We start from the raw sequence: 144,179 nt of genomic DNA, 5'->3' as shown, positions 1-144,179 counted from the left end.
CTGCACCCAACAGTAGCCAGCACCATGTGGAATTCCACTCCTGATCGTCCAGTCCGCGCTGGAGGTGGGTGAAGAGTTATGCACCCTTGCTCTTTGGCCAGTCCCACAGCAGCTGCTGGCAGTTGTGGCAGCCGCTTGTGCTCAAATCTGTCTTCTGGTGAAAACTGCCTGCATTTTTCCTGTTAGGCAGAATCTCTGTACTAGTACGGCTCACTAGGTATGATTTTCCTGTAGTGAGTTTTTCCCTAAACTTCAAAAACTGGTTTCTTGGGGGAAGCTCACATAGAGCCCAGCTACATCTCTGCCATCCTCCTCCAATCTCCATGAAGAATTTTTGTCCATCTCGTTGTTGTATGTTTATTTCTTCAACTGGCCAATTCTCGTGGGTTTTTGCTTTATATATGGTTAAGATTTTATGTGGTTAATTCTCATGAATTTTTGCTTTTTATGTGGTTCATAGCTTGGTGATTGCATGTTTCAGCCTTAGTGTGGAAACAGTTTTGGAGAAGGAGTTGTGTTTGTTTCCATTAAACAAGATTAATACTAGTGTCCAAAATTACTTTTAAGTTATTTGCAAGACACCACACGGCATATATGGATTTTACCCAAGTATCAGTGGAGCCTTGTTTATGCACTTTGAAGGGTGATTTTAGTTTCACCTCAATCCAGCATCAATCTTATACTATTATTAGTTCACTCATAGACTAACATCTCCTATATGACCTCTACTTTGTTTGAGAAGTGATCAAAACAGACACTCACATTCTATTAGAATTACATACAAGCCAAACATTAGTTCAATTGATATCAATTATGCCAATATTTCCCATCTCATTATCTTTTCTCATTATTTTAACAGCTAACACCACCTTTCCCATTACTTTAGATTATTCTCAGAATTTTAATAAGGAGTTGGTAAACAACATGTGCCATCACATATTTGTTGAAATGTTGATCTATGCAGTAGATATTAATTCCCACATAATCCATTTCATGACTCAATTTGGGACTTCTTTCAAACCCCCACATAATGAACTCAACCAAAATAGCTATAATCTATGGGGATTTACCAAAATGAGTCACGAGACTTGTTTGTATTTGCACTGACATCTACACATTGAAGATATAGTAAAGACATAGCTAAATCAGAAATACCAACCCTTATCTACTGAAAACAGGAGAAATCTTTGGAATTACCTTTCCCCTACTTTACATGGCAGGCATGTTCAACATACTACCTCTGTTTTCTTAAAAGAAAGGACACTAACATGTTGAGTGTTTTGCCATAGGTAAGCCATTTTAAACTCCTTATCTGGGAGATTTATTTACAGTCTAGGCACACAGCATTTTCGCTAACAAGTACCAGAGTGAGTCTCAGAAATGGAAAGCATATGTTATTTAAAATGACACTGTTTAGACAACCAGTCTAGACTCTGCAAAAGTAGCTTACCAGTCAGAAAAATATTCAGTAGATGTCAAACAACATTTAATGACCAAATCTACAAACATGTTTTCTGAAGAGAGCAGCCACTAATGTACTATATTAATGTAGTGTAAAAGATCTTTAAATAGTCCAATTATTTGATAGCCCAATTGAACTAATAATATATTAATTTAAATTAGCTATATTTGGAACTTGAGTCATTATTCAAGTGGTAGAGCACCTGCCTAGAAAGTAAAAAGCCCTGACTACAAACCCCAGTGTCAACAACAACACACACACACACACACACACACACACACACACACACACACACAAGCACATTAACACACATACATACACATATATTTTAATTGAGTCTGAATCTAAAAATGAATTATGTTAAAATATACTATAAATGGTACTTTTGATATATTTTTAAAAAACTAAATTGTAAAAATTATTAATCTATTCCAAACACTTGTTATATTAATATCTGCAATGGAATAGTGAGAAATTCAACTTGTAGCTTCCAACTTCTAGATTTAATGTAGTTGTATGTTTTTTTTTTCCATTTCTTTTAATCAAGTTACTGCCCTAGATGACCCAGTGTTTTTTAAACTAAATAATATAAGTTATGTGGGGAAAAAATTGATTCATAGAGGTATCTGGAGAAAAAAACCAGCCTATCACCATGTCAGAATCCATTTTATAATAGTTCCAAACCCTGATAATCAAAAATGTAAGTATATGTTAATAATACTTCTTTATTCATTGGATGCTTTGTCTACACATGTTCGTTAAAGCAACAATTATCTTTTCAGAATTTTAACAGAACTCTGGAAGCTGCATGCCTGGGAGAGTAAAAGTTGGTCTCATATGACTTTGGAAAATCATGGTACCATAGACATACTGAAACAATGACACAAAGATGCTCAAGGACAGGACTGCTGATATTTAAAGAGTCCTCATAGAACTAAGTACAAATAGAGCTAATCACCCACTGAGTTACCTTTGTTATAATTATATCTGCTGTAAAAGAAAATTCCTTCTTAAACACAAAGAGAATCAAGTTCATCTGAGGTGACTCATTTTTACAGACAACCAGGAAGCTGTTCTGCTTTAGGCTTCCTCTCACACAAAATTTTGGCTGGGTGAAAATTCATGAAAGGCGAAAATAAGCACAGAATTTTAGAGTCAAATAAGATTTTGCCTTTGAATTGTGAAATTTTAATTGGCCAATCTCTAGCAGCTGCTTTGTAGAATGTGTTTTCCAAATGTTAATAGACCCCAAGTTAGCAATAAATGTGAACATTAAATAGAAATCTTTTGTTTTGCTTTGTTTTGTTTCATCAGGGCAGACAAAGAACTCTTTTTTAGGGTAGATTCTCATCACTTCCCAGACTAACAAATAATGCTATACATTGTGCTATAAGCTTTCCCCTGAACATTGGTCTTTAAAATCAGTTCACTCATGATTATCTCAGATATCCAGAGCCAGTTCTTAAAAATCATAGAATTTCATGGATACTATGGCATTACTGAATATGTGTATTTTTCTATGTATCTGTTTTATGTAAAGTTGATTTGCCATTAATTTTTTTTTTTTTTTGGGTCCGGTCGTGGGGCCTGAACTCTGGGCCTGGGCTCTGTCCCTCAGCTCTTCAGCTCAAGGCTAGCACTCTACCACTTGAGCTACAGCACCACTTCCGGCTTTTTTCTTTTTGCTTATGTGGTGCTGAGGAATCGAACTCAGGGCCTCATGCATGCAAGGCAAGCACTCTACCCACTGAGCCACTTTCCCAGCTAATTTTTATAATTTGTCATTTATATGTTTGTGTTATATGTACCTTGGATCAGAACACATTCAAAATCCTTCGCATCAAGAAAGCTACTATGTCTGTTTCTTTCTTAAATATAGTGATTATTCTCACAATTCAAACTCAAATATAATTAATTTTTTTCCTAAGATTTTCTGCCATATTGGCTAAACTGCGATTACAAAATATTATCTCACAATCACCAGGCTTTCTCGAACATTTTTATTTGTTACACTAAAAATACTCATTTATAAAACACAAAAAGTAAAATTATTTTCCTTCTTAGTATATGTTTGTTGAAAACTTTTAAAGAACATAGTATAAGGGACAATTGACATTTCTGAAAAGATCATGACATTATGAACTGAATGCAAGCATAATATAGAAATTAAACTGGGTTTCCTTTTTAAATTAGCATCCTAATTTCTGCCTGGAGTGGCATCATGACCACTTTCCTCACAACTCACAATCTTCAGTTGTGTTTAAAACAAATCCCATTTGCATCAATACCAGCGAGTCAATGGAAATGAAAACACAACTAAAATAAATATTTAGAGTGCTTCCAAAAGGAGAAAGTTTAGTACAAAAAGTATAATTAAATACATGACTAAGCAGACAGACACATTGAGGAGACTTCTCACAAGACAGAAAATATGATGCAAGAAAAACGAAAAGAGGAGAAAAGGAAGCAAATGCCCCCCATATATGATATTGCCATCTCTGACTAAATCATTTGAGCTAGAGAATCTCAGCTTTCTGGTATAGGGCGCAGTTGCTATAGAAACTTACAACTGGGAGCTAAATAAAGTAATTTCTATGCTAGTGTTGGTGTCTATAACTTCAGCACCTGATGCTAACCAAATTGTGCTCAATAAACAAATTTAAACTTTAAAAGCCTGCAATGAGATCACAATGCTTTCTATACAACTGATTAATCTCAATTGATCTTGGCTTAGAGCACAAGAACATAAGAAATCTCAGAAACAGAAAAAGACTACTTAAGGCCAATATGCCTGCATCCTTTGTTTTTCTTATCTGATTTCCTACTTTATCCCCCTACCTCTATTCTGCCTTAGTTTTAAAATAAAAAGTCAGCTAGCTCACTCTCCCACTCATCAATAATCCTGCTTTCACTGATCCCTTTTAGACAATTTATTCTATATTAAACCACTCCCTCTTGGCCTCCTCCTTTTCATTTATCCTACTCTAAACCCAAAGAACAAAGAGATCAGGCAGCCCAATAGATACTTATTCCTTAATCCTCCCAGCTGGGCCTGTTATTGCTGCACATTTGATTATAAGATTATTCACTATTTGGCAAGAAATCAAAAATCTGAAGCAGACCCATGATACTCATTTGTGTGAGAAAGCCAGATCCTTCCCCCAGTATGTCACAAAACTATATGGCAAGGCAATGTTCTTTTATTAACAGAAATGAGACAACAATCAGATGTGCATATGTACATTTCCATATCTCTACTGCATCAGGTTAAAAAGGAACAATTTTTGTATGTACTGTAAAAGCCCCTGTGCTCCAATGGAACCATTAGTTCTAAAGTTGATGCCATTGTGAGAATGTAAAGGTAAGAAAAACATGATCTTATCATAACTTAATATATATTATCTCATTACAGCACATACATTGCTACAATCACCAAACCCATATATTAACAAAATTGTTTCTTCATATAAGGATTAATTCAAGAGAGCATTTTCATCTGTTGAAAATGTGTGTTTATTTCTCATTTTACAAAGCTTCTGGTGCCAATCCCAAAGTATATTTTGGTGGCTTACTAAATCTGTGACCTATGATATCAAAGTCAGTATGAATCCATGTGAGGTATTTGATTCCAACATAAAGTATATGTTTCTTAATTATGAAAAAAGACCCATTGCAACAATGAGATGTACAAGTCGTTATGTTGAAAAAGAACTTTACAACTTTGGTGGGGGGGGGGGTAGCAGGGAGGATTGAGTGGGGGGGCAGGAGGAGGATGGGAAGGGATGGGAAGGGGAAACAAAGGAGGAGGCTACAATGCTTGATAAGAAACATACTCATTATCTTGCCCATGTAATTGTAACCCCTCTGTACAGTATTTTCACAATAAAAAAAGGAAAAAAGAAAAAAAGATCAAATGCAATGACTGATTTTCTAAGAATTTCTTATATAATTATTCATGGATCTATCAATCATCTTTATTACCTATGGAAGGAAGAATGAGGGAAGGAGAGATGGAAGGAGGAAGAGAAGGAGGGATACAAGGAAAAAGCAAGGGAAGAGGGCAAGAGAGAAAAGCTCTATAAAATAAGTTTATTGTTTTGTTTTAATTTTACTTTTAAATGAAAATGCAATTTTTAGGAGGCAGTATTTTCTTTCAATTATCAAGATGTTCTCAAACACCAGGGGAGATTTTGAAACACCAAAATAGGAACTGATAATATGAGCTCACCAGGCATTTATAAATCTCTCCCCCTGGGTTCTTCTGGTTTCTAACTGCTTCCTTGGCTTTAGCCCAAAGAGCTTTTAAAAGCAAAGAGGAAATGCTGTGGGGGTTAAATCTAAGGTTTGACCTGCTACTGCCACTCGGTGTTGGACCCAAATTCTCATTAAAAAAACAACATGGAATAGTGTTTAGCTGCAAAAAGGCACCCAAGAGAATTTCAGAAATATATTAGGTTAACTGTTGGCTACATAGAACTGCCTGTAAACCAAACCAAACCAAAACAACAACAACAACAAAATCCTGAGAGATATGAGCTATGTCAGAAACAGACTCAGCTAACGATTGGCATCTGGGATTTTTGAACAGTGTTTAAATCGACTAAGCAGCATTAGAGAGCAAGTGACTTCAGAAAAGGTGAAGGAAAGAAATTCTATTAGCAATGGAGGAAGAAATGGGATTTTTTTCCTTCATCTGTCTCTCTCATTCTCTTTCTTTAAGGTTTAGATCATTTTATTTCCTTTTCTCTTGTATACAAAATACCATTGCTCACATATCTGCATAAACCATGGGCTCTCTCCACACACAATATCTAATAAGCAAAAATTTATGAATATTTGATTTGTTTAGAATGAAAAAGAAGTCAATAAAGAAATTAATAAAGAAAGACGAATCTGACCCCAATTAAGTCTTATAGGGAAAAATGAGTTGGGAGAAATGAGTTCAAATAGACCTAAGGTTAGGTATCAGAATGCTTATATTTTAGCTCCAACTACTAAGTAGCAGCTGGCTGCATGGCCTTGGCCAGGTGGTCAGTGACCACTAGCTAGCAGAATTTGGCATTCAAGTCAGGCAGCTGCAAATCAGAGACAGCCCAGCAGCTTTGTAGGAACAGAGGTATTGGCCAGTTTCTGGATCCAGGCTCCTAGCCAATCACAATAGGAAAGAGCTGAGGACACCTGCCTATACCCATTATAGGAAGCAAAGAGCTAGTTGACAATATTCAAAACCAAGCAGGAAAAATTTTAATCTGTGGTGGCCACAAATCCTCCCAGGTTAAAATTGGAAATAGGGGTCATCTCTTAAGTGTGGCATGATTTGGAGAAAAGATCAGTGTGTGAGATTAAATGCTAATCTGGAAAAACTCTATTATTTAAAATTTTACCAGTGATGACACAATTAAATCATGGGCCCTACAGCAAATATCTAACACAGAGACTAAACAATAAATATGATGATTCTCAGTCCAATATTCTTCTACAAGTATTTCAAGACAACTTGATTTTATCACCATAGCTTCACTTAATATCAACAATCACAGCTCATCCATAGATGTCCCAAAGCTATTAAAATAATATATAATCTTCTCTGCCTTTAAAATATTTTCCAGAGTGCTATTTAAAAAAAAAACTCGAAAAAAATTGCATCATAACACTCTGCCAGGAACAATGTAAAAAGAATTATACATATTTTATTCCTAACCTCTGTATGATTTTCTAAAGTTAGAAATTAAAATTATGCTTATCCTGCTATGATATGTTTGGGGATTTCTGTCTTACAATTTTATTAGACCCTAATTTATCTCCAATGTTCAGTCTTTATCATGACAATTTAGTTATGAAAGGCTAAGGGACTATAGTAAGTTATACAGTATTTCTTGGCTGATCATTTAGTTCTTCATTTGATTGCTAATGCTTCAAGGACACTATTTAATACATCATATCTATAAGAAAATGGAGCTAAGTGGAAACAAAATAAAGGAACATAAGAGGGAAAGATTAAAAATAAAATCTAAGTTTCTTCTGAGCACTTTAATGTAATATACTGTTTCTTATATGCAACTTTCTGTCTCTCTTCTTTAGAGTCTTAACAAATATTCTCATTTATTTGCAGAAAAATACATGTAATTTTAGACGTTAATCATGCCCAATGTAGCATCATAGTGTTAAATTTAGAGTATTACAAATTGATTACTATGTCTGTTTGCTTGTCCTTTTTCAACATCATTCATAAAACGCAATATGTATAACGAATGTGACCAGCATAAAGCAATAATAAAATTTCACTGTGTGAAGCCGGACTTCATCAAGTGTCTTACCTGTCCTTTTCTAAATCTCTTTCCCCACACCAAGGGATTACTTACTTATCCTCTTTAGAATTTTACCAAAAATGGTGTTTCCCTAAATGATATATAGCCTTACCATAATGTTTTGTTGAATTATGTTTGTAGCTACCTGTATTGATGCTTTCTTCATGTTAATACTGCATAGCATTATTAAATATATGAATACCATCATCTATCAGTGCTCATATTTCAGTACTCTTTGAACATTTTCTCTATTGCCTACATGTAGCTCCTTCTACAAAAATTTAGGTCTCTTTATCACTCAATACAGAATAACAATAGTTGCATCATGGGGTTGTTCTTTATTAGATAAATATTTAACTTATTGAGCTCTAAGATAGATATGGTTATTTTTTATAGTAAGAGTATTTATGTAAGTCTGCAGCACAAATATGACTTGTAAAAGTTGCAACTCAGTTCAATCTGCATAAAGAAATAAGAAATAACTTTAATTCTTCATGGATAGGTTACTTTATGGAGATTTTTATGTGAGCCATAGGTGCAGACATGGCAGAATTAATATTCAAAGCTGTTGTTGAGCTTCCAAAAATTGAAGTAATGTGTGGTTTAATTATTATTACTTGTCAAAAGGACAAAGGGACTTTCAGGTGAAATAGTATGATACCATATGCTGCACAGTTCAAACAAAAGCTACTGCTTCTCATTTTCCAGAATTTGTAGCATTATTTTCTCGATATGTTCCATCTGGTTCACATGGTACAAGGCAAAGAAAAAGTACATTTTTGCCTAAGTTTACAATTATGAAAAAGTGTAGCAGTGTCCATGAATTATCTTGAACCCAAGCTCTGGCTATTAGAACCTGTTACTATTGAACGCTTGATAAAATAATGTGTAAATTATTGGTAAATTGATATAACACACCCTAAAACATTTTACTGCATGAAACACCTTAAAAGAGGATAGATAGATAAATAGATACATACATACATACATAGTGTGTATATGTGTATGTATATATATATATATATATGCGCACACATATAAACTACACTTCATTCAATTTTCTGAGATAGAATTACTTCTGGATTCATAATTTCACTCTGTTTCTCCCATTACTCACTACTCTCAAGACTTTTCCCTAAAACAATATCAAAATTATTATAAATTTGTATATATTACCAGACTAATCAACCTTGGACAAAGAAGAAAGAAGATCTTCTCCAGGAGAAATGACTATAATTTGCATTTCTGTTACTAAAATAAGATTCCCCCCACCCCTTTTTTAAAACTGCCTCACATTTTGGTAACATTCAATCATTCATGACAGCAGGTGTGAAAGTGAGACCTCATTAAAAGTGTCTGAAGAAAGAGAGACAGACAAACCAAGGCAGAAAGAGAAAAGAAAATTGCAGGTGGGAGCATGCATATATACTCTTTTACATTTTCCTGAGTTTTCAAGTCAATTCCTTTGCAATTCACTTTGGTTATTTCCTTTGGTTATTTCTCTTTTCCAAAGAGATGGGGGTGAGTGCTTGAAAATAGCATGCAACAACAACAATTTCTATTCAATACAGCTACCATGTGCTTTATATGCATGGAAACTAAATGGCAAGTGTACATTGACATTTGACATGCATAATACTGTGAAGCTAAAGCTTTGAGAGAAACTTTCTTGAGATATGCAAAACATTATCCTTCATCAGGATAGTGTAGAAGGAAAAAGAAAACTGGGAGAATAAATCATTTTACCTACAAATATTGCAGCTAGTACCAAATTTCAGTATTATAGATGTGGGGGTTGGAAAGAGGTCACTGTTTGCTTTAATGACAACGCTGTAGATAGTTATAGTGATAGAAGTGTAAAGAAATTTTGGAACATAGGAGCCAATTAGCCTTATGGCTGGCTTGACCTAGGTAAAGGAATCAGATTTTCTGAAGCAGCACGGAGAATGCCAAATCAAGACACATAGACACTGCATCTAAGCCATTTCTCAGCACTAATTGCAGATTCTATTACACAGTGTTGTGTCATAAGTTAATAATGACTGCTGCAATGCTGCGAGGAAACGAAGCACCAGTGAAGTAGACCAGAACTGGCAAAGGCGTCCCCTTACTTAAAACTAATAGGCCTAATGTAAAAGCCTCTAATCAACTCTAGTGGGAGGGAATTTTGCCAAGTCAGAGGCAGATAATGAAAACACAAGTGAGAGTCAGGCTGACATTGACATTGTTCAGTCTCATCAAGTGGCTGATGAGGATGAGGATGTTACATTGTTCCCTCAGGATAGAAATGAGCCAAATAATGACGACATGTGGGAGGGAAACAAGTGAAAGGAATCAGAAGCATGACAATTAGGTCGCAGTGTCTGATGAGAGGAACCGAGGAAATGAACCACCTGACATGACTAAGTCAATGGACACGCAAAATGTGTTAGGTACAAATGGTGTGAAATAGATGCCTAATGGTCATAGTATGAGACCTGGGGGAATTTTCTATAATGGTATGTAAGATAAGCACTTCAATGGCAAGTTATGAGCTGAGGAAGAAGGAAAATAAAACAAGTCGAAGACTTGCCTTAAGATACAGCCTTCCTCAATATTAGCTCACCAGATAATATGGATAGCTTATAAAGAGTTATATGATAAGAATAATTGAAATTAAATGCCAGGATAGCTCAGTTTTATTTAAAAAAAAACACTGGACATGAGACATGGAGAGACTGTGATTCACAACTTTAAGCCCTGACTACCGTTGTTATCTCCAGATCTCAGAGGACATACCTTGTTAAACAGAAGGGCAAGAGACAGAGGTTATTGCCTGATTCTCCGACGATATGCAATGCGGATGATTATATGAATGGTGGAGCAAGAAAGAAAATGGAACAAATAGCTTATTCATAAGTCAGGAGCTATGTTTAAGACTAAGTTACCAAGAGCATGAGACTCCTGGAAAAAGTAAAGGCTTTATTTTCCCTCCAAATACTATTTTTCCTTGTCCAGAGACTTCTTTCCACCAAGCAGAACACACACACACACACACACACACAGGCACACACACACATCTCTCTCAAGAATAAATTGCCTCCATTATTACAGAACTGAAATATAATAGTTAATAATTATAAGAGATGAAAATCAGTATTACCATTATGGAAAGTACTAATATGGGCCAACAATAACATCTCTGGATATAAATATCCACAAGAAAGGATGTCTGCCCCAAAGACATATCTGAGTTTTCATAGTTACTGAAATATTATCCATAATGATCAAGCTCTAGAATTAATTCAATGAAACAATAAAGTGTGTGCATATAAATACATATATTTTGCTCTTAAATATCAAAGAAGGAAATCCTGTCATTAGTGACAAAAGTCATTGATAAATCTGGACAATATTATGCTAATCGGGAAAAAAGGCACAGGAAAATGAATAAAATGTGATCTCATACATAGAATTACTCACTAGAGGCTACAGAGGAAAGAGGGTAATGAGGAGGTGTTGGTAAAAGATACAAATTCTGGTTAGGAAAATTAATTTCAAGAGAATGATTGCATAACATATTGATTCTAGTTGATAATAATGCAGTAAATACTTGCAAATCTCCCAGGGAATTGATTTCAATTGTTGTCTCCATCAAAAATTGATCAGTAGGAAAGATGATATAAAAGCTTGATTTAGTCATTCTGTAAAACATGCATATTTAAAAACATGTTGTGTTCTCTACATTTGTGCAATTGTTTTCTGTTGGATAAAAATAAATAAATTGTAAATAAATATATAAACTGCTTCTACAAACTAACCTTGAACTTGAGGACTAGAGTATATTATATGGGTTTATTAGAAACAATAATTTTATTTTGTAGTTTTATGGAATGTTATATCTTATGACCACTTAATATATTTATATAGCTAAAAGACATCAAAATATTAAAAGCCTTTCTTAGTCTGTTTACCGATAAAAAACATAGTAAGATTGGCTATTTGTCTCATTAAGGGCAGAATTTCTTTAATTCAAAAGTTTCATCATTTCCAAGAGCCTCAATTACTTCTCTTAGCACACCTCTTACCAGAAGTGTTAATGAGAAGCAAAATGGACTGTTAATGGACTGAGAAATATTCAAATGTAGAGGGAAGAGAGGAAATAAAAACAATGTGAATAGTCTAGAACTGCATAATTGGACTCTGAATAATTAAGTCAATTCTACCAAATATTCCCCTTAGGAATCTCTATTTTAATGCAATATGCTGATAAAAAACCTAATTAATAAAGATTCTTCAATAATAAAGACTAAGACACAAAGACATACAAGTACTATATGGATCTATACTAAATAAAAAGAACAAAATTATTTCAGAAATACTAAAGAACAAATAGAACAGAAAGAAGACAAGATAGCCTTCATTCCAAATTGTACATGTCAACATGTCAGAAGTTAGAACAGGAGTGCATACGTAACAATGATAAGGAAAAAAGTCCTAGAATCACTTGCCTTTGTGTTGGATGTCTTAGGAATTATTTTCACCCTTTGCTTTTCAGATGTTCATAAAAGAAAGCATTAACCCTTATTTCAATTAGTCATTATCCCAAAATGTTCCAAAACAAGCCAACAGGAAACTCAAAGGATTGCAACAAAATAGATTATTCTTATGAATGTGTAGATTAGCTGAGTGATGGGTAAGTACGCACAGGCTTGGCTGGTGGCTCTACTTTACTCCTGTTGATGCTAGTAGGCTCATCAGCTCCATACTGAAATTCATGGAGCCAAATGGAATGATTCTCTGACACATGTCCTCCATCCTGTTTTTATTATCTGGCCATCTGAACCATATTTATTTGTGAAAATTCAGAGATGTCAAAAAAAGCAAGTACAATGTACAAGGATATTTTTCCAGCTTTATTAAAGTATAATTGACTGAGTATTGGGATTGTATGTTTTTCAAGCAGAGATATGCTATACGTATGTTTTGTTATGTTAAATATTGTGATAATACTGTCCTTATCAAATAAATTAATGCACCTTTCACTTCACATAACTATCTTTTACTATAATGTGGCAAGATAGTAGGTCTACTCTTCTTTAGAGTTGTAAGTATACTACACAATACTGTTAACAATAGTCAATGTGGTATAGTCACCTTTACTCATCTTTATAATATGAAGCCTCATAAATTTTGACCAATATCCCTCCATTTCCTCTACCTTCAAAAATTAGATAACCATCATTCTACTTACTATATCAATGATTTTTACTTTTCTGTGTGCCAGTAGTGGGACTTGAACCAAAGGCCCAGTTCTCCTACTCTGCTTTTGAATCACAACTGGAACACTACCACTGGAATCTCACCTCCACTTTGGGTTTTTGATAGTTAATTGGAGATTAGAGTCTTTCTGATTTTGTCTGCCTGGGCTGGCTTCAAACTGTAATTCTCAGTTTTCAGCACCCTTAGTAGCTAAAAGTACAAGACTGAGCCATGGGCACACTAATAAATTTCATTTTTTTTTGGATTCCAACAGTAGGTAAGATTATGCATCATCTATGTTTCTTTCCTCATTTATCCCACTTAGTACAATGTCCCCCAAGTTCATCTACATGTGTTTGGTAAGATTTACTACTAAGGGTCTTATTATTTTTTCTTTCTTTTTTATTATTAATATGTTTTTAATTGTGAAAATACAGAATTTTTGATGCTATTCTAAATGCGATTTTTTTCTGATGTCCATTGCTGATGTATAAAAAAAATCATTGATGTTTATACTTCAATTTTTTATCTTGTCATTTTATTGATTTTATTGATTCTAGCAATTTTTGGTGGGGTCATTGAGATTTTCTACTTATAAAAGTATGTCACCTACATATAAAGATAAATCTATATCTTCCTTTCAAATTTGTATGCTTTATATTTCTTTTCTTGACCAAATGCTTTGGCTTCAGATTCAGTAACTTATTGAATGGAAATAACAAGAGTTGTTGCTGTAGTTTGGGTTTGGGCTATCATAGCGTTGGAGATGTTGGAAGTCTGATCTCTAAAGTTGTAAAAATGTGTATAGAGAATGGGACATTTAAGCAGTGGGTCTAGTGGGAAGTGATTTGGGTCACTTTGTAGAGAGACTGGTACTGGCCATTTGGAATGGGCTATATCTGGCTAGAGTAGATTATTTCTCATGAGATAGAGTTGTTGTTATAAGCAAGTATGCTGCCTCAGCTTAGCTGCTTCCTTTCTGATAATTTCTCTGTCTTACACATGTTCCTACCATGTGCTGCTATAGACCAAGAGGCCCTCACCAGAAACCAATCCCAGGGGCATGTCCCTAGGCCTCTAAAACTGTAAAATAATCGTTTCTTTACCCGTCAAAATATTCTATTTTAAGGAGCTCATTATTATAACAAAGGGGAAGACAGTATGTTGTCTAATATTTGAATTTATACAAAAAGTTTTAGCTCTACAAGTTGGGTATGATATCAGTTATGAGCTTCTCACATAAAAGCTTTTATAATTTAAATATTCTTTCTATATCAATTTTTTCTATTTCTGGCACGTTAAATGTAGACTAGGGAATTCTGCATATATTTAGATTCATGTAGAATTTTTATTTTTTATTCTATTGTTTAAAAACAATATCACTTCCAACAATATGTGATTGACTAAATGAAGTTTTAAACTAAAAGTGGGAAGCTTGTAGCTTTTACCAGGGGAAAATAAATACTTATATCCAGGTAAAACATTGCTAGAAGGGATGAAGAATCATGATCAGTCATTCTAATAAATTTGATTTCTATCTCAGAAAAGTCTTTATATCTAGTACGTAAGGGATGTTCATTCATAGACTATTTCATATCACAGCTTTCTGAAGTGAGGCGTAATGTGGGAACATCTCTTTCTTAAAGGTGAAGTATTTCTTTCACTTAAAAAAGAAAAGAAAGAAAAACATAGCAAATTTACTTAGGGGGAGAAAAACTTACTAAATTTAGGGCAAATTATCAGCAGGAATAAGGAAAACTTTTGTTTTGATAGAGCATCAGTCAGAATTCAGATCATAGCAAATGACATGGAGATGCAAAGACTCTAGCTGCTCGCACTAGGCCTCTGTGTTAATTGGTAAAATGCTTTTTGTCTGGGAGAAAGCAAGACACATCAGGGTTCAGGATTTAGCAAGTGGAGTGTGGAATGAATTTTAGTTCCTACCAGTTCTCAGCCAATTCTTATTCTTAGGAAAAAATGTAACCTTGGTGGAAAGGAAGAAATGGTTACATTAAGCACTTCTTAAGGTTTTATTAAGTCTATTCCTTACAACATTAATTTATTTTATAATTTAGATTCATTCATCTTAATAATTCTTTCATATGTTACCTATTCTTTGCTCCCTCCCTCCCTTTCAACTTCCCTTCTTCCCTTTCTTCTACATCCCTCACTTTTCCACTTCCTTACTTTCTTCTTTCCTTTCTTCCTTTCTTTCTCCCTTCCTATATTTCTTCTTTTCTACTCTGAATATATTATGAATTCCTACTTACAGACAAAATTCAATCTTTTCAGTGTTTATGTTATGAGAGAATAGTTAACAAATTAGATAGTGTAAAGCAGATATAAAGAAATGTAAATTTAAAAGAAAAGGAAAAGGAAAGTGCAAGATTGTTAAGTGAGGTAACAATTAGAAAAATAGGGGTCTTGAAGGGGAAGAATGTGAGAATTGGTAATTTTTATTTGTATATATTAGGTATGACTGTAATTATTACATTTACTTGAACGTAATTTTACTACTGACTAGTCATGGATGAAATCTGGTAGAGATCAAGGAGCCATTCCTACTATGCTTATAACTCAACCCTATTTCATTATTTGTCTGATTCTATTCTTACTAATTTTGTTAGATTAGGCCTAAAAGAAAAAATGAATCAAAAGAAAACTATGGTAAAACATGTGTCCTTATATTCTGTGAATCTAAACTTATGTTTTCCTATGTCTGAGTGAAACTAAAGCAGACAGTCAGTAAAACTTTACAGAAAACTGCTAAAATAAAAATATATAAAATATAACTTGTCATATTGTGCTTTATAAATACTTTTAAAGTCTAGAATTTCTCCTGGTTCCAAATTAATCTATAGAGTAGTCAGATTGGTGATTGTTAGAGTCAAAAATGCATACATTTGCTGCAGTAACAACCCCCAAATGAATTATGGTTTCTTAGTTTTATTTCTTTTTTTTTTAGCAAGTTGGTTATTTTAACAAAGTCTTCATGAGTAGTCCAGTTTTCAACATAAACACAACTTATTTTTAAATAAAAAAATAAACATGACATTCAGAAAAATCTTTATTTTACTCCCTAAAGGGGAAGTTTGTTGAATATGTTGAGTCATTATAATACTGCTAGAAGATTTAATACTTATTTTTTTTTAACTTGGAACCATCTAACTTTTTTTAACCATGAGAGACACCATGAATAAGCAACTTGTGAAGATATAGCATTAAATACATGAGCATTTTGTAAAAAAAAAAAAATTATGTTGAATTTATAACTACGGAACTTTAATACTGCTACAATTTCCCTTGATTTGGCACATTGCATAACATGGAATACAGGATAGGAAATTTCCTCCCTTAATCTTATTTGATTGCTGAAACTTGGTTGATCAATGAATTCTGAGAACAGTAATACATGTTTCACATTAAATACTTTAGGATGGCTGATGCGCAGATGCAAAGACCAGCTTCCTGTAAGTAATTGAGATGGAATTGAATCTATCTTTTCTGACCTAATACTTCTCCACTTCCTCACTTCCTAGAAAGTTGGCAACTTTCTAGGTTGCTAAGAAACATGCTAATAAAAAGTTGATCTATGAGAAACTTTTGATAAGGTATTTCCTTAATCTTAAATTTTAATTTATGTAGAGGCATTAAAGATTTTACCTCACATCAAATATAAGTTCAATAAATGTTAGGTTCATGGTTTCTCATACATATATATATATATATGTTTACTGTAAGTCATTTCTGCTGCACATTTTTAACTTTTTACCTAGATTTTATATGTGTTATTTCTAAAGGTTATACAAGCTGTGCCATTATAACCTGAATAAAACACATTAATGCAACCTATATGGAAAAGAGCATGAGTAGTTCTGTACTTTCATTCTATATTTACATAAACTATTGGAAGGTAGAATTTAGCCAATGGACTATATAGCTTATCATCTCTACATGGACAATTATAAATTGTACATGCTAGTTGGACTACAGAATGGGTCACAAAATAAAGAGTTAAATCTTGTTTATGAAACACACATACATAGAGTTTCTGAATGATTATGAGATATTTCTGACTTGTTTCTAGAAATGGATTGTCCAACATCTCACACATTCCAGAAGTTATATAACAGTCTTTAAATCTCATTTTCCATTGTCCTTATGATCCAAACATAAGAACATAATTGGGTATGCAAAAAAAATGAGTACTAACAACTGGAAAGGAGCTCTACAAATGGAGGTAAAAATAATGATATTTCTTAACATGTCACTGACGTTTATTTTCTTAAGTTATTCATTGTGTTAACCTGCAAAAGAGAATGATAGGAATTTCATTTTATAAACTTCTAAGTTTTATTTATTTATTGATTTTTGGTGACATTGAAGAGACATTGAACTCAGAGCCTTTTCGTGTGTTAGGCAAGGATTCTAGAGTTCGAGTCATGCTTCATCTATACATGTTTTAATTCTTTTTGAGGATTTCCATTTTAGCTGGAGCTGGCCTTCCTCTGTAATTCTCTTAGCTACACCTCCCTCCCCACATAGCTGAAATTCTATATATGTACCACCATATTTTTCTTGTTCTTTGACGTAGGATCTTGCTAACTTTTTGCTCAAGTTGGCCTTCAACTGCAATCATCTCATTTCTGCCTTCCAAGTACCTGGGGTTACAGGCATAATCATTTAACAAACTTATAAAATGGAAAGCCATGTATAGAAGTATTTGTCTCTGATCCCAGCTCTGTGGGAGATCACAGGTAACCAAATCATGATCTAAGGCTATAGTCAGCTAAAATATGAAACTACACTTGAAAAATAGCTTAACCACCATAGGGCTACGGGCCTGATTCGAGTATAAAAGGCATACCTACAAAGTGCAGAAATCTGAGTTAAAACCCTAGCATTACTGTTAAACAAGCAAAATGGGTGACAATAGTTTTAAAACTTCTAATGAAAGAAAAACAATTAACCAGTTTATATCTGTCAAGCTGAAAGGTCATAACTAATTTCTTTAGTTTGACTATTGAGAGTTTTTGATGCTCTTCTTCAAAGGCAAGTTGATGTCAGCAAGATCCTCCAATATATTAAAGCAAAAATATTCAGCCTAACTGTCAGAGAGAAAAATTACATGGAATTGACATTGCTCATTGCTAGTGAAAGCCTGTAAGAATTCAAATAAAGGTGATTATAAAGCATTTTAAAAGCAAAGTGCTATCTAAACACTTAATAATATTTTGTCCTAATAGCTTTCCTCTCCTAAAACTCTGCCTCAGTAATTTATTTCTTTCATGTATCACCATGCATTTTAGCTCTCCTGGTCTCTCAGATGTCATTCACTGAGTTAGAATCGTTTGGCAGGCAGCCATGGACTACCTGCAACAAAGAGTAGTAATTTTACTTCAGTTCTACATCTCAAAGACAGAAATGCTATCTCAGTTAGACAAGGTGGATTTGCAAGGTTTACTGGGGTAACTCTTTTAATGGATTTGTTTATGTTTCATAACATGAACTGTAGTGACAACTAAATCTACAAACACAACCACTGACCACTTCTAATAATGTCATGCTCTACACAGATATCCACTCTAGATCACATTTAACGAATCTTTGAATCACTAATTTATGACTTATTGATTCTACCTCCAATGTTTTATTGCTTCTAGTTAAAGCAGCAAGCCTCTTTTTTGTTTTTTCAGATGGTGAAAATGAAAAATAGATTTGCAAGAACAAGGTACACTTGGGAGTGCAAACCAAAGTCAGCTCATGGAAGAATCTCTTTGATCCTAATTCCCTGAATCACATACAGGTGTCAGACCTTCTTATACTCTGCTGCTATTAACTAGGTGAGACAAGAGGTGACTTGTACGACTAGTCTCAGCTGTTGCCGACTCTTTCCTGCCGCAGTTCTTCAGCCTGTCACACTGTATAGAAAGCCCTCAGAGAACAATTGCATAAGCACCCCTTGAGTTTATGTGAAACATAGACAAATAGAAATGATGAGTTTATTTTGCAAATTTAATTTAGAAGATTTTTACACTATGTGCACTCATCCTTTCCTGAAAGTCACTGGCAAAGTATTAGATTTCTTTCAAGCCCAGCTAATTACAATTTTTGCTAAAATCCAGTTGAGAAATGTAGATACATGCATAAGAAGCAAAGCATCTTAGAGGAATTTCCAGCATTGAATTCATCATCTATGGAAATAGTTTAGATGTCTATCAAGTTATGTGATTGAGTAGCACCTCCACCTAGCTTGTGGGGGGGGGGGGGGTCTATATTTAACTGTATTTTCTTCTGCACACACACAAAAGTTTATTACCAGATTATAAATAATAAAAATAAGGGGCTGGGAAGGTGGCTCAGTGGTAGGGTGCTTGCTTTGCATGCCTGAGGCCCTGGGTTCGATTCCTCAGCACCACATAAGCAAAAAGAAAAAAGCCGCAAGTGGCGCTGTGGCTCAAGTGGTAGAGTGCTAGCCTTGAGCTGAAGAGCTGAGGGACAGCTTCCAGGCCCAGAGTTCAGGCCCCACGACTGGACCCAAAAAAAAAACAAAAACAAAAAAAAAGAAACGTGATGTAATACAATGTAATGATTAAGAACATTGGATTTATTTTTTAAGTGTTTCAACACATTAACTTTATATCTTTGATAGATTACCTAGTTATCAGCCTCAAATTTCCACATTTATAAAATGAAAATATTTAACATATCTCACAGAATTATTGTGGGGATTATTGAAGCTACTCATCCAAAACATTGTGCATGTGCGGCATGGTTTCCAAAAGCATCTTTAAACATTGTAGAGAGAAATAGACCACACTTATTAATTGAAATTAATCTCTAAACAATGCCAGGTACTTATTAAATAATAAAAGATGTCTGTCCATTTAGAACAAAACATACAACTGGTAGACACCTCCCAAGGCTCTCAAAGCTAAAGATATTTCTTTCTTCTTGTTATCAATATTTCCATCTAAGATCCAATCAGATGAGGAAAATAGTCATTATGTGATTCATTTTATTATTATTGATTACAATGTGTAGAATTAAAACATCATGCATTCTGTTAAAACAGATGGAAAATTCAAAATCCTCAACTAAAGCACAGAGAATATATTTTGCATCCTACCAAAACTAGAGAAGCATTTAAAAAATGAAATACTACACAAATACATGTGTCTGTGTATTGCATAAGGTAAACCACTGAAGTAAAATGGGAAGGAGGATAGACAGAGAAAAGAGAGAGCAATAGAGAAAGTTAACCTGATTAATGTACAATATATGCATAAGTGAAATACCACAATGAAACTCCTTCATAAAGTTAATATGCACTAAGAAAAAAATAAAGTTCTGTGGCTGATATTCCTTCAAGAAATCACTTTTGTAGCTGAGAGTTGGTGGTTCATGCCTGTAGTGTTAGTTATTCAGGAAGCTGAGCTCTGAGAATCACAGCTCAAAGCCAGCCTAGTCAGGAAAGTCTTTGAGACTCCAGAAAACTGGAAGTGGAGCTGTCGGTCAAAGTAGTAAAGAGCTAGCCTTGAATGCTCAGGGACAGCATCCAGGCCCTGAGTTCAAGCCCCATAAACCACAAAAAAAAAAAAAGGAATCACCTTTGTAATGTTTAATATAGCTGTTGCTAACGCTATTTCCCTATCCCTATTAAAGTTACGAAATAATATGACAGTAAAAAATGTGCCCTCTTCATGACTAGACATGTTAGATTTGGTCTGAAAGATTAATTTTATACAAATAATAGCATGAATTGGATACTGAATTTACTACTAAATACTGAGTTTGCATAAACCACTTCCCAAAATGTCTTCCGCAATTGAAGGATCTGAAATTTGTTTTTAAATAGTAGTAATTGTTTAATTGTATATTTTTTTCCTTTGAGATACAATCTTGCTGCATAATCCAGGCTGATCTCAAACTCAAAATCCCTCTGCTTCCACCTCCCAATTGATGGATTTGTACATGGCCCCTTCCAATACTTGAATGCTTTATCTTTTTCTTTTTAAATTTATTGTTATTATAAAGAAGGTATCCAGAAGGAGTTCAATTATGAGAGTCAGGTAATGAGTACGTTTCCTTCCATACAGTGTCTTCTTCTTCACTCACTTTTTATTTTTTAGTGTAAGAAATTCATGACGTTATTCTTCTTAAAGAGACATAGGAATGAGAATACAGTACCAACAGAACACTGTAATTCCAAAAACAAAAATAATAATATTCTCCTGAGTAGCCACTGTATTATCTCCATAAAAATAAACTTTTTATAGACAAATATTTTAGAGATATTTTTGTGACTTTATTATCTTATATAAGTAAATTTCTATCAACTACTCTACTGAGGGCCTACACTAAGATGGACTGCAGATAGTGACAACAAAATGGTCCACTCAGACATATGTTTGAACCCTAGTTGACTTGGAAGACTCTTTTTCTCAGGCTAATTCTACTTAGAATTCAAGACTCAAGTTAGATATGACCTTAAAAATATAAATAAAAATATATATATCATATATTTATCATATATATGTATATATCTATATCAGTTTTCTTCTCTATAAGCCTGTGCCATAACATTTATGAATATGTTATTGTCACTTGGGTCTTATTTAGTTTTTCTGAAGAGGAAGAATGACAGACTATAGAATAAAACATATACAACATTTTATCTCCAGCCTCAAACACAATGCCTGGGACACATGGTAGATATGTACTTCCAGGTCATAAACAGCTGAGTTAATGAATAAGTACAAGAAGCTTTACTGACAAAGATTCATCATTATAGTATGAATGTATATAACAGAAATAAATGTGGATATCAGTACTTTCTTCTAGTAGCGTTTATTATTGCTAAGGTTGTCCTACTGCAAATGTTTTGCACATTGATCAACTTTATGACAACTGTAAAATCAATAACCAATATTTTCTGGGTATCCAAAAACCTGAGGTTAACAAAAGAGAAAGAAAAATTTAAGGATGGCTAGTCAGAAAAGAGAAACTGGAAGAAAATGCGCTGTCTGAGTTAATGGTAATGTATGTACCCAGTCAATTTGTCTTTCCTTGAAGTAAAGGCTTTCCTTTGTCTTTGTGGTTACTAGAAGCAGGAGAGCCTGTTAGCTAATGGATGATCCTGTCACAGCATTAATCCTTTAATCCTAAAGCCTCTACCAGTGTACTAAGTAAACAGGTTTGGTCTCCTAGGAATTCTTTTTTAATCCCTTCTCTTCATATTCATTTTCTATGTTAGAAGTAGCAGTTCTTCACTATATATTTTCCACTTAGTAATAATAATAATTGTGAGGAACTGTTCATGTGAAAATAAATGACACCTTTCCTTACCTATCTTTAAGATCATAACCAGCACTTCTATCTTTTAACAAGAGAGCTTAAGCAAGAGCGGGGAAAAAGAACATTTGTTTAATGAAAAATTTTCATGACACTAAAGCCTTCAGAATGTAAATTTAAAGACAAAGCAAAAACTGTCCACTTTTTAGTCTTACTTTAATGAATAGACAGCCATGTAGAGATATTTTATTGATGTAGTGATAATAGAAACAAATGAGCAACTCAGTTGGCTGACAGAATTCTTCTTTTGCTCTTGGTGTAGCATTCTTTTCCTGAGAGTATGTCAGGACCCTTGTGGAATGCTTGTCTTATGATCACTCAAAGAAGTCAAGAGGAATTTCTTTATGACCAGATCTTGTAGAAAGGCAGAGAAGCTGGGTGCTGGTAGCTCATGCCTGTAATCCTAGCTACTAAGGAGTCTGAGAGCTGAGGATCATGGTTTAAAGCTAGCTCGGGCAGGAAAGTCTGTGAAACTCTTATCTCCAATAAACCACCAGAAAACCGATAGTGGTGCTGTAGCTCAAGTGGTAGAGCACTAGCCATAAGCTGAAGAGCTGAGGGACAGCACTCAGGACCAGAGTTCAAGTCCCATGATTTAAAAAAAAAAAAAAAAGGCAGGGAAAATTAGGATGATGTTTCTAAGTGCTGTGGACCTTTTTTTTTTTTTTTTAATTGTGAGAATACCGTACAAAGGAGTTAAAATTACATGGGCAAGATAACAAGTACATTTCTTTTTTTTTTTTTTTTTGTCGGTCATGGGGCTTGAACTCTGGGCCTTGGTGCTGTTTCTCAGCTCTTCAGCTCAAGGCGAATGCTCCACCATGTGAGCCAGAGAGCCACTTCCGGTTTTCTGGTGGTTTATTGGAGATAAGAGTCTCATGGACTTTCCTGCCCGGGGCTGGCTTTGAACTGAGATCCTCAGGTCTCAGCCTCCTGAGTAGCTAGGATTACAGGCGTGAGCCACCAGCGCCCGGCAACAAGTACATTTCTTATCAAGCATTGTTGCCTCCTCTTTGTTTCCTCTTCCCATCCCTTCCCATACTTCCCCCCTCCTCCCAACCCATCCTCCCCCCACCCCCCACCAAAGTTGTAAAGTTTATTTTTCAACATAACAGTGTGTACATCTCATTGTTGCAATGGGTCCACCTGTATCCCTAGTTAAATGATATGTTTTTTCCCTTCCCCTCCACAAATTATACCAACACCAAATACAGTGAAAGCATGGGTTATACCATGGGGGAGGGACATACAAAGCAACAAAGAAATCATCTCATAAATATGTTAGAAACAATTGCATGAATGGAAAAAAAAAACAAAAAAACATTTGAATACTTATCTTGGGGTTCATTCCCCTAACATCAACTTATCTGACCTTTTCTGCTTGACTCAGACATATACTAGTTATTGCAAATAAGAGAAACCATGGGACCTGTGTTTCTTTGGTCCTGGCTTACTTCACTTAATATAATTTTTTCCAAGTCTTAAGGAGAAGGGATTCTAATTTCTATGACCCATCTTTGAAGATGGATGAATTTACCTCTTTATAATTTGCCCTGGGGAAGAAATGAAAAGTAGAAAGATAAGGGACATAAGAATGGAGAGACTAGTCTTGCATCATTCCCACACATCAAAACACTATGGGGGGTAACATTAAATGTACCCCAATTTATTATTTTCTGAATGAAATTAAACTCAAATCTAAGAATCTTATACAATCTTATATAATGATAATAGCAACAGGGCTGGTCTGATTAAAGTACAATGTATGTCTGTGAAATTCCACATTGAACCCCCTTGGGATGATTAACACATGCTTAAAGAGGTAAATGACAGAAATGTAAAACAACTCCTATCCTGGGCATAAGTAATCTTGGGAGGAGAAGAATGAACACAGAAGTTGATGGAGGGTGAATATGGACATCTTTGAAAATAAAACATTGGAACTTGTCGCGTGCGATTAGTCTGGAAAGAGGGAAGGTCGAATAAGGGAGAATGATGCAGTTGAGTCTACTTGTGGTCTTTTGTGTGCATATATTGTCATATCAAAATGAAATCTTTTCCTACAACTAATTTATGCTAAAATGTAAAAAAAAAAGCTCATCTATTCTTATCATTCTGATCAAATGAGCTTTACAAAACTTAATAGCTGAAAGCTAAAGAATTTACTATGCAGCTGTGTGACTCTGACTGCATATATCCTCCAATACAAAGTACAGATCATTCTCCCTTTCCTCAAGGAGTTTCCATTCATTTTGTTTTTTTAGATTGGTGGTACTAGGAGTTGAATTTAGGGCCTCACAATCCTCTAGACTGGTGCTCTATCATATAACCTATACCTCCACCACCATTTTACTGTTTTTTTTTTTAAACATACTTTTCTTCCCTGGCAGGCCTCAAACCTCAATCCTCCGCATCTCAGCCCCCTGAGTTGCTAGGATCATGGGCATGAGTTCGCTGGGCGCCCAGCCTTCACTCTTATTTTATATTATTTCCTTAAATTAGGAAATTGTAAATTGACTGCTTTCCTGATGTCTATTCAGATATTCTGTCTACCTAGTATTATACTCTACATAAGAATTCATGAACACCAGATGCTATTTCACTTTTATGAAATAACAATTTAGGTTGTACTCCTTTGCTTTACTATCTCACCTAATGACCCTCAAATCACTTCACACTGTATGTGACCATAAGGACTATTAGACCTGAACATTTGCCTTTCAAGCACCTTACTCTGTTCCCTGATCCTATGTGAGACAGTGATCGATTCCATAGAAGACACAAGTAACGGGAGGTTGTTTAAAAATATATGTTTTCCTGTGTTCTCACTTTCATTCTATTTCTGAGTTGAGCTGATTGATTCTGTACTAGTTTAAACTCAAGGTCTAGAGCAACATGCTGAGAAAAAAAATGATAGAGATACATTTTAAAAGTGCCTTGGTTTTTATCTTCTGGTTCGTTCAACAGAAAAGCTCTTTAAGGAATAAAAGTTTCCTTCAATAATTTGTAGTACCCTCAGTTACTACTAGGAAGAAGAATTACAAAAGTGAACGAATAAATAAAAGGCTAACAATGGAATGCAGGCAGAATAAGAACATGTGAATATTGAAAAAAATTAGAGCTTTTTTTTAAATATTTCTGTGTTGTTTCTTTCTCTTCGCATATGTGTGAATACATGAGGTACAAGTGTAGCCTTACCTGTGAATAGCAAGTACATAGCATATAAATATCAAGATGTAGAAAAAAGAAAATTTGATGGGGACTGGGAAGGTGGCTCAGTGGTAGAGCGCTTGCCTTGCATGCCTGAGGCTCTGGGTTCGATTCCTCAGCACCACATAAGCAAAAAGAAAAAAAAGCCGGAAGTGGCGCTGTGGCTCAAGTGGTAGAGCATTAGCCTTGAGCTGAAGAGCTGAAGGGGACAGTGCCCAGGCCCAGAGTTCAGGCCCCATGACCGGACCCAAAAAAAAAAAAGAAAAAAGAAAATTTGAATAAGACTGACAAAAATCTGAAACCTTGTTTGCATTCCAAGCATTAGAAGAGTTCTGCACTGCTAATGATTAGGAACCTCCTGAACACACCTTTCTCCCTGTTTGTGCTTCTAAGCTTCATTAAAATCCTTTGTTTTCAATTTGACAATCTTAGTCTTCATACAAAATAAAATGTCACCTGAATAATGTTATATATTAAGTTTTGACACATATACAAGTAAATTACATATGTTTTGGAGTTTCTGAACCATACAATGGCTTTGAGAACATTTCGGTGCAATGATGACTAGAAGACAAAGATTGTAAATCCATTTATCCCTTCCACGTAGCAGCAGACTGTATTTGTTAAAGAACATGTGAGGGGAGATGGCATTCGACATTGATCTCTTGGTGTACTGTTATTTGTATACTAAAGCTCTCTAATACATCTTTTTGTAAAGTGCATTTTTTACAGTAAAGGATTAAGTCTTTTTCAATCTTATTTATTTACTGTTACCCAAAACAAGGGAAGCACCTTGACTTTTGTATTCAGAGAAAGTGTTATGCATTTCTCCAAATATGTATTTCTCTTCTTCCTCTCCCCTCACTGATATGAGATAACATGGAAGTCACAGCTTTTAGTACAATGATCATCAGTTATTTGGGACACCGGTGTTCTCAGTGGATAGATACAGAAGCTTAATCACAACTTTTTTATGTTGTGATACCCCATGCTTGAGAGAGCTTCTTAACCAGTTTGCTTCACAGAACAACCATTTCCATCACAAATACTTTCTTCTCCTGAGATTAAAATCTTTCATCTTTTAATCCAAATCCATAATGAGCCTTTTGCAACAGTAGTAGTCATTGGAGTCCACAGATAAAGTGGAGTTTCAGTCATTCATTAATTCATTCAGCCAATAGATATCTATCCATTATTATGAAATAGCATATATTGAAGTTCTAACACTGTACATTCTTTCTATTCCCTTACCTTGTATTTGTTTTGCTATAGTATTTGTCATATAGGTACCATCAATGAAACTAAATAATGAATGTATTTTTATATTGTTATCTCCCTGCATTAGACTATAAACTCCATTAATGTATAGACCTGCTTTGCCTTCCATTAATGTATAGACCTGATTTGCCTTACTGCTTTATCTTCAATATATAGAAACATGCACAAGTTTTTGCAAGCACTGAATAGATGTTTGTTCAATAACAGACTCATGCAATTAACTACTCAGAGTTTCAGACACTATCCAGTTCTTCCTCACAGATGTAAAGAGTCTGTGTTACAAATGGGATTATATCATAAACCACAGGTTTTTGGAGGTGACTGATGATTCAGAACCAGGGGGTAAAAACTGTAACTGTTTTTAAAAATAGAATTTCTATTGTGATTCTTCTTGGCAAACATTTAAACTATATTTCATTGTAGAGATAAAATTATTTTATTGATGATAATAATAAATCATTGCTCTTAATTCAGGCCAGCTAATGGCTTAAAGTGATTTTTTTCAATGTTTATTATCTAGTTTCTAAGCATATTAACATCTCTACATGTTGAAGCCTAAAAGCATGGAGTCTTAGTATGAACAACCTTTGATAAAGTACCATTAAAATATAAAGGCACCTGAAGGATTATAATTTACAATGCAAAAGGTGTGCCTAAAAATTCCTAACAAATGTGTGAGTACAGTTCTGCACCAACCATAACCATCGCAGTTGTCATTGAGCTGTTCTCAGGCACACTTAGATCCTCTCCGTCCTCGTTCTCAGCAATAGTCCATCGTGTTCAACAAGAACAAAGGGACCTAAAGTAGCCAGAGGGAAGGAGACATTTTCAAGGAAAGTGAGACATCTTATGCATGGAAAATATGATCTGCCTAATTGGATAGAAGGAAGGAAATGTTCTAAACTATGATCATTATTGTCGGTTCTATTTTGTTTCTCAAAGAATCTGTGGATTGAAGGTGAAAGAGTCTTTCATTTAGAAATGGTATTAGGGAAAGCATAAGCATAAAGGCACCACCATCACAGATACTCGAGTTGGATTAGAAAAGTGAGCTCCTGAGCTGTATGAGCAGTTGAAGCCTTTCCTCTTTTGATATCACTCATTTCCTGCCAAAATAAAGGCCTGGGGGGGAGCGAGGTACCAGATATGACTGATAAAAAGGAATATAGTTTTAAATTAAGGGTTGCAACAAATGGTCTTCTTAAGACATACAATGAATAGGTGATTTTGAAAACGTGAAAACTTTTCTGCAATACGATAACAAAACTGTTTAATACAAATGAACAGAATCTGTCAGTTCTATTATTTGTAATTCAATGAAGCAGCAACTCGTAGCACATAGAAAGCACTGAAGTGGGCGTTGAAATACTGAACTCTAACAACATAGCATTTTACTTCTAACTCTTTCACATGTTCACGTTCTTCCACCTCTTTTTTAAAGGTAAAGAAGATAAACCTTTTCTTATTCTAACTAATACACAAAAATGGGCAAAGCACTGTTTTAAATATGTCTGATCTTGATAATACAGCTAGATAGTAAAAATTACCATGACATCAGGTATGACAATATTGAAAAAAATTCTAATCATTAAAAAAAAATCCAACTTAGTTAAATGTTAAAGGCACAACTCTGTCACAAACAAACTTAAGGAGTAGTCAGACAAGTTAAAGTCTATTCTACATATTAGCTGAGACAGACACCTAGTTGTTCTTTGGTGATCAATTTCCTACTGTAGGAAATTTTAAGCTTTCTCTATGAAGGTTCAGTATAAAGTCTGTGGAAATAAGTTGACAATAGAAAAAACAGGATGAAAAGAAAACAGGTTTGTTAATGTCCTCGTGTGTGTGTGTGTGTGTGTGTGTGTGTGTGTGTGTGTGTGTGTTGTGTGTGTGTGTGTGTGTGTATCAAAGGAGTGTCAGATAATTGAGGCTTAGTGTACTTACTTAGGCTGGGAATTAGTGGCTCATGCCTGTAATACCACCTATTTTAGAGATGGAAATTGGAAGGATCACAGTTTGAGACCAGCCCAGGCAAAAATTTTGCAGGAATTTAATCTCAATATATAAGCTAAGCACGATGGTACTTGTCTAGAATCCAAGCTATGTTGAAGGAGTGGACAGAAAGATCACAGTAGGAGGCTGGCCCCACACAAGCCATGTAAGACTCTCTGAGTCTTACAGCTGACACTAAGCAAAATGAAAGAAATGTATATATCACCCCATGTAGAAGAAATAACTGTACTGTCAAAGTTCATAGAACTCATAAACTTTATAGACCATAATAAAGACAATTTGCCCCATAAAGGTTAGAATGTGTTTGTAACTTTAACTAAGTATACTATCCCACAATACTGTGAAATTTGTGAAATTTATGTAATCACTTGATCACAATAAAAAATTGCAATAAAATAAAATAAAACATATATTATTTATTTATTTATTCTTTATTTATTTTTTGGTCAGTTATGGGGCTTGAACTCTGGGCTGGGCGCTGTCCCTCAGCTCTTCAGCTCTCAAGACTAGCGCTCTACCACTTGAACCACAGTGCCACTTCCGGTTTTCTAGTGGTTTATTGGAGGTAAGAGTTTCACGGATTTTCCTGCCCGGCCTGGCTTTGAGCTGTGATCTTCAGATCTCAACCTCCTGAGTAGCTAGGAATACATGTGTGAGCCACTGGCGCTGGCTTATTTTTTCTTTTCTTTTCTTTTTTTTTAAAGACTCTATCAGAAAAATACTAAAGAGAAAAGCCTGGGGGGCCACCCCCAGGCTCAACTGGTTAGAACATTTGTCTGGAAAAGGAAGGCCCTGAGTTCATATTTTGTTACCACTAAAAACCAATAACCACAAATACCTCATAGAGGAAGTGGGAGGTAGAAAATTTAAAATTTGATTTCAATCTCCTTCAGTGTTATAAGTTAAATCTTTCTCGGTTAATAGCGTTCCAACAAGAAGATTGAAAGCAATTCTATTCCCCTTTGTTAGATCCTGTCTATCCATTTCTCTTTAAGTAGATAAGGGAGCTTCAGGAAAAGCCCTATCCTGCACGACAAGAAAGAAAGAAGACAGAGAGGAAAGGGACAGTGTAAAATCAGAGACTCTGAGGCTAGACAGTTTCAGGTCATAGCGTCAAACTAGAATATGGTTAATGTAGCCCCATCACCACCAAAATGGTGGTGTTCTTTGAAAGCATGAGTTAACAGTGTTATAGAAAGAAGAAAACTAATTTTGGGTAAACAACAGTCCCTGCTAGAGTGTAATTTTTGTATGTTAAATTCTATCTTCATAGTCATCCTGGTTGACCGGTAAGTCAGCCCTTATTTTGGGAGTGGTTCCAAGAAGTTGTTACAGCTTTCTTCACTTTTGAGCATAAACAAATCACCCTTGCCTGGTATGCAAGCTGTCCTGAAGTTCTACCATTTCTTCTTATAGTTTCAGTGCCCATGAAGATGTTACTGAGCAGTGATAACTCCTGTCCTTTTCTGATTCCCAGGGTATGGCAAACTGCCTGCAAAGAGTATGGCTTAACGCCAAGACACATACAAAAGGAGAGCAGGTATGCAAAGCTTTTCTCCTGAGTTTAGCACATGCATGACCTCAGCCCAAGCACCTCTTTGAAGACCTCTTACAAACTGATACCTCACTCATACATACTGGATCAGCCTGAATTTTCACAAGTTCTGAGTTTGCAAACCAAAGTTTGAGAACAATTGATATAGTATTTAAAATATAGATGGTTGATTCAGACCAACTGGGTTTAAATCTTTAATCATCTCTGGAGTGTATGATTCTTGGAAAGTTACTTATATTCTGTGTCCATGGTCTTTCTTGTTAAAGTAAGGATGATGTTAACAATAACACCTCCCTGATCTGATGGTTGTGAAATTTAAATTAGCAACTTATTATTCATAAAGTGCACATAGCTATCTATTGAATTTTCTCATAGAAATCAAATTAGTAATTACCTGTACTGATAAATGATCATTGTGGTAAAACTTAATTGGTTATATTTGAGAATTTAATAGTAATGGTAATTTCTTAGCACAATCAATACAAGTAATATCTATCTATCTATCTATCTATTTTTTTTTTTTAAGCAAAAAAGTAACATCACAAACAAGATGGATTCCTGAGACTCCGTGTGGTATCTCTTTCTGCTTTTTATGAATTGGGGTAACAAGAGCATCCCTCTGTGCTCCCTGCTCCTCTCAGTCTGCCAAGCAATTAGCATCTCTTAACATTTCCATGCAGCTGCCTAATGAAATGCTTTTTTTTCCCCTCCAGAAAGGTATTTTGCATGTAAAACTGTCTGATCCCTTGAAACTAACAAAGGTATTTCCAGTCCAGAAGACACCTTGACATTGCCAAAAGCAACGTGCAGATATTGAAAACCTCCTTCCAAAATTTATATTACGTTTAGCTATAGAGTACCAGTTAGGGCAGGACGATCATTTAGAAAAGAAGCATTGACAGAGATTTTTTTCCTCATTTTCGAAACATCTTCACTCTGTAGTTCATCCAGCATATTTTAAATTCCCTGAAGTAAGGAGGCCAGGTCTGGCCGGCGCCATATTGGCCACATGGTTGGATGGTAGGGTCTGTCATCTTGTCATCATTCTGGGGGAGGGAAATGCCCCCACCATCACCTGCCTCCAGGTGATGGGTGTGCATGGGACCCTGGAGGCAGGAGCAGGCACTTGGCTGATAGGTTACTGAACCTGTCAATTCAGTGCCTGGGACTTGGAATTTCCGGTGGATCCACCCCCTGCTTGGGCCCTATATAGGCCCAGACCAGCCAACTGCCATTATGTCGTCATGCCACTTGTATCTCCGCGGTCATCTCCTGTCTCCGACTCCTGGCTCATCTCCAGTCATCATGACGTCCAATTCAGCACTCCATTGGAGCTGAATTGGATTGTTGGTATCGCTGGTATTGTTTTTGTTCTTTCTTTCCTCTTTAGCCTGTTTCCTAGCTGTGTTATGTGTATTTGGGGGCTGCAGGCCTTTGTAACAACTGGCTGTCTGCAGCCTGCTAACTGTAATAAAGACTCCAATATTCTATATTTCAAAATGTGGCTTCTGGGATGATTCACCTTCTAACACTCAGGTATATTTCTTGATTTGCTTTCTGAAATGGTCCCTTAGAGGGAAATCAGAATCATGAAGAGGATGCAAATGCAGAAGAAAAGTCATACCATTTAAGCTTTTTCCAGCTTTTTTTAACTCCATCTTTTTAAAACTAGTAGACCTTTGCCTTGTTTGGTGGGATGGGGGGGCTCATAGAGATTAACACATTTCTGTCTGTTTTAACGAAGGTCCTTTTCTAAGTGTTCAGTTCTATTTTCATGAAACAAATCCAATTCCCTTATCTTCTTATTTATGCATACCAGCCTCCGAAGGTTTAACGCTCAAGTATAAGAAAACTTACATCCCTGCAGTACAAAATTCAGCTATATGACTCTGCTCCCTTGACCTTGTGCACAATTAAACTAATAAGTTTCAGGCTTAACCTCTTTTCATTACTCCATGTGTATGTGAAATATTGTGCAAATTGTGGCAAAGATGGGAATTTCTTAAGATCATGGCAGAGAATCATTTACTACAGTGACTGTCAAGATGTATTAAGATTATGGAGAGTATACTTTGACAATTGATAATGCACTAGAGTTATTGTCAAGGCCCAGAACTAGAAATAATCTGATTTCTGGAGAAGGTTAAAAAGACAGAACGATTCCTAGTGTCGGTACAGGAGCCATAGGATGTTCCTAGGATTCAAGCACAGAAATCTGTCTCATGGTCTGGGTTGTAATCACAAGATGCCACATCCACAGTCAGATGGAATGGCTTTCCAATTCCTCACCTGCTTGCAGATACCAATCATGTCATAAATGCAGGGCCAAGTAAAGTGAATTGCATTGTAACTCCTAACACAGACTTTTATAGCTGTTATACCTCAAAGGTAGAGACCTCGAAAGAAACTAAAATCCTTGAGAGAAAGAAAGAGAAACTAATCAAGAAATGAATCAAGACTAAATATGAATCCTAATATCTCCAATTGTGACACAAATCATACTCATGATGGCACTAGATTGGGTTCTGTTTTACTGACCTAAAAAATGAATAGATATCCTAAGATTTTAATGTAAAATATTTCACTGGTAGTTCAATTGCTTCAAAGCATTCATCAGAAAGAAATGATAGCTTAATTTTAAAACTTCTGTTCTGCTATGTAGAGAAACCTGAAATTAAAGTGTTTATAACAGTATATAAATATATGATTACGTCAGATACAACAACACACCCACACACTGGATTGTCTTGATTTTTTTTTTCTTTTCAAAGGAAATAAAAGCTTCAGATCTTTTTTAAAGTACTGGGACTTTTGCAAAACATGCAAAATTTGGCATACAATTTGCTCAAAATGGCTCAGCTGGAAATATACTTGGACTTGATAGGTTTATATTGAATGGAATATTCCCAAGTGATTGTAGTCTGCAGTTGTTCAAGTTGGATTATTAGGAAGAAAATTCTTAGAGCAAAGGTTTACTGTATGATTATGGAGAACGTACCATTGCTTTTAGCTAAGCTAATTATTAGCTAGGAATTAACTAAATTGGTTTTCTCTTAGAAGGAAGAGAGGAAGAGAGGAAGAGAAGAAGGGAGGCAGAAAGGCAGGAAGGCATGGAGGCATGAAGGAAAAAAATGAAAGAAGGAAGTAAGAAGAAGGAAAGAAGGAAAGGATGGAGTTAAAAAAAATCAAAAATGGTCATATTTAAATTATTTTATATACTATGCTGTGCTATGTATATAAAAAACTTTTTCCTAAACTACAAAAAAGATACTATATAAAAGCTTAAATTGAACAGTATAAACCTCTCACATTTCAACTATTATTCAGCCAAATATAGCTTTGTTCAGTAAATATTTTACGCAATGGAAGAAAATGACAATTTCTAAAGCTTTTCAAAATGTATGAAGAACTGAAGGGTTTTTTCATTATGGATTGAATCTTACAAACAGTAGCCATATTGAAGGAATATCTCTTAGCTCTAAGAAACAATATCATATATTTAGCAACTGAAGTTTACTTGAAAATGTCAGAGCTATCAGTGGATTTGAGCAGACCACTAAATGAGCAGGCATTGTGTGCCACACTGAGTCACACAGGTTGACATTGATCAGGCAATTTAGCCAAAATAGTCCATCTGGAAACACACACACACACACACACACACGTATACCTCAAATTAACACAGTGGTGGTGGAGAAAAAGGAAAGACAAGTTATATAACACAGCTCTAGTGTTTTTTACTTTCAGGTATTTTTATTAATTATATGTGGTTTTGAATTTTAATGGGAAGTAGGTAAGCTAAAATTTCTTATGAATATAAAAATATTTAAAGAAATGATACAAATTCTGAGATACTTCAAAATAGCCAATTGAGGAAAGTAGAAGGGTTGGTAGTGCATATACATGTAGCCATAAATGTCATTTTTAAACTAAACCTTACTTGAGACATAAACAGAGGGCTATTATAGATGAACAACAATGTATTGGTTTGAACCAAGACAAGCGGTCAGCCTATGTTTAGTGAAAAGAACAGCTAACCACTGAATACCATGAAAGGGGAACCTTATCCACATTCCCGTATAATGGGTTCTTAGAAATTCACTAGTTTAAGCTCAAACTTGCGTAGTATTTTGAAATTTCCCCCATAAGAAAGTCTATAACACTGAGAACATTAAATGTGTGAGAACATTAAATGTCTGGCATTAATATCTACATAAATTTTCTCAAATCCTTTCTTTTTTTTTTTTTTTTTTTTTGGTCTGGTCATGGGGCCTGAACTCTGGGCCTAGGCGCTGTCCCTCAGCTCTTCAGCTCAAGGCTAGTGCTCTACCACTTGAGCCACAGCGCCACTTCTGGCTTTTTTCTTTTTGCTTATGTGGTGCTAAGGAATCGAACCCAGGGCCTCAGGCATGCAAGGCAAGTGCTCTACCACTGAGCCACCTTCCCAGCCCCATCAAATCCTTACTTATGTTGAATTGATTGGTCTCTATGTGAGAATAAAGTTTCTTTCCTTTCTAAAATTCTTAAATTCAATGGTTAAGAAAATAAAGCCTCACTTTGATTAGAAATAAAGAAGCAACAAAAAGAAATGACAGAAGGGTATGTTCAATAATGTGATGTTTGGCAGATGTTAACAGCATTCTAAAGAAAAAGAAAGGAGGAGTAGTCAGATCAGTGTCCTGTAGAAAGTCATTCACTAACATGAATCCAAGAAAGAAAAAATAAATAAGAGCACATTTGCCATTCTACAATGCTCTCTTCCTGAGTAAAGAACAATGCTGTGATCCCAGTAAGCGTAGGGCAATGGCACTGATGGACAAGACAGAAGCACCACCTAAATCACATCTGTGTACAAGCAATAAATCCAGCAGAGTAGTGTCAGAATGAACCTTGAGGGTTGTCTCTGTCAGGTTTCGTCATCAATACAGATCACTACTGCTCTTTCCATCCTGTGATGATCTGTATTGATTGTAGAAGCCAATAGAATCCACACTGCAGTCTATTGGACTACAGCCAATAGACTGTGAGCATGAGTATTGTTATTTAAACTTAGTAGTCTTAGAATTTCTTGAACTGTAGCTCATCTCTATATCAGTCTTCATCCACACATGCTATTATATGAGTTATTTAATTCTAAAATGAATGTTCAGGAAAAGTAGTCTCAGATATAGCACTATACAAAATACACCTCAAGAAATTCCTAGTTTGTTATTTAATTAACACCTCAAGAAATTCCTAGTTTGTTATTTAATTAACATAAAAATTATTCGAGATGCTTAGTATTATGCCCTCATGTAGCTGACAGCAATCTGAGGCACAGATTGGTTAGTAAATTGCAATGCAAATGTTAAGCGAATGCAATCTAGATATCTGTATACATTGTTATTCTCATTTGCATGTATAAGGGATACCTACTTTGTGATCATTCTGAGAGCATGATAACCTAGAAAGGAATACACCAAAATATTTCCTTTGATTTTCATTGAGATGCTTCCCCAAAGTTGGCATACGATTATCACAGTAAGCCATTTTGTACATCACAACCCTCAGACATAAAGTCAGCAAAGTCTCTGTTGAATTTGCTTAATATAGGCAGTGCCTGATCATATCACGAAAATGCTGAATTTATATGAAAAAAATTATACAGAGAATTACAATTTAATGATGAATTTACCAACCACTTCCTACCTTTTTTTCCCCCTATAGTCAGCTTACAAGAACAGGTTCATTTTTGGTTTTGTTTTTTTTTAATCGGATTTCACTCTTTCCCTACATAGTATAGGCTGACCTTGAATTTAACACTCTGCTGAGTGTTAAGATTACGTATGTGCACCACTACACTAGGTGCCCTTATTCTTTTAATGGTTGAAATTCATAGATGATGTAACTACTGTCTCAGATCTTTGTGACTAGTTATCAAAATAGTCTTCTTTAAATTCTACTTCATATTCTCCATCTTTTCTAGAGGTTCCCTATATCAGACTCAAATACCTAAATGTCTATCCTGTTCTTGAAATACAGAGTTTGGGTCTGGCAGGCACCATCTTGGCCACATTGTGGATGGGTGGTAAGGTTTGGCATCTTGTCTTCATAGTGGGGGGAAGGTGAAACCCCACCTGCCAGGTGATGGTCACGCCCGAATCCCTGGAGGCAGGGGTGGGTACTTGGCTGATAAGTTACTAAAGCTGTCAGTCCAGTGCCTGGGACTGGGAGTTTCTTATGGCCCTGCCCCCTGACCTGACCCTAGATCGGCTGAAACTAGCTCAGAGGCCATTATGCCATCCACGTGTCGTCGAGTTCATCTCCTGTCTCCTGGCTCTTCTATGGTCACCATGATATTGATTGGTATTGATTTTGTTCTTTTCTCTCTGGTCTTCATGGCTCAGTTTCCTAACAGTGTTAAGTGCATATGCTGGCTGTTGGCCTTTGAGACAGGAGTCCACATTCAGTCACCGGCCTTTTAACAAAGACCCCAAGATTCACCCTCTCAAAGTGTGGCATCTCCGTTTTCTCATCTTACAACATTCTGAAATGTTTTTACTCATTTTCTTTACTCAAATTAAGATTATGTGGAACTCTATACAGTATTTGCTATTTATTTCCAAGTAACACCTCATCATACCACAAATAAAAACTTGACCCATTGACCTAAGATAATCTCATTTGAAATTTAATAAAAATTCCTCTACCTCTGGAGGCCTTTTTCAAAATGGCAGCCAAATTTAGATGATCTCTTTGTGTGTATGTGTGTGTGTGTGCACATGCGTGTGTAAGAGAGTGACTTGCATAACACATTTGCCAGAATATTATATATGTTTTCAAGTTCTTCTCAAGTATCTATGTCTTATTTTACTCTTCAGGCTAGATATGGAACATCTCAGGACAAAAATCTCCCCTTCCCTTCTTTTATATTGCCTTCATTCCATATCAACTCTCTACACGAGAATATAAAAATGCGTACTGAGTGGCTTAGCCTGCTTTCTCTCTCTGAGTATACTCAGCTCATCAGCAGCTGGCTGAGCACACTGATTTGAAAAGCTGGTCCAATGCATGCAATAAGTGATACATTTCATGTTTGGTGAATAACTGCTCTCACTTTGAAATTCTAAAGTGCAGCATAAAAATAGCAGATGACAAGGCTGTCCATCTGGAAGTAGTGTTCTGTGCATTACAGAGAGAAGACACTAAATCCTGAAGAGGACTTAAATTGGAGAGACCACTGAAGTGTTTTGCCAACAGGAAAGGAAGATGATTGCTTTCCTCAAACCATGCCATGTTGCCAAGTATAGGAATCCAGCTGTTGTGTGAGATTTATATTCATTTCACTTAACTATAAATGCATCATGCATCATTTTTCTTTAATTACACAGATTAGCTGGGTAGGTGTAGGTGATGCACTGAGGTCTGAGCATAATCAAAATGAGCTACTATAACAAAGTACAAGGAAAATATTTTTGTAGTCAATGGGGAAAGAGGTATGTTTATGTGAAAAAAATAAGATCTTGTCACTGCAATAATCTAATTAGCATTAAAGTCTCCTTAGCTAGGATTGAGAATCTTCCAATTATAGATAAAGTGATTTTGTGGAAGAAATCTATACCAATTTTTATGCCCTTAATTACTTTTCAATTTTGTGCCATCATATTTAGGGCATTCTGATGGGCAGCTTTATCCTCTGTAAGCATGCCTTCATTCCGTGTCTTCCAATCTCTAAAAGGCCTTCAATTTCCTGAATTTTGACATCAAGAATTCTTGGCTGGATTTTCAAATCCCTTATTAATTTTTTCTACTCTTCCTAACATAACTTAGTGTTCACATGAATTACCCATCCACTTTTCTCTGTTGAGTACTTTTAAGATTCTTCTCAAAATGTTCAATATCCTCCAAGTAGCCACTCTTCCATCCATCATATTTGGAAACAGTTTTCCTCTTTTATTGGAAACCTTTACTGACTTTTAAAACTCAGTTCCTTAACTAATAGTACCTGTTTCACCAGCATGTGTGTGTTCATTCAAGTATTTTCACTAATTATATTTGACACTTGTACATGTACATATATTTTCTTCTTCAATCAATGGTTTGTGAATACCCTATAACTCAATTATTCTCATGCTCTTTGCAATGTGACTTTAATGAAAACAAGGGATAAACTTCTGATATTGTGGAAATTAACTTAGAATAATGTCGAGTGAAGTAAGTAGAAAGGATTGATGTGATTCATCTTAGGCAATATATATCTGTGGTTATTTTACCCCCAATTTTCCTTATAACCTTCATAAACTCAAGTACTTAGCGCCTGTCAAAATCTGGGGCTCTGAAATAATTGGCCTATCCGTCATTGCTATGTAGCCTATCAATAGAAGTGAATTATTTCAATAGAAGTGCAGAATTCTGAAACTGTATTACACAAAATGCCCGAGACTGCTTGTTACCAGATGACAATAAAATAAGCTCTACCCCACTCCTCGTAAAGTTTCTGAAACATTCAATCATTACCATATTGTGATTACAATCACTCTCAATGTCTGAAGCTCTTTAATTTCTTAGCACCTTTAGTCCCAACATATTGTTTCACTCAGCCACATCAGAGCATAAATCCAGTATTTTTTTCACTTTTTTTTAAATTGTAGAGATGAGGGGTTACAGTTACATGAGTAAGGTAATGAGTACATTTCTTGTCAAGCATTGTTACCTCCTCTTTTGTTTTTTTCCTACTAAACCCAGTACTTTTTTTTTTTTTTTTTTTTTTTTTTACAATTACATGGGCAGGATAATGCATACATTTCTTACCAAGCATTGCATCCTCCTCCTTTGTTTACCCTTCACCTCCCTTCCCAGCCTCCCCCCTCCCTCCCACCCAATCATACCCCCCCTCCCCCCCCCCTCACCGACATTGTAAAGCTGGTTTTGACATGACATTTTGTACTTCTCATTGTTGCAACAGGTCCACCTGAATCCTTAAACGACTTGTTTGTCCCCGTCTCCTCCACATGTTATACTGACATCAAATATAGTGAAAGCAGGGGTTACACTGTGGGGGAGGGACATACAAAGCAACAAAGAAATAATCTTATAAATGCATTAGAAACACATGCATGAAAGAAACAAAAACATTAAAATACATATTTGAGGTTTTGTTTTCCTAACATCACATTATCTGACTTTTTCCGCTTGACTCATACCTATACTAGATATTGCAAATAAGGGAAACCATGGGACCTATGTTTCTTTGGGCCTGGCTTACTTCACTTAATATAATTTTTTCCAAGCCTTTCCATTTCCTAACAAATGGGGCAATGTCATTCTTTCTGATGGAGGCATAGAATTCCATTGTGTATATATACCACATCTTCTTGATCCATTCATCTACTGAGGGGCATCTGGGTTGGTTCCATGTCTTAGCTATGGTAAATAATGCTGCAATAAACATAGTTGTGCTGGTAGCTTTAGTGTGGCCTTGTTTGTGATCATTTGGGTAAATGCCCAAAAGTGGGATTGCTGGGTCGTTGGGGAGCTCTATGTGGAGTCTTTTGAGGAACCTCCATACTGCTTTCCAAAGTGGTTGAACAAGTTTACATTCCCACCAACAATGAAGTAAGGTTCCTTTCTGTCCACATCCCCTCCAGCATCTGTTGTTGTTAGAGTTCTTGATTTTTGCTGTTCTAACTGGAGTGAGGTGATATCTCAATGTTGTTTTGATTTGCATTTCTTTTATGGCTAGGGATGTTGAACATTTCTTCATGTGTCTATTGGCCATCCTTCTTTCTTCTTCAGAGAAGCTTCTCTTTAAGTCTTTCGCCCACTTACTTATTGGGCAGTTGTTTCTTTGAGGATTTGTTGTTGGGTGGTTTAATTTTTTGAGTTCCAAGTATATTTTAGATATGAGACCCTTGTCCGTTGTATGGCTAGTAAAGATCTTCTCCCAGTCCGTGGGCTTTCTATTGATCTTGCTAGCTATGTCATTTGCCCTGCAGAAGCTCTGCAACCTTATACAATCCCATTTGTCCAGCCTTTCTTTGATTTGTTGTGTTTCCGGGTCTCTATTCAGAAAATTTCGCCCTGAGCCAAGGAGACCCAGGGTTTCTCCTATTCCATCCTGTAATGTTTTCAGAGTGTCTGCTTTGAGTTCAAGGTCTTTGATCCATTTGGAGTTGATTCTGGTGCAGTAAACCCAGTACTTTTTTAAGTAAGTTTTTTTATTATGAAAATACTGCACAGAAGGGTTACAGTTACATGAGCAAGGCAATGAGTACATTTCTTATCAAGCATTGTTGCCTCCTCCTTTGTTTTTCCCTTACCATCCCTTCCCTCCCACCTCCTCAGCTACACCCCTCCCTTCTCCCTCCCCACCTGAATTGTAAAGTTTGTTTTCAACATAGCATCTTGCACTTTTGAATAATGTGACTTTAAAAAAATAAAAATAATAATGAGATAGCAAGGTAAACACCTGTAACAAAATCTGTGGTACAATGAGTATAACTGACTACCTTATCTCTCTAATGACTACTCTGCCAAAGAGGAAAATGTTTTAACATTTTTAAAAATTGAAGTACTTTTAGTAATTCTGTCTTTGAAGAGAAAATGACAAGCATGACATCAAATAGGAAGGGAATTATTTAGGTAGTTAAATATTCAGTGGAGAATCAACTGGGTTAGAGCAATACCTTTCTTTCTGCCAAAATACTTTAAATTTTACATCAAGAATAGGAATGCAGTCTAGTACATAAAGAGATTTGATATGTCTCAAAAGAAGGGATCAAATCATGTTAATTCCTATGTCTTTTATTGTTTGGTTTGGTTTTGGTTTCTGAAAGTATAAATTCTTTCTCTCTCATTCTGTCTCCATTTGACTCATCCAAGTAATTCTAAACGGACATATCTAAATATCTACAGTGAACTTGTTTTGTATACAGATGTGAGGTAATTTTTCTTATATTTCTTATAGCCATGTTTGTATATGAGTATGTATTTTCTAAGTTTCAAAATTACATTGCTTTGAGTTATCCAACACATTTAATTATCTCTGAAGACTCTCAAGCTTTTTCATAAGAATTATGCAATTAAAAGAATTCTATAATGTTTGAAGTTTTAAAGTAACATTTTAGTGGGTAATGTTTCAGAATGGTCACACACATTCTTAGAGATAGCAGGTTTACTAAATAGGAAAAGAAGGTTGTACCATGTGTGCCTTACAAATTACTTCATCGGATTCCTTAGTTTTGCAAAATTCAAGAACAGCAATTCCTATTGGCTCCACAAGTTTAGGCAATTACCTTACAGATGCAGTATCAGGGAAAGAAGTTCAGTTCAATTTCTGCAAGAACTAGTCCAAATGAGAACTGCAAGCAAAGCAATGAGTAGTGATTTTTCCTCCATTCCTTAATGCTCTAGGCAAAGGACTCAATCCTAAGAGCTCTGATATTGAGGAAAGGAAAGAATACTGAGCAATGGGGTAGTGATTTCAGTGAGCTAACTGCTGTAGGCAGCACTATGAACATGGAAATCACCCAACTCAGAAAGAAAAATAGAGACAAATGGGAATGGCAAAGAAAAAGCACAGCAATCAATAAAAATTAATATTCTTATAAGAAGATTAATGCAGAGAAACAATTTGTTCTCTTGAGATGTAAAAAGTTTTGAAAGAAGTCATCTGGTCTTTCAAGAGCTGGATGTGTTAATAATGTACTTGGGGATATTTTTATTATTGTTACTGGTGTGCTGATACTGCTTATTTTCTAGCTTCAAACTGGCTTTTGGGTAAGTAACAGCCTTCCATTTAAAATCTGTCTACCCTGCTGACACTCTCTGATCACATTGCTTACTCAGACCAGGTGTTGCAGGAAACCAGCTTTAAGTGCCAGTAATGAAGCACCTTAGAGGGTCTATGTCTCAGCACAGATGTATGGAGTTTTGAAGTATGAAATCTCTGGTGCGCTCAAATTTGGAATTTTAAAGCAAAGAGCAAATAGTTTTCTTGTGTAATGTTAATGTCTGTCTCTTCTTCTTTAGAAAATATGTGACTTCATGTGTCAGAAATGGATGTTATTTTGCCTGCATTATGGCACTGTAGGAAAGATCTGTGAGACTGAGAAGCTTTTATTCTTATTACCCTGTATATGCGGAAGCAGTAAGAAATATGAAATCCTTCACTGGTGCAGACTAAAAGATTTTCATTTCATCTGGAGGGGAAATGTGCCAAAGTGGCTGAAAATAATTCAAGTAATTGGCAAAGAGCTGTACTCTAAGGAGCTTTTTGGTGTAATTTGATTTTGTGCCTTTTAGGGGAGCAAGTGAGATGTGATTCTATCTGCCCCTGAGAGACAAGAGATTTTAAACCTTTCAGAATCCTTAAGGTAGATGATGATGAACTACAGTGTCAGAAGACAATCGAGAATTATATCCTTAAGATACAATAATCACAGTAAATATAATACTCGATTGAGTTAGAGAAAGTCCCTTATTGTACATAGTTTGTATTTTGCAATAACACAGAGAAAACAGCATTACTTAACTGCTAGATGCTCTGCTGCCTACAATATCATAGGATTACTGCTAAATTCCATAAGCACTGCTAATAATAAAGGAGGAAAATAACCAGCTTAGTCAGATTCAACCATACATTGATGGGCACTCATGGCATTATGAGATAGTGATCCTCCTCACTGAGAGTACTAGATAAACTTGTGAAACAGCCAAGTTTGTTTTGGCACTCTCCCACTTAAGTCCCCATCAGCATCCTCTCTCATTACAGCCTCTTTGCATATCTTGGATCTTCTTCAAAAAAAAAAAAAGCTTAGATCTATTCATTTTCAACTTATCCCTCCCCTATTGCAGACCAAAGACAGTCTTATTTTTTTCCTTCATTCTAAAAGATGCCAATTCCTTCAAAATAATTTCAGTAGTGGAATTTAGCATGTTTTAAAATAATAATTCCAATGTAGGAGTTTACACATATTTTATACAAAAAAACTTAAACATTCTTCACTGAGATCTCAGTATAAAATATGCTCAGGCTGTATTATATTATTCATGTGCAACGGAATAGATTTGACTGCTGGTCCATTCCATATTATTCCAGGCATACTTGCAGGTAATGGCAGCATTAGGTATGCCAATTTTGTTTCTGTTACTCACCCATAAAATTAAGGGAGATGAAGTAAACATTTCATGAGAATCATTCATGACACATGTGTAATATAAGTTATCAATGTCTGGACTTTGTAATATTTTCTTATTAGCAGATCATATAAAGATATAGACATTTTGAATAATTCTCAGAGTTCGATGAGTCTCTCACATTTAAACTGCAACTGGATTCTTGTCTGTCACCTTGTGCTAATTAGTTTAAGATGGATTAAAGACCTGGAAGTAAGACCTGAAACCTCAAAACTATGATAAGAAAGAATAGGAGAAACATTAGAAACCATGGGCACAAGCAGGAACATTTTGAGTAGAGTCCCTTGGGCTCAGCAACTCATAGAGAGAACTGAGATTTCATCAAGACATAAATTTTCTACACAGTAGAGGACACCGTTTCTAAGCTAAAAAGATAGCCTACAGAACAGGATAAAATCTTTGCCATCAATACATCGGACAGGGGAAAAATATCCAAATATCCAAAGAATCAACAATCATGCTATTAAATGGACAAAGGAGCGAGATAAAAACTTATCAGAAGCAAAAATAACCAATAGACATATGAATTCAACATCTTTTGCCATAAAGGGAATGAAAATCTAAGCAACACTGAGATTTCATCTTGCACCATTAAGATTGGTTATCATCAAGAATACAACCATCAACAGATGGCACAAATTTAGCAAATAATGAACATGTTGATAAAAATGTGAACTGGTGCAACTACTGTGAAAAGCAGTTTGGAGATGCCTTAAAAGAATTAAACATGGGGGGGTAGGGGGGGGGGTGAGTGGGAGATAGGAAGGGATGGGAAGGGGAAACAAAGGAGGAGGCAACAATGCTTGATAAGAAAAGTACTCATTATCTTGCCCGTGTATTTGTAACCTCTCTGTACGGTATTTTCAGAATAAAAAAAAAACATAAATCTACCCTATGACCCAGCAATACCACTTTTGAGCATATATACAAAAGGTCACATTCAGAATGCAGTAAAGTCATTTGTATAACTATGTTTCTTTTTTTTTCCTCCTGTCATGGGGCTTGAACTTGGACCTAGGCGCCATCCCTGAGTGAGCTCTTTCGCTCAGAGCAAGTGCTCTATCACTTCAAGTCACACTGTCACTTCTGGTTTTCTGGTAATGAATCAGAAAGAAGAGTCTCACAGACTTTCCTGCCCTGGCTGACTTTGAACCATGATCCTCAGATCTCAACCTCCTGAATAGCTGGAATTCCAGACTTGAGCTACTAGTATCTGTCTGGCATGACTTAAGGTTCATGGACAGTTTCACAGACTGCCACATGATTGGGACAGAAAAGAGTTTATTGGAGGAAGAGAATACTGCTGGCCTGCACAAGATGGAACTTGCAGGACGTGAAAGGGATGTAGGGGAAGGAAAAGGGAAGGCAAAGGCTTCAAGGAGCAAGGGGCAAGGGGTAGAACTAATATGATGGAAATTGACTATATAGGGAGAGGGCAGGGAAGAAGGTGTGACCATAGTGATGATCTCAGAGCCTGGGGGACCTCCACTGCCCCCAGGTGCCCCTTTACCTGGTTACACAGGTTCTGGGCAGGGACTTCTAAGAAAGGGGCCACATACGCACAGAGGGAAAACCAAGGAAGGGGCCATTTTCCTGGGTGGACCTAACAGTATGGTCTCATTCATACAGGAAATTTAGATCTAAATTATAAATATGTAAGGTAAATATAGACAGGTGGATATACAAACATCACAATTATATCAACTAAAGTATGGTATTTGAAGGGAAGGATTTCAAAGGAGCAACTCCTTTGAACAACTTACAACTTTAAAAAATGGGTATCAAGAAGCTGCAACTTGTGATGTCAAGAAAGAGAACAAAGTGTTGTGCATCAAGAAAACAGAGGAGCCCCATTTGAGAGGTTGAAATGGGAGCCTTTATCGGGTGTTGGTGCTGTGCAGATGGAGTCTTGTCAAAAAGAACTGCAACCCAGCAAATACACTAACACTGTTAGAACACTGAGCCATGACAGCTCAAGAGGGAAAAAAAAAGAGAATAAATACAATACAAACAAACCAGATCAACTCCAATGGGGAGCTGAGGTGGACACCACTTTGACTGGAGGAGAGTCAAGAGACATGTGTGTGCCATGCCACACTGAAGCCTGAGCTGGTTGAGGCCTAAATAGGGTAAGGTTAAAGGGCAGGGTCAGCTTGAGAGTTCACAACCCAAGAGTGTCAGGTCCAGTAGCCTATTGTCCAAGTCCTTGCCTCTACCTCTAGGACTTTAGGCACACCCATCACTTGGGATGTAAGACTTTCCTGCTTCTACCATGTAGACAAGATGGCGCTAGTTAAACACAATACCTTATCATCCACAGTGTGACCAAGGTGGCTCTTGTTAGATTCAGCATTTCTCCTTCAAGACTTAAATGCCTTTACTTATTTACAAATATTGATAGACTTCAACACAGGGTATAATATCAAATAAGAGGAATTTAATCAAATTTAATATTCTTCCAATCTTCCAAGGAAAGGTTCTTACTCCTTTAAGATTAAACACTCCTTTACATATAAATCTTTTCTTGCATACTTACCGAGTAAACTCTCCAGGAAAGTAATGATTTGTAAATTGGAAGAAAATAAAGCAATGCTTTGATAGTCTCTTTTGCTTTATTTCACATGTACTTGACCTTTCCCATTTCTTTTCTTTGGGAGTTTTCTTTATTCTGCTTAAGAAATCCTCTGAATTGTGTAGGCTACTTACATCAATATCAAATTCTGCTGTTTTGTTTTTTTTAATATCCTAGTACATTTCACAGCAGGGCAATCTGTATTTGAAAGGATCCAATGAAGAACAATCTCGGTAGACAGCTTACCCAGGTAGGAAGGGAAGCAGTGATCTAGGAGAGGAACTAAAAAGCAGAATCTAAGAAAGAAGGACCAGAAATTGCTTTACCCCAGGAGTCCCATAGTGACTAAAAGAGTAATGGAAGACTGAGTAAGAGATTACAGATTATCACAAATACAGTAGCTCAGTGAAGTCTGGTAGAGGGCCCTCCTTCTTGGTTAGCCCCCTTTTTGCCCCCCTTGGATGGCATGACTAAGATCCTAGCAGTCAAGGAGAAGGCTAAATTCCCTGACCCTTCTGCCCAGTCTCCCTTGGCCCCTCTTTACCCAGTCCTCCAGCTAGAATCAGTGGATGACCTTCTACTCTCTGATCATCCTCCTTAGCTGCCGCCCCCTATTGTCCCAGAGGCCCCAGAGGCCCCGTAAGCCCCAGAGGCACCAGAGGAAGGACCAGTGAGAGGACCCAATCTAGCGGGACCAGCTGGAGGGACCCTAGGGAGGACACGCGCCATGAGTCCACACCTGCCCCATACCACCATGGCGCTACCGCTCCAGGAATACCGGCCCCCTGAGACAGGACTACCAAGACTTCAGTATTGGCCTTTTGCTACTAGCAATTTATATAACTGGAAAAACCATGCTCAGTTCTCTGAAAACCCCAAAGTCTTGATTGTACTTTCGGATAACGTTATGTTCACTCACCAGCCCAATTGGGATGACTGTCAGCAGTTGCTCTGCATCCTCTTCACCACTGAAGAGAGAGAGAGAGGATCCAAGCAGAGGCCAGAAAGTTGGTCCCCGGGGAAGACGGGTGCCCCACAATCAACCCTGCCCTGATTAATGCCGCCTTCCCCGTGGAAAGGCCACCAGATGACCAATGGAACTACAACACCCCTGAAGGTAGGTAGGGAGAGGCTCCGGGTCTACCGCCAGACTCTAAGGGCGAGTCTCAGGGCTGCGGCCCAAAAGCCTACTAATTTGACTAAGGTTTATGAAGTGTTACAGGGAAAGGAGGAATCCCCTGCAGCTTATCTACGAGAGGTTAATGGAGGCTTTTAGACAATTTACTCCAATGAGCCTGAAAGCACCAGAATCTCAGGCAGCTGTAGTTATGGCCTTTGTTAATCAGGCAGCACCAGATATTAAGAAAAGGCTACAAAAACTGGAGGATTTAGAGGGACAGACCATCCCTGGCTACTGCGCTGGCTCACCGGGTGTTTAATAATCGAGATCCCCCAGAGGAAAGGCACGCAAAGGCTCTAGCATGAGTATTGGTTACCACAACCAGTGGGCCAGGACCTGAAAGTAGACCGCGCAATCCACGAGTGACTAAAAGATCAATGTGCCTATTGCAAGGAAAAAGGACATTGGGTGAAAGAATATCCGAAGAAGAGGAGGAGGGACCCCAGGAAGGGTGGTTCTCAACATTAGCTGTCTCCTGTCCTGGCAGTCAAAGACTCAGACCAGGAATAGGGACGTCAGGGTTGGCCCCCCTCCCGGAGCCCCAGGTAACTCTAAAGGTGGAGGGGACCTCGGTGGACTTCCTGGTAGATACCAGTGCCCAACACTCTGTGCTTCTCAAACCCTTCGGCAAACTCTCAGAGAAAGCCTCCTGGGTACAGGACGCCACTGGGATGAACAAGTGCCAATGGACAACCCGAAGAACAGTGGACCTCGGTGTGGGCCGGGTATCCCACTCGTTCTTAGTCATCCCCGACTGCGCCTACCTGCAGTTATGCAGAGCTCTCCTCACTAAAGTCGGAGCCCAGATACACTTTCAATCTGATGGGGCTGCAGTAATGGATTCCAAAGGACACCCAATCCAGGTACTAACCCTCATGTTAGAGGACGAGTACTTACTACAGCAGCAACTTCCAACTTCCACCAGTGACCTATACCAATGGTTACAGGAATTTCCTGAGGCTTGGGCAGAGACTGGCCAGATGGGGTTAGCAAAACATAGACCAGCAATCTATGTTGGGTTAAAGCCTGGAGCTGACCCTGTAAGGATTCAACAGTACCCCATGACTCGGGAGGCGTGGATGAGAATAACCCCTCACATCCAATGACTCCGAGAGTTAGAGATAATGAGACCTTGTCAGTCGGCATGGAATACTCCCCTTTGCCCATTTGAAAGCCTCACTCCAAGACCTGCAAGAGGTAAACAAAAGAGTAATCCTACTGTTCCAAACTCATACACACTTCTTAGCTCTCTTTCACCCCAAAAGCAATGGTATATGGTATTGGACTTGAAAGATGCCTTCTTTTTCTCCCCCCCTGGCCCCTAAGAGCCAGGATTTGTTTGCCTTTGAATGGAACCACCTAGAGGAGGGAATCAGAGGCCAGCTGACCTGGACCAGATTGCCACACGGATTTAAGAACTCCCCCACGATCTTCAATGAAGCCCTCCATGAGGACCTGGGTGAGTTCTGCCCTAACCATCCTGAGTTAACCATTCTACAGTATGTGGAAGATCTCCTGGTTGCTGCCTCAGATGAAGAAAGCTGTCTACAGGGAACCAAGGCATGGCTTCAAACCGGGGGAGAACTGGGATATCCAGCTTCTACAAAGAAAGCCCAGATCTGCAAACAGGAAGTAAGTTATCTGGGATATACCCGAAAGGGGGACAGAGGTGGCTATCAGAAGCCAGGAAAGAAACAGTACTCAGAATACCATCACCCCAGAATCACCACCAGGTTCAAGAATTTCTAAGATCTGTGGGATTTTGTAGACTGTGGATCCCAGGGTTCATAGAAATGGCTAAGCCCCTATACGAGGCCACTAAAGACAAAGAACCTGACATTGGAAATGGGGAGCACCTTTCAACAAATCAAAAAGGCCCTGTTAACAGCCCCATCCTTAGGACTGCCTGATGTCACCAAACCCTTCCACTTGTACGTGGACGAGAGAAAAGGAGTGCTAAAAGGATATTGACTCAGTATCTAGGGCCATGGTGCCATCCTGTGGCATACCTGTCTAAGAGATTAGACTCTGTAGTGGCTGGTTGGCCACCTTGTCTGTGAATGATAACAGCCACAGCCTTGTTGGTTACGGATCCTGACAAAATAACTTTGGGATAAGAACTAACAGTGACCACACCCCATGCGATTGAAGGGGTCTTAAAACAACCCCCAGACCAGTGGCTCAGCAATGCCTGGCTCACCCATTACAAAAGCCTCTTGATTAATCCACCTAGACTCACATTTCAGGCTCCATCTGCCCTAAACCCAGCTACCCTATTACCTGATCCTGACTTGGGGACTCTGCTTCATGATTGTATGGAAATCCTAGCCACCCTTCATGGTGTGCGAAAAGATCTACAGGACCAGTTCCTGGGGGACTCGGACTATGTCTGGTACACTGAGGAAGCAGGTTCATACAGGAAGAAAAAAGGTATGCTGGGGCAGAAGTAGTAGACAGAGAAAATGTGGTGTGGGCCGAGCTCTTGCCAACTGGGACATCTGCCCAACAGGCTGAAATAGTGGCACTGACCCAAGCATTAACACTGGGTAAAGACAAAAGATTGACTGTGTACACTGACAGCCCCTATACTGAGAAACCTAAGCAACTCCATTTTACTTAAGACCCTATCTCAGTTCTTCAACTTATCTCATGGCCGACTTTAGCCCCAATGCTAGGAATTTATGACAGAAAGCCATGCACAAACAATTCTTGGAGCCATAGATGGCATCTGCTTAAGGCAGGTGTTAGCTCCCGAGTGACTTTGCCTGAGTGACCATGGGCTAAGAGTTTCAGTTAAAACCATATAATGTTCTGACCAACTGGTTCTTCAGAGCCCAGGGCAAAACATGCCATACATCCTGTTGGTCAAGGTGTGACTCATAACCGTTTGTGGTCAAGCTATGGACCAAGGATATTTTTCTGTAGAGGTCAACCAGTCATATTTGCCCACCTTAGCTTGCTCTAAATGTTAACCAATCATGTAATTTCTTATGTAAAAGTTCCTTAAAGTTGTTTGTTCAATACTATAAAAACTGTGCTGATTCTATGCTTGGGGCCTCTTAGCGTCACTGGATGCCGAGTGTGTGGAGGACCAAGCTGGAGCTTGCAATTAACGACTCTTTGCTGTTTGCATTGATCGTGATCTCTGGTGGTCTGTGAGGGGGCATCCAAAAATGGGGTACTTCAATACTTTTGTCACGGCACACATGCACACAGCCATATATAGAGAGCGGGGCTTACTGACAGCAGAAGAAATAAAGAAGAAATTTTAGCCTTGCTGGCAGCCCTGTGGCTCCCGAAACAACTAGCTATAGTCCATTGTCCTGGATATCAGAAATCCAAAAACCCGGTGGCCCCGGGAAACAACCTAGCAGACCAAACAGCGGGAGAGGTTGCCCTCCAGGTGGGTCAGATTATGGTAACAAGATTACCAGACCCAGGCCCTTGAGACCTCTCACAAATACCAAACTCCTGGGAACAAGACTTGCAGTAGATCAAGTCGCTGCCCATGACCCAGTTACTGAACGGGTGGTGGAGGGACTCAAAATGCAAGGTAATCTTACCCGAAAAATCGGGAATCCAAGTTTTGCTCCAAATACATCGGTCAACCCATATGGGGGCTAAAAAGATGGGAGATTTACTACACCAAGCCAGCCTAAGAATCCAAGGAGCAAGTCCGAAGATTGAACAGATTGTAACCAGCTGCAAAACTTGCCAACTGACCAATGCCACCTGACTAGTAACCCACCTGGAACCAGGATGAGGGGAGAGTGACCAGGAACCTCTTGGGAAATGGACTTCATGGAGGTAAAACCGGGCAAGTATGGTTACAAGTATTTGTTAGTCTTTATAGACACCTTCTCAGGTTGGGTGGAGGTCTTCCCTACCAAGCACAAGATGGTACAAGTGGTAACTAAGAAGCTACTGGAAGACATCTTGCCCAGGTATGGCCCCCAGCCATGATAAGGTCAGATAAGGACCAGCATTCCTGGCCAAGGTAACTCAGGGATGAGCGTCCAAGCTTGGGGCGAATTGGAAATTACATTGTGCTTACAGGCCCCAGAGTTCAGGACAGGTAGAAATGATGAATACAACTCTGAAAGAGACCCTAGCCAAATTAACCATGGAGACTGGCGGGGACTGGGTGACTCTGCTCCCCTTCACCCTCTATAGGGCTCGTAATTCCTCTTATAAAATAGAACTGACCCCTGATGAAATTATGTTTGGAACTTCTCCGCCTATTATTCCAAACCTGTCTGAGCTTTTACTTACAGAGGCTGATTGTGAACTTTCAGTCTCCCTTCAAGCCTTACAGTGGACACACCAGGAGGTGTGGCCTCTCCTGAAAGCAGTGTATGAGACAGGACTTCCTCCGGACCCTCATCACTACGAGCCAGGAGACTGGGTCTACGTGAAAAGACACCACCGACAGGAGTCGCTGGAGCCCCTCTGGAAAGGGCCCTCCGTGGTGATCCTCACAACTCCGAATGCTCCCAAAGTCAAGGGGATAGCCGCCTGGATTCATTACGCGCATGCCAAGCTCGCGGACCCCTGTGCAGTAGTGGAAAACTCTTTTGCCGAGACTGAGCCCGAGTGGCAAGTAGAAAAGACTGCAAACCCCCTCAAGCTTAAGTTGTACCGTGAATTGCAAAGATGATGATTCTGTATCGAACTAGCCTGGCCTATATGGGTATGCAAGATGGGGCTGGTGGAAGTGTCCACCAACCTTATAACTTAACCTGTGTAATAATACAGAAAGGATCAGAAATAGTCAACTCTATTTCCGTGGTTTCTCCAAAAGGACGAGGGGCCCCATCTATACTTTGACAAATGTCGGCTGGCTGCAGGCAGCTGGGATAGAGGGGATTGGTCCACCGAGTCCAGAGGCAGACCTGCATGCGGGACTGGGAAGCTGGCTGCACTATCCCCACCGGAAAAAGGGAGAGGACCTGGATCCGGGCATGTTATAAATAGAGCTGCCCTCAAACGGACTCCCTTTTACGTCTGCCAAGGAGGAGGAAGAAATAGAAATCAGGTCCAAAATTGGGGGAGGGGAGGAAGAGTTTTACTGCAGGTCATGCGGTTGTGAAACTACAGGGACTGGCTACTGGATTGCCCAGGAAAAGGATCTGATCACTGTCACCGGAGGCAGCACTCCTAAGGACCCGTCTGGGTTGCGCGGACCTTTGATCGGGTCTTGTTCCTCATGTGCAACCCAGTAGTGATCTAATTCACTGAAGAGGGAGAAAAGGTATGTTGGCTAGGAAGCAGGCCGGACCTGGGGACTAAGACTGTATCCGAGTGGATAGATCAAGGTCTATTGTTCACAGTAAAATTGATTGTCTGGCCAAATCATCCTCCAGCAGTGGTGGGTCCTAATATAGTATTGAGACCCGCCTCAGATAGGAAACCTGGAAATAAGGCCATCCTGCCTACCCACAACCCCCAGGTGACAACAAATTAACATCCATGCCCAAACAGCCCAAACAGGCCCGGACACATGGGCCAGAGCAGGAAAGCGAGCAAGACCAACACTTGGGGGGCCCCTTATGGAAGTTATTAGTTAATACCAACATGGTCCTGATATCACAGGATCTTGCTGGATGTGTTATGACATTTGGTTCCCCTTTTATGAAGGCACAGCAGTCACAGATAACTTCTCCACCACTTCAGATGTTAACAAATGTCGGTGGCAACAAAAAAGGAATGTAAAGTTAACTGTCCAGTGGGTTGCTGGAAATGGGCTTTGTTTAGGAAGGGTACCCTCCCAATAGTCTCATTTGTGTAACAATACCTATGCACTGGGACAGAAGCAGAAGGAATATGTAATTCCTCCAGAAAATGAATGGTGGGCCTGTTCAACAGGATTAACTCCCTGTGTACAGTCGGGGTCTTAAACCATACGGATGGTTTCTGTGTACTTATACTGCTGGTCCCACGGCTAATCTATCACTCAGAGGAAGAGGTACTACTGCGAGAGGAAGAGGTACTACTGCGAGTGTCAGGGGCTCGACCACCTCATAGGATAAAGAGAGAAGCTATTACTGCCCTTGTTACCATTGGGGCCATGTTGAGACTGGCTGGACTAGAAACTGGAGTAGCCTCATTGGGCATGCACAAAGCATCCTATGCAAACCTCCAGGCAGCTATAGATGACGATATCAAGGACCTAGAAAACTCCATAGCTTGGAACTCAAAAAATTAAATCCCCCAACAACAAATCTTCAAAGAAACAACTGTCCAATAAATAAATGGGCTAAAGACTTAAACAGAAACTTCTCTGAAGAGGAAAGAAGGATGGCCAATAGACACATGAAGAAATGCTCAACCTCCCTAGCCATAAAAGAAATGCAAATCAAAACAACATTGAGATACCACCTAACCCCATTTAGAGTGGCTATAATCAAGAACTCTAATAACAACAGATGGCGGAAGGGATGTGGACAGAAGGGAACCTTACTGTATTGTTGGTGGGAGTGTAAACTTGTTCAACCACTTTGGAAAGCAGTATGGAGGTTCCTGAAAAGACTCCACATAGAGCTCCCCTATGACCCAGCAATCCCCCTTTTGGATATTTACCCAAATGTTCACAAACAAGACCACACTAAAGCTACCAGCACAACTATGTTTATTACAGCATTATTTATCATAGCTAAGATATGGAACCAACCCAGATGCCCCTCAGTAGATGAATGGATCAAGAAAATGTGGTATATATACACAATGGAATTCTATGCCTCCATCAGAAAGAATGGCATTGCCCTATTTGTTAGGAAATGGAAAGACTTGGAAAAAATTATATTAAGTGAAGTAAGCCAGGCCCAAAGAAACATAGGTCCCATGGTTTCCCTTATTTGCAATAACTAGTATATGTCTGAGTCAAGCAGAAAAGGTAAGATAAGTTGATGTTAGGGAAATGAACCCTAAGATTGAAGAACATAAAAATATATATGTAAGGTCCGCTCCTGGATGGCTAGCAGACTCCACCCTCCTCACAGCAAAGTCTCCACCCAGTACCTGTGTTACCTAGGCAACTGGGACACCTGGAAGAGGTCACATCTGAATTTGATGTGGCCACACCTTTCTCCGCCCATACCCTAGATAAGGCCTAGCCCAGGCCCAGAGGCTCTCTCTCGCTGCTCTTTTCTAGCTCTCTTGGCTCTCTCTCTGTTCTTTTCTAGCTCTCCTTGCTCTCTCTTGCTGCTCTTTTCTAGTTCTCTCTGCTCTCTGCTCTTTTCTAGCTCTTTTCTCTCTCTCTCTTTCCCAGGCCTTTCCCAGCCACATGGAGTGCCAAGCTTGCCTGGTCCCAGCAGGTCTACTGAATAAACCTACCCCTTACCTGAATACCACATGCATGGTGCAGTTCTTACTCGGCTACCTCTTTTTAAAAACCTAACAATATAGACAGCACCTGACAGCCATTTTCACTTCTGTACCTTTGCTTGCTAAAAAATCTGCTAAAACCTTGAGTGGAGTGAAAGGGGCAGAAAACTGGACTGCCCTCAGAGAAGGCAAGCAACCCCTGAGTGAATTTATTAAAAGGCATGGAGTAACATTAATGCTTAATGTAATAGAAATTAGAAGTTATGATTACTAACTGCTCATTTTTGCTTCTGTATGAATTGCTTTGTGCTAGATGATTTTATGGTTTTTGTATGATTTTAACTGTGACTGGTTTTAGTTACTCAGTAGTGGAATGTCAGCCTGGGAGCCTAGAATTGCTTAGTGAAAGACTTCAAAGGGTTTACAGCTCTGACCAAGGGCGCAAAGTCCTCAGAATTATCCCCACAGCTGCAACGCCTCTCCCGGAGGCCCTAGGGAAGAAATATAATATTTTAAGAAACATAAGCAACTCCATTTTTGTTTAACACTCCATCTCAGTTCTGTGACTTGACACATGATCCACTTTAGCCCCAAAACTAGGAATTTATGACAGAAAGCCATGCACAATTCTTGAAGCCATAGATGGCGTTTGCTTAAGGCAGGTGTTAGCCCCCAAGTGGTGTTGCCCCCCAGCCACCTAGGACTAAGTTTCTGACCAACCGGTACTTCAGAGCCCAGGGCGAGACATGCCATACATTCTGTTGGTCTGGGTGTGACTCATAACCATTTTCAGTCAAGCTATGGACCAAGGACATTTTTCTGTAAAGGTCAACCAGTCATTATTTGCCCAGCTTAGCTTGCTTTAAATGTAAATGTTAACCAATCATGTAATTTCTTATGTAAAAGTTCCGTAAAGTTGTTTGTTCAATACTATAAAAACTGTGCTGATTCTATGCTCAGGGCCTCTTAGCGTCACCGGTTACCATGTGTGCAGAGGACCAAGCTCGAGCTTGCAATAAACCAGCTTTTTGTTGCTTACATTGATTGTGGTCTCTGGCGGTCTTCTGGGGGTCCCCGAATTCCGGTATAACAAGATATGTATTCAAATGTTTTTTTTTTCTTTCATGAGATTGTTTCTAACACATTTATAAGATTATTTCTTTGTTGCTTTGTATGTCCCTTCCCCACCATATAAACCCTGCTTTCACTGTATTTGATGTTGGTATAATTTGTGGAGGGGAAGGGGAAAAACAAATTATTTAAATAGGGATACAGGTGGACCCATTGCAACGATGAGATGTACAAGTCGTTATGTCGAAAACGAACTTTACAACTTTAGTGGGCAGGAGAGGAGGGTTGGGTAGGGGGGATGGGGGGAGGATGGGAAGGGATGAGAAGGGGAAACAAAGGAGGAGGCTACAATGCTTGATAAGAAATGTACTCATTATCTTGCCCATGTAATTGTAACCCCTCTGTACAGTATTTTCACAATAAAAAAAGAAAATAAAAAAATAAAACTCGATAGCCTTTCTCCAGAAATCCCATGACTCCTTAGATGAAGTCCTGTTGCAAAATAGAAGGGGGCTAGACCTGATATTCCTACAAGGAGGGCTGTGCACCGCATTAGGAGAAGAATGCTGCTTCTATGCTAACTAACCATTTGGGAGTAATTAAGGAGTCATTAACTAGAGTGAGGGAAGGGTTAGCTAAGACAGAAGGAAAGGGAACAGCAAGAAGGATTGTTTGAATCATGGTTTAACTATTCCCCCCAAGGTTAACAACCTTAATTTTTACTCTATTAGGCCCACTTATTGTACTTTTACCTGTGCTTACCATAGGCCCCTGGGTGATAAATAGACTCATAGCTTTTGTAAAGTACAGGGTAAATTCAATCCAACTAATGGTACTGAGGAGTCAATATCAACCCTTATACTCTGAAGAGATGGGAAAACCATCTGGGGTTGAGGGCCAGGGACCATGATTGGCCCCTGAGTGTTTAGAAGAGGAGGGAATGAAGGACTAAGCTAACTCCATTCTAAAAGCAAGCCATCATTTCCTGTAAAACTGACCTCAGGTTGAACTTAAGGGACAAAACAGTTATTAGAAAAACCAGTTCTTGGAAGGTTCTCTGAAAGTCCACAATCAAAACTGCAATTATATCCCTAGCAACCGCCAATTCGACAAGGGTTGAGAAACAATCGAAAACACAAAAGTTTTTTTTTTTTTTTTTTTTTTTTTTAAGTAGCATGGTCAAGCTGCATTCAAACCACAGTACGTGGGCCAATGGGACACTGACAAAACCACTTCTGTAAATGTAAACCAATCATGTAACTATTTGTGTGGAAACCCCCTAAACTTGTTTGTTTAATACTATAAAAGCTGTGCTGATTCTGCTCAGGCCTCTTAGCATCACAGTATACGGAGTGCAGGGAGGACCAAGCTCGAGCTTGCAAATAAACGACTCTTTTGCTGTTTGCATTGGTGGTGGCTTCTGGGGGTTGCTTGGAGGTCTCGAGTTTGAGTCTAACAATATGTTGAAGAACAAACTTTACAATTTTGGCGTGGGGGGGGCGCAAAAGGGGAGGGAATATAGGAGCACAGGAATGGGAAGGGGAAACCAAGGAGGAGGCAACAATGCTTGATAAGAAATGCACTCATTACCTTGCTCATGTAATTGTAACCCCTCTGTATGGTATTTTCGCAATAAAAAAAGTATTAATAAAAAAAAGGAGTGTTCCTACCCCATCTCTCAAAAAAAAAAAAAAAGGCCTTGGTAGGAAAGTAAATCTCAGTCTTTAGTTATGGCTACTGTAGCTTTTCCAGGCTTATTTCTTCTTCAGAAAAATTCCATTCTCCCAGAAGCTAGTCTATCAAGAGCTTCTCAACCATGCTATTAATGTGAAAATGAAAATCTGCTTTATAGAGGCGGCACTCATGGGAAGTAGCACGCTGGCTCAGTGAGCTTCTAAGACTCTTGATTACCAGGAATTCCTGAAGCTTTTGCAGTTGCTAATGTAGCGTCTTGCAAAATAATGAGATTTCAACCTTTTCCAAACATAGTGGTTTTGCTTTTCCATAGACAAACTTTAGCACACCTTTTTACATTTCTAACTCCAATTTCCTCTGGCCTTCTTCCCAGAAACCTGTCCTTGAATTACACCCTCCATTTGCTTTTAATCTAGACATCAAAATAGCAATAATCATTCTATCAGATAATAGATGATGTTCTCAAATATATAGGACAGGAGGGATGCATGTCTACTGTTCAAAGGTAAAAGAACATGTTTATAAAAAGTATTGCCTTTGCTACAAATAACTTTCTTTCCATATGGGCCAACAAGTCATTTAAAAGCAGAAGAAAAGCCCAGCATCCTTAATTTTGTTTTGTATTGCCTCCTTTGTATTGGATCTGAATTCATTTAACTCTGAACATATTAATTGTTTGTGTACAAATTAGTAACACCTAGTCTATCTCATCCCCCTTCATGCCTGGCACAACGAAAAAGGGATAACTGTCCCATTACACACTCATAAAAACAACTGAAAAGTCTCCAGCCACCTTAAAATTCCAGAACAACAGAGCTTCTCAGATATGTTACAAAACAATATGATGACCTCCAAGAAGGACAAATCATCTTATGGGAACTAGGTTGTCACCTCACATAGCAAAGACTTTTTGAAATTACCTTGAAGAGCCAGCACTGAGAAAATGCTCAACCTAAACTCACTTAGAAAAAGATTGCTTAATTATTACCCTTTGCTCCAGTTCTTCTTCTATTTAAACATAGTAAAGCTTATGTCCATACCCACAAAATGTGTTTAGTTGCTTAATACATTTGCCTTCATTACATAGCTATGTTGAATGAAATACCTTTGGCCTTTTCATTTTTATTAGTCATTGCTTTCAGAAAGATCTGACATATTGAAATCCTCAGACTTAAACCTCTGGTCTAGGAAGCTGGTAACATAATAGTTAAATCAAAATAAGAAAGCATATAATTTAACTTTTTAATTACCTGTAATTTTTTTAAGTATATGGATTACAAAAGTCCTTATTGATAGATTAAGGTTTCCTAGGTAGTAAACTTTGATTTCAGAAAGGGAAAATGCTTGCTGAATTCTGATTTCTATAGCTTTCATATCTTTCTACGCTTAAGTTTAGCTTTCTTTTAACATATTGGTTTAAAAATTTTCAATAGACAAAAACACAATCGTATTGTCTGAAATCTCTGCCAATTTATTTTGGGGGTTCCATAAAATTTTCAAATTTCTTCTCTTGTTTTATGAGAATGCTTGATGACTCTCTAGCTGATGGCATGAATCCTCGGAGGATATACATGAACATCCTTCTACCTAGAGTTTGTCTCTAAAAGAAGCACAATGCTTGCTGTCGTAACGTGCATAAATCTTTAAGATTTACAAGAGGAATAAAAAAGAATAGCTTTTCTTCTCTCTACCAGACCTTGTCTTAATTCTAGTTTTGATTTTTTTTCATTTCCCATCTGAGAACTTGTATGCTACTAAAACTTTAAATTCAAATGAGATATATACTAAACCCCAGTATAATGTACCATAAGAGTTTTTAATACAGAAAATGAATCTGAACTCATGAGTAAAATCATCAAACTTAATTTCTTAGCCTGAAAAATAGGAGGGAAACAATGGTAGATTAGTGCTGATGTGTGATCATAAAAATAAAATCTTGGGGGCTAAGAAGGTGGCTCAGTGGTAGAGCACTTGCCTTGCATGACTGAGGCCCTGGGTTCGATTCCTCAGTACCACATAAGCAAAAAGAAAAAAGCTGGAAGTGTGGCTCAAGTGGTAGAGCCCTAGCCTTGAGCTGAAGAGCTGAGGGACAGTGCCCAGGCCCAGAGTTCAAGCCCCACAACCGGACCCCCCAAAAAAAGGTAGAATCTTGTATCACTAAATCCCAATACATAGCAATCTTATAAACATGAAACCTGTATAAATATCTTTAGAATGTTAAAACTAAATGACCAAATCCAGATATTTAAAAGTTGGTCTTCTACTATTTCTCTGTACATAATCTTTGTTTTTTCTATCTACCTTTTTTGAAGCTTAAGAAAATTCCAGTTCTACAAAGGAGGAGGTAACATTGCTCGATAGGAAATGTACTCATTACCTTACTCATCTAATTGTAAGCCCTCTGTACAGTATTTTTACAATAAAAACATATAAAAATAACTGGAAATAAAAGAAAATTTCAGTTCTAGCAAATTATAGATTAGACACAATTATTCTCAATTTATTTCTTAAACTGTTTGATATTGCCATATGATCAATTCAGTTTTCTGTCCTCTTTGTCATTTTCCACTACCTTAATGATTCTTTGTGGTACATGGATGTAATCACACAGTATGGAAGGAAAGCTAAGTAGAGAAATTTAAAAAAAATATGTTAGAAGTTAATGGTCATTTCCATCATCTATGGGGTCTGGAGTTTATTTGATTTTCATTTATCCTCTGGAAATGTGTGAGGTAAGGTCATGGTCTTTGTTTTTAAATTATATTCTTAATTTGCTTTTTCTTTAGACTAAAGGTATCCATTTCAATAGTCGTAGCTGTGTCCTTGAAAACCTGAGACATGCAGTACCAATAGCATGTAATAACATTCTCAGACCCAATCAGTGCTGACAGATTCTTTAGGCATCATGTTGTAGTGGGCAGAGAGGAGCATCTCTGTAGTAATTGCTGTTTTTCTACAGTCAGAAAGCCAGTACCCCTAACACTAGCCACATCTCCACTAGCCTCATCATTTTTGCTGGTTAACATTTACCTGTGACATAACTCTCTTTCTATTTTTTAAAAAAATTCTATTGTCAAGGTGATATTCAGAGGGATTGCAATTGCATAAGTAAGGTACTGAGTACATTTCTTGTTGAACTTGTTACCCCCCCCCTCATTTTTCTCCCACTTTCCTTCTGCCACAACTCCCACCCAGTTGTACAGATTGTTTCCAACATATTGTCTTGTGAGTATCACTGTTGCCTTGGTTCACCCTTTGTCCTTGGTCTTAGTATTTTGTTGCTCCCCTTCCCTTCCCTAATTCAGATAAATGTATATAAAATACCCCAGGGCACCAAAATTGAATACAGTAACAACAGGGGATCAACCATAAGGGGAAAAATACGAAAGAAACAAGAAATCACATAGTACATTAAAAACAACAACCACAAAGGAAAACCTCTTGTGTCCATGTCTTGGAGCTTATTTTGCTTATATGATCATATGTACATAGCTATTGAGATTTACTGCACATCTGCTAGGATTATCCTAGACATATACTAATTATTACAAATGAAGGAAACCATGACACCTATATATTTTTTGACACCTATATTTCTTTAGGTCTGGCTTACTCCACTTAATATGATGTTTTCCAAGTGTTTGTCTTTCCATTTCCTTACAAATGGGGTGGTGTCATTCTTTCTGATGGGAGCATAGAATTCCATTATATACATATGTATGCATAGGTATTTGTTTATTTATTACATTTTCTTGATCCAGTCATCTATTGAGAGGTATCTGGATTGTTTCCAAATGTAATGCTATAAAGAACATAGTTGTGCTAGTAGCTTTAGTATGGCCTTGTTTGAGGTTATTTGAGTAAATGCTCAGAAGTAGGAATGCTGGGTCAGAGGGGAGCTCTATGTTTAGTCTTTTGAGGAACTTCCATACTGCTTTCCAGAGTTGTTGAACAAGAATTTTTTTAAATAAAGACCCAGAAGCACAACAAATCAAAGAAAGGTTGAACAAATGGGATCGCATGAAACTGTGGAGTTCTGCATGGTAAAAGAAATAGCTATCAAGATCAATAGAAAGCCAACAGAGTGGGAGAAGATCTTCACAAGCCATACAACAGACAAGGGACTCAGGTCTAAAATATATATAGAATTCCAAAGATTAAATCCCCCAAAACAAATCCTCAAAGAAATAAGAGCTTCATTAATAAGTGGGCTAAAGACTTAAATAGAGACTTCTCTGAAGGGAAATAAAATGACCAATAGACACATGAAGAAATGCTCAACATCTCTGGCCATAAAAGAAATAAAAACAACATTGACATTTCACTTCATCCCAGTTAGAATGGCCATTATCAAGAAATCTAGTAACAACAGATGCTGGAGGGGATATGGCCAAAAGGGAAGGTTACTACACTGTTGGTGGGAGTGTGAACTTGTTCAACCATTCTGTGCCATAACTCTTGCTTCATCATCTAGTTATCCTCACTCTGGCTTATGCTGTACTTGAACTAAGTCTTCTAGGCTATAGACATTTTCAACCTTTTATTTGGAAATAAAAATGATTGATAATATATCAAATATTGATCAAAAAGACTGAAAAAGTGGACATTTTTACAGTTTCTATGGGGGAATTTCTTTTTGTTCTATTATTGTTAAAATTAGTAGTAGTGGTATTATCAAGGTGATGTGAAAAGGTGTTACAATGACATAAGTTAGGTAAAGATTGCATTTCTTTTTGAACAATGTCAACCCTTTCCTTGCTCCCTCACAGTTTTTCCCTCCCAGAGCACTCAGAAACTGCATAATTCATTTTCGGCATAACATCTAGTGAGTATAGTGGGCAATTTTTAAGATCAATCTTGAAATTTAAAAGAAAAAAATTATTTTGTTGTCTCCTAAATTACGTCTCTACTCATCAGGAATTAAGTTTATCTGATCCCAAATAGAGAGTTGCAATGTAATTGTTCTAATAATAAATAATAATAATAATGTATAAGAAAAAACAAAGGGATTAAAATTTTCCAAATATTCTCACAGTACATCAATCTGTCTTCTAAGCAAGTTCTCTAAGCATAACATTTCCTCACCTCTTAATTTAAAATGTTAGCTTCTTATTTATCAATTAGGACCAATTTTAGTGACTTATGTAGGAATGTATATTCTGTAATTATAAAGTCATTTTAACTTTATTCTATCATACATTAGTTTAGGAGAAATACTTTAGGTTCATGTATAAGTTTGTAAATGGGTACGTTGTTTTAATAATATCTATCACATAAGATTGTTTTCAGGAATTAGTAAAAGTAATTAAATAAAGTGCCTAACTATAATTGTTCATTGGATATTATTGTTTTTTAAAAGCATTAACTTGAGCCAGGAGCCAGTGGCTCATGCCTGTAATCCTAGCTACTCAGGAGGCTGAGATCTGAGGATCATGGTTCAAAACCAAGCCCACACATAAAATTCTGTGAGACTCTTATCTCCAATAAACCACCAGAAAAACTGGAAAAGGTGCTGAAGCTCAAGTGGTAGAGGGCTCACCTTGAGCTGAAGAGCTGTGGGACAGAGCCCAGGCCCAGAGTTCAAGCCCCACACCAACAAAAAAATAAAACAAAGATAAAAGCATTACCTGCACAGAAAGCTTTATCGAGGGATATTTCTGTAATCTCATATTTTTAATCGAATCAGGTGGGCATACTACTTGAGATCCTCTCTTCTAATCAGAAGAGATTGATGCTACCCAGTGGTTTCAGACTAGAAGAGGAGGCAAGACAAAAGAAAATTACCAAGTAAGAAAGATGGCCTTGGATTCAAGATCATTCATAAGAACAAGAAGAATGAATTTTCTCTGTTGAAAAGATTAGATATATTAGCCAAGGCTATGTATAATATTTTTCCGTTTATATTTTTAGAAACATACTTCATTAAAATAGTATGTATTCTGATTAATGAGGTTTTGGAACTATCTTACCTCTAGGGTCAAATAGGGTAAAACAAATTCATTGTAACCTCAATCCTGTTGAATACTTAAAATAAGTAGAACTAAACAAGATAAAGCAGTGGTGTTTTTTTTTTACATGTCATGTCAGAGCTAAAATTACAAACTTAAACCTCAAGAAGTTCATATATATGAGCCACATAAGCTTAGGTAAGACTGAAATGTATGATGGCGGCTATGACTGGAGCAAATATTTGAAAATCTATTCAAATTCTATTTTAATTTTTTAAAGACACAGTCCTATCAAGTAAAATAAGTGAAATAAAATGGTAAGATTTGGGGAGTCCAGTTTAAATGATTGATGTTTCACTCACTAAAATAAGAAGGAGTTTTATTTTGTTTGAGCTTTTACAGAATGGTTTCTGAGGTCATATTTTACACTATGAATATTAGTGCAATTCCTCCAGAATGTTGGAGCAGAGAATAAGATCTTGCATTATTTTCAAGAAATGGCATTGTGTGTCTTCTGAGTGCTCTTATGATGAGAGGTTGCCAGATCTGAATTAACATTTATTTCTTCCTTCCATCTGCTTTCTATTCAGCATCTCATATTAAAGACTTTTAAAAAATCTGTTAAGCAAGCAGGAAGGTTTAAACCTTATTTTTAGTAGGGTCTATTCATTATACAAAGGTGTTAATTGTGATTTCTTTGATGCACTTGGATACATTTTTTTCTGATACTTTTTTACATTCCTCCTTTCTCTTTGTAAGCAAGTTTTGACGTATTTCAATATTCTATTTTAATATGTGTGTATGAAGTCCTTCAACCATATTCACCATTCCTTTATTTTCTTACTAACTCCCATTCCCAAATGATAATTTATCTAGGTGAACACCTCATATTTCTATTTACTCTATTTCTAAAATGGCACATTTTAAACAAAGATCTTTTGTGTACATGTAATTACTTACATAGGTATTTTACTTACTTTCTCAGTTCTTGTTTATATTAGAAGTTGGAAAATATTCTGAATAATGACCACTGAAAAAAGCTGTAGACTGATTTCCTTTTTTTAGGGGGGGGGTGTCCAGTCGTGGGGTCCCTCAGCTCTTCAGCCTCAAGGCTAGCACTCTACCACTTGAGCCACAGCGCCACTTCCAGCTTTTTTTCTTTTTGCTTATGTGGTGCTGAGGAATCGAGCCCAGGGCCTCATGCATGCAACGCAAGTGCTCTACCACTGAGCCACCTTCCCAGCCCTAGACTGATTTTCATATAAGGAATATTAATGACCTATTATTTTTGTTTCTGTTTATAAGGAAGGAAGAATTGCTGCCAACTTTATTTTCATAACCTAAAATGTGTCTTTAAAAAAAGAAAACCATGTAAGCAAAATGTTTCAGCTGTATAATTACTTCTCAACTTTAACTTTGTCAGAATTATGTTTTAGCCTTTCCTTTGAGAGTAAATAAAAACTTGGCTTAATAAATGTAATTTCCCAAAGGCATTAAATATTATTTGCTCCATATTACAGTCAGACCTTACTTGTGTTGGGTGAGCCCTTTAAATCATAGAAAGATTCAAAAACAAATATTCACTAAAGAACCTTGAGTTCAAAGTACTCCCAATTAGAATTCAGAAAAGAGATGAGTTTTTAAATGTAATTTTAAACTTGGAAAGAGAATCTATCAGGAGGTAATTGATTCCACGAAGGAGAAATAATGATTGAAAATGTACTGTCACTAGAGGATCCTCTGGAATATAAAAATGCATGGAAAAAGCAATAAGTAGGTTACATATTTGAGGGCACATTTGGAAAATAAAGCTTGGTAGTGTATTCATTAGCAAACATCAGGAATCCTTAAAGCAGTATTTCATTATTCAAACAGTGTTTTTCTTAAGCAACACTCTAAAGAGAATAATGGTGTAGCAAATAAATGTACAATCAATTAGATATGTCTTCAACTACATGAGTATGTATCATTGCATGTGTTTTTATACCAGTGATTTTCAAACTCCATGTAAATACAGTAATTGATTTTACAAGATGTTTACTGTGATATGCTCCCCAGCGTATAAGAACAAGGGGGACAATTATGGGTGCAACAAGGATCTGATACTTCCCTGTGCAATTTTACATATACATCTTTCAAGTTTTGGGAAAAGTAGAAACATTGATATGACTAAAGAATATTTATCTCTGTTCTTTGACCGTTAGCTCACTAAAGTAGAGAAGACGATGTTACTGAAATCAGAAATGCTATTCACCAAAAAGTAAACTAATACACTTGGGTAAAACATTAACTGTCTGGGACTTGTAATTTCCAAAATGAAAAACAAAATGAATTCTCTTGCAAGATTTGAGATGTCAAGGGTTATTTTGTGAGCGTGCTTTCAAACGTCCTTTTTGATGACTAAATTTCTAATGCATTTTCAATTTCTTGGAGTCTCTCTATGCTGGTCTGAGGTGCTGCTCTCATCACCCCTAGTGTGACCACTCTAATTATAAAGGTAAAAAATGTTACAAATATTAAAAATATAGAAAGACTTTATTCTCTCTTAATGTAACATTAATTCCTCCTCACACCTCTCTGCTACCAAATTAATCCTCTTGCTTCATATCCTTTGGCCTCTAAAGTCACTGTCCCCAATTCAAAAGACTTCATTAAATGTGATTTGAAATGCTGTACCAGTGTCTTCTTTACGGGAAAATATACTAAAGAAGTAGATATAAATAGATGTATAAAATCGTATTGGAGAAGCTCAGAAGTGCTGCACTCAAGAAAAGCACGGCGATTGACAAGCAATTTAAGCTGGAGTGTGAAAGGATGCAGAAATAACAAGATTTGCATGAAAAATATTGAGATCATGAGAACATCAAATTTAAACGAAAAACTCATGTGCCTCATGATTTAATCATGAAGGCTGACATTACTGTTATAACTTTCAATATCCTTGGCTTTTGAAAAGAGTTCTATAATGAGGGTGGAGTATATCTGTCTATACAGACAACCAGACTTTTTTATCTAGCCAGCTCATTACTATAAAAACTAGGGTTAGAGCATGTGTGTGAGTGTCTGTGTGGAGATCCCAATCATTACCACTGATAAAATGTTTTGGTTGGGGGCATAGGCTTACAACAAGAGTAAAATTAAACCAAACAAGAAACACTGTATAATTTAAACAATACAATTAACCAAATCACAAATATTGGGAAGACTGTTAGTTTGCTGTTAATAGCTATTTATCTTAAGAAAATTATTAATTATTGGTCTGCAGAAAGGATCGAGATACGGTCCATATAGAAATCATTTAAAGGGCTCCATATTAGCCTAGTAAGCTTCATTTCCCACAAATCAAGCAACTGACTTAGAATAGGTCTTATTTTCCTTTCCCTTTCATTTTTTTATAGCATAATAGGTGGTCTGAAAATCTAGTTGCACTTGTTATCTCAGAGGAGAAATGCAGCTCTGACTTCTGTTTATACTTTCATATCATACTGTATTGCTGTGAACTGGATGGCACTTCCAGTGGGACGCCATGTTTAGCCCATGAATGAGAAGACTGTCACAATCAAAAGTGCTTCAGGCACAAACAGATTTGAAACAATCTTCCTACTGACTGGAAGAAAAAAGTCTGGTTCTGAAGATCATTAAAGGTTCCATTGATGTGGTTTCGGGGGGCACACATTTAGATTTTCAAATGTGTTTTACATTTGGAACAGTTTTTTCTGGCATTAAAGCTCAGTTGCTTTCCCTGAGAACTCTCCTTCTTGTCATCATTTGCAGAAGCTTTCACAGAGAACTTACTGTTCCAACTGGGAAGGAGGTGGGAGAGGTGGGGAACGCAAAGCAGGCGATTGAACTCCCTCTCCTGACTCAGAGATGCCAGGATCTCCAGCTCTGCAACATTAGGCAGAGAGTGAAGCACAGAGACTTCAAGGACCACCTGCAGTGTCCCAGAAAGGAAAAAAGGGGAAAATATAAAACCTTTATGGCATTTAAGTATGCCACCACTCTCTGATTTAAAAAGTGAAATGAGTTAGCATCAGTAAAAATTAGATTGAAAGTAATTAAGCAGCCCAAATCTATACCCTTTATTTTTTGTGTATGTGTGTGTGTACATGCGTGCGAGTGTGTGCATCTGTCTGTGTACTCATTTTTTAAATGATGTTTTGTTGATCATTGTAAGACTATCTTTTTCCACAACATTTCACTGTAGGGAAATTAGTCCATGATGTATTTTACTGACATTTTTTTCATCAATGTTATTGAGGGCATTTAGTCATGCTATAGTCCATGGCTGCCATGCCAGCACAATGGTGGACCAATGGGATAATAGTTCAATGCTAATAATTAGTGAACTAAATTCTTCAATTGAGTTATTATACATAAAGCTAAATTTTCCTGTTCCTCATATAAAATTATTAGTAGGAATGAAAGAAGGCATTTCTTATCTTTCCTGGTGCTGAATCTTTAAGCCATTGTATGAGTTTTACTATTGATATAAAATTTTACATTCTCCAAATGCATTCAAGCCTATTTGAAAAGAAATAGAAAGTATCTCCATTTCAACCAGTGTTCTTGGGACATATAACAGAGAACCAACAGCAACAACAAGGGAGAGCAGGTGGGAGAGAGAAGGAGTGCAAATTTCCAATTTTCTACCTTCTGTTTTCATTTTTAAAAAAAAACAACAAGAAAGAAAAGAAAATCCATCGTTCATCTGGTTTATTCTAATCCTTCACTTTCTGCACTTGAAACTGGAGATGGAGGATATATTCATTTGTTAGTCAACCAGTTATTCATTCCCCCAGCTGTGACAGTTTTTAACTAAATGATTAGCAAATGGCATACTAGTCCCCTTTCAGCTCTGAAACTTTTATCATATCTGTCAAATTTCCAAAATATAACATAATTTGTAAAAGTTAAACCAAAACTCATAAAAGTAATAACTGAAAGACCTCTTTGTCCAAGACCTCCATTTCCATTTCTTAATTGTTGCAACAAATGGTTCTTTAATGTATAGCCTTCAGGATCTTTTTTCTTATAATCTTCCGGGGTTTTCTACAAACATTTCCATTTTATAAGGTCTTCCTACGCTTTCCATATTTACATTCCGCACAAATGCTACGTGAATTCCATATCAAGACTCACTCAGCTGCCATGCTGAATCTGAGCCAGCTTCTACCAGCTTTACATAGTGGGAGCCCCGGGAAGGAATGTCTGTGGGCTGCACTGGAAATCAAGCCATTGTGATATTGTGATATACAGATCTCCTCCACACCTTCTGACTCTGCTCCTTCCTTTTTGTTTCTTTTGTTCTCCTGGCATTTCTTTGCAAATACAAAAAACATAAAACAGAATTTTGTGCTTCCCTGAGTATATTTCTTGTCTTCTCTTCTCTTTTCCCTTTAACTCCATTCTCTTCCTTTTGAAGTGATTTTTTTTTAAAAAAGAAAAGTCCCACACATTTCCCTCTCAGCATTTTCTTCACTTCTGAAAGACTTTTTCCATGACTTTTAGCAAAAAGATTCTCTGCTCTTCTGCAGACTTTTTCCAGAATGTTATTTTATTACTGCCATAGACATTTATAGTAACTTTAACTAGTAGCTTCTTATGTCAGAGAAAGACACAAGCCATCATTGTTTTCTCTACTTTTTTCATTGTTCAGCTTCTTGAAATAGAAGATATTAGCATAGTCATCCTTTCCACCCATTCAAATTTAATAAATCATATGCTACACTGTAGAGTATACTGTTCATAGCTTTATATTTTTCTTTCCAAATCTATTCCCTTATATTCTCCATATTACCACCTACTTTGTATTGCCCTTATCCAATCTCTGACTTACAACAATTTTTATCTTTTCCCACCAGATAATGAAACTTTCAAACTCAATCATTTTATTCCTCTCCTTACCTATCTTTTGTATTCACAAATAAATCTGATAAACAAATCTGCACTGGTGAAACCTAGCTCTTCATCAACTGACAAATATTAACTTCCTTTTGTCAATTCATTTTACACAGGCAAAAATTTTACAAAATGTGTGTAAAAGAAAATAAATTTCAGAACCTACCTAACTCATTCTTGATCTGCTCTCAAAGCATTGCTGCTAATATATTTCTCTCTCTTCCTTCCTGTAATGTATATTTGTAATTGTCAATTGCATACCTTTTTAGAGTGAATTATCTCATGGTCGTTCCTTCAAATTCCTGTGCTTTATAATTTTAATGTTTTAAAAATGAGTATTCTTCTGTGCTTTGTCAAAAATTAGCAAAGAATAAGAGAAATTACCCTGAAATTGCCAGCAAAAGGTGAAAGGGGAAACTAATAATATAATAAACAGCAAGAGAGTGGCTTGCATAAAATAGCATGTAAATATGTGATGTATGTGAAACCTTAATCAGAGGTCATGAATGTTTCACCAGTTTCTTTGACTTGATAGGAAAGTCATACTATTAAACTAAATGAATGGCATTATATAACTTGCCAAAAATCATTATATATGATTGCTGTAGTCAATCTTAAAAGTTTGGTAAGAGTGTGTGTGTGTGTGTGTGTGTGTGTGTCTGTGTGTGTGTGTGTGTGTGTCTGTGTGTGTGTGTGTGTGTGTCTGTGTGTGTGTGTGTGTATCTGTGTGTGTGTGTGTGTGTGTATCTGTGTGTGTGTGTGTGTATCTGTGTGTGTGTGTGTGTGTGTGTATCTGTGTGTGTGTGTGTGTGTGTGTGTGTGTGTGTGTGTGTGTATCTGTGTGTGTGTGCACGCATGCTCAGCCCCTGGGGTTGTTTCCTTAGTTTCTATGCTCAAGGCTAGCATTCTACCACTTGAGCTACAGCTCTGCTTCTGGCTTTTGTATGGTTAATTGGAGATAAGAGGCTCACAGATTTTCCTCCCTAGGCTGACTTTGAGCTATGATTCTCAAATCTCAGCATCTGGTGCAGCTTGATTTACAAGCATGCCACCAAAGCCTGGTTTTGTCATAGTATATTTATATTTATGCCTGAATAAAATTGCAATATGATTAAAAACACATAATACACAGAAATTTTCAGAACTGTCAGTAGTATACTTGTGTAATATGAATGATAATGTGATTGGCCTTTATTTTTTTTTTTTGTAATCTACATGTGTAAGAGAAAAACAGGACAGGAGTACTTTTTCTACTGCCTGTCATTTGCCTTCATTTCCTAGCTTGACTGGAACTGGTCCCTTGTGCCTAAGCTGTACTTGGTATAGCTCTCAATTATGCAACATTTCTTGCTACACTGCAGCTGTGTATATTTGCCTGTCAGCCTTACTAGACGGGGAGATAGAACAGGATTGATGCTTTTATCTTTTCATTTCTCCAGCACATAGCTCTAAGATTTTCTCAGAGGTTTGATAATATGGTTAGGTAAAAGGATGAATGTGAGAGTGAAACTGGATGATAGAAATCTCTCTCTCATTTTTTTGTTAAATAGGAAATAATAAGAAAATTAATGGATCAAATTGTTCATTCAAGATTTACATCCTTCATTTAATATTTTTGTGTGGCGCCAAACCACAGAAATTGCTCAAAAAAAGCATGAGAAAAAAAAATAAGTCTGTTTAATTACTGAGAATAATCATTAGGAGTAGAGTTCTGGTTCACTATAGGAATAATTACAAAAGTACTAATATGCTAACTGACATGTGTACAGTTTGGATGTTTATGTCCCACCAGGATTTGTAAGCTGTAATGTTTACCCTCAAAGTGACACTATTAGCGAGTTGGCCCTTTGGAAGACATAAGTCATGTCCCTCTTGTTTATTTTTATTTGTAAGTATTATTTATTTTACTGTTATTATAAATATGATATATAGAATGATTCAAATTACATGAGTCAAGTAATAAGACATTTCCTTTTGTCAGTATCTTCTGTTCCCTCATTCTCTACTAGTTCCCCCCTCCCCCCCCCCCCCCCCCCCCCCCCCCCCCCGCGCCCATTTCCACCCACAAGTTGTATCGTTCACATTTGCCAGTGTCCAGTGAGCGGCACTGCTGCACTTTTTCACCCCTTTTTCCTTCAGTTCTGTTCAGTTCTGCACCCTCTCCCCCACCCTGCTGAAGATATACATGGGGCTATAACATACATAAAGGAATGAAGACATAGACATTTTAAATAAGATCAGGGACCTCATATAAAAGAGGCCTGAGAAATGTCCTTTGCCCCTTCCACCTGTGTCAGCTCAGCAAGGAATTTTTCTCTAGGAAATAAAAAGAAATTGGCCTGAACTAAATACTGATTATGTTGGGACTTTGTTCCTGAATTTTCTTTGCAGCCTCTAGTATTATGAGAAATAAAGGTCTGGGGTTTATTAATTCCCCAGTGTACAGATTTGGATAACTAAAATGTAATGAGCCATTTAAGCACAATACATAATATGGATTACATTATTTTCTCCATTTTTCAAAAGAGAAAACTAAGGTAATATGTGTATGGTAACTGTTGAAGAACATAACTGGTTAATGAACTTACTTAATGGTAAGCCAACATTTTCATTGCCAGGGGTGATCAGAATATCACGGTACCACATCCTTTACTCTTAGCATGCTTTGTGATTCACTTCTATTTTTGAAATATGAGACTAATAAGTACCTTTCCTCCGAGGTTCTTTATTAAAGTAGAGTTATGTCTATTTTGCTCACATAGAATCTAAGGCAAGAAAAAGTTGTCCTGCAATTCTGACTTTTTAAACACATTTTTTTATCATAAGGAAACCAAGGTACATTTGTGAAAAGGATATTTGAGAATTAGAAGATATAATCCTGATGTCCAGTTAGTATATCAATAGCAAAGAAATTCTAAAATATGAAAATCCTGCTTGGAGCACATTAGCTTTCTTTCAGATTCTGTGAAAGGTACACTAGTTTCCTCAGATATTTATATGGTTAATATCTCATTCCCTAGTCTCTTCTTAGCCATACTTTAACTCATCTTTTTTATACTTAACAAGCCACTTTATACTTGTCTTCATGCTTGACATCTAAAGTTCTGATTAATTTCTTTTACCTACAGTGAATTCTATGTTCAGTTTATAGCCATTTGCTACTAGTCAGGACATTTCTCATGTTACTGTTTCTCACTTTCAAATGTTCCATTGTGTCCCCATGTCCCATATAAACTGCATTTTACTTTCTAGGACCATTAACATCACACTAATCAATCAACTCACTTTTTCTTGCTATCTCCTTTATTTGTCAGGATAATTCAATTTAAAAAATACTTATTAAGTATCTAGCTGGAGAAGGTATTTTGGAGGAATTCATAGAGGGACAAACATCTTAAGCACTTTCCCTGGAGACTCAAGTACAAACTGTAAAATAAAGATTGTGCCATATTCTACAATATAGATATATAAAATATTATGAAATATTAATCTACATGGAAAACTGTTCCAAAAGGAAGAAAGTTGTGTTGAGATTTGGAGTATGTAGACAAGAAATGTGGGAGCAAGTGCTAATAATCCACTTAGAAGAGAAACTATCAGCAAAGAAAGAGTGGTTGAAAAGGTTTTGGCATATTCCACTCCTGCTAGATAGATAAAGATTGCAGTAGGGTTGGAATTATGGGTTAAGGGTAAAGATTGGTGAAGTACCAACTGTCTTGGTATGAAGTTGTGACTTTGTAGACTTTGAGAAGGAATCAAAATTTTCAGGGCCAGAAATCTAACTAACATGGTTAAGAACCTAGTCTAGGAAATTCTCTCGGTATTATGGACAATAGACTTGTACAAGAATCTTAAATGCAACCCAGAACAATACTTTTCATAGATTTAGAGAGGGAATCTCCATGAGATCAGCTGCACTAGGAAGAAAGTAGAGATGAAAGAGGGGCCCTGAGGAAGCAGAATGGGTAATTCTGAAGAAAAAAAAAAAGAAGAAGAAAAACAGTAAAAGATGACACTATGTTATGCTTGACCTGCACATAAGAATCCCTTTAGAATATCTCTGACAGTCTTTACTTTTTCCCTTGGTACTTTTCTCAGAAAACCTTTCATTTTAGCCCTGGCCAGCAGAAGTCAGACATCTTCTATACTAATGACAAATTGCTGTAGAAAAGTTCACAGTGAAAGGAATACCACAATCTCATCTTAAAGTTGGGATAATCCTAGAGCTATAGTGTAGAGAGAATACTGCTCTCTTTCTTTGTACTAAAAAAGAAAATTTGAGATGGAGAAAATTAGAAAGAGTCAGTATCTAAAATACACAGGATCTAAATAAAATAAGTAAATATAAAATACAGGTCCTAAAATATTCTCAATATAACCTAAGAATTCGTTTCTTAGGTGATATTAGTTGACAGCCAGTATACATAGCACCCTGACACAAAATGAAGGAACAGACAAAAGAGAAACCCTGAGGGAAAGGAATCCCAAATGGTGATATGACCAAGGACAGAAAGAAACAATTCTATGTAATATGGCCCACTGGAAGCACTCAAGACCTATAAATAATCTACTTCTTTAAATGTGACTCTAGCTTCAAGAAAGTGAAGTATATGATTGATAATATGGAAAAATATTTCTTAATACCTTTCTAGAATTTACACCTTCAGACACATTATTTGCCATTGTCCTCTGTTATAAAATATCAAGTTTTTCTATTTCCTCCATTACTTTTCAATTTATTCAATGTTTAAAAAAAAATTGGCCGGGTGCTGGTGGCTTACACCTATAATCCTCGCTACTCAGGAGGCTGAGATCCAAGTATCACAGTTCAAAACTAGCCCAAGAAGTCTTATCTCCAATAAACCACTAGAAAATGGGAAGTGGCTCTATAGCTCAAGTGGTAGAGCACTCACCTGGAGCTGAAGAGTTGAGGGATAGTGTCCAAGCCCAGAGTTCAAGCCCCACGACCAACAACAACAAAAACAACAAAAGATTGGACCAGAAGACACTGCTTTAAAAGCGTCTCATTCCAACTGAAAAGAACTAGTGTAAATCCTGATTTGCCTTTTTCTGACTAGGACTACACAGCATTTTAAGGATTCTTCTCTCTTAATCAGCAAGTTAATTATTTATATCTAATCTTCATTCAGTAGTCTTTTAACATATATTTTGCTTGGTTAAAATACTACTTTGTTCTGTCATTTTTTTTTGTTCTTCCATTCATTTGCTTTAACTCAATTTCTGTTATACTTTTGTACCTCCTATGTCATTAATAAAAACAAGTTTTTATTTTCATGCTCATTTAAATACTTTTAGTATCTTTAAGTAGTTGTACAAAAGAGTTGTCATTCACCAAAGCGGTTTATAAAATAATGCATCTTGGTAAGTGTCACTTCTTTCAATATTCTCATCCATCCCCTTCCAACACACTCCTTCCCTTATTTAAGTTAATTTTTGGTCATGTATTAAATTTCGCCATTTAACAAGTGGTTTATCTGTACAATGCACCATGACCTGTGTTATCACATCAACATTTATGCTCTATTACACTCTGGAATCCTCTGCCCACTGCCATTTCACTCTGTCAGACACAAGCTCGTCTCAAATGTAATTTGCTTCCCTTGTATTTCCCTAATTGTGAGGAAGGAAGAAAAGGGAGTAGATGCCCCTTAAAATGAAATCTTCTATCTCTTTACTCTCACGTCTTTATTAGCTACTCAGGAAGCTGAGATCTGAGGATTGCAGTTCAAAGCCAGTCTAGGCAGGAAAGTCCCTAATTAACCACCAGAAAACTGGAAGTATAGTTGTGGCTCAACATGGTAAAGCACTAGCTCTAAGTACAAGAGTTTAGTGTCAGTACCCAGACCTTGAGTTCAATCCCCAAGACCTACAAAAAAGTAGAAATAAAAAATAGAATCAAGCAGTCAAATAAATATTACTTTTTATACAGAATTTCTTAGCCATTTTTGAAACGAGATTTAGTTCATAGTTTCTTCTCTGTTTTTATTCTTGCTTTTGGAGATCTCAAGATACATGATGTAATTAATTTGTTTCTCTAGCTCTTCCAAACTTCTATACGTTCATCTATCATCATCTAATTGCTGACCATATACAAACAAAAGCTTACCAAAGTGTTTTTCTATATTTCATAGGCATTAAAACGAATCTTAATTTTCTACTAGGATTTTTATAATCCTCATCTGTTCTCACTTGCTTCTGAGACTAGATTTTCTTCTCTCCAAACTCATGACAATACTACCAAAGGGATGCTGTTGACATGAAATGAAGTTATCACCATAAAATATCAAATACTGTTGGCAGGTTATTTTATAGCAGGTGACTCAATGACCATAAATTTCTTCTTTTGTGTATAGTCTCTCCTATGACTTCTTTTGTTCCTCAATCTATTCATTCCTTTTATATCTATTTATGGAACTATCTTACTCTATGTTCCCTCATCCACAATTAAAATGTGTTCCAATAATAATGATGCCTTCTGCCCCTTACTTCTATACCTGCCAAAAACCAACAGCAGCTGTGTAGAAAACAAAGAATAGAAAGCAATTGTTTTCATCATTTCTTTTGGATTCTTTTGAGAAATATTTTGTTTGTATATAATAGTGATGGTTATAAACATACTTGAAATTTCAGCACTTTCCAGTTATAGAGGAAAAAAATTGCAGAAATCCTTAGTTTCTACTTTGAATCATGAATATGTTAATTACTGTAACCACCTAATCTACATATTAAAATACATTACTTGGATAATCCATGACTTGGCTTTTCTCCATTATGTTGAGAATAGGCTCTTCTTAAATAGGTGTTAAGGCTAATATCTGAATAAAATGAGACTTTTATACCAATATAACAGACTTCTTAGCAAATAGGCAGATAATGAGGATTAATGACAAATTGCAGCATTGTAACAAAACAGTTTAAAACCTTCTTAGGGTTTCTTTTAAAAAAGCACACTCTTTCACTTAAAGAAAAATAAATAAAAGAGAGAAGTTTTTATCAACAAAGAAACTCTTTGTACAAGTAGAAATGTTATCTGCAGATATGCTTACCAAGTGAAGAAAAGATAATGCCCAAAATGTTCATTTCTAAGCTTGTTGGGTAAAGAATAGATTTCAAATGTTTTTCCAAAAACATTCATTACAAAACAGTCAGGTTTACATTTTTGAATTGTTAGTTACTAAGTCAGATAAAAAGTTCATATACCAAAGATTTTTTAGCTTGCTGTGAGCAAAATACTGTGTGTCAATTCACATTTGACACAGTAAAATACTTCTTAAAAATATTCGGAATTGGTCTTTTAAAACCAATTCAGGCATTCAACTTTATATATTCACCTGTATTCCTGCTTAAATATGAACATGTAGAAAAGAAGTTCACCAGGGATAGATAATATGCAGCAATTTGAAGCAAGGAAACATGACTTGACATCTTGTCTGGTTGACAGAAAACCAAATAATAGACAGCTCACAATAGCAAAAACTGATGCTAGAACTGTTTCAGAGGATTATGTCTTCAAAGTGTAAGTAACCCTTTGAATCAATTTCTAAGATGAAATGCACAAACCTAAGCTTGTGTTTCATACCCAACAAATAGTAGAAGAAAAAATAATTCTCACTATGCTGTTCATGAGCTATAATCTCCACGATACAGTCAGAAAATACTGGACCCAAAGAGATTAAATGTCTTTTGAAGTTGAGTAATCATTATATACTTGTACTATATATTTTTAGCCCTTGATCTGCCTTACAAGGATGGGTATATGTATTGGTTCTTATTCAGTAGCTAGCATATATTTCTTCCCTTACTCAGCTAGGTAATTTACTCTCCATATACAGGTAAGACAATAAAATTTGGAAATACCAATGTGTTGGAGGCTCACACCTGTCATAATAGCTACTCAAAAGTCTAAGATCTGAGAATCACTGTTCAAAGACAGCCTGGGCAGAAAAGTCCCTGAGACAGTTTTTTTTAGGGGAGGGAGGTGTTTGTTTGTTTTGATTTTTAATTTTAATTTCAAGGAGATGTCCAGAGGAGTTACAGTTGCATGTGTAAGGTAATGGGTACCTTTCTGTTGTTGAACATTGTTACCCCACTCCCTCATTTTCCCCCCACTTTCCCTCCCTCCACCCCATGTTGTAAAGTTTATTTCCAACGTATTGTCTTGTGAGTATCCCCTGTTGTCACTGTACTTAATTTTGGTTACCTGTGTCTTGTGTACAAATTTATCTGAATTGGGGAAGGGAAAGGGAACAACAAAAAGATAAGACAAAGAACAAAGGGTGAACCATGAACAACAATACTCATGAGACTTTTTTAAACTTTTTTCTTTAAGTAGTTGAATAAAGGAGGTGGCATTTAACAAAGCAGTTTGTAAATACAATGCAGTGATCAGTGCATCTTGATCAGTGATACCCTTTCAATATTCTCATCCCCTTTTGATCCACCCCTTTCCTTACTTTTATTTTTAAATTTTTCTATGCATTTTTAAATTGTTATTGTAAAGATGACGTACAGAGGGGTTACAGTTATATGTCAGTCTTATTGCTAATTAATTACCAAAAAGCTGGGATTGGGGCCCTGGCTCACATGGTAGAATGTTAGCTTTGAGCAAAAAATACTCAGGGACAGCAAGTCCCAGAACCCTACCTCCTACTCACCTACCCCAACACACACCTTGGAAATAGAAGTGGAAATTTCATAGCTGATGAACATATAGCACAAATACATAAAGATTTGTATTTGAAAGATATTTTATCATATTAGAATATTTTCATTATTATATAACTATTATTAAGAAGCTTCCATGTCCTAAAATTCTAATCTTTAAAGATAAATAACAGTACACTTTTACCTCACTCTTTCCTTACAATATATATATATGTGCCCAATGACCTATATATCTTTAAAACATTAGTTATTAGGTTGTTTAAATCTAAGGAAATACTTCTTTTCATCAGTCAGTAATTTTTTTCAACAGGCAGAAATCCTCCTTATATTTGCCTATAATACTACCATTTGGTTTACATATTAATTTATTTCCCTTCTCTTTAAACCATTTTAAGTATTTTAAAATGATAATGTCATGGTATCTAAGTATTCTATTTTTGCTTTTTCAAATGTTGGACTTTTCCAATATATGATAGTTATTTGCATTTTAAAATGTTTTGCAAGGCCCTTGCCATTCTAATCTTGATTCTTTTTTATTAGAAATCATTTCATTGGGGTACCTAGAAATCATTTCATTGGGGTACCTAGGAAATCTATGATGCAACAGAGGAATCATTATCCTAACTTCACCAACACAGTTGCATTTCCTTAAATGTGGCCCATAAAGAGATCATTTGTTGTTATTTTTCTTCTGATTTCTTTCTTTTTAATTTTCTTTTATTGTCAAGGTGATGTACAGAGGAGTTACAGTTACACACGTAAGTTAATGAGTATATTTCTTGTCAAACATTGTTACTTGCTCCCTTATTTTTCTCCCACTTTTCCTCCTTCCCAAATATCCCCCTCCAAGTTGTAAAGTTCATTAGTTTTCAAACCCATTTTGATGGGTTTGATTTTCATGTTATGTTTGACACTATTTTCGAATACTGAGAAAAGAACATGACTATATTCGTGTCACCAATAACATTTTCCCAAGTAGAAAATAATACCTTGTACAAGTAGTTAGTAAATATCTAAACGTGTTGCTTAAATAATTAGTTTTAGCTTTTTTCATATAAATAAGAAAAGGCCCAACAATAATAGCCCTGTAGCACTACAGTGGTCATCAGGGAAGGAACAGATCCTTCCACTCTGTCATCTTGAGATTATGTGCCTTCATCCTCATGATTATCAACTAAAAGTCACAACCTGGCTCCTGCATGGAATCCAGACCAGAAATTGGTCAAACAAGTCTGCAAACCTGGCACAAGATAATTGTACTTGTATATCTATTATTGACTAGAATTGTGTTACGTGGACAGTCCTAGCTGAAATACATCAAAGGAAAAGGCTAGCTATATGTATGTGTGTGTGTGTGTGTGTGTGTGTAGTATATATATTTAGATAGTATGTTTACCCTTATTGCATACGGAATATTAAAATTGTGCCAACTACTGTGGGCTACCCACACACTCATTTTTAAAAACTTAAAATAAATGTTCATGATAGAATGGAATAAGCAAACAGCAGTTGCTATCATTTAGCTTTTCCATAATTAGATGTTATATTTTATATTATATTTTACAGGTACTGCTGCCCAGTCATTCTTATAACTATTGGCTGACCTTTTGTAAAATAGGAAGGTCTATTTAATGAAGCTATGATTATGTTCTGGCCTTGAAATTGCTTATAATTTTATATGAAAGATAAGAAGCAGGTAATACAGAAAAAAGACTATTTTGCTTTACAGGCTATATTTACATATTTATGTTTAGATGGAATTGTAGTGTTGTATTTGTACACAATAGATGCCTTTTGTTGTCTTCTCAATTGTGCACAATAGGTAACTTTCTTCCCCCTCGTTTAAATACCTGTCTCATTCTGATGAGCATTTTAATCCTATTCTGAAGATAGCTGATAATAGAAGTTGGGAGATCCCAGCTTTTTTTTTTTTTTTCTTCTTCAATTTTTGAAAATTCAGAAGAACTTCTGTACAGAACCAGAGCCCTTCTCCACATTGTTAAGAATTGTGCCAGGTTTTCTGTTATATATTCAGTTACATCTGCTCCTTCCACACATTTGGGATACCAAGAACACAGATGTTCTTGGCTTGCAGCCATTTCTCCAATTGTTTCCTCTGCAAGTAAATTTTTCATTACACATTTATCAAAGCCTGTTGGTCCTCATTCTGAGTGCTAGATGAGCTCTATTGTAACAATTGCTCTTCTGGTCCTACTTTTTCACTCATCTCTTTTATGCCATCACTGAGTAATAAAGGCTCACCTCAGAGATTATATATGAGCAGAGATCTTATCTGATTATATCTGAGCAACTTCAGTTCTGCAACGAAAGAATCCAGTTGAGATGACAATGGTAGTTCTGAAGCCCAAAACATTAGAAAGGAGAATAAATAGTAACAATTGCAGGTTTTCACTTGAAAATATCATATACACAATGGAATTCTATGCCTCCATCAGAAAGAATGACATTGCCCATTTGTTAGGAAATGGAAAGACTTGGAAAAAATTATATTAAGTGAAGTAAGCCAGGCCCAAAGAAACATGGGTCCCATGGTTTCCCTTATTTGTAATAACTAGTATATGTCTGAGACAAGCAGAAACAGTCAGATAAGTTGATGTTAGGTGAAATGAACCCCAAGATAAGGACTCAAATGGTTATTCTTTCTTGCTATTGTTTCTAACATATTTATAAGATTATTTCTTTGTTACTTTGTATGTCCCTCCCCCGCGGTATAACCCTTGTTTTCACTGTATTTTATGTTGCTATAATTTGTGTAGGGAAAAGGACATAAACAAATTGTTTAACTAGGGATACAGGTGGACCCATTGCAACAATGAGATGTACAGAGATTATGTCGAAAAACGAACTTTACAACTTTGGCAGGGCAGGGGGACAGTGGAGGGTGGACGGAGTCTACGGGAAGGCAGAGATGGTAAGCTGAAACAAAGGAGGAGGCAACAATGCTTGATAAGAAATGTACTCATTACCTTGCTCATGTAATTGTAACTCCTCTGTACTGTATTTTCACAATAAAAAAAGGAAATATCAAATACAAAAACTCTCATTGAACTTGTCAAAAATAGGAAAGTCACCTAGAGATACCTTTGAATAGCCATCCTCAGCTTGAAATTATTTTTCCATGTTTCAAACAAGAACATGCAGACCTATCTTTTCAATTAATTTTCATGATCAGAATTGTGAACACTGTAGTATTATTTGAGTGTTTGCTGAGAGGACAGAAGAAAGCAAATAAATGCACTTTTTGTTTAAAAAAATTGGATTAAGATACTACCTTGTGAGCACAAATAAAATACAGATCAGGTAAACAAGAGTCACTACTAGACATAGAGAGTTCTTCCTTCATGATAAGCCTTAAGATGTCTTTTTCACCCTTATATTTTTTTATATCATATCAAATGAAAGATTGATTGGGAGCAAAATAAAAGGGGGGGTGAAAGAATTTTTCATAAGGGTTTTGTCAGAAAAAGAAAAGCAAAGAAACGGAAACCCAAAGGAAAGAATCAAAATGTCCTTACACTTGAGTGAACAAACCCTGCTGATCAATAAACTTGTTCCAGAAGACTAAACCCTCCCACCACAGGAAGCTGCTCTGCAGGGGCAGGGACTCAGGGCCCTACACAAAGGGTGGGGCTTCTGTGCAAGCACCAGAGGTGGGACTCATGGGGAGTCAACCCCAGAGGAGGGAAATCTGCTACTTTAATCCTTTTCAAAATACTTTTCAGTTGAAAGGAAGTAAAAATCACAATATTCCAAGCCTCCTCTCATTGCTGAAATTAAGAATATTATTTATTATGGCCAAATGTGACAGCATCAGTCAGCCTCTTCAATTACTCAAATGAAACTATTTCACTTGATTTAGTGCTAATACTCAAGTGGGTTTAAGAAGTAATAATAGCTGTCCTGTGGGGAGGGGGGATTTTTAAATGCAGAGTAAGAAAATCTCTGCTGGTACCGAGCCTTCTATTAAAAAGAGGTATAGAAGCCTGCTGTCCCTGTTACAACCGCAGCTCGCCATGTGGTGCAGAGCCAGTAATATCAGCTCTGTTCCCTGTGGAAATCTTTGGAAAGAAACAAAATTTCAAGCATCTTTTATATAATTTTGGATTTTAGGTATATACAGATATTTTAGGGCTTACATATGGATGACAGAAGATGATAGATAACTAATAGATACATAGAGTTGATAGATGCGCTGGATAGATGATAGATAGAGATACTTATTCATTATTTTGATATTTGCCATCCCAGAAAAGTATGTTTCTCAACTCTAAATCTATTCTTAGCATCTCACAAAGACCAATAATTGTTTGGTATCTAAGTTTTAAGAATGTATAATGAGGTCTAGATATGTCAAGTGCAAAAATTTCTCAGTAAAATGATCTTAACTTGTTTCTCTATCATCTGTAATGATAGATAGATATGAACATAAAATTTAAAACCTCAATATATAAATATGTTTCATACATGCATATTCATATATAATATACACTTTAAAAATTTCATGATTTTTATTATAAATAACTGTTTGAAACTATAATAAAACAGCACAAATGAACACAAAAAGTTGCCTAAGTCCTTCACAACATGATTTTAAGTGAATACATCAGCTGGAAATTTCTTGTATCATAGATATAAAATCACAATGAAAACATAAAATATTCTAATTACTTGTTATGGTAAAAAGTAAATAGGGCACAGGATCATTTTACATCTAAATGAGTTATTAAATAAATGGTTTCCTTATCTGAACAACAATTAATATAGTAGCTAGTTCAATTTTCCTTTAATCTATGGCAAAGAATACAACCACTATGTTTGCTATGAGAAAAGAACCACAAAGTAACTTCTATGAATGTTTTGCTAAGTTTTTTTTTTTAATGAAAGGTCCCATTAGGTAGGCATATTATTTGGGATTATTTACTCTTACTGTATAGAAACTAATACATAGAGATCTATGTTGGGGTAATAGGACTTTCCCAACATGCTTTCTTATAGCCCTAATTATAGAAGCATATCAATCTTCCTTTCTAGTTAGCCCTTCCCTCATCTAATTAATGAAGATAGTCAGTCATAGAATTCAGCTACCAACCTGAGATAGTCCCTTCATCCAAGTTGTCAACACTCTATATTTGCATTGCTAAAACAGAGGCAACCTAGAAACTCTTTCAAGGCCAAACCAATCGCCTCTTCTGAGGAACCTATATGATTGCTGAGAAGAGAGGGTCTCTTTTCTGTTCAAATCAATGTAGCCCTAGTCATGTTTCATGAAGAGAGGCAAGTATTCAGCAGGAGAGAATAGGAGTAACACATGCAAAAAGAACATCTTTCTACACAAAGAGAATAACGAGATGAAACTGAAAAGAAGTAGGAACTAAGCAAACTGTTTAAGATCCTGAATCCAGCCTAACTTATGGAGGCCTAAGCTAGTTTGAATTCAGCTCTTTCACTTCTAAGGGAGGCAACTTTGAACAGCAAAGCCATAAGTCTATCTTCATAGACCTACAAATCAATCTATCTGAATAAGTGTACTAGAAAATGTATTTTCAATCTCCATAGGACAGAAATTCTCCATAGATGGTTACTTAAGCCGTCTTTTTCTGTTTCGCCTTTTCTTTTAAAAAGGATATGCAGGTGGGTTCAGGTCTCACTCAATATCTTTTGATATGACAAAAATAAGATTGAACAACATTTAGAAATCAAGGACAAGGCTGTAGCTTTGCACAGGGCAATACCCATAGTTTTGCAACAATGCCATGAGGTCAAACTAAGAAAAATGCACACGACATTCCCTTAGAACTAAAATACAAAAGAAGTAAAACAGAAAAGGGAATAGAAAGAGACATGTATCAGCTACAAACATATATCTCTGCAAATGCTCTCTCTTTTCTTTCTTCTTTTCTTCATACCTACATCCTGACAAGTCAGGGCAGAGAAAAGACCAATGTACCAATGCACCAAGAGAAAAAGAAAAAAACAAAAAACAAAAACCACACACACACACACACAAAAAAAAACTAAGCAAAGAAGGAAAGAGACGAAGCTAACTTTCAAGATAATTAAGTTCCTGCAGTCCTAAGGCATTCCCACAATTATGTCAAAATTGAAGTAAAAGTCACACGAAACACTTTTCAGATCTATGTCATAATCCCATTTGGGTGCCTGACAAACCTTGAGAAACCAGAGTGACAATTACTGATTTACCTTTCCAGGCTGAAAATGGAAGTTGAAAGTTAAGTGGCAACATAAAGCTAAGCACCTGTGAGACTGAGTTTCAAGTCTGGACTAGACAGAAATGACAGAAAATCATTAAGAACAGAAGGCATTAAAAGGTCAGAAATAAATTGTTATCAAGCCTTGTTTGACTATTTTATCAGTCAGAACTTTTTTTTTTCCTTTTTGCACTCTAGAGTGCAGTAGCATTTTCTTATCTCCAGAGATGAATAAAGATATTATCAGGGTTGTGTGAACATACTGATAGATTCTGAAGATGCTTTGTGCAAAATTCACTGCTTGCAACAAAATGAGGCTCTCAAATGGTTTTTATAAAAATAAACCATTTTCTTGTTCCATTTTTCTGGGGTGTTGCTTTGTGTAAAATTGCTGTGAAGTTTATCCTTGGTGAGGAAGAAAACCACCAACAGCTTTGTGTGGTTAGCTTTCAATGAACTAGGTGTGATAGACATTTTATCTCCAAGTCCAGAGTAAGCAAATTTATCTTCCTCTCCCTTTCCCTCCACTCAAAACTGTTCTTTGCTCTCTCCTTCCATCTTCTCATTTTCTTTCTCACCCATTCCTCTCCCTTTCCAATGGGAAAAGGATGATGATTTCCTATCTCAGTCAAACAAAATTAGGGAAGACTTATACTAATCTCTCAGAAACAAAATTGATCTTCAACTAAATGAACATGTTACTGAATCAAAATATAGATGATCTGTGTTTAAATTGTGAAAGTGGATAATGATGGGTTAAGGGATTCAGTATAGGAAATGAAATAGCCTTAATTATTTTAGCAATTAGTATGTAATGTCCTAAAATGATTCACTAATCTCTCCACAGCTGGTATGCAAAAAAAAAAAAAAAATGGGGTAAAAAATCAGTCCTTAAATGTCATAGTCCATGGGAATTCACACTTTGAAGAGAGCTAAAAACTTGACCTCTGGAATTATAAGACAGACTCTCTGAACAAACCATGTGACCTATGGCTTAGTTCATTTTGAATGACATTATTACATTTTAATTAGAACTACTTAGGGTATTTTTAAATAGGAAAGTACATTTGCCAAGAGAAAAGCTTATTTTCAATAATCAAGGGACTCTTCCAGGGACTTTTAGTTTACAATCACAGAGGTCAGTGCATTATAATTTCTCAGAATCTATTAAACCAAAGATCTGTAAATTCTACTTCAATAAACAGGTCCAGACTTGGTTGTTTCATAAACAAACACACTGTTCATCTTACTGTATGAGATACACTTCTCTCCAACTGTCTGATATAAAAAAACTAAATGCTTCCATAAGCAACCAAATGTGTTATAGCCATTCTTAATACTTATATTATCATAATTACCTGCTTCATATAAATCAAGAAAGGGAAGAAGAAAAGAAAAAAGGAAGGAAGGAAGGAAGGAGAAAAGGAAATAGAAATGAAAGTAAAGGAAGAGTAGAGAGGTCAGGGAAGGTAATGGAAGGGCAAGGTAGAACAAGGCAAGACAGGGCAGGGCAGGGCAGGGCAGGGCAGGGGAGGGCAGGGCAGGGAAGGGCAGGGAAGGGAAGGGAAGGGAAGGGAAAGGAGAAGGGAGAGAAAGGGAGAAGAGAGAGGAAGGGAAGGGAGAAGGGAAGGGAAGGAGACTACAAATAATCTTCAAGGATGACATTTTTTGGTTGACCATTCAAATGTCCACATAAAGATAGCTTTTTTGTTGTTGTTACATAATGTACACTAAACTCACCACTAACCCAACACATTCCTAGCTCTCTACTTATCTTTCTGCATAACCATATATATATATGTATATATATGTATATATATGTATATATATATATGGAGAGAGAGAGGGAAGGAGAAAGAAGAAGAAGAAGGAGGAAGAGGAGGAGGAGGAGGAGGAGGAGGAGGAGGAGGAGGAGGAGGAGGAGGAGGAGGAGGAGGAGGAGGAGGAGGAGGAGGAGGAGGAGGAGGAGGAGGAGGAGGAGAAGAAGAAGAAGAAGAAGAAGAAGAAGAAGAAGAAGAAGAAGAAGAAGAAGAAGAAGAAGAAGAAGAAGAAGAAGAAAAGAAAGAAAGTTGGGCAATCTTTATTTAGCAAGAGTCAAATGTTGTCTTCCTTTAAATTTTATTAGGCCGTTTTAGTATACTTTCATGTCAGAATTGGTATCTACCTACCTATAATTTGTTTGTACCAGTCCAAAATTTCAGAAGAAATATAACACTGAATATATGCAGGTGAAATGATTGCTACGGTCTTTAAGAGCTATAGGTAAGACACTTCTCAAAGCACTCAGGAATCTTATAGTATAATAATGTTCATTCATGGATATTTTTAACTCATTGATTTAGTGTTGGGTAGGAAGTATTGTGACAAAAGATTTCTTACCAAATCATAAAGTAAGAGGAGTTAGACCCATGGGAAATTATCTTCAGTCAGAAATAATGCAAATTTTTAATTTATGTGAAGGAAAACATATTACATTTGTGATACTCATTTAGCCCATTGCAGACTTATGTCATTTTACTTAGATTCACTTGTTTAATGTATATAGTGCACATTTTGCCACACAAATCTAGAAACCATTCAAAGATAAAAATAGCGTCCTATTTCAATTAACCTATCACACATGCCCAAGACATAATAGATTCCTATAAATGTATTCACTAATTTATTCACTTATCATATGAATAAATATTGTGAATCCTTTCTGGTGAGAGGTAAGTGTTCTCTCTCTGCTTTTCTCTGTTCCTGTTTTGCCTGGGGATGTGTTGAAGTGCCTGTGAGCCTCTATCATTGAAAGGAAAGAGATACTCACTCAATTATAAACACAAGTACAATGTCTTCTCTTTACCTTAGATTCTTTTCCCCAACTAAATGGGTTATGTTGGCCAACTAAGTTTACTGAGCACTGGAATAGCACTGTTCATTGATCTTTAGTTACTTTAACAAAGGAGGAAAACAGAAATTCTGAAATGAAGAAAGCAATTCTCCATTCTATGTAGAGATTGTAGGAATTGGAGGTGAAGAGGACGCAGCTGCATTTCTTAACTTTTGAATGAAAAGTAATTATGCCAAGAGCCTTCATTTTAGATTGTCAGCATGGGCCTATGTCATACCCATCCTGGAACTCCCAAACTGAAGGTTTTAAAGGCCTCCTGCCTTTGTCATTGAGACACCTGTCACCAAGTACACTGAATCAGCATCTCTAGATGCTGGGAAATACATATTCAACACAAATCTATGTAAGATGCAACAGTGGGGAGGCTGGAATTTTTCAGAATTCTTTTTTAAAAAATGAAAGAAAAAATTTAAACCTAAAAAAAGAAGCTAAAGTTATGAGGAAATCTTCATCCTATGAAATATACTTCTGATTTGTTCCTCCCTTATTTGCAATTAAAATCATCAATCTCAATGTCAAGCTCACAATGTTAATTTCTGCAATTTTGGGGGGGGGTAATGAATTGACTTTATAAATAACTGAAAGAAAGCCTTAGGGAAAAATATAGATTTCTCCATTGGGTCTGTAGCCATTTGACTATATTGCTAAAGCAGAGAGTACCTCTTAAGCCTTCACTTTTTAAATAAATACTTTTTAACAAAGTTAAGACAATCAGTCATGAATCTTTCTCTAGGAAGGATAGTGAAAGAAAAAGAAGCAGATTTTTCAGAATACTAGACAAAATTTTTGTCTTCCCTACATGTTATTTTCAAGTACATTTATTATTCATTCTTACCCTCTTGATCCTTGTCCTCTACCTTAGGATCACTTTTATGAATCAGTTGCAAATATAAGGCTCATTTCCAGCTTACTCGAGTATATCAAGATATTCAATTTATGATATCTGAATTCAAAAATGTGACATTCCCCAACTACAAGTGCCACTTAGAAGAACTCAGAATTTTTGGTTCATTGGCTTCAATATCTTTCTAGAAAGAGGTTAATGTTATCTTTATAAGCTGTTAGTTATTTTATAGCACACTTACATAAATATATTCAAGATGTGAAATAATAATACTTCCATTTAACTTATGTGGTAACAAAACCAAAATGTATCATATAGAATGATCTCTTCTGGGATGTGCTAAATCAAATCTCGTAAAATGTAAGATTTTATGCAATATTAAAATTGCAAATAGAGTTCATAGATTTCTCCAATTGCAACCTATTTTACCTTGACATGTCATAACTAGCCTAAAATATTGAAAAATATAAATTTCTTAGCTAAAAAAATACATAAAGAAGTCTTCCAAACTGTGCCTATTTTTCAATGTATTCATTCTAGTACCTTTTTTTTGTACATTTCTTATTGTAAAAATGCTGTACAGAGGCATTACAGTTACATGAGCAAGGTAATGAGTACATTTCCTATTGAGCACTGTTGCCTCCTCCTTTGTTTTCCCCCTACCATCCCTTTCCTCCTACCTCCACAACTACCCCCGCCCCACTGCAGAAGTTAAGTTCGTTTTCAACATAATGATTTGTACATTAGATCAGAGCTTTAGACTCCAAATGAACACCAATAAAATGAAAAAAAATGGATTAAAAAGCTGTTTTTGTATTGGTAACAGGGCTTGAACTCAGGGCCTTGAGGCTTGATTGCTCTTCTGGCACTCTGACATTTTAGTCACAGCTCCAGCTGTACTTTCTGCTGATTAATTAAGAATCCTGTAGATTTTTCTGCCTAAACTGGTTTTCAGTTGCAGTCTTCTGATATAAGTCTGCTTACTAGCTTAGATTACAGGCCGGAATACTAGAACACAGTTACATATAAAAGAATTCTTGAAAGTGAATACTTGTTAATCTGTCTTAAAGTTAAAACTAAAGGTGTTACCATGTTGACTTTGATTTTCACTTATTTTCCTTTAGGTATAACAACAATCTATTATCTGACTATATATATATATATTTTTTTTTTTTACTTGTTTTACTTAAATAATCTGTTGGATTGAATACATTAGTATAAAATTTTCCAGTCCATAACCAGTGAAATTATAGATTTGATACTCTCTGATATTAAGCACTTGGCTTTACATTTCCTTCAGAAACTGTTTTTGAAGCAAGAACTCTCCAGCAAGTAGAGGAATTAGACAAATGGAAAGATTTTTTCCCCTCATCTACTCCAGTAAGTCGAGTAGTCATGCACTAGAAGATCCATCATCTTTCTTCTCGAAGCCACACCAAGTATATTCCAAGTTATTCAGAGTTTCATTTAATGAATAGCTGATAACATATCACAAATGTATTCATAGGTAGGTATTGAAATTTACCTCTCCTTTAATATTAATGGATTTGAAGATGGGAAATTATAATATTAGATTTAAATACAAATAAATAACATACAGCTCTTCAAAAAAATCCTGAGTTTCACTCATTATTCTTGTAACAAAGTTGAAGGTTAAAAAAAGTTACACTGCATTCACAGCACTGATATGGTTAGGGCTAGGATAATTGGCATTTCAGTTGTTCCATAACATGAATCACCATATCTTCTTTGTCATTATTTTCTTTTCTTGATATTGAAAAAATAATCTCCTATTGTATCTTAAAGTGTAAATGTTTTAGTGTATGTTAAGTAATACAATCATACTTATGATAATATATATAATGATATCTCAATCCCTGAACCTCAGGAATATTTTACTGTATGTGGAAAAAGAGCCTTGCTTTTTGAATTGGCTTAAAGTTATTAAGATAGGAAATTTATACTAGTTGTCCAAGTAGGTCTCAGAATAGGTCCAGTAGTCCTTAGAGTTCATGGAAGAGAGAGGTAGAAGGGCAGAATAGGAGAGATATAAAGATGTTACATTGTGAGCTCTGAAGTTTGAGGAATGGGTTCCTGGACCAAGGAAATATAGGTTGTCTCTCGAAACTGGACAAGACCAGGGAAGTCTTTCCTAGAGCTTCCAGAACACTGCTGACTTTGGCAGACTCTGGTAGCACTTTGATTTTAGCCCAGTAACATTTGTTTGACTAGAACATCTAATTTCCAGAACTGTAGGATAATAAACTGATCTCCAATCAGGACAATTGGAGCAGTTTTTACAGCAGCATTAGGAATATATGTAGTGTAGCTATTCACAGCATCAATTTTCCTATGGTCTTGGCAAAATGAAGTTATCAAATGGTATCAACACTACTACTGAGGATATGGGAGATATCTGTGTTATCTACCCCAGTTCCCTATACAGCATATCTCCACTTTTTTTGCTATGTAGGACATGGAGTATTTTATTATACCATCTCCAGAACATAGTACAAATCAGATTTAACAAAACTTTCAGCTCTTTGTTACTGCTCAGATACAATTAGTGAGTGAAAAAAAAAAGACAAATATCAGTTTTAGTTGCTTAGACTTCAGATTAGAGCGAGTTTCTGCTTTCTTCCTTTGGAAAGGTTATTATAATTCTATTTTAAAATCATAAAGATTGCAAAATATTTAATGCTTCTTTGAAAATTTCAAAGGTTACAAAAACCAGTAAGGTCAATAAAGAATTACTATGTAATATTTGTTAAGCATCCACAGTCTAGAAAATATCATACCAGACAAAGAAACAGAGATGAACACACTAAAGAAATTATGAGCACTTCTTTTAGAGAAAACAACTCTCACCTACAGGTCCTAAGAAGAGAAAATTCTGATTGATCAGAAGTAATGACTTTGCAGCCCGATTACAACAACAAGCTATGATGAAAAAAACCACACTAATCTCTGTTCCAGGTTAAATGTCGAGATCTATGATTAGACCACAGGAGTCAAAGATCCGAACTACTGTCTGATCATTTTTGAAAGAAAGGTCAGTGTACTGTGATACGGACTTCAGTAATAACCTTGCAAATTTTACAAAAATGATTTGCAAATCCTCTGTACTTGTGGCTAATTTCTGAATTATCTTTTGATGTCGCCACTGGTGAAAGTTTTTGCTTCATGTCATGGGAAAAACTGCAATAAAAAAGCCTGTTTTGTTTTGTTTTGTTTTAAAGGATAATACCACATAACACAAGGGAGAAAATGTAAATATACTCAAATACTCGTGCATATTCACATGTTTCTTTTATTCCTTCCTGATAATTAGTAGTATAATATGTTTCATTTTTGCCTTCTAAAAGATCTTTAGCATATGGTTAACTTCCTATGAGGTAGAATGAGGTAAAGGTGAAGTTAAAGGTACAATCAAAATGCTATATATTATAAAAAAAAAAGACTCCCAATGTTTGAACAACAGCTATTGTCTATAATTGCCATTTTCTAAATTGTAAAAGCAAGTTTTCAAAGTTATAGAACTTTACTAAGGTCAAAACCCTTTTAACTTGAAACAAAAGCAAAGACAAATTTTTAAAATTTAATGAACATTTGGCTTAACTTTAAAGGAATCCCCACTTAGCTGTGGTGACAGGATTTTGCAACTCCTTCTCTTCATATCAGAGGAGAATCTGAATCCCAGGAATTAATTTGAGATTCAAGCTATTCCCCATCCAGCAGAGAAAGCAACCATTAAAAGCTACTGTGGTTCTTTGTGTCAGTGCCAGACCCCAAGTGCTCCATTGCACAATACTACACAACCACTGGCAGTACACAGCTTCTCTAATAAAAGAAGTATTCTGTCTTCAACTTAGGTTTAAATCATGTCATCTTCAAGATAGGAAAGTATGGAAAAATATCATGGACAACATGAGGACTATAATTGATAAAAAAAAAAATCTAATGTATTATATGGTTTTGCTAAATGAGTAGAGTTTAGCTGTCCTACATACATACACAAAGTGGATTGTGTGAGATGAGAATTACGATAATTTTCTTCACTATAGCAACCATGTCATTGACTATATACTCAATACCACCACACTATAAACTTTATACGTATAAAACAGAATTTATTTTTAAATAACGTTTGATTCTGAAACTTCTTTTTTTTTTTTTTTTTCTTTAGAATGTATTTTTTTTTTTTTATTGTAAAGCTACTATACAGAGGGTTACAGTTACATGAGTGAGGTTATGAGTACACTTCCTCTTGAACATTGTTACCCCCTCCATTGTTTTCCCCCTACCATCCCCTCCCTCCCTCCCTTCCCCGAGGTTCTTTTTTTTTTTTTTGATTGTGATTAAATGATTACATAATTTCAAAGTCACAAGTTCATTCTAACTTCCCTGGAGCAAATTGTCTACCACAGTCTGTAATATATAACAGTGTTCACATGTTATATACCATATTTGTGATCAGCAGCATGAGGATATTTAGTAGTGGTTCAACCAGATGAGCGGGAGTTCTTTGTTTCTTAAGTCCTGTTAGTTTTGTCGTATCACTAACCTTTTGGATTTAGCATCCACTTATGAGGGAGACCATGTACCGTTTGTCTCTTCGTTCTTGGCTTACCTCGCTCAACATGATTCCTTCTAGCTCCATCCATTTCCCTGCAAATGCCATTATTTTGTCATTTCTAATGGCTGCATAATATTCCATTGTGTATAGATACCACAATTTTTGGATCCATTCATCTGTGGTGGGGCACCTAGGTTGTTTCCATATCCTAGCTATTGCGAACAGTGCTGCAATAAACATGGAGGTGCACGTGTCCTTGTATATTGGTTCCTGTTGTTCAGGGTAGATGCCTAGAAGTGGTATGACTGGGTCGTAAGGGAGGTCAATCTTTAGCTTTCTAAGGACCCTCCAGACTGCTTTCCAAAGTGGTTGTATAAGTGTACATTCCCACCAGCAGTGTAATAGGGTTCCTCTTTCTCCACATCCCCTCCAGCATTTGTCGTTGGCTGATTTGTAGATGTGGGACATTCTGACTGGGGTAAGGTGGTATCTCAGGGTTGTCTTTATTTGCATTTCCTTCACCACCAGGGATGATGAACATTTCCTCATGTGTTTCTTTGCCATTTTTATTTCTTCATTTGAGAAGTCCCTCTTTAGTTCCCTTGCCCATTTAGTAATTGGTTTGTTAGGTTTGGGAGGGATTAGTTTCTTGAGTTCCCTGTATATACAGGATGTTAACCCCTTGTCTGATATATTGCTGGTAGATATTTTTTCCCAATTAGTTGGTTGTCTTTCTAGCTTAGTTGCGATAGATTTAGCTGTGCAGAAGCTTTTTATTTTAAGGTAGTCCCATTTGTCGAGTCTCTCTCCAACTTGTTGTGACCCTGGGACTCTGTTCAGGAAGTTCCTTCCTGTGCCTATTAGTTCAAGTGTCTCTCCTACTCTGTCCTGCAGTAGTTTCAGAGATTCAGGTTTAATGTTAAGGTCTTTAATCCATTTTGAGTTGATGTTGGTGCATGGTGATAGGCTGGGGTCCACTTTTAGTTTTCTGCATGTGGCTGCCCAGTTTTCCCAGCACCAGCGGTTGAAGAGGCTGTGTTTCTTCCATTGTATGTCTTTGGCTCCTTTGTCGAATATCAGCTGGCTGTAGGCCTGTGGATTTATATCTGGATCTTCTATTCTGTTCCATTGGTCTTCGGGTCTGTTTTTGTGCCAGTACCATGCTGTCTTTGTGATTATAGCTCTGTAGTAGAGTTTGAAGTTCGGCATGGATAGCCCTCCCATATTGTCTTTATCCCCTAGAATTGTTTTGGCTATTCTAGGTCTTTTGTTGTTCCATATAAATTTTTGGACTGTTTTCTGTATTTCAGTGATGTACGTCATTGGGATTTTAATAGGAATTGCATTGAATTTGTATATTAATTTTGGAAGTATCACCATCTTTACTATATTAAGTCGGCCTATCCAGGAGCATGGGAGGTCTTTCCATTTCCTAGTGTCTTCTGCAATTTCTTTCTTTAACTTTTTATATATATATTAAATAGTTCTTTTACATCTTTGGTTAGGTTAATTCCTAAATATTTTATTTTTTGGGAGGTTATTGTGAATGGGGTTGCTCCCTTTATTTCCCTCTCTTCCTGTGCGTTATCAGTGTATAGGAAGGCAACTGATTTTTGTGGGTTTATTTTGTATCCTGCTATTTTGCCGAAGTGACTTATGATTTCTAAAAGTTTGGGGATGGAGTTTTTGGGATCGTGGAGGTATAGTATCATGTCGTCTGCAAAAAGGGATAGTTTCACTTCTTCTTTCCCTATGCGGATCCCTTTAATGTCTTTTTCTTGCCTTATTGCCCTGGCTAAGGGTTCTAGGACTATGTTGAAGAGGAGTGGAGACAGTGGACATCCTTGCCTTGTTCCTGTTTTTAGGAGGATTGGTTGTAGCTTTTCCCCATTAAGTATAATATTGGCTATTGGTCTGTCATAAATGGCTTTTATTGTTTTTAGAAATGTTCCTTCTATTCCTATTTTCTCCAGAGCTTTTAGCATGAATGAATGTTGAATTTTATCAAAGGCCTTTTCTGCATCTGTGGCGATAATCATGTGATTCTTGACCTTGGCTCTGTTGATATGCTGGATTACATTTATTGACTTACGTATGTTAAACCATCCCTGTGTCTCTGGGATGAAGCCTACCTGATCATAGTGTATTATTTTTTTTATGTGTTTCTGGATTCTGTTAGCTAGAATCTTGTTAAGGATCTTTGCATCTGTGTTCATCAAGGAGATTGGCCTGTAATTCTCCTTTTTGGTTGGGTCTTTGCCTGGTTTGGGGATGAGTGTGATATTGGCTTCGTAGAATGAGTTTGGGATAGCTCCCTCCTTCTCTGTTTCTCTGAAGAGCTTGAGGAGTATGGGTATTAGTTCTTCTTTAAAGGTCTTATAGAATTCTGCTGTGAATCCATCTGGTCCTGGGCTTTTTTTTGTTGGAAGACTTTTGATAGCTTCCTGTATCTCATTATAGGATATTGGCTTATTTAATTGGTTAACTTCTTCTTTGCTCAGTTTGGGTAACTTGTATTTCTCTAAAAATGCATCCATTTCCGCCAGATTTTCTTCCTTTAGAGAGTATAGCTTTTGAAAGTAGTCTGTTAGAATTGTTTGGATATCTTGGGTACGTGTTGTGATGTTTCCCGTGGCATCCCTAATCCTATTAATATGGGTTTCCTCTCTTCTTTTTTTAATTAATCTTGCCAACGGGCCATCAATTTTGTTTATTTTTTCAAAGAACCAGCTTTTTGTTTGGTTTATTTTGGTTATGGTTTTCTGATTTTCTAATTGGTTAATCTCTGCTCTCAATTTGGTTATCTGGCTTCGTCTAGTAGCTTTAGGTCCCATTTTTTCCTGTTTTTCTAGCTGTTTTAGTTGCAACATGAGATTATTTACTTGGTCTGTCTCCATTCTCTTGATGTGGGCACTGAGGGCAATAAATTTGCCCCTCAGGACTGCTTTTGCTGTGTCCCACAAGTTTCTTTGTGAGGTGTTTTCATTTTCATTGAGTTCTAGGAACTGCTTTATTTCTTCTCTGATCTCTTCTGTTACCCAGGCCTTGTTAAGGAGTGTGCTGTTCAATTTCCATGTATTAGAGAAATTTCTGCGGTATGCTTTGTTATTGAGAGCTAGCTTGATTCCACTGTGGTCAGATAGGATACAGGGGATTATGTCGATCCCTTTGTATTTGCTTAAGTTCCTTGAATGAACTATGATATGGTCTATTTTGGAGAAAGTTCCATGAGCTGCTGAGAAGAATGTGTACTGTGTTGTTTTAGGGTGAAATACTCGGTAGATGTCAGTTAATTCCGCTTGAAGTATGGCCTCACTTAATTCGGTAGCTTCTTTGCCAATCCTCTGGTTGGTAGACCTGTCCTTTGGTGAGAGTGGCGTGTTAAAGTCTCCTAGTATTATCGTATTGGGATCTATTTTATTCTGTAAGTTTGAGAGCATTTGTTTAACATATCTGGGTGCACCGATATTTGGGGCATATAAGTTGATGATGGTTATATCCTCCTCTTGGATTGTTCCCTTTATTAATATGTAGTGTCCGTCCTTGTCTTTCTGTACTGATTTTAATGAAAAGTTTATTTTGTCAGATATCAGGATAGCTACACCTGCTTTCTTATTGGGGGAATTTGATTGGTAGATCCTTTTCCACCCCTTCACTCTGAGTTTGTTTGTATGTTTGGCTGAGAGGTGGGTCTCCTGAAGGCAACAGATGGATGGGTCTTGTTTTCTGATCCAGTCCTCAGTTCGTTTTCTTTTAATTGGCGAATTCAGCCCATTTATATTAAGAGAAAGTATAGAGAGATGCATTGTTGTCCCTGCCATTCCGTTTTCCTAAGTTTTTCTTCTTTCCTTTCCTCCTGTGCTTGCTCAGTTAGACTTTGAGTAATGCCTGTTTGGGGCAGGTCCCAGTTCCTGGTTGCTTTCTTCAGGTTGTGTCCCCCCTCTTAGAATTCTTTGTAATGCTGGCTTAATGTTTATGTATTCATTTAGTTTTTCTTTGCTATTAAAAGTTTTCAGTTCTCCATCGAATGTGAATGCTAGCTTTGCCGGGTATATCAGTCTGGGTTGGCAGTTATTGGCTCTCAGGGCTCGTATGGTGCTTTCCCAGGCTTTTCTTGCATTCATTGTTTGTGTGGAGAGATCTGCAGTGATTCTAATTTTTTTCCCGTTGTAGTATAGCTCCTTCTTCATTTTTGCTGCATGCAGGATTGTTTCCTTATTATTCAGATCCATCATTGTTACTATTATGTGCCTAGAAGTGTTTCTCCTGGGATCTTGCTTGTTGGGTGTTCGATAAGCTTTTGTGATGTAGTTAAGATGGTCATTTTTGAGGTGGGGAAAATTTTCATTGACTATCTTGTTAAATAGGTGTTGCATTCCCTTGCTCTGGAATTCCTCACCTTCGTCCACTCCGATTATGCGAAGGTTAAATTTTTTAGCATTATCTGCTTGCTCTTGAATTTCCCTTTGGTTTAATTTGAGTGATTTTTCCATATCTGTCACTTTTTGGTCCAGTTGGTGTATTCTGTCTTCTGTATCTGACACTCTACCTTCCATTTCATTCACTCTGTTGACCGTGGCTTCTATTGTGGTTTGCATGGTGGAAATGGATCCCTTTATGGATTCAATGTTGGTTCTCAGAGTACTGATCTCACCTCTCAATGAGGTGATATCAGTATGCATTACCTCTAATTTGGCGTTTATCTCACTTCTTACTGAGGTTTGTGCAGCTTCTATTTTTGCATCCAATTTTTGTTTGATATCCTGTATATCTTTTGATAGTTCATCCTTGTGCTCTTTCAATTTCTGATCCATTTCTCGCTTTATTTCTTGAGTCATTGCCTCCAGCAACCCTTGGATGTAGTTTTTGTCTTCCATTCCTGCTTTGCTCCCACTGGGGCTCTCCCCTGCGTGGCTGCTGGCTTTTGAGGTGAGCTTGCTGTCCTGGGTAGTGGTAAACCTTGTGATTTTTCTCTGTGATTTTCGCATGGGGGTTCAGGAGACTGCTCTTCAATCTTGTTTTGGTGTGTCTGTCTTTGCTTGGTTGCTGATTCTGTATTGGTAGAGAGAGTCTGTGCCTGATCTGGATTCTGTTGGGAGCCTATTTCCAGCTGCTATTCACTTAGGATTCTCAGCTTTCTGCTGTAGCAATTCCCGCCTTTGGAAGGGTTGAGCAGCCTAGACTGCTTGTGTTTGCTCTTGCGGGTGCTCTTGGGAAGATCAGATGCTCTGGATGCACTCTCCCAAATACTGGAGTCTGCTATGGGCTCCTGATGTGTTTTTGTTTGTTTGTTTTGGGCTGGTTGTGGGCTTGAACTCTAGGTTTGGGTGCTGTCCCTCAGCTCTTCAGCTCAGGGCTGGCACCCTACCATTTGAGCCACAGCCCCACTTCTGACCCTTTTTGCTTTGTTCAGGCGCCGGTCCCCTGGCCTGGTTCCTGCCCCAGCCTGGAGCGCGCTCGTTAGGCCTGTGCTAATGTGTATACCACCTTGGTTATGCAGCCTGGAGGACACAGTTCAAATTTCTTCTACTGTTGGTAGTCTTGACCCAGGGGCACTGTTCCTGGCTTGAGCATTTAAGCTCCCTTCCAGGGGCGCTCTTGCTCTGGCCTGGCCAGCAGAGTGTGCTCCACCGGCTGGTGGAGCTCTCGAACAGTTCCCAGTTTTAGTGGGTCCTGTGGTCCGGGTGTTGGGGTAGGGAGTCTAGGTCAGGGTCTGGGGATTCCCTCCAGCTCTGGTCTCCCTTGATGGATTCCCTGTCCCCTGATGGGTACTCACCCTGTAGGTCGTCAGTTGTTGTTGCAGTCCGTCAGTTGTTGTTGCAGTCCGAGTTCAGTTGGGGTGGTTGCGGGCTGGGTTGGGCGGCCCCCCGCCGGGTCGTTGCGATCGCGATTGGGCAGGTGGTCTGCGGACAGGTCCCTTTGTGGCGCTGCTGGTGCCGGGCGGCTTTGGCGGGATGGAGCCTCTCCGCTCCGGTGGAGAGTGATGGGTGGGGTGGGATCCTCCTGGAGACTCCCGGCTGGTAGGTTTCTCTGTTCCTGGCGATCCGCTGTTCTGCAATCCGGTACCTGGTGATCTGCAAGCAGCCCCCTGTGTCTCTGTGGCTCCGGCAGCCCCCGCCGGGCCGGCTGGCCGGCGGCTTGGCGCACTGCCGTGCGGCCAGTAAAGGTTGGGGGAGGGGTCTTCGCTCTTCTCTGTTCTGAAATTCTTCTTTTCCTCTCTTTCTTTTTTTGTTATTTTCCACCTCTGGTTTTTCTCTGAGTGTTCGTCTTTTTGTTGTTGTCGGTCTCTTGGGGAGATTAAAGGTTGGAACTCGAACTCTCTTTTTGGTTGGAGAGAGCTGTGGCGTTTCCCTACTGCCCCGTCGCCATCTTGAGAACTCTCGCCGATTCTGAAACTTCTTAACAATTCCTCTAACAATGAAATTAACAGCATCAAGAGCGAACAGAAACAAAAAAAACATTGAACAAGTGGTTTAACCTTCTCCAGAAATAGAGCCTGGGAGACTGGCAAGTTGCTGACACATACATTTACCTAGCCAAGGGAGAGAAGGCCGCTGAGACTGTGGGATTAGGGCAGGACATGGGCCGTGTGAGCTAAGCCTGGCAGGTAGGTAAGCATGTCAGGAGGATGATTGAGTCAAATTGCAGAAAGGAACTTCAAGTAGATAAAGAACATAAACAACAAGCCTAAGTTGAAAACAGAAGCAAATATATGGAAATGGCTGTTCTTAAGTTATAGCAGTAAAATCCTCAGGCAGTGGGTTTATGATGAAGTGAAAATTGGCTCTTTCTCCATTTGGTGTTGTAATTTCTTTATGAAATCGACCACATATACCTGCATTTTAGAACATCAGTCTTTTGGAGGTTATATCATAGCATGCCAAACAGGGGATGGGGAAGGGTGGTGGGGGAAGTGGCCGAGGAGTAATACATCAATGCATTTATTCTCAGAATTTGCAGCAGTAAGTTATTTGTCTCCAAAATGATGATCACTTGCAAGCACAAGTGCTAATCAACAGCATCAAAAGACTTCCCAAGAGAATCTGTGGAGACATCTAGAGCCACAAAAGAAAGTTCTAGGAAGGACATAAGAAGCTAAAATGCTTAAATACATACTAGAAAGGAGAAGTATACATTCACAGCACCATTACATACACTCATATACACACATGGTAAAGAGGGGTACATGAAAAATCTCTGATTTCCCTAGTCAGTGCCCAATGTTGAATACTATCTTGAAAAAGTAATTCCAAAACTCCCCCCACCCTGCTTTGAAGGGATTGTTCATTTGTTTGCTTTTCCTTCAAGGAAGGAAGCTTTAAACCAAGAAAATCAAGTATTATACTCTAATGCTTGACTGTCAAACTAGATTCTTAATCAAAAGAAAGATGACAGCCAGGCGCCAGTGGCTCACGCCTGTAATCCTAGCTACTCAGGAGGCTGAGATCTGAGGATCTCGGTTCAAAGCCAGCCCTGGGCAGGAAAGTCCATGAGACTCTTATCTCCAATAAACCACCAGAAAACCGGAAGTGGCTCTCTGGCTCACATGATGGAGCATTCGCCGTGAGCTGAAGAGCTGAGAGACAGCGCCAAGGCCCAGAGTTCAAGCCCCATGACAAAAAACATGGTTCAAAGCCAGCCTGGGCAGGAAAGTCCATGAGACTCATCTCCAATAAACCATTCAGAAAGCTGAAGTGGTGCTGTGGCTCAAACGCTTGCCCTGAGCTGAAGAACTCAGGGACAGCACCCAGGCCTAGAGTTCAAGCCCCACAACTGACAAAAAGAAAGAAAGAAAGAAAGATGACAACTTTGAAATCCCCAAAGTTTGATTCCATAAACTGGTTTTCATGCTAAAATTTTTTCAGCCCCCAAATGGCTCAAAAATTAAAATTTATAGCACACATGAAAAAAAAATTTTCCTAACTATATCTATTTTAAACAGGTTATAGAAGAAAGGTGGCAATGAAGCAAGTTGAAATAGATATTGCCTTGTATGACTCTTTGAAGCACCTCACCCTTAAATAAAATCAGTAAACATGGAAGTTTGATACAGTGTGCTTTTAATAATCTTAACTTTTTATTATATTAGCAAATTATCTTTTTACTCTGCACTCAAATTACTTGTTTCTTTGAAAATAACTTTAGATGTGATTTATTATAATTTCTGATCTGTTTTCTGGGTTTTTTAAATACAGAACTGGTGCTAGCATATTAATGAAAAATTTTAAGGGCTCTTTGTTGCTTGTTTTTGTTTTGTGACATTAGAAATTAAACCACAGGACTCTCTACCACTTGAGCCATACCTTCCACCCTGAACACAGATTTCTAATGACTCACTTTTCATACAACATTAAGGCAAGAGTGAAAGCATTCCAACTTCAAAGGAATTTATTTTGATTTTTTCATACTTCCTGTTCTCTTATCCTTCAGGAGTACATTTTCATTTCTTGCATTGTTAGGAGCACTAAAAGAAACAGAGTTACCAGCCTTTTTTTCTAATTCACCCTTCCTTTTAGGATGTACACAAATGGAACCAACTGAACAATGGAAAATGGTCAAAACAATGAAAAGATCTGTTCATTTTGCTAGTGGGAAGATCTAAAAGTAAGGATCACATTTGCTGTTATTCAATATACAGTGGAATGGTCTTATCAATAATGTAGGTATTTTGCTTTTCTCTATCATAACTTTGCCTCCCAGAATTTCTGCTTTACCCTAACGCCAATTTACTCAACACAAGATGGATCAAACAAATTCTCAGGACTATCTGCTTCTAGTCCAAGATGGCAGGAACCAAGAGAATGATTTAGAAATATTCTCTCAGAACATAGTCAGCTTAACTCCCAAATGTTTCTCACTGATTCTCTACTCATGTCCTTAGCTCAAATGTAAGTACATGTGAATACATGCCTTAAAGATGTGTCTTTGCTTATGCACTAACGTTAAGTCACTTAACACAAGTCCAAGTGCAGGAATGAACCCAGCTACCAACAAAGTACTTAGGCTTCTCAAAACTATAGAGAGTTACTAAGGCAAAATAATGGACTTAAAAAACAACCAAGTGAGCATTATACTCTCTTCTTTTGGTTCATATCTTGCACCCATTCATATTCAAAAGCTTTGCCTCCATCATACTCATTTGAATCTGAGTAAGACTAAGAAGGAAAAGACACAGTTAGGTGAGAAAAGTAATAAGTTCATACCATTTAAACATCAAAAAGAGTCTTAAAATCTTAAAAACTAAAGTGTAGTTAATATACTAGTATCTTGATGAAAATTAGTGATTGTTTTCTTTAAAGATTTTTAAATCTTAAAACTGTATCTAGGAAGTTTTGGATTTTTGCTTGTAGGTCTTATTTACTTTCCTCTACAGAGTAAATAATAAATATGTTTTGGAAACATGTGGAAAATAAAAAAATCAAGATCATACTAAAGAGCTTTGAATGATCCTTGTATCCAGGTACCAGTGGCTCAGGCCTGTAATCTTAGCTACACAGGGGGCTGAGATCCAGAGTATTGAAGGCAGTCCAGGCAGAAAATTCTGAAACATCCTATCTCAAAAAAAAAAAAAAAGAAAAAGAAAAAAGAAAAAAATAGAACACTAAGTAAAGCTGCAAGTATGATTCAAATTGGAGAGAACAAATTGAGCAAAGACAAAAAAGCCCTTAATCATCCTTAGTTTTATGTCAGAGAAGATGAATTACTTAAATTCATTTACTTACTAAAATGACTTTACTTCTGTTAAGATCACCAGCAATGTCAAGTTATAATCTAGCTAGAGACTGCTTCCAATATCTGGAATTTGGCATCCAAGGAATGTGGGCAGCTAATAAATTTCGGAATAAATTATTGCACTAAGATACTGGATTGATATAGGAAATAGAAGCAAAAGAAGAATTAAGATTATGGATAAAATTTTTTATTCAGATGTTTGTGATTTCAGAAGTGGCTCTGTGGCTCAAGTGGTAAAATGCTAGCCTTGAGCTGAAGAGCTGAGGGACAACGCCCAGGCCCAGAGTTCAAGCCATGACCAACAAAAACAAAAAAAAGAGTCAGATATTTGATATGAGCATATGAAAGAGTCATATTTGATATGAGCAATACTGAGTGGTTAAGAGATTGACCAAGAATTTTATCTTGGTCAAAATGTTTATGATACAATAAGTTGACATATTAAGAAGAACTATACAAACTGGAGAGTTCAGTATTAAAAATAATACATGTAAAAATTGTTTACATTAATCACACCTTGTGCTACAGGTCAGATTCACCTAGTAAATAAATATATAGAAGAGAACTACAGTTCAATGAATGAAATAAACTAGAGCACAAATCAAGGAAGGCTTTTTGAAAGAAAATTCAACACTATTAAATTTGACTGAGTTCAATGCAAAAACAACCATGGAATTTAGTTTTACAAGTATTTATGCCAAGAGAAATTAGTGCAGGAAACTGGGGAGGGGGGGGGTAAGCATGAAAATTTAAGAAGAAAATGAAAACAGTAAGTTTGAAAACATATTTCAAAAATCAAAGAAATTTTATATTGATAATTTTTGAGAAGTTTGAAATAAAGAGTAGAGAAATAGTGTAGTAGCTAGCACAAAAGTTAAAAAGTAATATAAGCACAATATACCTATATGCTTAGAATTATTATCCAGTAGATATGGCAAAATCATTGATACTTGAGATCAAAGACATATCCATGGGATAAAATATTGAGAAGTTAATAATCTTGGATTATTAAGGATCTTTAGTAAAATAGCATGTTCCTTACCACATAGCTATTTTAAAACACACAGTGTTAGATTAGTCTTACGCTAAAACATGATTCCGGAAACACTGGATTTTCGACTTTCATACAATTAAATTTATATACAGCAGATAAATTGATTACATTTATTTTCTCCTACCATATAAGTGATAATAAAGGATTGCAATGAAAGAAAAACAGTATAAAATACTTAATAATCTAATATTTTAGGCTGAAGCCTAAATAAGTGGTAACCAGATATCTGGAGCAATCTGAAAGCAATTCTGCCTTACATATCCATACCATCAATTCTCCAGCCCTATGCTTTCCCTGAAAATAAATACATTAGGTATGCATTGCCTTTTAATTTTCACAAGTGATTGCAATTAGATAATGAAATATATAATCACCCTACCCTGTAGCCTTTTACTTGGCTTGGGGAGACTGAAATCACCTTTTTCAAATGAAACTCAGTTTATATCACAAAACAAATTAATCTTCCCTTGGTGCCTATTTTAGTGGGCAGAAATAAAAAAATTATCTAGCAAAGACAGGGTGAAGAGACTTGAAACAATGTAACTGTGGCCTGAATTTCCATGATTCATGAGTCAATTTCTATTGGCATTTTATAATGTAGCGAGATAGAGTAAGAACATAGCTTGAACCCTGATGTGGGGTGTAGGGTGGAGTAAAAGCAAGGAAAGAAGCCAGAAATTATCTTGCCTATGGAATTGTGAAATGGGAAGGACAACCTTGTTATCTTCAGACTCACACCAGTGTTACAGAGGAGCAACATTTGAAGCCTGCCAGAAAGAGAGCATCCATGGCTGGAAGTTTTGATGCACATTAGCACTCCTTGTAGTGAAACTGCACCAGGGAGGTTAAAAGACTATTGTCTATTTCTGTGATACCTTTTTCTTCTAATGCCAGTAGAACAGTCACTCCAAGGGGAGGGAGAAAGAGCAAAGTAGCTGAGTGAAAGTGCAGGTCTTGGTCAGCTCTGGGAGATGAGGAGTGATGAAATTGAAGTTTTAAATTGGACAAGACCAGATTGCACTTTTTAATAACAGAAAGTGGCAGGAAAGCTATGGGATCTCCCAGGATGTCATTAAGGACCAGGAAAAGGAAATCAATGAAGCATGGTTGAAGAAAATGGAGAAAATAAAACTAACTTGGAAGTTTGTATAACAACATATGAGATTGTTCAATAAATTATTTGACTATGCACCTAACTTGCCATTTCACACCACTTGCCCTTAAATATTTCATTGTTTTAAGTTGCATTTTGGATTGTGTGTGAACTTCATTTTGTAAGAGTTTTTTTTTAATGGTGAGTTTACCTGACTCCTGAGAATTAATTGGTGATAAACTCTGAACTTTAAATATTTAACTTGCCTTCTTAACTTATTCAAACTCCAAGAACAATAATATATACTGCAAAACACTGATACATTAGGAACCTGGCATTTCTATCTTGCCCTGAAGTGCACTAAATAAGTGCAGAGGTTTACACCATTATCCATTTTAATTCTCAGGAACAGAGGGCAAGTCAAGTCGGTAACTAGCTTGTATAGATCTCTCCAAGAAAAACTGAAATGATCAACTTCAGGCAGCTAATCTAGCACTGGATCAAAACCCCTCAGGGAAATATTTATGTTTTGCTAGTTTACTCAGAGAAACAGCTCTAGGGATCTGCAGATATCCTCTGTGATTTTTGACTCAAGGAAACACTGATGCCAGAGCTGAAGCTTGTGATTTAATCATAAAAGCAATTCAGCCTTTAGCAATCCTATCTCCTAAGAAATCAATAGCTACACTTTCAGTTCTATTAAAGGATTTAAAAAAAAAACTTATCCACCTGACCAAGATATTAATTAGTGTACATTTCATTGTCTGTTTTTATTTTCTGGTTGATACCCTGAAAGATTGAAAGACTAATTCAATGATTCAAGTAGACATTATTTTCCCTAAAAGATTTCTTGTTATCAGTATCATTATTTTAATTATTTATTGATTCGCATATCATTTTTCAAAAACTGAGGTGCTTTGAAGAATTACCTACAACATCCAAAGATTACATTCTACATCAGCATCCCAGAATCTTCCAGTCAGTTGAGTTGGCAAAATCGCCCAATATTCAGAAATAGGGATTCCTATTATACTTAAAGATAATGACAAACAGCAAATAAAAATCTGACTGAAAAAGCAAAAGAATTTGGTGAATAAAATTCACTTCAATACAGATCATGGTCTATCATACTGCCAAGGACTTGTCACCAACTATGAAGTTACCAAAATTTCCACACAATGGAAAGCTTCACAATATTTGCATTATTCAGAAGCTGGAGTTTTCTATCAAGTAAAACATGACTTCCTGCCCTAATTTATTTGAATCACTTACCTTGAGATATTTCATTCTCAGTTTTATTAATGACTAAATTCATCTAACATTTGATTAGCTTTGGATTTCATTTTCTTAGGGAGTGCACTGAACAATAGCAGCATTCCAAAACAGGCATTGACTAAGGAGAAAGTCACGGATTCTCTTCTGGGGACTATGAGTTTATATGTAAATTTTCTACATCTGATTTCCTCATCTAAAATACAAAAAGAATGACTTAATAAACTAAAATTTTGAGCCCTAAAATACTAAGATTATCGGGAACCCATAAATTGTATATGCTGTTGTTAAAGCTAACTATTTTCTTTGTAAGGGAACCTCAGCAAATAGCTCAATAAATACATGATTTCTATCTTGTTGACAATGTTTATAATTACATCTTGTAGAAAGTATGTCTTATTATATTACAATCAAAGTTCAAGCTCATGTGTTGCAAGAAATATGGTTGCCAACAAATACATCAACTTGACCTCTGTACTTTGAGGATAGAAACCAAAACTGCCTAAATCACAGAAGCTTGTAATTAGTTTATGTTTATTAAGTACTACACTGAGAACAGAATAAAAAATTTTGGCAGAAAGTGTGCTTGCTTAAATTGATTGCAGCACATATAGTAGAGAATGTCTAGCTACCTAACTACTCCTAGCTACAAAATAGTCTGTGAATAAGAATAGGGACAGAGAGAGAGCAAGGGAGAGGGAGAAAGAGAGAAAGAACTTGAATTTTGTGACTAATTTTGTGTGAAGAGCAACATTAGAAAAACAATTCTCATTGCATGGTCAACTTTCCTCTCGTTATACTTAAGAATAAAAGGATATAAGCATTTGAAATTTTAAAGTGTGAATGCAAGTAGAATCTACATGAGCTGAAGTCATGGAATAAATGCACTTTTTGTGCTAATTAGTCATTGAGTACAAATTGATCATAGATATTTCTGGGAATAGGGCTTGAACTCAAACTTGACACTTAGCACTTGCTCAGCTTGCTTTGAACATCTGAACATCTAGCACTTGAGTGACACTTCCAATATGATGTGGGGTTTTTTATTTCTGTTTTTGTTTTTGTTTTTCTGATTATTTTGGAGTTGAAGACTTAAGGATTATTTTTTCTTATGGTGGGTTAGAACCACAACCCTTTGGATCTCAACCTCCTGAATACCTAGGATTGCAGGCATGAACTCATGATAGTCTTAAAATTTATTTTTATACTTTATTTTATAGTTTCTAAAGTTCAAGTGAGGTCAATATACATTTATTATATATTATTATACATTATTATTATATATTATTGTACATTATTATTTTCTCACTTCCTAAATGTTATGAATTCTTCCCCCTTTTCTTATATGATGGTTTAAGTGCAAGTTTGCAGAATATTTTTGTCATTATTTTTGTTCAAAATGTCTGAATTCTATAGTTTGAATCTTTATCTTCAACTGCAATCATTTTTTCACACTTGATTCTGTCTTACATAATTCACCAAAGACTGCATAACTGAAGAAGTAAGTAGTGTGTCAGGGATCTAGAAATGGACTCTTAATTTAAACAAATGTTAAGTTCAATACTATTACATGTGTTTTTAAACTCTGTCAGCCACTGAGCTCATTATTGGAACTATAATGGGTGAGATTTGGTCCTTTTCAAGACCACAGGCTAGAGAAAGAAAAGACACACACAAAAAAACAGCAAATGGATTAATAATCAGAAAACAAGTTACATGAAGATTATTCTGTATACCACCTTTCTGACACTTGAGATCTTGAATACTACAGTTTTTGGGTTTTTTTTTGTTTGTTTGTTTCTTGTTTTTTAGTTAACCCAAACTCAATAATAAAAACAGTAATCCTCCCTAAATATGACTTGTTGGCCTCAACCTGCTTTCTTTCTGTAAGAATTTCTCACCTCTAAAACTCTGGATCTTCTGCCCAAAGTATTACCTCTATAACTACTAATGAGGTATTAAAAAGTATACATGTCTCTATGTGGTGTTTACTAATCTGTTATCAGTAAGTTTTCATTTTACTCAGAATCTGAAGGAAGAATAATTTAGGTTGTTTATTTTGATAGGTAATATTTATGTTGAATTTTATTGCCCAGTTTATGTTTATTTTCTAACAAAAAACCTCATATTAATTTATTTCCTGCAATGTGCATTACTACTTACTATCACTTTCATAAATGAAATAGAAAGAAGGAAGAAAGAAACAGGAGAAAAAGGATTGGAAACAAGGTCTTATAATAGGAGAGTTTTTTTAATGTTTAATAGATCTCTAAAGCTTCCAAAAAATCTTTTGCAATCTATCTTCTCAGACAGATCAAGGAGGCATTATAAGAAACCTACAGCAGAAAGAAAATGTCAAGGAAGTATCAAAGATATAAAACAGATTTTTTCCATGAGCAAATCATTTCTAGGACAAATTTCCTATAAATGTCTAGCAATTGCATTGTGCCAGGTATACTTGACAATTCAGGAAGAGAAATTTTAGAAAGTTAAAAATCTGATTTTTGTTATATCCTTTCCACACAAATGAATTTTAAATTCAAGTCAAAAGGCTGATGAAGTATATATCCTTACTCTTTGGTTCTGTCATTTAGAAATGGAGAATTTAAATGTCAATACAAATGATTTTATAAATATGCAATGCTTTGGAAATCACAAATTCTAAGGGTTTTCTTTTGAATGCAAAGATATGTCAGCACTTTTAAGGTTTCAAAAACATGTCATTTGTTCGTATTTCTGTTATAAGGTTTTACGATACCCATTTTAAGTAGTTAAAGACCATTACTCCAAATTGAGTTTCTCAAAAGGAGATTTTTTTAAACCATAATAACAACACATTTATTACTAAAGAGAAAAGATTTATTCCCCAAGTTTCTTTGCAAAAAGTCAATCATGCCTGCAGAGGAATTTGATTAATGGTGCATAATCTACAGATGTTATAGAAGCATTGTAAGTGAGAATGTTAATTATCTAACTTTTAGCAGAAAGATAAGAGTTTAACCTTTAGAAAAAAGAAAGACAGGACTAAATAACTCATGGGAATTAATAATGGGGTAGTGAGCTTTTTATATTCACAATGGCAACTGAAATCTATCCCAGGTGACAACTGACAGAAACACATGAACATCACTTTTTACCAAGGCTGACATATGAAGTGTTGGCAGCCCCTCAGTTTCATCTTAAATAAGAGTCTACATCTCTAAAGTGCTCAAGAATACCAACCTACACACCAGAGGAAATTTATTACTATAAGTATATTTTAAGATAATTGAAACATGAATAGAAACTCAATAATTGCCCATGTTCTAGACTTCTAATTTTCTGGCTACTCTGTAATACAACTATTTACAAGGAATTATAGCTTTCTGTGACTTCATGCACATTATTTGTATTTCTCTGCCCCTTCTTTTGTGTAGACATTTGTGTTTTTAATGAATGCTCATTGAAATATTTATATGTCCTAGTGCTCTAATGCTTCTTTCTGCTTGAAGCCAAAGTTAATATTAAACAAAGAAATTGTTTGTCTACTTATGCAAACAAAATAATGATGATCAAGAAAGATTTTGCTTTAGAAATGCATAATATTTTGCATAAGGTCTAGACATAGAGAGTCAATTGGAATGCATATGCCCACAAAAATGAAGCCTTCAGCTAAAGGATACCTACAAATATTTCCTCAATAGTCCTTAAGAAACTGTCTTCTTCCCCTGTTTGCATTTTGTGATTTTGGAATTATTTTGCCCTCAGCGTTTTTCTTTGTTTTTCTATATGGTGTGGATGCACTGACCTTTACTAAGCTCCCAGTTCCCACAGACACATTGATGACTTCCAAGCCAATGCTACCAGCTACGCTTTAAAACATGTATCTCAGAGAGGCATATTCAATTGCACATTGTACATAACAAGTACAAATTGCATTTCACAAAGCCAGATAGAATCTCTTCTATATTTCTAATAATTGAACTTGAGTTCTGTTTTTATGATAATCAAACAATTTCAATCACTGACGAAGTCAACCTGCTCTTCAATATTGCTCTTAAATTATACTACATGTTACATTTGGGGGACAATCTGGTGACAGATACACTCTCATTTACTAAGATGTGCCAGTTCCTGGTTTGTATTTTTTTTTTTTCATCAAGCCACAAATTCAACCCTCTTTACCCAGGTAGGCTATATTTGAGGTTATTATCTTGGAAACAGCCTCGACCCTAAATCACTAATGTTTGTGAGGAAATAGTAAAAGTTCTCTGTGGACAGTCTTTTCTAGATGTAATCAAAGATTCCCATACTTATACTTGGTTGTTGTGAGAAAACACTGCAATTTTCCAGATCTCTAGACTGTGGACTTACACGAAGCACCTTTCTTCCTTTCATTTAGATTCCATTTTACTCCATTCATTTATTTCATTTCACTTCCAGAAAGTACTGGAAAGTAGCATTTTATCCTTTCTTGTTTTCATAATGCATGTCTTTTAAAAAATATTTCTGTAACAAATCAAAGTTAAGAACTAACTTATGTGTTCAGTTTTATTTAGATTATGTCTTCGATGGTGGCAGTAAGAATGGAGTACCTTTACCGGCTAGATGAGGGAAGAACTGGCTCCAGGAAAATAAGATTGAGATACCACTTACACCTCACAGTGCTAGCCTGCTTCATCACTCCCAAACTGGGCTTCCTTTGTTTATATCTCACTGAATGGTGTGACCATCTAGCAAACCAAAATAAAATCACCAAGGAATCAAAAGACTCCTCTGCATCTGTTATGTGCACACAGTAACTATGTCCTATTAATTCGAATTAGCTCTCACATCAGTATCCCTCTTATCCTCTTCTGGATACAACAGGTAAGGAAGCAATCATATTAAAAAGAAAAGTGGCTATATTATAAATTCCTAATAGAAAATGACCTGTTGAAATTATCTTAAGAAAAGGAACAGAGAGATGAGAGAAAAAGCTGGAGGAAGTGAATCTGATTTAATAAACATATGAAAATGTCACAACAATAACAACTTAGGCTAAAAATAATAATGGACTAATAATAAATCTTTTATTAATATTAGGATATTACACTAATTAAACTACACTGACAACCCTTCCAGTCAACATAACTACTCTGATTTTCTTGCTTCACCTCCAGATTCATGTTCCCTTAAATCTTTTCATTTCCTTGTTATTATGAATAAGGTTATTTCTATACTACTGGACAACCTGTACAACTCTCCAGTGTAATTATATTCTCTTTCACTCTCTCTCTCTGTGTATATATGTGTATAATTAATCAAAATGTTTTTAAAAGGCACTAATTAATGTCATAAAAGAGAAAAACATTTTTGAGAAAAATAATTAACTATCCTAAATGACTCAGCAGTAAATAACATTTACATAATCACAATAATGTAAATATATCATATTAATCATCTACAATAGCAGCGAAACTGTGTTGTATGAAAGGAGAGAAGGTTAGCAGTGAAACTATCAAGGATAGAAATACACACACACACACACACACACACACACACATACACATATGAAAAAGTAACTACCCAGAAGACAAAAGGTAATACCTGAAGGTAAAATAAAATGCAAATGGAGATCTAAAACATTATTTGGAAATATCATGGGATGTACAAGAGCAATCTGAAAGGGATCTAAGGACTCAAACGGCTTTTAAACAGACTGTAGACTAGCCTGCTTGGCCCAACTTCACCTCTACTTGTACAGGACTCTATTTCTAGCCAACTTCTGAGCCTCTTAGTAATTCTCTAATGAAACTGAATTGATTGTCTGCATTCCCACTGTGTAGAATTCAGACTTCTTGGCTTTGCTTTGTCTGTTACCTCTTGTCCTGCTGCTTTCCACCTCCTAAAGCTTTTGCTGATGGATCTGCTATTACCTCCTCTCCTTTCTCTTTGTCCCAGTGGACTTATACCTTCTCTCTCACACACACTTTCTCTTCTCTCTCTCTGTCTCTCTTTCTCTCTCTCTACACACACACACAAAACTTTCAGAAAGTCCTGGTAAATATTGCTTGTATGGGAACTACTTTTTGTTTCATTTTTGCTTAAAATGTTTCTCATCCTTTCTATTCTTTTTTTTATACATCATTTTTATTCTTACAAAACCTTTTCACTTGGCTAATTAAGTTGCCTAGTACAAGCAATAGCAAAATTCAGAAGTGAATATAATGTTCAGTTGTCCTCTCAGTTCTGGCATTCTTTGTGCTGGATTTCACAGTGAGTGGACTGTGGATAGGCTTGTCTTCACTCTGTGCCTCTTCTCAACATTCACCTCTCAGCTCCAATAGAAATCAGGGTGATGGAGAGAGAGGAAGACAGTAGAAATGAGTGGAATTAGTGCTTGAGCCATCTGATGTAGTACATTCTAAACTTCTATGTGCAAAGGGCAATCTTTCCTTTGTAGATTTCCTAGCACAATGTTTGGAAAGCATCTCCCTGATTCTTATCGTCACACCTTAGAGACATCCACTTAGCTCACCTGACACAACAGTGACTCTCTCCATAATACTTACATTTTTCTCCTCAATCTGGAGCGATCCACCTTGCACATTTCCATAGTTGTGTCCCCATTGTTCTCCCAACCGAATCTTGTAGCATAAAACCTGTCTCAGACCCATTACATCCTGTAGATCATTTGGACTGGCAAGCCACATGGAGTTGCAGATAACTTCTATTGTAGAAGCATCTGGCTAGACAAAGTATTCGCCTTTAGCACTTTATAGAAGTGAGAGCTGGAATTCTTTGGGCCTAAGGTAATTTAAGTCAGGTTTTTGGAAACATTCTTCTGATGTTCAATCATTAAGCTTGCAATGAGAGAAAACATTTTTTTTAATCCTCTGGATGGTGAATGTTACCTGAATATGAAAATTTTCTCCACAGAATTTTTTTTTAGTCTCTTAAATCTCAACATTTTATTTCATCTAGCCTCAAAGTTATAAAAACCCATTAGGGATATTTCCACATGAAATGGCAAAGTGGGTAATAATTTCTCATTTTAGAATGAGTTGCCTCTCGTTGCTTCTTTGTTTTCATCTTGGAGCCTCAGTTCAATATGAACACCAAAGAATTACCTTTGTTTATCTCCTCTTACTCTGTAATGAGCCACCTTTAGCAAGCTACTTAACCTCCAGAAAATGAAATGATTGACTTGAGAGTGCTCTCATCAACAACAACCAAAAAAAATGCAAGTGTTATCAGCAGACAATAGAAATGTTTTAATTTGCTTGTATGAGAGGAATAGGTCAACACAGGAAATCCTCACCACAGGAAAAATATACAAAACAGCTTTAGATATAGTCTGTAGTTGGGTTTTTTTTCCTTAAGTTAAATCTTTAATACCTACTCAATGAATCTAAATGCTAGGATACTTGTCCATTGCTAACTGTGGTAACTGTAAATCAATGCAATTACTTTGGTAAACAGTTTAATGTTAATACATAAACCTGAGGAATTAGATGACATACAGCTTTGACTAGACATACATTCTGGAGAAACTCATACGTATATGCACCTGGAGACAAATACTGCAATATTCATAGGAGTATGTTCATAAGAAAATTTGGAATAAAATAATCTATCAGAAGTAGAATGAATAATAACTCATGTTGTTTCACAGAATATAATATAATACAGCAAAGAAGATGAATAAACTGCTGCCTTTATTGATGTGCATAAATATAAAAAATGCTATTGCATAAAAGAAAGTTACAGAAGACAACATACGGAGTGATTCCTGTTATATAAAATGGAAAACCAGTAAAAATCAAATATGTAGTGTTTGAGGTTATATAATTGATAAAGAAAAATTTTAAAAACTGCCACCAACAAGAAATAAATACTAAAGTCAAAATACCAAAAAGTGGCGACTTCAAGGGTGGGGTGATAGGTATAACCAAGGTGGAGTACAAAGGCTTAAAATTTCTATTATGATCAAAATATAAAAATTAGAAAGGAAGAAAGCATTATGGATATGTGTATTATAGAAGATGTAATGATAACTGATTGATTTAGTTGGTGTACTAGCTAACAAAACAAATGGGAGTCAGAAAGGCAAGAATCCATTAATATCTTCGTCAAAGGACAAAGGAGAAAAAATGGCATTATCAGAGTCCTGACTGGCACCAATAGACAGACAGCCATGAGATGGGAAGTCTCCAGTGAGAGATGGTGGGAAAGAAATATTCTGACTTCAATCCTCTTTCGGCCTTTCGGCCATCTTCCCTGATTCTCATAGGCCAAACACAGGTGCCTGAATACACAGGTAATTCATTCTACAGTACACATCTCTCCTGGAGATGAGGGCCAAAAAGCCCAAGACAGGCACACTAGGAAACAAATGCAGGGTACAGAAATACCCATTTTATCATTATCCCTACCAACATGTACATTGTGTCTACCGTCTTTTATGAATGACACACTTAGCACTTTTTGAAGAAATTTACTCCCCTCCTGGTATGGGAAGAAATGTTTGCCTTTGTCCATTCTATCAGTAATTTTGATATACTGCAGTGATATCTAGACTTTCCAAATTAAATATTGCAGAATATAAGATGTTTCAACATTCCAACTAGTCAATCCAGATGAGTAAAGTGGAAATAATACGGTCTGCTTTTTAAGTTATATTAAGCTCGGGGGACAGCAGAATGCATGAGAGGCCCAGACTTTTGCTTCACACACAATGGACCCTCAAGAAAATTAGATGAGGAAGTCTTTTTCTTACTAAGCTGTAACAAAGCTACTATATCTACTTCTGATTTCAGAACCTCACTATAAAAGATGAAATAATTCTATTTTTTTCATATTTGCAACAAAGATAATTAACATGCTTCCGTGAGATTTTAGCGTTGAATTCATGCTTTGCCACTGGCATATTCAAAAGCAAGAGCTAGCACTAAGAATTATTGCTAAACAATAAAAAAGATACTACTGTTACCATGCAAAAGGGTTCAAGGAGAAAATATGCTAAGTGTATGAGGGAGATATGTCATTCCTTCCAGAAGAAAAGCTTGAAAAAGAAGCATGAGAGACTTAAAATCGCTCCCCATAAACAATAGCAGGAATGTGTAGTTTATCGAGGACTGAAATAATCCCACAGCAGTGTATTGAATTTTCATTGGTATATAAGTGGTTGCCTATTATTTGCAACAATGAAGAGGACTAATTTAACATAAGAATGTAGCAGGAGAGGCAATGCTGGTTTAATAATAGGTTCATTCTCGGCAGGAATTTCTATGAGTGAGTAGGGGAAATAAGGATTGTTGCAGGGTGGTGAAGGCAAGGCAGCTCAGGGTGTCTGTAAACCACATGGCTCTTTCCCATTACATGAATGAGCCAAGGAGTTGTTTCAGTGGCCTACTGTGTGAGTCAAGAAATGTGACTTCAACTTGACAAAGTACAAAAGGTAAAGTCTGGGTAATGCTGACAGACCTTAGGGATCTCCCTTGCTGGCTGTTACCTTCAGAGTGTCATTGGCAGAAGATGCCAGTAGCCCCTGGCACTCAGGGGCAGAGCTGCAGGTGCACAACCTTAACTTGGGTACAGAGCAGCAGGGGAAGGAAAGGTGTGCCCTTCGTGGGAATTCAATTTGTTAAAGGAAACTGTACATTCTGTGAAACTATTTACCCTGATTTGGAAATTAGAGGTTGCCTTAGCAACATTGGAATCCCATGAGGCTCACGCACACAGTGCTAATTTCAATTCATGGACACCTTCACGGGTGAAAAATGCAAACGGTAACTTGAGCATTCCATTTGGCATGACTCTCCTTGGAAATGAATTTTCCTCAGCCTGTGAAAATGTCCTAATAACAACCCTCATTTACTGTGACTTCCCATGCACCTGGTGAGGAGTTGCCAGCTTCACATGGGATCTTCGTGGATGGTCATAGAGGAGTCTGCAAGATCAGTGCTAGGATTCCATTTTTCACAAATGGAGAGAGAGAGACAGAGACAGAGACAGAAAGAGAGCCTGCTATGGTTAGACTGTACGCTGTCTCCATGTTTGTCTATTGGTACTTGCAAAACCTGTTCGTTCTCAAATCTGACTGACTCCCAAATTTCATGCTCTTTCAGCATTTTTAAATTATTTTGAAATAATTAAGTTTTCAAACTCAAATTATATTTGAGACTGTTCTGCCCAATAGTCTCACTTAAAACACATTGTTTTCTTTCTCTTCTTCTCCTTTTTAAAAGATAAAAGAAGCCCAAGAGATTTCCTTGTGCTTGCATGGACAATAATGGAAGAACTGATAACTTCAGGTTTCAGGTATCAAAGATGATGAATGGGTCCTAGTTTTTGAAAAAAGAAAGGAATAAATGGCACTCCCTTACGTTCCTCATTAGTTTTCCATATAAATGTTATAATGTAGGTAGAATAGGAGCAGAATTAGGGAGGGGCTAGCAAGCAAGATGGTTGATACTCAGCATAATGGGATACCTACTAGCCTCATCTCACCTCTACTTCTGAACAATAACTACCATCATATCTAACAGGTGAGAAACTGTTTATATATTTTGCTCAAAATCAGTGGAGAAGAAAACCAATGATATAATTCCAGTTTATATTTAGTTTCTTCACGGACCAACCGTTATTTTGTTGGGATGAAATCATAAAAGTCTTCTACTCTGATCTTAACTACCTTGTATTTACAGCCTCATAAGAGTTTAATTAGATATATTCAAACAGCAGAAGTAATCCTAAGAAAGAAATAAGGGCTGTATAACAGTGCCTTTCAAAAATGTGATATGTATATAGCTCTCTTGGGGCTTTTATGGAATATAAATTCTGATCCAGTGGATCTGTGGATGTGAAATCTGAATTTAGAATGAACTCCTAAGTGATGCCAGTAATACTGCCAAAACACACTGGAAAAAAGTTTCTGTATTGAAAGGTTGCAATGTAGGGCTCTTGTCATAAAACAATTTTTCTTAAATGAATCAAATTTTTAGTCCTCCATATTTCTACTTACCAGTAATAAAGTTAACAAGACTTCATATTTTTATTGCTGTATATAAACTCTCTCAGCTACCCCTCCCCATCAGAAAGCTGTTGGCTTCCCTATTTTCATGGATTTCTAAAATATTCAATTATATTTGTTATCATTTATATCAGATATTTATAAATGAAGAAAGATCAGTATGGTGATCACACAATTCTCTTAGAAACTATATATGGCAAGAGAAAGAAAATTGAACCTTAAATCTAGAAACCAGAATCCTGGACCAATTTATTGCAATCTAGTTTAGAAACATGGAACACACCCTATCATTTCTCTTTCTTCTATTTTCTCATCTTTGAAATGAATCACTGCATTAGGTCATCTGTAGGGCACCTCTAGCTCTGATATTCTAGGTTTGTCTCTGTCTTACATCATTGCATGATCTCAACCACTGTAAAATAGATATATAAATCTAAAGTAGAAACAAAAACTGGGAGGATTATACCAAAATAGTACAGTAAGTCAGGGCTTAACATTTTAAAGCTAAAATATTAAAGGTTACTGATTTATATTTCCAAGCTGTGTCTGCATGCTGGGATCCTGTCATAAAGTACTCCCAAACACATTTTCTTTGTAGAGTACATGGACGCACATTTGTGAGGAATCCCATCTGTGACTGCAGAAGTCAGCCCATAGCTGACAGGAATACAAGAGTCAAATGGCAGGCTTATTTGCCTCTAGGTTTTCACAGGACTAAATACTTCTGTGTAACATTGCTTTGCTTTCATGGGCTGATATTCCTTTTTCAAATCACCAGAATTCCAGCGCCATCCTACTGTCACTCCCGCCATATTGCTGTCTAGCTATCCAAAGTCCCCTGCTTCAAAATCCCATTAAGATCTGGCCTCCTCCCTGTAGCCTTATGCTCCCAAATTACCTCTCATTTCTCCTTGCTCTATTTTTTTAATCAAAATTTCCCTTTCCTTATTACTTTTGCTAACTGCTTTAAAAGTATATTTCTAGGGCGTTCTTAAACAAAGCAATAGAAGTAAACTTGACCTAAAATTTCTGCTGCAATATATGGTGACTGGTTTAATTTCATGGCCCACCACCTCCTAGTATATAAGTTTGCTTGATATTTTATCAAATGTTTCACTCATTATTAGTTTCAAGCTTCCAGAACCTTAATAAGTAGTTAACAGAGGTATGAATACCAGACTCCCATATTTAAAAACAGAAATCTTGTAAAGCATGCTTTTCAACCAGAAGAAAGTGTTTAGTGTTCACAAGGTTATTGAACTGATCAAGATTCAGTGATTCATTCACTGAAAATTTACTGTACATTATACCATGTATGGAATCCAGACAAGAAATCTACAAGCAAGAGCAAATAAATAATAAAATTAATCTTCAGGATGAAGATAAGTGGGAGATGATAGATTAATTAAAATTACCTGTGTTACCTCTTTCAATAAGAGGAGAGATCAGTTTGATGAATAGATGGGCTTGGCTACAGATCAATCTGAACTTGAATTCAGTTTCAACTACTCAAAACTATGCGAGCCCCAGTAAATAATTTATCACCCCTGAGCTCCAGTTTCTCTATCTTAAAGATTCATAAAATACATTTCTACTCTGATGATTGTTTAGAGAAAATACATATAAAGAATTTATTCTGGTACCAGGGTGCTTTTCACAACAAATATTATATTCCTGGAGACTATTATCATTTTATTATAATAATAATAAAGACAAACTTTGGTAATGCTTCACATAAAATATAAATGATTCAGAATTAATTAATTCACACAAATTTCCAGAACTTAAAGTGCAGATATATATTTGGTAAATGAATGGAGAGAAAGAAAGAGGAAAAACGTTTGTAATAATGCATCATACACAAAGGCACAGAAATGTAGGCTAATTTGGAGACTGTCAATGAGTCTCTGTCACTACAGAAGGTCTTTCAGTGTCCAAGTGCCATTTTTGCTTGAGATGGGGCTCAGGTAATGATAAATTCCTAACTTTAAGTGATAAACTGTACATTTCATTACTCATTAAGGGTAGATTTTTTTATCCTTCCCATCAAACTGGGACTCAGATATAAATCTCCATGATGTATATCGTAGAAATGATATTCTAGATTTAGGTTGTTCAAGAAACACAATTCATCTCTCTTCTGTTTTTCCATTCTGTCATGACCAATGAAGAAAAGTTCAGGTTTAAGATTTCAATTTCTGGTATAGAAGTTATCAGCCAAACAATACATTTAGTTCTAAAGTATATTTTCTCCATATGTAAGTATGAAATACATTCAACCTTTTGCCTAATGCAAAATGAAAATACATTCCTATTCTTACAATACCATAATTAATCTCTCCAGGACTGAAAATGGTAATATATGGTGACACTGGTCTATAGCCTAAAATTGGAATCATTCAGTACTCTTCAATACATAAAAGAGGTAGACTTTGGAAATAGAATAACTGATCTGTGATGTTAAGAAATACCCTTAAAAACTGATACCTTAAGAACTGATTATATGTGAGGGATAACTTCAAGAAAAATTCAAGAATATTTCTGAAGTATTTTCCTTGAATGAATAGATCATAATTTCATGCAATAAATTATGGAGCATAATTAGGGGATGTACTTAAAACATTGGACAGAAGATAAAAGGTTCAGTAAATATTATTGTGTGACTCAATGGATGAATGAATATAACAATTAAAGATAACATCATTGATATGAGCAGATAATGGAGAAGTTAATTTAAATTAGAACTAGTTCACCCAATTATTTCAAGGTCAAATGATAAATTTGAGGCAAAAATAACTTGGGTGTCTTCTATTAGCTAGGTAACTGGACCAATGTGAAATAAATGTAAATATCTGCATGTGAGTATGAAAGCAATCTTATCCTCTTAAAAATGCTGTGAACACTGGCGGCAGTGGGTATTTAGAACATCTGCATGATTCTGTTTCATAACATTATCTATGTTTTAATTTCATTTTTATCTGTTTTAATTTCCTGCATAATGGTTTATAGAAAAGGTGTTTCAGTGTTCTATAAGCATGATTTATATGTACTCTCTTCAGATCAATTGTTCAAGGTGTGGTTCACTCTATAATGATTAACAATGATGGAAGTCTTAGCTAAAGTTATCATGAAGGTTTTCCTATTTCAATAAGATTTTTTCCCTCCTTCCAAAACACAGATCACTCCTTGGTTGAGATGATAATTTGTGAAGTTACTCCTAAAATAACTCCAAAATTTAATTTCCCTAGATATCTATCCACAGCCAATGATAACGTTCTTGCTGACATACTCATATCGTCTATTTCTGTCCCAAAGGTGATGAGAAGATCTGACAGATAGAGACACATCAACAGCCATGCCAACTGGCTGCCAACTTGGACATATGTACAGAGCAGAGAGCATACTAAAGTTCCTGATGCAGAGAGCCAAGAGCCCACTGACATTCACCAATGACTGAAGAACATGTCAATATCGCTACAGCACAGTCAAGTTTGGAGTGAGCCATGTTAAAGGTTCTGGGAAGGAGAAGATGACCACCTGGGCAGGGCACCACTCTGCTATGTATATGTGCCTCATTTGGCATCCACTTTGCATGTCTGCTGCTGGGCTTCCATCTGTCGACTCTCAACATAATGTCAGAGATAAAAACTGGAGACTCCATGGCTTCAAAATGCATTTTTCTGCTGGCTGCCTAATGGCTGTCTGGGGACATAAAATTTAGAAAGCAATCCTTGCTGACTGACCCTCTTTTATGGTATGTACATTTTAATTTTCACTCTGCAGAATAAAATGTCTATTTGTTCTAAACAATATACAAATTCAGAAAAGGTTTTACAAACTAATAAATATGAAATGTGGAGAGTGTAGACCATTACATTTCAGAATTAGATCACATATAAGGTTGTACGTTTTAAAGTATCTTATCCTTTAATTTATTGAATGTGTACATAAAAGTGTACAAACTGAAGTGCAGTTTTGTCATTTAGCACAAGTATGTTATAACTGAATCATAATATCTAAATATCTCCAAGATAAATAGCTTTAAGCGTTGAGATTTATTTGCCAGTTGTATCTAATTAAAATTTTCAAAATTCATCTAGAATACTAGTATCTTTCGCTTATAGCTACATTTATACATATCTCTTGTTGAAAAATAATTAAAATCCATCAATATTTTAGTCAATTTTATTTTCCTTCTTCTGACTCTTCTAATTTAAAATATTCTCATTTATTTTTCTTATACATAGAAATGTTTTACCTTTCTGCTGTACTACAGAAATGTTTCAATATGTCTTTCTCATAAATAACAAGTTCAATCATAGCATGAGAAAATTTGGAAAAACCATAGTACAATGACAGTTCAGTATTCCTTTCCTAGGTGTGTACTGATCTTCTCCAGATTAAAATAAGCCATACCAGAGTTGTAGATTCTGTAAGGCTCTGCAATGTTTTTTTTTTTTTTTCTCTAGTTGAACAGCTGATCTTCCTCATGAATGTGTATTCATGTGTAAGTGAATGACAATTGTGTTTTCTGTTAGTATGAGATATGCACTAGATAGTATGATCACCCTCCCTGAAGTTGCCCCACTGAGTTACATCTGTGTATAATTGCTCTCACCAAAGTTTGGGTAGAACCTGCAAATCTAAGTAATAAAATATGGCACAGTTGATGTTAACATGATTATCTGACACATAAGGCTCTGTTGTCATAAAGTGGAGTGGAAAAGATTTTCTTGCTAGGCTTGGAAAGACAAACAGCATGATATGAACCTGTGAGCATGGGTGTAGCAAATACGGATCAGTAGATACCCTAAAGTTGCTGAGAAGAGCCCCTAGCAAACTTGTAGCTATATTAAAAAAAAAAAAAAAGAATACCTCAGTAAAAAGGCACAAAGGAAAACATCTTGTCAGCAATCTGATGTCCTTGGAAGTGGATTCTGCCCCAGTAAATTCTTCACATGAGAAACTACCCTGGCTACTACTTTGATTGCAGCATTGTGAGAAAAATGAGCAGAGGACCAGCTATCGTAGACCTAGACTCTTCACCTATAGAAGATATGTTACAGATGTGTACTGTATTCAGCTGTCAAACTGAGGTACTTTACTCACAACCATGGAATCCTAATACATGCTTCTATACAACTGCTCAGAATTTACATTTTAGTTAATAAGGATAGTCTGTTAGTTTGCTGGGGCTACTATGAAAAAGAACTTCAGACTGGTGACTCAAACAACAGAATGTTACTAGGTCCCGGTCCTACAGACTAAAATTCAAATTAAGACTTCATCAGGATTGATTACTTCTAAAGACTTTGAGAAAGTTTTATGCTCTTTTCATAGTTTCTGTGATTTGCTCGTAATGTTTATTATTCTTAGTCCTACAACTGCATCATCCCAATCTAATTCTTCAGACCTACATAGTGTTTTCCTTGTATGAATCATTGTGTCTAAACTTTTTTTAAAAATAAGGACACAAGTGTGGTAGTTTATGGACCACCCCTAGTAAAACCTCTCCTATGTAATTACAGTATTTTTAACCAAATTTACACTCTGAGACACTGGAATTTAAGACATCAGTGGATGTTTTTGTGAGAGAACAAAATTAATCTGTAGATTATTTAGTTCTTTCTGATAAAAAGGGGATATTTAAGAAAGGAAGAAAAGAAACAATTATGTAAGGTGTTAGTTTTGGTCTATAAGTTCTTCTTTCATTCTTTGTTCTAATGACTAGCAAAGAGCCAGGAACAAAATTATTCAAATATCTTTTTTTTCAGTGCAGTCTTCTTTTAATTAATTTACTTTGTTATTATTATAAAGGGGATATACAGAGGGACTATAGTTCATTTAGTCAGGTAATATCAATGCATTGTTTTGACTATTAATTTCTTCTTTGGCTTTTACAGTAATCAAAACTATGACAACACATCATGGCATTCAGAAGTCATGCTATCAATATCTCATAAAACTGCAGAAGTTTCTGTCTTGGATCACGTAATGGGGTGTTCCAAAATATACAGACTGTACAGACTATTGAAAACTTAGTGAAATACCAATATTCTTTTAATGGTAACTTGCTTTATATCATAATTGTAGAATAAAAAATATGGAAATTTAATGCATTAATAGCCATTTAAAGAAAATATTCATTTTTAAATATGAAGATTTCAAGTAGTGAAAATAATGTTCTAGTTATAGAAAGCACTATGTCTAATTTAGTGCTATCTATCCATCAACCCATTCCAGTAATCCATTTATCATTTCATTTTGTTTTTACAGAAGTCAGATGAAGTTGATGATATAAATAAGGAAACTGAGATAAAGAGAATAAATTGTATGATATCAACAAGAAAATGCTAGATATAAAGTTTAATTCAAAATCACTCTGATTTCAAAGAACTACTCTGTCTTACTACCTCTCAATAAATTACCATTTATATATTTCATAAAATCCGGGTATCAAGCTGGGAGCCGGTGGCTCACACCTGAAATCCTAGCTACTCAGGAGGCTGAGATCTGAGGATAGTGGTTCAAAGCCAGTCTGGGCAGGAAAAGTTCCTGAGACTCTTATCTTCAATAAACCACTAGAAAAGTGGAAGTGGTGCTGTGGCTCAAGCAGTAGAGCACTCACCTTGAGCTGAAGAGCTGAGGGATAGTGCCCAAGCCCAGAGTTCAAGCCCCAGGACCGACAAAAAAAGATAAAAAGAAAAAAAAGAAAAACCCGGCTATCAGTGCGTTTGTTAAGAGCTACTACATTGTTTTCTTTTCTCTTCTTTTTTTTCTTTTTTACTACATTGTTTTCTAATTTTGCACTACTATCATTTTTATTATTGTATTCTGTGTATCATGAAATATTTCAGAGTTTATTTCACATTTGTATGATCTTGATTGGGTTTTGGGCTTCACTGTAAAATAAACTGTGAATTGTGTATATATTATATATTCCACACAAACTCCTAAACTATATTACTGAAAGATAGTCAGTTAGAAAGAGTTTGCAATTCTGTACCTATGGGCTAGTAATCAAATGATCAGATCTGTTTCCTTCATCATCACAGCATGACCCAATGAGTAGCAATCTTCCTTCTTTCTTTTCTAGCTTATGCTGTGATTAATTTGGTTGGTTTCAAAACCTGTTGTATATTTTCTCTGTGCCCTGCCTGCATATTGGCACAATATGATTGTAGTAGGTTATATTATTCTATTTTATCTTATGTCTTTCAATTTCAGGCCACTTAATCCCAACATATACATTTCTGTAATATTAAATGATAATGAACATTTTAGCTGAGAGCCCCAGTATATTTAGGGTACGTGGTTTGGTTTGTTTTGTTTTGACTTGGTCTGGTAAGAGTATATTAATGCTTCTAAGTTACAACAAGGCATGGTAACATGAGCATATGAGAACTTATAATCTAAAATGACAAGAAATTCAGATGATTCTTGGGAATATGAGACTCCTGAATTGGGCTGGGAAGGTGGCTCAGTGATAGAGTGCTTGCCTTGAGTGCATGAAGCCCTGGGTTCAATTCCTCAGCACCACATAAGCAGAAAAAGCCAGAGGTGGAACTGTAGCTCAAGCGGTAGAGCACTAGCCTTGAGCTGAAGAGCTGAGGGACAGTGCCCAGGCCCAAAGCTCAGGCCCCACGACCAACCAAAGAAAAAAAATTATTTAAAAAAAAAAAGACTCATGAATTTCAGTTTATAATGTATCATGCCATCTTTATTATAATATCAGCACTGACTTCCAATCAGCAAAGCTAAAAATCTGGTGATTTTTTTTGTGATTAATTTTCAGATTAAGCCTTTGTCTTAATTAAATGGAAACCTGTTTAATCAGAAACATTAATTTAGCTGCTATTAAAGGGAAGTTATTCTTAGAAGACCAATGAGAAAACAGAATTTTAACCTGGCTATTCAAGAACATAGAAGCTAATAGAATATGACTACATTTTGGTAATTTCTCTGCTTACTCCACATTTTCAACATGATTTTATGGTTTGGATGATTCTTAATAATTAATTGTTATTTATTCTATGTATCTTTTTGAAAATATCTAAATATAATTTTTTATTATTTTTCATAAATGAATAAAATTAACCTGCATCAGGTTGGAATATTTTTAATATCTCAACATCTTTAAAAGTTAGTTGCTGAACAAGAATTTGAAAGAAAAGTACATTCTTTTCGGGACAGAATGTTGAAAAATTTAACCCTTATCAAGAGAAGTTTGCCAAATGATATAAAATATTAATGTCATTCATATTTTATCAATCACTTGGGATCAATTCAATATAGCTTTGGAATATTATTTGGAGGGTCATTTGCTTGGCTGGTACACATCTGTTTAACACTTTACAATTTGGAAACACAGGTATTTGGAAATACCTAAACTCTATGTTCTCCAAAATTCAGATCTGTGTGTAGGTATGTATAAAATAAGTAAGAATTTACAAAATACGCCATTTATAAATTACACAGATTTGGTATGCAAAGTGAAATTTTAAAACTCCATGTCTCATTTCATTTGGTGCTGGTCCTGGGTTTGAATCAGGACCTGGGAGCTATTCTTCAGGGTTGTTTTTTGCTCAAAGCTACTGCTCTACAACTTGGGCAATGAATCCCTTTTCAATTTGATTTTGGAAGTTTATTGGATATAAGTGTCATCTGAACTTTTCTACTGGGGTTGTGTTTGAACTGTGATCTTCAAATCTCAGCCTTTTATTTAGCTAAGATTATAGACATGAGACATCAACACCCAGATCTTGTTCTATTTGTTGATTAAAATCTTAATTCTTTATTTTTAATTTGATATGTTTGCTAAATATTTTATCATTATTTTGATTCATTTTCTCTGTAATTTTTTTTGGGGGGTCCAGTCGTGGGCCTGAACTCTGGGCCTGGGCGCTGTCCCTCAACTCTTCAGCTCAAGGCTAGTGCTCTACCACTTGAGCCATAGCGCCACTTCTGGCTTTTTTCTTTTTGCTTATATGGTGCTGAGGAATCAAACCCAAGGCCTCATGCATGCAAGGCAAGCTCTCTACCACTGAGCCACCTTCCCAGCCCCTTCTCTGTAATTTTTAACATTCAAATGTAATTGGCAATAAACCAATCATGCTTCAGAGACTATGATGTCAAACACGAATATTATCTAACCACTTACTTTAAAAATACAGAAAACAAATTTCAAATAGATGAGTTCACAGAGAATAAGATGAACTCATTCCAACTGTCATTACTTCAGACATCTAACTCAATTTGTATACTTGTTACAAGTAAGATCTTTCTATTTTGAATGTTTATTTTTGTGACCTTTTATGTGTTGCTGTGGAATGATCGTTTGAGTGTATTGCTACCAGATGTAGTAAACAGAACGACACAATAACACTAAGTGAAGATGCTCAACTTTTACAAAAATGAGAGGAAAACAATTGTTGATGGAACAGGGAACATGATTAACTCAGCAGCGAAAAGTAAAACTTAAAGAATAATTTGTTATGCCTCTCTATCACTCAAAACTGCACAATATACAAACACAAATAGTCCCATTACCAGCCTTCTAAGCATCAGAGTAATTTCCTACAGAGCACATGCTATGTGAACCAATCAGCTCTCATACTCAGAAACAATAGCCACACACTCCCCATATTGTGTTTTCTGTTGGGAAGGAGCTATTTTAGGGGTTATCTTAAATTTAAAATGTTTTCTTTCTTCTTCAGATGTTTTCAAACACCAAGCAGATGGTAGCAAACATAAAATAACTTACTTTTAATAACCAAGAGTTATTCTATACATTTTGCAATAGTATTCAAAGTAATCATGTTTCTGATGTCACAAATTGACTTAGCATTTTGAAATCATACATACCATTAAAAAAAACAACAACAACTTTACCGGGAATATTTGATGTCTTTCACATATGCCTTAATTAGAAAAAGTTCAAGGATTTTTATGAACTAATGCTAGTGTGCTTAGGAGAATCATGACCACAAGTATTCTCTCTTAAATTAGTTGATTTTCTTAACAAGAAGATAGATCTTCTTAAGAAAATGTCCAAAGAAATATTTTTGAAGACCACCAAAATGTAATGTGTGACCTCCCCCTACTGGTGTAGCAGAATAATAAAAATAGTAAAACCCCTTGTTAGGCTCTTAAATTGCAAACACTAAAGTACCATTAATTTGGACAGCTAGTAGACCTATCTTTTGATAGTTAAAAAATATCTACTTGTCTCAACATCACTGTATTCACCAAATGCATAGAATAAAGGATTTTCATACCCAATTTGATCCAAAACATATGAACTAAGGGTATTCGCAACATATAGACAAACACACATACACATACAACACATACACACAGAGGTACATACTGCATATACACACACAAAAGCTTGTGCCAACATGTCTCGTTTCCAGGTCCCATCCTCTGCTAAACCTCGCATTAGAGGGAATATTTGGAACCTCATTTAATGACAAACTACTTAACTATTAAATTGCACATTTTAAATCACTCAATTATTGTTGCATCTTATTAAAATTAAAAAAGCTCAATTTTATTAACCAAAACATAATAGATGCATATTTTGCGTAACCTAGAATGAAATTTACATGTTAATCAACCATTGCTAACTGCCAAGTAATAAGTTTTTGCTACCTCCTTGGATTCCAAATAAAAATGACCCAAATTACAAGTATCATTCTTTGAGTTATATATAAATCAGCAACCCATAATTCAATACATCTATTTGGGCATAATATTTTCAGAAGTTGCTATAGATGGATTTATCCTTTCTAGAATTGAAGCTGTGCCCATATAACAAACTACATTTGATGGATCAAATGGGGGGGGGGCGCTTTAAAGTAAGTGTGTTTTAAAAAACAGTCAGACAAGTCATTCTATGGTCATTCTATGACCATTTTTTGGTTTGAAGGCTAAATATTGAGCTAGTTAGATATCTGCAAGTAATTTGCCCATGTTTAAGAATGTATTTCATATCAACACAGCCCTAGAAGAACACTTCACTGGAGAACTACTGTTGCAGGTTGAATACTGTTCAGTATTAGACACGTGGAAATGCAAATGCCTCATACCTGTAAATCTGACTTTATTTGAAAATAGAGTATACAGATGTAATCATATTATGATGAAGTCACAGGGCATGCCTTTATCAAGAATAATTAATAACTTATAAGAAAAGACATATGCACAAAAGAGACCATCAAATGCAGAAACAAGCAAACAAGAATGACCTATGTACATTTCAACCAAGGAATTCCAAGGGTTGCTACTAACCACAGGGCACAAGAAAGAAGCAATGAAACAGAATCTTCCTCAGAACTCCAGTTGGTTGCCAACAGCTTTTTTTAGGTGTTTAGTCTCCAGAAGAGAATTCTAAAAATGATTTTCTTTTCAGCCACCCAATATGTGTTATTTTGAAACAACAGTTTTAGGAAACACGTAATTATTTAATACAATATTTATTGGGAACATATTGTGGACCAAGTACTAAATAGATCTTCATGCCCACAGAATTTTGGTTGATGTATAAGTGACTCAAGCCTTACAACTAGGCATGAAACCATTTTAATAGATATTTTACAGAAAAGAGATAGAGAAAGAGAGTGAGAGAGAATGAGAGAAAGAGAGAGGGAAGGAGAGGGAGAGAGTGGAAGAGAGAGGGACAGAGACAGAGAGAGAGAGAGAGAGAGAGAACCTTAGCCTGATCTTGGGGATTAGAGCATATTCTAACTCAGCTAAGAGTATTCAAGATACACTAGTAACTATGGTTATCTCATTATTTTTAATTACCAGGATAAGTTAGACTTACAAGTGTTTCATACACTGTTGACAAATTAAAGACAACCAGGACAAAAATTAAACAATAAAACTCTCATTTTAACAAATATATACAAGAAAATTGACACATTCAGAGTACTAATATAGAACTCATGATATTATGGTCTTACTGTGATTTATTGCTGAAAATTGCTTAAGAGCATAAACTGAGGGGCTAGGAAGGTGGCTCAGTGGTAGAGCGCTTGCCTTGCATGCCTGAGGCCCTGGGTTCGATTCCTCAGCACCACATGAGCAAAAAGAAAAAAGCCGGAAGTGGTGATGTGGCTCAAGTGGTAGAGCGCTAGCCTTGAGCTGAAGAGCTGAGGGACAGCGCCCAGGCCCAGAGTTCAGGCCCCATGACCAGATCCCCCCACCCCTGCAAAAAAAAAGCATAAACTGAGGTTCTCCTATTTTGTTATCCAGATGCATATATGCCTATGGAACTTTTTCATTAAACAAATAGAATTGTATTGAGATTGATACCAGAACCCCAAGTCAAACTTTTCTATGCTACAGAATATCATTTGATCCACCAAATATTTTAATGCAGCATAGATAACATCATAGTTGAATTCTGACAAGCCAGATAACAAGATATACCATTTTGTTCTATGTACTTCAGGAATGTGAAGCCATAAATTAATCTTTTAGTTCAATGCATAAATTGTTCTGGTATTATTCTCTCAAGTATTCTAATATGTTCTTAAGAACCTTTTTTAAAATGTATGTGTAAGGATACACATGAAATATTCTCTGCTCTCATGTTTTGTGCAAATATTCATCTGTTAGGCACTTCTATTTTCCTAGTGACAAAATAGCTCAGAGAAGGAAAAATTGGGGCTCATGCTCTCAGAAAGTTACATCCATGATCACTTGATTCTATTATGTCCCTGGGTGGAAAATTATGAGGCAGAAACATAGGGCAGAGCAAGTTTCATCTTATGGAGGACAGAAAGGAAGGCACATGAAGCATCAAAATCTGCCCCACTCACCTACTTCCTCCAGCTTGTACCCACCTCCTAAGTTTTACAAAACTTGCAAAGAAATAATACATAAGCACCAGCTGTGGAATCAAGTGGTTAGCTTATGAGCTCACTGGGGACATTCCAAATTAAAACTATGTTAGTTCTTGGATCAATATTTCCATCATAACTTATACTTTCTATCTACCTATATCTAAGTAAGTGTTAACATTTATTGTCTCTTAAAAGTTTCCAAGCCTTTCCAGAATTTTATTGCATTTGCATACACCATTGTCAGGAGCAAAGGAACCACCCTGAGCTCAATTCCTTTCTGAAAATATATGACAATTTCAGTCACAATGTTATATACAATAGTACACACTCTAAAAGACTGAAGTCATTTATTACTAATTTATGATTTGTAAAAATATGAAATAATATCATGCTATGTAATTTAATGAAAACAATAATCTTTGGTAATCATATAAGTTTACTTTAAACACTCCCATAAACACATACATGTCCCCAAATATGAACACACATAGCATAGCAAATTTGTCACTAAACTACAAAAGAAAAATTCCAGTGGAAACAAGTTAATCTAACTTAATATCCCAGGACTCCCTCCATTCTCTGAATATCTCCCTTCTTCCTATAGAAACATTCATTTGCTTTTGGACACTGGATCTTTAAGGAAGCAGGCGGGAATAAGGTTGTGGTAAAAATGAAATGTACTTAAGCCTAATTCTAGACTTGAATTTCTTTGTTGTTAAGAGTTTTTATAACCAATGCTGCTTTCATCCAAACATTCAAAGACTATTTACAAACCAGTAAAACTATATGTCAGTAAAATTTTATTAAATAATATAGAAAAATAAGAAATGTTAATATTTATTTTATACCTACTAATAACCCAGATATATATCTTAATTATTTACAATCTATGCAGAAATAGAACTTAAAATTTACTGAGTGTGACAATTTTGTCTATTCCTTCAATCTTAGCTGTCTCCTAAAGTCTACTAAAGCTTCATATGTTTATACAACTGTGTTTTATATTGTATATTCCCATTATTGTCTTCTGCAGATCTTTAAAAATAAGATCACCTTTAAGCTCCATTTCTTTCTTACCTTTTCTAGAATATTTACCCTCTGGTATTGTTTACTACTTACTGAATATTGGATATAAATCAAGTGATTTAAAATGTTTCCCATTATTTGCCAGAATAGTAAATAACATTACTCTTTCTTTATATCTGGGGAAAATGTAGCTTAGTAATGTCAATTTACTTGACTTAGTGTAGCTAACAAGTGTTGAAAGCCAGTTAAAATCTAGAACTTTTAAAGCCCAAAGCCAAGTCTCTTAATCTCTATATTAAGAGGACTCAAATTTCAGCCTGAATTACTGTTTGTTGTAATAGATTTTCAAGTTCTTCTGGAGTTTCCGATTCAGTGTTTTGGCATTTCTTCCAAGTTCTCAGATACTACTTGCATTGTTGATCCTGTACCTCATGGTAAAAAGCTATTGTAGATAGGCACCACTAGCTGTGTCTGTAGGTCTAGCCACTCAGGTGGCTGAGATCTGAGGATTACCATTCAAAGCCAGCCTGGGCAGGAAATTCAATGAGATTCTTTATTTTATTTTATTTTATTTGTGAACATACTGTACAGAGGGGTTACAATTACCTGGGCAGGATAATGCCTACATTTCTTACCAAGCATTGCAGCCTCCTCCCTTCCCAGCCTCCCCCCTCCCAATCCCAATCCCAATCCTCCCCCCCTCCCCCACCGACTTTGTAAAGCTGTTTTGGACATGACAACTTGTACTTCTCATTGTTGCAACAGGTCCACCTGTATCCTTAAACGACTTGTTTTTCCCCATCTCCTCCACAAGTTATACTGACATCAAATATAGTGAAAGCAGGAGTTATACTGTGGGGGAGGAACATACAAAGCAACAAAGAGATAATCTTATAAATGTGTTAGAAACAAATGCATGAAAGGAAAAAAAAAACATTAAAATACATATCTAAGGGTTCATTTTCTTAACATCACATTATCTGACCTTTTCCGCTTGACTCATACATATACTAGCTATTGCAAATAAGGGAAACCATGGGACCTATGTTTCTTTGGGCCTGGCTTACTTCACTTAATATAATTTTTTCCAAGTTTTTCCATTTCCTAACAAATGGGGCAACGTCATTCTTTCTGATGGAGGCATAGAATTCCATTGTGTATATGTACCACATTTTCTTGATCCATTCATCTACTGAGGGGCATCTGGGTTGGTTCCATATCTTAGCTATGGTAAATAAGGCTGCAATAAACATAGTTGTGCTGGTAGCTTTAGTGTGGTCTTGTTTGTAAACATTTGGGTAAATGCCCAAAAGTGGGATTGCTGGGTCATAGGGGAGCTCTATGTGAAGTCTTTTGAGGAACCTCCATACTGCTTTCCAAAGTGGTTGAACAAGTTTACATTCCCACCAACAATGAAGTAAGGTTCCCTTCTGTCCACATCCCCTCCAGCATCTGTTGTTGTTAGAGTTCTTGATTTTTGCCATTCTAACTGGAGTGAGGTGGTATCTCAATGTTGTTTTGATTTGCATTTCTTTTATGTCTAGGGAGGTTGAGCATTTCTTCATGTGTCTATTGGCCATCCTTCTTTCTTCTTCAAAGAAGTTTCTCTTTAAGTCTTTAGCCCACTTATTTATTGGGCAGTTGTTGCTTTGAGGATTTGTTGTTGGGGGATTGAATTTTTTGAGTTCCAAATATATTTTAGCTATGAGACCCTTGTCTGTTCTATGGCTAGTGAAGATCTTCTCCCAATCCGTGGGCTTTCTATTGATCTTGCTAGCTATGTCGGAGATTCTTATCTCCAATTAATCACCAAAATAAAGAGCCAGAAGTGGAGCTGTGGCTGGAAAGGTAGAACACCAGCTTTGAGCACAAAAGCTCGGACTCAGAACTTAAGCCCCATGACTGGCACAAAAGCAAAATCAAAACAAAATAAAAGTTACAATATACAATTTTATCTACTAACCCTCACTATTGTATAGCAGTTTCACTATCATAATTTGTTGACAAATTCCCTTGAAAAAATTTCCTTAAAAGACAAATAATTATAACTGTTTCCTAAAGTATATATATTATACCAGGATCACTAAGGGTATTATTTTTAAATGTATATAGAGGATTGAATTCATAGTCTCACCTATGCTAGGAAAATGCTTTGACACTGAGCAATTCTTGGGGCTTGAACTCTGAGCTTGGGCGCTGTCCTTGCACTCTTCAGCTCAAAGAGAGCGCTGTACCACTTGAACCACAGCGTTACTTCCGGTTTCTCATGGTTTATTGGAGATAAGAGTCTCATGGACTTTCCTGCACCGGCTGCCTTTGAACCGTGATCCTCAGATCTCCTCATCCTGAGTAGCTAGGATTACACACATGAGCCGCGGGCACCCAGCTTGGCCTCATATTCTTAAAAGGTTCTCAGGATATTCTAATGTGCAGCCACAGTCAACAAGGAAAAAGAAATACTGATATGAGCAAAAGCTTCAAAGTTAAACACTGACGGTTCACATTTATGTCTTGTACATATCTAAACCACACGACCTTGGGATCCCCTTCACCTCTCAAGTATCCATTTTGTTAACTTATATGCTAACAAATGAAAATGCTAGATGCTAAGTAAATTCTAAGAGGAATTAAGTAATGAAAGCACAATTACGACACCTTGCACTACCCTATTGTCTCTAGTTGGTCTTACAATACAGTGGTAATTTCATCCCAGAACTAAAACCTATTTTCATTTGCTTTCTTCCTTTCAGAATCATTAAAATTTCACTTACTTTATTTTAATTTTATTGTCAAGGTGATGCACAGAAGGGCTACAGTTACATAAGTAAGGTAGTGATTACATTTCTTGTCTAACTTGTTACCCTCCCTCATTTTTCTTCCTTTTCCCTACCAATAACCTCCCACAAGTTGTACAGATCATTTCTAACATATTCTCTTGTGAGTTTTGCTATTGCATAGGTTCCCTCTTTGTCCTTTGTGTCACCATTTTGTTGTCTCCTTCGATTTCCTAGTTTGGATAAACACATAGGGTAACAAAATCAAATACTATAACAGAAGTGGATAAACCATGGGGTGGAGGGGGACACAAAAGAAAAAATTGAGAACAATAACAACAAAGAAAAATCTTTGTGTTCATGTCTTGGAGTTCATTTCGCTTATATGATCACATGGATATAGCAATTGAGCTATTCTGCTCATCTGCTAAGATTATTTTAATAATAAACAATTATTTTCAGGACCTGTTCTCAGTAAGTCTCAGAAGGAAAAAAATGCTCCTATGGATACTAAGGTCCTTCAGCTATCCTGAAGAATGGGGTACTCCTATCCTGTGATTCAGCCATAGGGCTCACTGATTCTCCTAGAACCAATTGCCTGCACCAACAACTTTGAAAGGTAAAACCTGGAATGTTGAAATCAATGAAATCTGTCCCCTGAGAGTCATTTTCTCTCTACTCAGACTGTTTGAGCCAGTTTTTTAGCTTCTACCTTACAAATGGAGAAAGAATTGTTTATATTCTGCTTTTCTTTTTCTTCTCTTTTATGAGAGAAGGTCTCAATTTAAAACATAGGCTGGACAGAAATTGACTGTATAATTCATGGAAGGCTCCTAAGAGCAAGGGTTGCAGGTATAAAATTCCACACCCACCCGAGTCGTCTAAATTCTGACACATTTCTCTCCCTACCATTCTTGGATTTCCAGCAACTTAATTAATGATACCATTAAATGGTGAGCCTGAATTTGTAGGCTGAATCTACATATCATATTGACAAAGTACATTCTTTTCAGCAATTTAACCAAATTAAATAAAATGTTCTAAACTTTGTAAATAAACCACTTCAATTTTTTTTCTAATAAAATAGCCATAACAGAAGTGTTTTCTGAATGCCTGCTGTATGTGCTGAACACAGTTCTAAGTTCTGGGGACACAAAATGGAGAAACACACAAAAAAAGTCCTTTTTCAGACTTGGAAAAATTATATTAAGTGAAGTAACCCAGGCCCAAACAAACATAGGTCCCATGATTTCCCTTACTTGCAATAACTAGTGTATGTCTAGGACAAGCAGAAAAGGTATTAAAAAAAAACTGTGTACATATGACCATATAAAATGATGCTAAGCAAAATGAACTCCAAGATAGGGACACAAGAGGTTTTATCTTTGTTGCTGTTGATTTTAATGTACTTTATAATGTATTATGTGATTTTTTGTTTCTTTTGTATGTTCTCCCCCCATGGTACAACCCCTGTTGTATTTGATTCTGGTGCCCTGCATCTTGTATATACATTTTTCTAATTTGGGGAGGGGAAAGGAAATAACAAAATGCTGTAACAGGTTGACCCATTGTAAGAATGAGATGTACAAGACACTATGTTGAAAACAAACTTTACAACTTGGGGGTGGGGAAGGAGGAGTTAAGAGAGGAGTTGGGAGGTAGGAAGGAAGGGTTTGTAGAGGAAAAACAAATGAGGGGGTAACAATGCTCTATGGGTAATGTACTCATTACTCATGTAACTGTATCTCTTCTGTACAGTACAGTTACAATAAAAATATATATTAAGAAAAATCCTTTTCCATAATGACTTTATACTCTGGTAGAATACTTACCATGATTTATACACTAGAATAAAGATGCAAACTTTATAAATTATGATAAGTAGTATCACTCACAAAAATAGATATAGGAAGGACAGGAAAGAAAGGGGAATGGGGTGGCTTTGTTTTATTTTATTTTAATTTCAATCACTTCAGTGAATGTGTCTTCATTGAAAAATTAAAATTTGACATCACAGAGAAAAGGCAACAAACCTTGAAGTTGTTTGGGACCAGGAAGTATTTCATCCATTTCAAGGATCATAGGTAACCTAAAGAGGAAGGAAAAATGGCCTAGAGAACAGACTTAGTGTACAAGTGAAAGTGTGAGATTAGAGAGGTTTGGGATGCAATCACACAGCCTTTCATGAGCCATTTTAAGCATATTGTTATTCTGCCAATGAAAGTCAATGGAGAGTCTGGTGAGGAGACCGGGATGATCTGGACCAAGCTAATAGAACACTCCTGTAACTGTGCCAAGAATACAATACAGGAAGTGGCGCTGTAGCTCAAGTGGTAGAGCGCTAGCCTTGAGCTGAAGAGCTGAGGGACAGCGCCCAGGCCCAGAGTTCAAGCCCCACGACCGACAAAAAAAAAAAAAAAAATATGAAAGAATACAATACAGGGAAGAAAATGTACGAATGGGGAAATTTGGAAGTTTTTGTGATGTTCCAAAGAAGAAATCACACTAATTTGGATGGTATTTATTCACGGTTATAAGCACACAGTTTCTATTTGCTCAATGTAAAGAAATAAAACGTTCCACTAAATTCATCTCATGATGTAGTAGCAGACAATGAACTCAAACACACTTCAAGATTTGGGATCTGGGAATGCAGATGGATGTGTTGCTGTTTGTTATTGAGAAGGGAAAGATAAAGACTTGAGAAAAAAACTGGGATTCCTTAACAATGGATGACACTGAGGTAACAATTATGTTACCAAGCAAAAACTCCCACAAGAATGATGCTGATGTTTATTGCAGCATTATTTACCATAGCTAAGATATGGAAACAACCCATATGCCCCTCAGCAGATGAATGGATCAAGAAAATGTGGTATATATACACAATGGAATTCTATGCCTCCACCAGAAAGAATGACATTGCCCCATTTGTTAGGAAATGGGAAGGCTTGGAAAAAATTATATTAAGTGAAGTAAGCCAGGCCCAAAGAAACATAGGTCCCATGGTTTCCCTTATTTGCAATATCTAGTATATGTATGAGTCAAGCAGACAAGGTCAGATAATGTGATGTTAGGAAAATGAACCCTTAGATATGTATTTTAATGTTTTTTTTCCTTTCATGCATTTGTTTCTAACACATTTATAAGATTATCTCTTTGTTGCTTTGTATGTCCCTCCCCCACAGTATAACCTCTGCTTTCACTATATTTGATGTCAGTATAACTTGTGGAGGAGTAGGGAAAAACAAGTTGTTTAAGGATACAGGTAGATGTGTTGCAACAATGAGAAGTACAAGTTGTCATGTCCAAAACGAGCTTTACAACGTTGGTGGGGGGGGGGAGGATTGGGTGGGGGGGTAGGGGGGAGGCTGGGAAGGGATGTGAAGGGTAAACAAAGGAGGAGGCTGCAATGCTTGATAAGAAATGTAGGCATTATCCTCCCCATGTAATTGTAACCCCTCTGTACAGTATGTTCACAAAAAAAAATTAAATTAAATTAAAAAAAAAGAATGATGCTGATGTTCAAAGGGGATATCCCTCATAGGCTTGAGAGAGAAGAAATAGATCATTTAAGGAATAGTGATGGAGAGTCTCCTGGTCCTGATCATGAGAAAAGACAGTAACAAGGAGGCTGGGGAAAGGCTTCTGTTCTTCTAGAAGCTACACAAAGAAAAGGTTTCCAAGTGGAGAGAACAGCTAACCATCCAAATGCTACTGATAGGTACAATACTGGTCACCGGGGGCCATAGAAATCATTGACAAACATGATGATAATTTTATTTTATTAGAGAAAATTGGATACACATCCAAATTTGAGGGTGGGCTCCTGCATTTAAAATAGAAAGTTAGCCAAGCATTTCTAACAGCTTTAGATTTAACATTTTCTAAGTAGGTCAGATAAGATCTAGCACTGACATTACAGAAGTAAACAATATCCCTTTAGGAGCTCATAATCTAAAGACAAACACATATAAGAGTTTCAAACTTATTCATTATACATGAAAGCAGAAGAGAGCGATGCAGTGAATCAGTATTACAGGAGCAGTGAAAAGAGAACACTAGCTCTTTGCTTTCTATTTTTGATTTGCATGGGAAGATTTTCTTAAAATGTGCTGCTTCTGTAGTTGACGTAAGGACAACCTACCCTACCAAGGAGAAGCAGTTGGCACTGCACAAAATATGTGAATAGCAGGAAGGCATTTGATTCTAACGCAAATATTACATTCTCTCTTGATCAGCCAAAAAAGGTTATACAGCTTAGACAATGTTTGACTATTCTATCTCACCACTGCCTAAGCTCAAAATAAAATAATCTTGGTCCTATCAAGAGCCAAGTCTAAACCCATTGACAGAAAACAGACTTGATGCTCTGCAGGTTTGGTTAACCAGTTCTCTTTTTTGTTTTGATTGTGTGTTTTTCCTCTCTACAAACAGAGCTCTCTTCCTTTCAGCCCTTCAGAGGTCCTAAACTTAAGTGGAATCAGTGACTGAGATTTTCTTTCCAGTTAAGTATTGCCTTTAGCAAGGGCATCCCTCAAAATGGATCAGATCCCTCTGAAGGAATTCCTCACTTTTCAGCTCCCTAGCTGTCTTTCCTCTTGGTGGCAGGGGAAGGTTAATTGGTAATTTCTCTTTGAATATGAATCCTATTTAGCAAATTACTTGAGGTTTTTTAATGTTATTTTTAGAAAGCTGGTTAAGAAAATGAATTCTTTTCCTTTTATTTATTTTCAGATGTTATTTCAAAACTTAAGCATCAATAAACCTGATTAGATTCTAAACTATTTAAGGAGAGCCATAGTAAGCCTGTAGACTCAAAAAAAATCATAAAAATGACAGAAGACAAAAATTAATAAAATAAATTGATTCTCATTTATAGAGGGAAATCAGATAACTCTAAATCTTTTGTGAAGTTTGAGATGGAAAAAGAGGAATGAGTGTGAAATATCAGATTTGAAAATTCAAACTTTCTATCTAGCAGAAGTTGAAATCAACTTAGCTAAATGTCAGTTTTTCAGAGTGACCTTCTCTGATCACACTTTCTATATTATGTCACCTGTTACTCTGTAGAAGACACCTGATACTTTCTCACATAACTCTTATTATAACAGGGAGTTTGTTTTTTTGAGTTTACTATTATTTCTCTCTAACATTAGAAAACAGACTTCATGAATTTAAGGACTGAGATTTCCGTATTTCCCTGGTAATTTATACATTTCCCCCCAACACCTGGAGAACGTTAGGGATTTAATAAATAGTCTTTGTTTGAAGTAGTAAAAATAAAGAAATGAATCAAACAAGCAAGTGGAAAACTCTCAGGTGAGAATTACGAAACTCTCAAATGATTTTTCTTTCTTGCTATTGTTTCTAACATATTTATGATGATTTCTTTGCTGCTTTGCACATCCCTCCCCCACGGTATAACCCTTGTTTTCACTGTATTTGATGTTGGTATAATTTGTGGAGGGAAAGAAAAAAATTGTTTAAATAAGGATACAGGTAGACCCATTGCAACAATGAGATGTACAAGACACTATGTTGAAAAACGAACTTTATAACTTTAGTGGGGCGGGGGATGGAAGGGCAGGGATGGTAGCGGGAAATCAAAGGAGGAGGCAACAATGCTTGATAAGAAAGGTTGGACAAATGGGAATGCATGAAATTGCAGAGCTTCTGCATGTCAAAGGGCATAGATAGCAAGATCAATAGAAAGCCCACGGATTTGGAGACGATCTTCACTAGCCATACATCAGACAAGGGTCTCATATCTAAAATATACCTGGAACTCAAAAAATTCAATCCCTCAACAACAAATCCTCAAAGAAACAACTGCCCAATAAATAAGTGGGCTAAAGACTTAAAGAGAAACTTCTCTGAAGAGGAAAGAAGGATGGCCAATAGACACATGAAGAAATGCTCAATCTCCCTAGACATAAAAGAAATGCAAATCAAAACAACATTGAGATACTACCTCATCCCAGTTAGCATGGCTAGAATCAAGAACTCTAATAACAACAGATGCTGGAGGGGATGTGGACAGAAGGGAACCTTACTGCATTGTTGGTGGGAGTATAAATTTGTTCAACCACTTTGGAAAGCAGTATGGAGGTTCCTCAAAAGACTCCACATAGAGCTCCTCTATGTCCCAGCAATCCCACTTTTGGGCATTTACCCAAATGATCATAAACAAGACCATACTAAAGCTACCAGCACAACTATGTTTATCATAGCATTATTTACTATAGCTAAGATATAGAACCAACCCAGATGCCCCTCAGTAGATGAATGGACCAAGAAAATGTGGTATATATACACAATGGAATTCTATGCCTCCATCAGAAAAAAAATGACATTGCCCCATTTGTTAGGAAATGGAAAGACTTGGAAAACATTATATTAAGTGAAGTAAGGCAGGCCCAAAGAACCATAGGTCCCATGGTTTCCCTTATTTGCAATAACTAGTATATGTCTGAGACAAGCAGAAAAGGTCAGATAACTTGATGTTAGGCGAAATGAACCCTAAGATGTGTATTCAAATGTTTTTTTTTTCTTTCTTGCGATTGTTTGTAACATATTTATAAGATGATTCCTTAGTTGCTTTGTATGTCCCTCCCCCCATAGTGTAACTCCTGCTTTCATTGTATTTGATGTTGGTATAATTTGTGGAGGGGAAGGGCAAAAACAAGCCATTTAAATAAGGATACAGGTGGACTCATTGCAGCAATGAGATGTACAAGTTGTTATGTCAAAAACGAACTTTACAATTTTGGTGGGGGGGGGGGGGGTGATGGGAATTGATGGGAAGGGGAAACAAATGAGGAGGATACAATGCTTGATAAGAAATGTACTCATTACCTTGCCCATGTAATTGTAACCCCTCTGTACAGTATTTTCACAATAAAATAAAAAATGGAAATAAAAAGAAATAAATAAATACATAAAATAGTAGCTGTCCATGTAGATATTATCCACAGTGGTCATCATTTATATTGGTATAATTCATTATTTTGTTTGAATTGTTTGTAAATTCTACATGACTAGAATTGAAGACAAGAATGGTGACCACATTCTTAATTTTCCTTCAAATAAAAGAATTTGATTCTATATTTCTTATAATGACTTGGTGGTTATTATACTTCATTTTATCTTCTTTCATATTGATTATTCACTATGCCTGTTTTACTGTTTTATCATTTGTACCAGTATAATTGACTTGCTATATATTCTTTTTTTTTTCAGTAGTCAGTGGAAACCTTCTTGACTTTCTTGACTATCTTGACTATCTTGAGCTTCCCATCTGACATCATTATTTACTAATTACATTTAAAAAATCCTGACCACATAAAGAGATCTGTTTCTAGTCCTTATTTCTAGGACACTTCAGAAAGAATTTTAAAATATAGTCATGTGCGCCTAATGACACAGTAAGTCCAGAATGACAATAGGCGTTCCCTATTGTCATTAAGATTAATATTTCACTCAGTGGCATCACAATCATCTCAATTTATGTCATTGCCCTGAATGATGTTTGCACCATTGCCAAGTCACCCAACAATGCATATCTCAAACACTGTTCCCATTATTAAGCTATGCATAGTGTACTTCACTGTCCCCATTCTCCGCCTCATCCACTAGAAATCATTTCCCAACATTCACTTATCCAACCACCATTTCACTTGTGTTGAAATATTAGACCATTTAAAAAACTCCCTGTTGTATACCCCTTCTGTCTTCACTACTCTGGCTCTGGTGTATATTTTGTTGTTTTGTTTTGTTGTTGTTGTTACTGTTGTCTTGATTTTTTAAAGACAGTCTTGATGCTATGCATTCCAGCTGGCATTGAATTCTAGATTCTCCTGCCTTGGCCTCCAAGTGCTAGGAAGAAGAAAGAGGAAAGAAGGACACTTTGAGAATAAAACAAAATTAAATTTGTCTTGAAGGATAATGGAGGTAATTATGTTGGGCCCCGATGGCACACACCCATTATCCAGCAGTTGGGAGGTACAAGGGGGAGTATAAAAAGTTTGAAGCCAGTCTGATCTAAGTACTGAGATCCCCATCTCAAAAGAAACGAAACAAACTAAAATCAAGTGAGCATTCAAGGAAATATCCGTACCTAAATTCAGGAAATTATGTGTAAATTAATAGGCAAGGTAAACTTCCTCTACACAGAACTTTGAGTTGAACTTGTCTGACAACACTTAACAGGTATACTGGAGGGGAGGTGATAAATGACTATAATCCTTAAAAGAATATTCCTGTAATGTTTAAAGAGGGTTGCATGTGTGTGTGTGTGTGTGTGTGTGTGTGTGTGTGTGTGTGTGTGTGTGTGTGTGTGTGTGTGTGTGTGTGGTGTGTCCATAGTTTTAAGGGAGATGAAAGTGAACTAAGTCAGTTTAACTGGTTTTCCCACACTCATAATCAGATAAACCTACAAGGTCTGCTCTTGCACAGCCTCTGGGGTTGCCAGAAGCTTCTGAATCTGAAATCTTAAGTGGGGAAGGGAAGTCATGTTGCAATCAGGAGGCATTTTTGTATCAGCATTTCCTGTAAATAACCTAAAACCATCTGAGAAAAATGGTGTATACATATATATATATATATACACATATATGATTCGCATTATCATTTCTCTCATTTTAAATAAAACTTTATATATAGATAGATAACATATATTATTTCCTGTTTGTAATTGTTGCAATTATTTCCTCCAAATTATTTCCTCCAAAGCGTATGTTGGTGATGTCAGCATATGGGAATGGTTGGTTCATGGGAGTCCTGGAAAAAAATGGAAAACAAAAAAAATGAGTTGATGCAAGCCTGTGAATTTCACAAAGGCTAACCATCTTTTCTCACTCAAGAAAATTTACTCTCTTGATCTTGCTGCCCAAGCAAACTTAATATTAAACTATGTGTGTTACATATTTTTAAAAAATTCATCTGTGAAACTCACAAAATAACCAAAACCAAGAGTGGCATTTTTGTGTTCTTCTTTTTTTTTTTCATTTTCCCCTTCATCCATTTAATTGTTTTTACACGAGTCTTCATCCAAGCTAATGTCTACGTGTTATACCACTAACTTGTATTTTGTCTCACTGAAGATCATTTTCTGCCCAGCCAAAATAAACAAAGTACAGAGATAAAGCAGTTCTTGGTTATACTTAAGTGCCCATCTATGTTCCACTATACCAATGTTATTTTGCACAAAAATAAAAGAAGATACAGAAGAAATATTTAATACATTCCAATCTTTGTAGGATTATATCAATGTCAATATTTTATGTGAAAGTAGTATAATTTTCAGTTTTGTCTTTTCCTTTTCAATTTTCAAAATATGTCATCTTTAATTTCCTTTCGTACTGTAATTACACAGAATAAAATTGATTTTTTTTTAGTTTATAATTTATTTTATCATTCTGAAAAGTCTTTTGAACTTTAAAAATGATCTCCAATTTTTGTACTATATGCTTGCAATATATGCTTTCCAATGTAGGAATGGAATTAAAATTTTGAATCATAAGAAAGTTGAAAGTGGCTGGGAAGGTGGCTCAGTGGTAGAGCACTTGCCTTGCATGCATGAGGCCCTGGGTTCTATTCCTCAGCACCACATAAGCAAAAAGAAAAGAGCCAGAAGTGGTGCTGTGGCTCAAGTGGTAGAGCGCTAGCCTTAAACTGAAGAGCTGAGGGACAGCACCCAGGCCCAGAGTTCAGGCCCCACGACTGGAAAAAAAAAAAAAAGAAAGAAAGTTGAAATGGCATAATTGTGTCACATTGTTTAACTCATCACCACCAAATGTATTCAGGTAAAAACAAATGCTAAGAAATATGATTCAAGTAAAATAGGAAGTCCTCAATTACCACAGGAGAGTTAATTTTTTCGGGAATTACAAGTCTGGCAAAGCCTTACTCAATAGTAAAACATAGAGAATTTTATCTAGGTGTAACTTAGAACACTTACAGTACATTAAACACTATTTAGAAAGTGTATATATTCTACAAATGGTAAATTGAGGTAGACAGAAATAGGCATACAGTATCTACGAATCACGTTTCACCAAATGTTTCATCATCATCTTCTTCAGGAGAGAGAACAAATTAGAAGACTTAACATTCATCCTTCTATATTGCTTTAATACAGAAAGAAAATTACTCGAGATTATATCGATGATTGGTCATTATGGCGAGATATAACATTTGAACACATGTACAAAAAGATAGAATTTCACATCTTACAATATCCAGATAGAGCTAGAGATCAACCATCAATTTAATACAGTAAGCTCATGATTAAAGCATAGAGCTTTGTTTGAACAAAATTACATTGTGGAGTCAATTATAAACAGAACTATAATTCTTTCCCTTACTAATATTCATTCCTGTTTCTGGCAAAGGACCAGTGGCCTTTCAATACTGTGTACATGCTTCTTAAACAAGAGGTAAATTACTATACTCATTGTCTAGAAAGAGTATTAGCCTCAACAAGTAATGTTTAAGTGATTTTAAATATTTTAACATGATAAATAGATGAGCAAAGATCGCATGTCCCCGGTGTGAAATAGTTCATAGACAGTAGAACGTTAACATATTTGAATCATGAAGCAACACTTTAAAGCCAGGTCTTTGGTATAATACAAAGGAGTTAATATTGGAAATTAACTAAAAATCACAACTTCAGAATTATACTAAAAATCACAATTAATTATGCTTTTCAAAATAATGTCATGAACATAATCAAACTGATTAACAGCCTCTATGATTTCATTCTTATCAAAAGAACACTTTACATTCCACATTACTATGCATTATTATTGAGAAAGACGTATGTTAATAGTACAAAGATCGCTTATTTTGATACAGACTAAT

The 144,179-nt window shown here is 36.3% G+C and overlaps 1 pseudogene; it reads left to right on the top strand.

The window, feature by feature from the left end:
* The first annotated feature begins 111,107 nt into the window (after positions 1-111,107).
* Positions 111,108-111,201, top strand: LOC122105728 (annotated as a pseudogene).
* Positions 111,202-144,179: the final 32,978 nt, after the last annotated feature.

This window comes from Dipodomys spectabilis, unplaced genomic scaffold, assembly GCF_019054845.1.
Source record: "Dipodomys spectabilis isolate Male_0828 unplaced genomic scaffold, ASM1905484v1 ptg000032l, whole genome shotgun sequence".
Lineage (NCBI taxonomy): Eukaryota > Metazoa > Chordata > Mammalia > Rodentia > Heteromyidae > Dipodomys > Dipodomys spectabilis.
Note: the sequence above shows the minus strand (reverse complement) of the source record. Positions and strands in the feature narration are given on the sequence as shown.